Raw genomic sequence first — 144,179 nt, forward strand, 5'->3', positions numbered from 1 at the left:
GCCACCAAATCTCCCGTCCTGTGCGCAGGCCAGGACCATAAATTTCCAGCAGATGTCAGGATTGACGGTGGGGAGGACTGTTGAGATGCTCAACTAACCAAAATAAACGTAATTGGAAATTTTTCACTGGGAAGCAGCACATAATCGATAGAATACTAAATTGTCACTTCTGCAACCATTGTTTGAACACAGATGGGATGTTAAATGAGCGTGGTAACCTCAAAATGATACCTAATTTATGTGAAGATTATAAAATGCTGCATTTGTAATTACTGGTTTCCTTGATGCACACAGACAACTCAAATTAGCACTAATAGAAGTTATATGTATACATGAAGAAAAAAAACAAACAAACAAACCCCATATTCCCATTATAGCTCTTTCCCCTCAAAAATTAATGACTTTTTTGTCAGTAAACATTTCTGGAGTATTCCTGCACAGTATCATTACAAGATTTAAAGATTTAGCAAATGAACCTTTAGAAACAACAGCTGGAAGTTCATCCAGTCACACTTGGAAAAAAAACCCCAGCCTGCTCCAGGATCGGCCGTGCATTCATTCCAGACGTGCAGCGCACTTCGCGAGACCATGCGGAGCTCGGTGGCAATGGCTTGGAGACAGAGTGACAGCAGGATCGGTGGCTATTGTAGCTCAGATCGATACGGGGCAAGTGCATTAGAAGAACTATCAAAATTACGTGTAAATAAAAAAAACCCAACCCACAAACACTTCCTGCTTTCTCATTTGATAATAAGAAACCAGAGTTACGGCCGCACACAAAAGAAATCCAGTCAGTAATCAGACACAATGTCACGTCAAGGGCTCAAGCGAATTCTTAAAACACATCTATTGTTTGCAAGTTAAGAGTTTACATTGAAAATTGTTAAAAGCTTGACCGTTTCTTACTTTAAAATACCGTATTTTTATCATTCTCATCAGCACGACGCATCTAACACGAGTGCTCTTCATGGGGTTCTGCAGCTCCGCACGCTGAAAATCAAGGGGATATAAAAGCTGAGTGGGGACAGAATTCAGGTGCGCTGCATGAACTCACCTTTGTGATCCATCGGCTGGAATTTGGTTGCCTTGTGCTAACCCACACCCCCATAATTTGTTACCACCTTCACTGTCATTACCAAGCACCGCAAACGATCGCTTTCACTAAAAAGGCCAATCCAAAGCTTCCTGAGTGGAAGAGCCACGCTCCCCTAGCTGGTATTAAAATCACTGCTATTCATATTCCATGCCAGCGAGCGATTGTTTCCTCTGGAAATTGCTGCAAAGCTGGAAGAGCCATTTTGACAGGACACCCATTTCTATTCACAAAGATAAATCCTTTATTTAGTAATAATTATCTATACACAGGTGAACAACAGGAGTCAGGGTAAGAAGCCTTCCAGCAGAATGTTTACACACTATGATCTTAAACCAGCTTTTTTTGTTGTTCTTGAACATCTATCATCTTCCTGTACAATGTAAATTTTACATTTCCATTCTGAAAAGAAACTTGAACGTAATTTAGAATCTCAGTGTTAAGAGATGTAGGTAACTACTAATCCATGTAACGGAACTGCTGAGAGTAAACCGCGGGATCACCTACAAGTAGCAACTTAGGAATTTCCATTTGTAGAAAGCAAAACAACCTCCCCACCAACCACTACTGAAGTTTGCTGACTCGGGAGGTTAGAATAGCCAAAATTCTCTGTGTTGTCTTCATAGCCTGTGCCTAGCAAGTTTTCACATGGGAATTAAAATGAAATTCTGTAAGTTCATAGTTAATAGATGACTGTACGCTGCAAGAAGCAGCCCCCTTTTAACGTCCATTTTTCACAAACACTTTCCTTTAAAAACAGAGAATGAAAGGGGAAAAAAGAATTAAATAGCTTTTTCCACTCTAAAATTGCAGACAAAGATTTTATAATGGCAGTAGATGGCTTGAATTTTTAAAAACAACCAGCTAAACGTCCAGAATCTGAAAAGCTGCTGTTTAGAAAAGTGATGTTCCAGATTATAGAAGAGCAGAATTACCAAGATCCACAGAGGCTGTGAAAGAGCTCCAAAATAAATCCATTTTCTGTAAGAAACTGGGAGGCTTTTTAAAGCAATGCCATATATACTGTCTGGAGTCAGTGTGCTACAGCGAGAGCCGTGACTCCCATTCAGCGTTTTAAACGTCTGCTTCCAGGGGTGACACTTTGGAGTCATAGTATAGGAGTAAAAATAAATAAAAATAAAATTTAAAAACCCAACCAAACGAAAAGAGCACAAATTTTACTTTCTAGCAGACAAGAGAATCACCAAGTATTGCTACCGCTCCTGCGAGACGCCTGCTCCCCAGCAAAACGCAACGCTCAGCGTTTTGTTCTTGTTCGACAGAACCGTGCGAGGCTGCGGCAGCCGAGGATCCTGCTCGTCTGCAACTCCTCCGCTGCGCAACGACGACTTCTGCTTTTCTAGGAAGTTTTTCCCGTTTAACTTGGGAAAGTAACGGGGGGAGAAAAACCTTTTTGCTCTCATTAGAGTGACAATTCCCCCCCCCCCCCCCCATTTCTTATGTGTAGCTGCTAAGTTTACAATGGTGACGCCTATCTTTGTCACCGGTGTCCGAGAAGCCGCCAGCCAAGCATAGGGAGCCTTCAGCCAAGTGAAGCCACGAACAAGTCAGGAATGTTTACCTAGCAGCTCCACAACACAGGAAGTTTTCAGTCATCTCCAGAAACTCACTGCAATTCTTGAAAACAAATATTCTACTGTATAGCTGGCCCCCGTTTTTAGGAAATGCCTTCCTCCCGGCATTCAGTTTGCGTAAAGTTGGACAAAGCTGCGGCACCCTGACTGGCATCAAAAATGACGGCAGAGGTAGGCAATGGCCTCGCAGCTGTATCAAACCCTTTACAGATTTAAACCGACATTGATCATTTCTGGTATTTACCATCTGAAACCGGTCCCCATTCCAAACCTACAACGCCCAAGACTCCCAGAGTACTTGCAAAGTCCATCCCGAGCGATGAAATGCATCAGCTTTGCGTCATCGCTCGTTCGTCTGAAAACTTCCCTTCACAAACACAATCGCACTTGGCATTAAAACGGCTTTTGCTTTCAGACAATTAAAAGATAACGCCAGCTCCTGTGCTCTCTGCAGACAATTACTAGGATGTCTAAGCCCTGCGATACGGAAAACTGTTCATTGAGAAAAAACTTTTCCTCCATCTTTCAGACCAGTGACATTTCTAATACTTGTGTCACAGGAAAAAAAAAAAAAACCCTTCAGGACTGAAATAATGCTATTTACAGCCTTGGTGCATTATCTGCTGCACGCAACGGCAGACAAATATTTAATTCCAAAACCTAGCTCTTGCAGGGTGGGGAGGGACACCGCTTTTTTTTTTTTATTAGCCACGATACAGGAAAGGGAGATGCCTCATAAAAAGACTTTTTAATAAACCTTTGCTAACTGTTTGTGGCAGTTCAGAAATAACTGCATCTTTATAGTCAACCTCACTGCTGTCAGAAACTGAAAAAGGAGACAATTGGTGAAAACGGGGAAGACTGCAAGCTAGAAGAATTCTGAACTGTCGCTACATTAACAAGGCTTCACTTTGCTTCTGCACTCCAAGGATAGAAACAAAAGTCCTTGCATTCGATACACTTTTAAAATAATTTTTAACCGGAGATTGATGCCAGGTTGGTTGGTTTTTTCCACACACCATTTTAAAAGAGAGAAAATGAGTGACTAGCAGAAAAGATAGCAAAGGTTTCACTCCCTTTAAGTTACTGTTCCTATATTTAGTTTCAGGGGAGGGTATAACACAAAAAAATCCCCACTATTTGCAACTAAATTTCCAGAAGCACCAAATTCAGTGCTCTGTTAATTCCCACACTGAGAAACCTCGCATCTGATTTATAAACATAATTATATCAGTGTAATTATACTGGCGTAATTCCCCAGGAAAAAACAAGTTATTTTTCAACATCCGAGAGAAAGATTTTTATTTTGAAATTCAACGTGAAGAATTATACCAGAATAACCAGTGATAAACAGACATGGTAAATCTCCCTGAAGAGGTAAGGCCCACCGAAGCCGCTCTGTTTGCTCCTCTCAGCAGGATGGGGGAAAGAAAATACAACAAAAGGCTCGTGGGTCAAGGCAGGGACAGGGAGATCACTCGGTAATTACCATCACGGGCAAAACAGACTCGACTTGGGGAAATTCATTTAATTTATTGCCAGTTAGAAGTCAGAGTAGGGTAATGAGAAAATAAAACCAAATCTTAAAACACTCCCCACCCCTCCCTTCTTCCTGCGCGCAACTCCACTCCCGATTTCTCTGCCCCCTCCCCACGATGGAGAATGGGGGTTGCGGTCAGTTCATCACGCGTCGTCTCTGCCGCTCCGTCCTCCACACGCTCTTCCCTGCTCCGGCACGGGCTTCCCCCGGGGTCCCAGCCTCCTTGGGGCACATCCCCTGCTCCGGCGTGGGCTCCTCCCCGGGTGCAGGGGGACCCCTGCTCCCTGGGGGCCTCCATGGGTGCAGGGCACAGCTGCCTCGCCATGGGCTGCACCCGGGGTGCAGGGGAATCTCTGCTCCGTGCCCGGAGCACCTCCTGCCCTCCTCCTGCACGGACCTGGGTGCCTGCAGGGCCGTTTCTCTCACACGTGCTCACTCCTCTCTCCCGCTGCTGTTTTTTCCAGCAGGCTTTTTTCCCCCTTCTTAAAAATGTTATCCCAGAGGCGCTACCACCGTCGCGGATGGGCTCGGCCTCGGCCAGCGGTGGGTCCGTCTTGGAGCCGGCTGGCGTTGGCTCTGTCGGACACTGGGGAAGCTTCTGGCAGCTTCTCACAGAAGCCCCCCCTGTAGCCCCCTGCTACCAAAACCTTGCCACGCAAACCCAATACACCTGTAGTGTCCTGCAAATCGCAAAGACTGAGGTTTCTTGGCACTGCAGAAGTTTTGACTATTGAAATGAGGAGATTATTACAGCAATGCTTTCAACATTAGCCAGGTCATTTTCTCATACATTAATGACATAATAGAAATTTATGGAAGTCTTTATTGAATCTTAATTGCTCCCTAAGACCATGACTGAAATAGAAAAAGTGACTGCATTCTGCTTTGACTGCTACAGCAGATGTTGAGGATACAGAATCCTGAACTTGGATTTTTTTCATTTAAGGGAAACTTCTGATTCTTCATATTTACATACAACGGTTTGTATGTTTTCTGTAAAAAGTCACACAATGTTTTGTCAATTCCAGATTTTTGCCAGCTCTTTAAAATACTGTTAGTTTTCTTTTAGAATAATACTAATACATTTCCTGATAGTCCCGTATGAAAGGTGCTTTTCAAGGGTGAGATGGATAATTCAGGTATTTAGCTTGCTACTAGAAGCCTCTAATATTTTGTTGAGGCTTTTCTTATTCTTTACAAGGAAGAACATTTTAAACCAGAACACTGCTGAAGAATTTAAATTGCATCTTTCTCACTAGCAAATGAGTTCAAATTAGCCCAATTACAATTAAAACATGACATATTTATCAACCATTAATGATGAGAAATAACGTAAATCGAGGACAAATCTGTTTACAATTTAATAATCCACCTCAAGTGACTGCCAGGAGAATTTACCAATGCCTAAAAATTGCCATAAATTACGCTCTTAGTTGAAAAGTTTGAAGTTTTTGAAAAAGCTCAGCTCTTGCAGATGCCATTGAATATTAGAGATTTCTAAAGATGTAAAAATAGAACTCCTTTGGTTGAAATTACGTCCCTCTGAGAAACTGTAAAACCCCAAAACTGCAAAACCCAGGAAGTTTTTGAATGCTGACTTAGAAACAAGAGCTGCACTTCATTGTAATCTTGTGCATTTTTAACCTCTTATAGAAGATTAATCCAGGATCATACTTAGCATGAACAGTTTCCACAGCCTTTCACGCTATTGATAATTTCTTCTTCTAGTTTCTTCCTTTCCTCCTCTTTGGATGTCTGGTTATTTCTCTCTTCCCAGTTTGGATCGTTATGATTATTTAGTACTTTGCTGCTCTGGGTATGCCACATCTCATAATAGAGATTGTTAGGATTTGCAAGGAGGTCTGCATGTCTACCACGTTCCACAACTTTACCCTGTAAAAGAAGGGGAGTAAGTCAGTAATCAGTATTACCAGATCTTTAGGAACATAAATGCTGACAACATATGGGCCACAGTTTTACAGTATAGATTACAGCAATTATTCATCAGAAGGAGTTTGGGACGGCAATGAAGGACTGAATATGTGGTGCACCGCATTTTGTGTGACGTGGCAAGCTGAAAACAAGGAGCTGTGTTCTTCTTGACCTAACATAAACAGGAACGTGGACGCCTTTTGTCCATCTGGGCAAAACTGAAAGCCCACCAACACTGAAAGTTTTACTATCTAAGTCGGAAGAGCTATTTGAAGTAAACGTAGAGCTCTATATGAGGAGCAAGGTATTAAACTACTAGCGCAAAAGTCACCAAACACGTACTTGTCTTTGCTCGACAACAAACCCCCTTACACCAAGAAGCTAAAAGAAAAGAGCATACAGAGAGGGATTTGTACTAGATAAGCAAACCACATTTAAAATCAAATCCTAAAAACAATTAGTGTAAATTGTGCTTTTAGATGGGTGCTCAGTAACTTGTGTCATTGCAATTGCCGTCATGAAGATGGAGTGAGCCGTTCAGTTCATCTGTGCTATTCTCAAGAGCAAAGATGATTTATTGACTATCATTGCGGAAACGGGAAGGAAGAGTTGGAGAGGAGAACTCAAATCCTACAGACAGTGAAACAACGCTACTCTTCAGAAAAAACAGGCTCATCTTTTTACTTGGAGATACACATTTACATTCACTGACTTCAAATTAAAATAATGTATTCATTCTCCAGCTATTCTTCCTTTTGGGAAAAGACAGCATTATACAGACAACTACATGGATTTTATATTAGTTCTAAATTCTGATCTACAATTAAATCTACCTCCTTGTGACAGCTGCTGATGAACATGCTGAGAGAAAAATTGGGTCTTGTCACTTCTATTACTAGTCGTGCTGGTGGAATCTGAACAAATATACACTTGACCAGCATAACTGCAGAATTTATTTAAAAACTTTAAGTGGTTAATTTAGAGAGTTCACTGTCGTAGAGACTAGGCTTTTGAATTATGGCCTTTTTTTTTTTTAATAACTCTTGAACAATCATCAAAAATGTAACTTCTCTGTTCAGCTTCACAGCATTAAGATCAATATCATTAATGTTTATTTACTCACTCAAGAATTATTCTGATTTTACCTAGGCGAAGGTGCTGAAATTGCGATGCCGCATTTCCCTCGCTAAGCAAAACCAGTCACAATCATCTTGTCTCATCTCCACTACTGAGCCTTATTTATCTGGTTGCTAACACAGCGCTCATCAATCAAGCAGGGATGACAAGAGGCAACTTTCTGCTGAGCAAACGTCAATGATGCCTCACACGAAGCAGTCGGGCACTAAAAGTGATGCACCACGCTGCCTTACTCATTCACAATCTTTATTACACTCACATCATTCATGAAAGTGAGCACCCTAGCTGTTTTACAGTTCGAGGTTGTGCTTTTATTTTTAATTTAACAGTTACACTATAACACAAAACACACTCTTAGTAAGCTGTGAAAACTTGCATCGAAAACAAAAAGTCGCAGATTGCCTTATAACATGTTAAAAAAACATTTGCAAGATGTTTTAACATGCAGTTACATAAAGGATACACCTTAGGAAACGATTTTTCAGCAAAAGCTGAAAAAACCAGGCAGATCAAAACCACATAAAGACTCCACAGAGCAGTACGAGTGATTTATTCCACTACTTCATTTTGAGATTCATATGAAACTGAGATTTGTGTAGTAAAGATAGTCATGAATGTCACCATTTTGTAAGATTTTTTTCTAATTGCCCATGAAATCTTTTAACATATTGTAGGAATAATTTATTGTCTTCTAGATATGCATATTTTAGTCACTAAATACACCTATGATCACAAGCATATAAATAGCAACTAAAAAAATGAACGCAGAGATAAATTTAAAATCTATTATCAGCAGATTAGAGCGCTATATTTTCAGCATTATCAGTTAGAAGAGTAACTCTGAAGTTATAATAAGGACATTTGTTTATTTTAAATCTATAGCCAGATATGGGTAATAGAGAAGAAAATGGACTTAAGACAGCCTGAACATGAGGTAACAGCTGAACAGTGACATCAGTAAATCAGGTGTTGAAACTTTCTTTTTTTTTTCCTCCCCCCTTACAAGAGAAGCATACGGAAAGGGAATAATCGTACTTTTCTGCAGGTACAATAGAGAATGGTGTTCAGATTTCTAACATAATTAGCTTGAACAATCCTACAACAGTTTTATCCGCATGGAAACAGAACATGCTGTCCTCTCTCTCCCCATTGAAAGAAAAAAAACAGTGGATGCATGTGAAAAATAGACACTCACCGAGTAATGAGAATAAAGCATAAATTGGGGGAACACATTAGGAAACCTAATCTGACACAAGCATGTAATAAATCAGATTTAAAACATGCAACATTAAGCCAGTCCCAGAGCATCGAGTGAAATCTGTCATAATCCACATAAAGGACATGTAATTAAATGAACTATGCAAATGAAGCAAAAATACAACATACAAGAGAGTCACACACGCAAGTTTCTGCAACTGATAAACTGCTCGCTGCAAAGAAGAGAGGTATGTAAAAAACACAGCTTGGCCTAGAATTTTCTAATGTGGTTCATTTCCAAAGAACTTTCAGTAGCTTGGTGGGAGTATAATATTTCAAAATGGACACACAGACACTCCAAAACAAACACCGACGTTAGGTGAAAGTTGCACATCACAGGGCGATCACCTCACCTGATCCAGCACTATGATTTCATCTGCATCAACTACTGTTGACAGCCTGTGAGCAATGAAAACCGACGTTCGGTGTTTCACCATGTCCCTCATGGCACTGAGAATATTCTGCAAGATTAAAATAGAGACAAACTCTTACACGCTCCTAAGTGGTACGAAGAGAAACAAAATGCTGTCTGGAAATATGCAAATTACTGTATATAAGTTTTGAGAAACATCTCCAGTGCTGCTATAGCTTCACAATGAGAAACAACTATGAGTATCTACAGAAGAAACAGAAGAATCCCAAGCATAAAGTATCTGTGGCTCTGATAAAGCCCTCAAACTGCAAAAAAACCCCTTTATTCACAGAATAATGCAGATATCCCAAGTGACAAAGGAAGAGAAGTGTTACTTGATTTCAGGAAAAACTTCCCCATGCAGCCATACTACGAAAGCAACAAACAGCAGTAAAGGCATGTGAAAATAATAAGTAATAATATTTTCCAATCAATGAAAGTTAAAGAAAAAAATCCCTCTCAGTACCATGCCAGTGTGGAACAAAGTTAAAGCAATCCTGGGAATTATCTGTATATCCACTGCTTCCCTTATGAGTAGTCTTCCGCCTTCCCAAACTGCATTCAGATGCGAGCAGCACTAATTGGGAATTTGTGCCCTCACCACAATAAGTGAAGCGTCCACTTTATTTTCCTGAAACACACTTGCCTTTCTCAGAAAACATTTTGATTATCAGACATATTTTTGTGGAAAGGACTCATTTTCATTTGCTCTCTTTAAAGTGCAGTTCTGCTGTGAAACTTTCAGCTTTGCTTATGATTCTCGCAGTAAATACAGCAAAACAAAAGAGAGAAAGAATCCAAGTAGCGTTCTGTAGAATTGCGTGTGTTATGAGCATTTCTGGTCCCATGAGGAAGCTGTACTATGTTTGAATGCTGTACTATATAGATGTACAGTTTGTACTCTGATTTCTTTGTATCTGGAAAATGAAAGTCGTTTAGTGATTACAGGTCAATAAATTCACTCAATAAGCTGCATAAGTGAACACAAACATAGCCCCAGCTCTAGGTTTTGATGACATTAGTTTGTAAAATTACTGCTGGCGCTGAGAGTTTTGTGTTTAAGCAAAGATGTAGTTACGAAGCCCGATGCAGTTACTGTGGTGCTGTCATGACATCTGTGTCACAACGCTCTGATGTTTCACAGCCCTCCCTGTGAAATGAATACAAATTAATACCAGCACTGCAGATTACACCTTCCTGATTTGCATCACAGAAAGATACCGCACAACAAACGAGGTTTTCTGTTCTGCGTTACGTCACAATTATTTATAAGACATTTTTAATGAATGCTAGATGTCATCTAAACACCTTTTAAAGTGGATTGGAAAGCTTCGCACTTCGTGGCCACATGAGGTATTTGCAACAGCTTCAAGAGATGAATGTTTAATGGTGAATGGGACCTCAAGAATGTAAACCAGAAAATACACCCAGGGACAGAGTTGATCATCTTCACTGTGTCTCAGGGTAGACAGAGACTCAGCATCTCTGCTCCAGCCTTTAGGAAAAGGGCTTAGCCACAGGATCTCTTAATAATAATACCAGGAAAACACGATAGCGATCTGGCAATAAGAACAGAATTCTTTCCGAGAGGAAAAACCCAAGGAAAAAGCATCAGAATCAGACATCATTACACCACTTAAGTTTTATTTTTATTATCCCAATTTACCTCTTCTGTAATTGAATCTAAAGATGATGTGGCTTCATCATAGAGAAAAATATGCGGCTCCTTTAACATTGCTCTAGCAATTGCAACTCTTTGCTTTTCTCCTCCTGAATGTGGGGGGAGGGCAGGGGAAGAGGAAAAAAAAAAAGATAAAGTTACAATCATGATATTCTAAATTCAACAGCAGACATTACTGTTTTGGAGGTTGGTTATTTTTTCTTTTTTTTTAACATACATAATATTTGCTACTGATAAAGGTCTGTACATGTTACATACAATATCACACAAGTTCCTGCTCCTTGGTAAATCCAAAGTGATTCAAGATTGCTTATCCTTTTGGAAAAGGACAGAGAACTATTTTGTATATGCTACAAGGCAAGAGCAGGTAACTAACGACGACGTACCATAACTCACTCTATACACCAGGGAGTATGAGCTCATTTACCTGGTCTAAGCTATGCCCCGTACAGTAACTTCGCATATATACATCCTGCTTTCTCTTGCAAATAAACAATGCTCTGCCCATGCCTGCTGTATTTGATTTCCTGCATCTTGCACATGCATTTTTTCTTCCACATCTCTCCTTGAAATTCATCTCACTTTCCACTCCGTAATGGCCCAGATTTGAAGTGTCCATACCTAATAGCTTTAACCAGCAAATTTCATTAAAGAACACAATTAATATGGTACTGAAAACTACCTTCATGATGCAAACCACTGCCTGTTGCTTTCTGATGTAACGAAGTTTCAGACTAGTTTCCTTCCTTCACAGTTCTTACAGCCAACTCCTACCCAAGAATAACTTGGGACAACTTTTACAGACAGGAAAACAGGTGCATTTGAGAACTTAAAATCTGCTAAACATTTGGTGTGCAATGCAAACATTTCATATTTGTGCACTTGTCCTCCTTTGTTTCATTCAAGACTTCAAAACATTCCATTTAATACCATTATATTCTTGTTAGTATTCCATTCCTATCAGGAGAGAACACGCTTTAATAAACCATTTAAAAGGCTGATAATAACGATGGAGTTCAAATTTTAAACTGTCTTTGGCAGAACTCAGTAGCAATTAGAATTGTACAATTTACTCAGTTTATTCTAGCATACTCTCTCTCTCCTTTAAAGCATGTTCAAAACTCACAGCCTGACAATATTCAGGTTTGAAAGACATACTACAGTAACAAAATCCCAGGTCTTTCCCTACATTTGTAACATATCAACTTGTTTCATGTTCTTCCCCATTCATCTTCAGGACGGCAACACGTTAACCATTTCCTTCACAAAGTCAGGAGTTTGGGCTGTTATAGCTCTTCCACATCTATTAGAAAACACTGAAATGGATTCTACTTGAAAAAGGCCAGCCAGCTTGGTTTTCTTTATTTACTCTTGATGAATCGATCACTGAGACCAGTAAGAACTGCACTAAATGCTTACCTCACCATTTAAATTGATAAAGTTCTCCATGCAATTAAGACTTCCTTATGCTTGTTTTTGTACCACACAAGCAAGGAAAACCACACTAGGGGAGAGAAACGCGGATACTGCAGCTTGTTATCCATGCTGCTGTACTGCCATTAGGGAGTTTTGTTTGTATTCAGGTTCTCGCCAATTATGAAAAAAATCCACCAGTTTTAAAGCATCGAGACAGCACTTCTAAGATACAGTTTGCCAATGCCAGTGCTCATAGTAAACTGTTCATTTACTGGAAGAAAAGAATCCATAATACACCAAATTTTTGCATACAGGGAGAATTCAATTTACTTACTATTTTTTAAACTAATCATTTGCTGCATGCAACAGATTTAACTATTCACAGAACCAGGGCCCCAAATTAAGATCACAGCCCTTACTGGCCCCACAGGTTACTAACACCGTTCACACATCCCGGGACCCACGTTAATTGTCACTGTGCCTTTCACCGAGACACCCACTGCATTAGTGGTCCTGAAAACCTTGGGGTTTTCCATCATGCATATAAAATGCCTGGATTTCAAAGAGGAACCACTTAAATTCACAGTGCTTCCACTCCCCCCATTTCTCCCATGAAATATTATTTAAAAAAGACAAAACAAGTCAGGACTTTGTGTTTTTCTTAGACTAGAAGTATAAGGAGCCTCACTCAAAAAAAAATATTAAACAGATTCAGAATGAATCTAATATATATCTTTTGAACAATTTAGGGAGCCATTCTACTATTCAGAAAGCTACAGAGATTCAAAGTAACAGATGCCATACTTTTACAGAGCTACTGAAGATATGCACCTGACATCTCCAATCCATTAAACAACCAAACCATTTCTGGCCATTACAACTCTCATTATCAACTAAAATATTGATCTAACAAAAGCACATGGGATATAGTGGACACGTTAACTCCACACTTCAACCTAAAACCACAAACTGGCACCTGCAAGCAAAGGCACACAGAATCAGATTCCCCAAGAACTGAGCACACAGCTGCATTTAAGATCAGTTCACTGCGCAGTTTGAGGAAGCCCAAGATGTTGCGCAGAGATGCAGTGGAGGCCCCATCCCTGGCAACATCCCAGGTCAGGTTGGACGGGGCTCTGAGCACCCTAATCAGGTTAAAGCTGTCCCTGCTCACGGCAGGGGTTGGGCTGGATGGCCTCTAAAGGGCCCTTCCAACCCAAAGCATTCTATGATTCTATGAGCAGACATTTCTGAGCGCATTAGCCTAAGACTCCTGTACCCTGACTGTAAACGTTACTGAAGCCCCTTCCAACCCAAAGCATTCTATGATTCCATGATTCTATTACTGTTGTTTGCCAATACTCATCTAATTTGTTGAAAATAAGAAACTGAAGCTGCTACTTCAATGGCAGATGCCCACTCTAAGCTCTTTTTCTATCACCTCAGAAATCCAGTGTCTTTCTCCAGAGAAGTATTTTACACACTCTTTTTTCTTTAAATACTAACAAAACAGGAAAAGAACACGCTTCCCTTTGCTTTCTAAACACCACTTTTGTTAAAGCACTGTTAGATGGGTGCTTATGACCACCATAGTGGTAGCACAAAATGAAGGATGGAGTAAAAGCATAACCCATTTTCTAAAAGGTCAGAAGGAAGCTCCAACACGCCCGCACATGTTTCTCCAGATTTAGAATGGGACACAGAATCATAGAAACATTTAGTTTGGAAAAGACCTTTAAGATCATCGAGTCCAACTGTTAACGTAGCACTGCCAAGCCCACCGCTAAACCACATCCCTAAGCGCCACATCTACACCTCTTTTTAAATACCTCCAGGGATGGGGACTCAACCACTTCCTTGGGCAGCCTGTTCCAATGCTTGACAACCCTTGATCCGTGAAGAAATTCTTCCTAATAGCCAATCTAAACCCCAACATAAGGCTAAGGCTTTGAGCAACCTGAACTAGTGAACGATGCCCCTGCTCACAGCAGGGGGGTTGGTCTAGATGATCTTTAGAACATCCCTTCCAACCCAAACCAGTCTATGTTTCTATAAACACCAAGACATTTCAAACCTATTGTTAGTCAAATCTTTCCAGAAATTACCAGTTTGGGGAGACAGGCAGTGTAAGAGAAATCTTTCATCATTATCACTGTTCTCTACAGTTCTGCCAGTAGCTATTTTCTATCTTCTACTCACTCACCTAGGTTTGTGCTTCACATATTTTACTTCCCTTCTAACCTTCTCTGTATTCCCCTTTCGCAAAGGTGCGTGCTTTCTCCTGCACATACATTCTGGATACAGAATGTAACCTCTGATCCTCTGTTTCAAAGAGACCAGGACTCCTGACTTCACGAGCTGCATAGTAAGAAATACCGCATATAGCTTGCCGTCTTCACAACAGGCAGCATCTCTGCCCGAACACGCTGCACTCCTGCCTCTGGACCCCCACCAGCCCCACATCCCCCCAAACATTCATACATCTCGGTACCATTCCCAAGCAACCTCAACACCCTGAAGTTTCCAAACGCATTGAGCTAAGTTTCTCTCTCCTGCAGGGCCATACCTCATTCCCAACGGAGTAGAGCAGTCTGCCCTCTACCACTCCACCCTACACGCAAATGAAAACAGCTGGCCTGTTCTTTGGGCTACCAGTAAATGGCGTCTTGTACGTGGAGTCAGAATGGAAGAAAATTAAGCTCTGCCACACAGAGTTTGCCAAACAGTAAGGCCTTGTATTCAGGAGAAGCTGTTTAGAAAGACATGTCCTACGTGTTACTACAGCGATATGGCCTCTCCTCAGGCAGAGCAGCAGTTAGTTGTGCATGTGCTGCAGTTTCTCCACTACTACCCTCTGCACACAATTCAGCATTATGCTACCTGCCTTGTCAAAATCCTTCCAAATATTTTCAATGACCTCACACTTATCTAAACACCTTTGGGGCAGTATTAGAAAAAAAAAGACCAAACCAATACGAAAACCTGTGCCCCACCACTGCTCGTATTGGCTAGAAATTTTCAGCAAAACTATAGTGTGTTTTGCTTTTTCAAAACAAGACAACAGGAAACAGTCTTAATGAACTTTGCAACTGCACCTTCTATTTCTCGTAATATCCACCAAGGAGGGGAACCAAACCCATTAGTGATTTAAATGGGGAATGTCATGAAACGAGTATCCCATTTTATCTTGCATCAAATATCTGTTACAAAACTATAAGAACTATAAGATAAAGATTTATTTAAAATATAATAACCTAATAATAATATATCCTTCAACCAAAACAGTAATTTCAGTTTTGTTTCATTTAATGCACATGTAGTAAGTGTTACATTTATGTGATGGACATCATTATTAGCTTTTTCTCAATGCAACTTCAATCTAAGAGATTTGAGATTGAAAGCATTCCAGTGGAATCTACCCGCTACCTAAAAAGTTATACTTAAACTCCGTATTTTTAAATCCTATGTCCCCCCAACAAAAAACAGAAAAACAGCATGGGAAACAATTCAGACATTGCCCAGTTTCCCTGTGATCCCTCATCTTACATTACAACTCTGCCACAGGAAGAATGTTTGCTTTGAAGCATCATCTTACCTACAAACAAGTGTATGTAACTTTAATATTACAGACATCTGTAGAGAAGGAGGAGTAAAGTGAATTTTTTTGTAAGAGTGGCCCCCAAAGGCTAGCAAACCTAGCAAAGCCTGGCTAATGCCATGATGCGATCTTTCTCATTCAGAACAGCTATGCTGTTTTGTAGAGTGCATACCCAAATACAGAGGGACTTTGAGAACCTAAACTCATGGTTTTTTTGTTTCAGTACCAAGGTTGTGTAATATAAATCCATAGCTTGCAGATACACAGACACGATTTTCATGTTTCTTCATACACAATTCACGGGTAAGAAACATGTGAGACACAAAGGCCCTTTCATTATGAACAGGGTCCAAAATGACCTCCCTGCAACAACCTATCCCATTGCCTTACCTACTATCAACAGCAAAAACAAAACACCACCTAAGTTTCAGCTTTTACACGTTTAGATTTAAGAACTCAAATTTGGAAGGTCTATGCATATATATAAGCCTATCACATCCTACATGCAAAGCACGCATGCCTAAAGTTCTCAATTCTATTCACACACATTCCACTACCCAAACAGATTACAAGAACGATCATTTTTACTTAGATACATCTACATGCTTACGTATCAACTCATTTAACGCTATCCCCTGAAAATACATTCCTTTAAATACCTTGTTGACCACAGTTGCCTTAAACTACAGATCTTTGTATTAATATTTAGCCTTACAGTTATGTTATAATGTAAATAAGCTAAAAGCAAGTCTGACTGAGGAATAAACTATGCACTGAACTTTGAGGTAGCAAAAGGGATACGAAGAACTTGCACGCTTAAGAACCCACCTGAGAGCTTGAGTCCTCGTTCACCAACCTGAGTGTTGTAACCATTTGGCATTCGAAGAATAGCATCGTGGATTCCTGCCAACTTTGCTACTGCGTACACCTCTTCTGGTGTTGCACTGATATTGCCATAGAGCAGATTGTAATAGATAGTATTATGGAAGAGAACAGCATCCTACATTTATGGAAAGAATATTTTAAATAAGAAACCATGGAACAATAGCTTAAAAACTGTCCCCAGTCAATGAAAGAAATCAATACAGAATAGCTTATATTTTTTCTACAAAGCCTGAAGGTAAAAGTTTCTGGGGAAATCTCTTTTCCCAAAAATGGGATTAATACATTTTGTGTCCTAAAGATCTATGTTCCATGCATACTTTTACCACTTTGCTAACTCATTATGGGTGGTAATCAACTATAAAGCTAAATCATTTAAAGCTGGAGGCAGTTTCTCATGAAGAGGCTTAAACACATTTCAGAAACTGGATCTATATGATGATGCACATAAAAACATACTATTTCCTGGAGGAAAAAAAAGAAGCATGGTGACTTTCAGAGGAACTAGACAATACTACTGCATTAGGATTGGCCTTCATTGAACCACAGTGTCAGAATACAAGAATTACTATTACGATGGATTATTTGGGGAGAATGAAACATGGTATACCTGAGGTACAACTCCTATTGCCTTTCTCAGACTTTCCAAACTGACATCTTGTATGTTCTGTCCAGCAATATAAATATTTCCTTTCTGAGGCTCATAGAAACGAAATAATAGTCTCACAATTGTGCTTTTCCTGAAATTGAAAAGAATTGAAGCTAATGTTACACTCCTGGTTTGCCATTTACAATCTCCAAACAGAACTGATGTCACTAACAAAAATAATAAAAAGCAAAACACAAGAACAAACACATTTAAGAAACAAAATTCGGCATAGCTGATTGGCGTATTTAGTCCATTTACCCACCCTGACCCACTACCTCCTACAATGGCCACTTTCTTTCCCGCAGGAACTTCAAAAGACACTCCAGCAAGGACTTTCTGCCCCTCAAGGTATTCAAAATGCACATTATCAAAGGTGATGGCAGCAGTCTGTGGTGTGATCTGCAGGGGTGGAGCCAGCTCTTTGTCCTATTAAAAGAAGAGTGCCGCTTTATACGCTGCCCAGAAAGTATCTGAAGCAGTTCAACAACCTGAACAGTCCATTTCCTAGCTCAGAAAAAGGCAAATAGACACTCCAGCTTGGATACGTTGAAAATAATTAGAATCCGCCACACAAGTGAAATTGGTTTGTTCCTCCTTTTCCCCAAAGAAGGTAAAAATTTCTGCTGTAAACACTCTGCTTCACAACTTCTTTTGCAGTAATAAATTCTGCATCATTAATTACAAATAAAATTCAAGCACAAGGCATGAATACTTAAATAAAAAAAGAATCTCAACACAAACACAGCTTCTGTGAAGCAACTTCTGCTGTCACCAAAAGGTTCTGCAAGAAAAAAGCAGCTGCTATTGCACTAACTCCACTTAAAGATAAGGCAGAACAGCATCCTTACACAACATCTCTTTCTTGAATAGAAATTAAACCTGGAAGGTAACAAACAGAGTGAAATGATGGCATTGCTAGAAAACAGCCCTATTAAATACCCAGATACTTTAGGAAAATAAGCTACTACTTACTTTAATTTTGGTATCTACACTGAGAAGTGTAAACAAGGTATTCATATCTATAAGTGCTTGTCTTGTCTCTCTGTATACTGTTCCCAGGAAGTTTAGGGGAAGAGAAAGCTGGAACAGCAATCCATTCACCATTACTAGATCTCCAACAGAAAGGCTGCCTTAAGACAAAATGGATGTGAGAGAAGAAGGAGACTTGAAGGGTTGTCTTGTTAGGAAGCACCAAAAGATTTAAAAAAAAAATAATCAAGTCAATCAAGTCTAGTTTCTTTTATCCCATTTCTAAACCCAGATGTTTAAATAGTAAACAAAACGCATTCCCAGAAGATCAGATTTTATATAGGAAGGTGCCTGAAATGAGTGGCAATGTTTGTGTGGATTTTGCTAGGGGAAAAAAAAAAAATTAAAAAGAAGGAAAATTAATGGAAAACATCAGATTGTAAAGTTGTAAATTCCACAGAGAGAAGGATAAAGGGGCCTGAATAAGTTAGAAGGGGAGGAACTAATATATGAAAGCAAGAATCAGGACGGACAATCTTAAGTACAATTACAGACAAATCCAAACAATACAATTTGTCATGATCAAGAGAGAGGACTTTCATATTATATACAACAGAGCTGCTAAAATGTACAGCGAGAACCTCTGGGCAGCTTAATATCAAACATGCTGATCAAGGGAAAACTCAGGATGACACACTAGTTAAAGGTAAGTGCCGGGTCAGTTCAGCTGAAACAGGTCCAGAAAGATGATTTAAAGCCATATTTCTACCATCCCGCTTAAAGGCTATTCTAAATTTTCTGAAGGACAGCCATAAACTGTACCTACTGACTTATCCATTCACAGGGTAACTCTTCCCTGTCCTGGCATCTCTTAAAAAGAGCAAAGGAGTTGCAAGAAAGACAACATGATATAAAGGTCTACCCTTCAAACGCATCTGGATGCTAACGGTGTTTAAAGCATTGTTATTTTTACTCTAAAACCACCTTGCTTTAGCTGAGCTTCATCCTGATACCGCATTCATCTACTGCATTTCAAGCTTGTACTGTGTCTTCCTAAACAAGCAGGCTTTACTTTATGTAGTAAATTCGACAAATATAGATTAAAAATTCTAACATATGGAAACAATTATTTTAATAATATTAATCAAAGGAAAGTGAAGGACACTGGTAATAAAACTACTGGAGACAAAGCACATGGGTCTGTACACATTGGGCAAAAATTCTGAATCTTGCCAACACGGGAAGGAAGAAGAGTAAAAAGGAAGACTCTTTGTAGAAGGTCCACAGAAGTATTTGTATTTTTAGAAGTGTCTTTCACAATCCTTCAACAGAAACTTCCCAGAGTTACATTTTCTTAGGATCTTTCTCTAACTGCTAAACTTACAAAATGTTTCTAATAAAATCATACTAGTTACTGATACACACACATATATATATATGTATCATGGAATTAATAATACTCGAAGAAGCAGAAATACCCCAAACCCTGAAGCAAAAACTCTCAAAATGAACTATCACATCAACCATAAGTTAATTAAAATCAATACTTCTATTCTGGATGAATTAAGGTAAAGGAGAGTCATATTTAGCTTATAGACAGATGAGTTACCTGCAACAATGCCCTGGCTGGCAAGCACCATGATGGCCGTTAAGCCAATGCTAAATATAGCACTCTGGCCAAAGTTCAGGAGAGCTAAAGTAGAGGTAGTCTTCAGGGAGGCATTTTCATATATCTTCAAGAATTCATCATACCGTTGGGCTTCATATTTTTCATTATTGAAATACTGTGATATACACAAAAATAATACATCACATTCTCAAACATACCCGACTGTGTATTTAACTAGTTATAAAGTTCAGTATAAACACACTACCTGCACAGATACACACACAACCCCTCTTCAACACTTTAACAACTAAAGAGAAAAGAAGATAAAAGATTTTGTGAAGACAAAAACCCAGAGCAAACCCCAGCACGTTCTGCGCTGGGAAAGGAGACAGGCTGCTCAGAGAGGCGGTGGAGTCCCCATCCCTGGAAGCGTTCAAAAAACGGGCAGACGTGGCACTTGGGGACATGGTTTAGTGGGCATGGGGGTGTTGGGTTGATGGTTGGAATGATGATGATCTTAGAGGCCCTTTCCAACCTTAACGATTCTATTCTAGTTTTTACTTTCATTAAAAAAGAATCCAGCCACCAAGCCAGGAAACATGAAATTGCTACTCTACCCTTAACTGGTTTAGTGGTGGACTTGGTAGTGTTAGGTTAATGGTTGGACTTGATGATCTTAAAGGCCTTTTCCAACCTAAATGATTCTATGATTATGGAAATCCCTACCATACTCATATTCTAGAAACACCAGGTGTCTGTCTTGCAGAACTTCTACCTAATTAACATCAAAACCAAACACCAGCTGCCACTAGATAATAAAAAGAAGAAAAAGTTACTGTCCTCTATGTACTAGAACATCCTTGTTACTGTGATGATGGCAAATTCTCTAGGACAGTACTTCTCACACAGTGTCTACTTCTGGGTCCTTCTTCACAGCTAACTCCACTGCTTGTCTTTCCAGTTCTAGCTCTCCAATTAAAAGAAGCATAAAACAAGCATGAACCTGGACAATTTCAAGGCTGTCCACAGGATTTTTTAACAGTAGCAGTAGAAGAGCCAATAGAGACCTGTTCTTTCATGCAAACGTTGCAATGCAGTGCTACAAACCGCAATAGGTAACAAAAACAGTACACAGGGTCATTTGAGAAGACAATATGTTGCAGGCTGACTTCAGAAGACAGTTTTGCAAACAAGTGAAAAGAAGCTTCTGCCAGACTAAGTTTACATTTCACAGAAACTGATGGTCAAGGTGATGCAGTCATGAAAGAAACTTCTCACTCGTTATTAGCAAATAGAACTTTCATGCTACTCTGTCAATACCATGTAGTACTCTTCAAATGAATAATGTTTTACAAATATGCTATTGCTCCAAATATGCAGCCCTGTAAAAGACGAATCTTACAACTCACTTTCTCCAGGCTGACAGAAATAAGACAAAGAGCCTAGTAGTAAAGATTGGTCTTACCTTCACAGTCTCATAATTTAGTAGCGAATCAATTGCAGCATTACCCGCATCATTATCTGCTTTGTTCATTTCTATTCGAAACTTAGTCCTGCAAAATGGAGGCTTAATACAGTCAAGAGTTCAGGCTGAGGCAACACTAAGTACCTTGATGAATCTGAGGGCAGGCCTTACCTCCACTGTGTAATTCCTATTGTGAATGCTGCATAGGCTCCTAGCGTCCCCAGGGTTACTAAAGCAAACTCTGCACCACATTTGTAATACTAGAATATTTAAAATAAAATAAAAAGTCATAATTATTTTCAAAATTTCACTGTTGTCTCAAAATTATGATAGCTTAGCCCGAAACAAGAACTCTGATGTCCCTGCCAACGCACTCCCTGCTCTGAACAGAGCTTAAGACTAAATACAGGCATAGACTCAAAAAGGAAAATAGCAAGGAGGAGGTTATAGATAAAAAGGTAGGAGGAGATAATCAAGAGCTAGTGTATAACGTAATACCGGAAAGTTATTTTTGCCATTATAAAACATAAATGTTGCTGCTGTTTGTGCTGTTATGACAAATAAGTATTTGTTTACATGCTTTTTGGGTGGATTTTTGAAAGAAAGCTGAAGACTGCAGAAGCAGAAATAAATGGCCTTGCAAAACAATTTATGAAGTGTTTTCTCTACTTCAGGATGCATCAGGAGAGAAAAGCCGTAAGAAGAAAAATTAAAGCATCGTGGCAGGTTGGCCGACAGCCAGCTTGATTTGCAACTTCCAAAGGTTAACCCAATATCAACAGGGGGTTTAACTCATATTGTTACATTCCGATTTGATTTAGTCCTTCTAAAAAGAAGGGGAGTAAACAAAACAAGATTCTTGCTTTTAATTTAGTCTAAGCTACATAAGTGAGATTTAGATTTTAGCATATAAATATCCAAAGATCCTGATTTCAAAGACAGTTAATGTGATTTATATAAGAAAAGTTTAAAATTGAGCTTATTAAGCTTAAAACCTGCAAGAAGCAGCCTATTTTCCAAAAGATAATTTTCACCTTTAAGTTCTAGATAAGAAAGGACCAGTATTCAGAAGAGAGCCAATAATCACTCCCTCCTCTATCCTCAACACACTAAGACACAACATTCCTGGACATTTATATTCTGCTTCCTCAGTATTTACCCAGATATATTTGACACTTGCGTGCACAGTTTACTTTTCTGATTTCATTTTTTCAACAATTCTGAAGAAAAACATTAAAAACTATCTACATAAATACCACTGGCTGAAGACAGGCGTTAAATGTGAAAATAATTTCAAATAAGCTGATTTAAAGTAACTAATATTTGAAAATTACAGATTGCTCTCCTTTACAGTACTTGCTTTCACAACCACCTTGTAAATTCAATTATTATTATTAATACTCAGTAGACTTTGGTAAAAGAAAATCAATGTATTATTCCTAAATGAGACAATTCCAACTCATGAATAAACACCGCTTACCAGAATTCCACTGACTAGTGCCACTTCGAACATCGTAGGTCCCAGATTAAATACTAAAGCGCTAAGAACAAAACTGATGCCTCTTGTTCCTCTGTCGATGGTTTTTGACAGAGCTCCGGTTTGCCTACTTAAGTGGAATGCCAAATCCAGGTTATGAAGGTGCAGAAAAACATTCTTTGCTATCCTTCTGATTGAATTTTGAGCTACTTTCCCAAATACTGCATTTCTAGCTTCATTAAATAACGCTGCCCCAGCTCTTGAGATGCCATCTAAAAAAAGATGAAAAAGTTTACAAATGAAAATAATTATATTTCCAACTTCCCTTCATGCATGAAATTACATTAGACTCATTCTTTATGTATTTGCAACATTTTTAGTTCAAAGGTAATTTATACTTAATTGGTCCAAAACTTTATGCTATTTTTCATTTATAAACCATTGCGCACACATTTTAAATCAATTTCTTTTGCAGCTGGTTATAAGAAAGGGTAGGATTTATAATGGGGAATTGTTTCTATGAGCATTATTTCATTTTTTAATTGGGATACCAGAAGCAAGGTCACAGGACATTGGAAACAGACATCAACACAGAAGTTAACTATGAAATAGCCATCCTAGAAGCTTAGCGGTGCAAAGATCAGAAGCTCCACTACCCCACTCCCCTACTGAATAAAGTTAACACTCGTCAACAGATTTGGGAACACCACTTACAGCCAATGAGAACAGCAGTTGCCACAGTTGCCACTGTATTTGGTGTGTCGCTGAGGTTGAGTACGTTTCCAGACACCTGGTTGAGGCTGTCTACTGCATATTTAAACATGAAGGGAACCAATATATTCATGGCCTAAAAGCATAAGAACACCAATTAGATACATGTTTTAATGCACATGGACTATGCAGCATGACTATTTTTTCTGAAATTGCTCTACTGTTATATTTAGTTCTTAACGACTTAGTGCGGGTGAGATGGCTCTCGATTTCAAGGACAATATTCTCCATACTATTAAGTCTTTACTCCTGGGACTGCAGGGTTAGTTTGTCTCTCTCACTGGCTCCTTTTAAATATCAATTTCTAGCCTAAACAAATTGTACGCTGCAAAGGCACTTAAACTGAGGCTGAGCACTCAGTACAGCAACGGCAAGACTAGGAAATGAATCAAGCAGCAGACCCTGCACGACGCATACTTACAATGCTCCTAAATTATGTCGTCATTACAGGTTGTTTGCTCTTTGTGATACTGGCAATATTCAGTATGAAGAACTACTACCACAAAAGAAACAACTCGCCCACGTATTGCTAACGCTGGGTCAATCGAGATGTACCAAACCAAAGCTCTAGTGAAGTCAAAGAAAAGAAGTTAACCTATCCTTTGTCTCTTCTGACTGTTAATACTACCTTAGTATTTAAATAAGGCTTTCCATTTGCAACATCATTATAAATATTAACTTAATATCTACATTAACCCTAGCGTTTGGCACAGCAGCACAAAAGACTTTCCGTACAGTCTACAAGACAGTACAAATTACTCTGACAATATGAGCTTTCAAACAAAATACTGAAGTCACACCCACAGCCTAACATACAGCATGTCACTGGGTATTTTTGTAAGAGCACCAAACCCCAAATGCATCTCCTCTAATAGTGGTGTCTCCTCTACATGCGAAAAGCAAGACAGCTAGATATATAAATAGATCAACTTTCGGATTTTTTATTTGCACAGTTGTAGCATGAGAAAATACTGAAAATCTTAAAGAAAGCATAAAATTCTTAAGTCTCACTAATGTTCCATTGTTAAATCACTCATTCGTACCAACAAGAAAAAAATCACTGCCAAACCTCATATAATTAATAGAATTCATTAATTCAAACTGCTTCTAACTGAAGATTTGAAAATAAGGTATACAAGTTTTTTAGCAGTTGAACAAGTATGTTAAGACCTACAATCTTATAATCATGGCAGATGTTAAAATACTTTACAGAGAGCTGGCTATGCTTAAAGTTGGGATTTCTTTTTCAATATTTGGAAAAATTGCAGGTAGATGACAAATTATTTTACATGAGAAGAAACGAAAACCCAAAACAGATTGACAAAGATATTTCAGCCCTCTCCACCAAATGTTTTGTATACCCACTTAGATCTCAATTGTATTTAGGGACATCTGTCAGGGCTGAAAGCCCAGTGAAAAAACTGTAAATTAACTGGCTAAAACTAGGTTTCAAGCAAAAAAAGTGGTAAAGTCTTTCATAACTTCAGTCCAAATTCAAGCTGGAAGACAGGCTTTCAGTAATTATAACTATCCCGGTATCAAATATTCCCAATGTTACAAATCACTGTAGGTAGTGGCAGACTTCACCAAGAGGGGAAACTGGAGTTTTGAAAACACTTCTTTGAACTATAGGATTAAAGAAAAAAACCTTAAGTTAATTTTTTGAATCTGTTCGTGTTTCTTTTTTTTTTTTAAACACTGTTTCACAAAAAAGTTTTAAACAGTTTTAATCCATTTTCTCCTCTTCCTTCCTGTGTCTCCCCTATGAAATACACTAAGCAGGGGAAAAAATGGAAAAAAAAAAAAAAAAAAGAAAAAGACCACCAAATTCTCAATACAGCATAATCTAGACAACTCCTGAGAGGAGACAGATGAGATCTGAGAGCATCTAGGTGAGATTATTACTGGTTAGTTTGTGACTGAAAAAAGAAAACAGCTGAAAGATTAGGTCCTACTTCAAACACATTCTTCTGAAATTTATCCAGTGCATGCCCAAGTCATTCAGCAACAACTCCCCTTTTAATAGATTGGAATTGTGGAAATCTCCATTAAAAAAAAAAAAAAAAAAAGGCCCAAAGTCAGCATTATGTGCAGAAAGCCAACAAATACCATCAAAGCAGCAGCATACAGTAACATCTAATAACTTCAATCATACACAGCAGACGAACATTACGTGCTTAAACTTTAAGCATAAAGCCCCACAAAGAACTGCAGATGCATTAACCGAGATTTTGAATCTTTACAATACTGAAATTCAAATCCCCCCTTCCTTCCCCAGTATAATAAAAACCCCCTCTACTTTCCCTTCAGAGTTAGGGAAACTCGATTTTTGGGTGGCATTTTGTTCTTAATAAAGACAAATACGCTACCATGTGTGTTACACTGATGACCAACATAACAAAGTGCAGGTTTTCCTGGGAGAGACTACTCAGTAGAAAGTAAGAGTAACGTAATGCAAATTGTCTTGATTTGCTGCAGATTCTCACAAATCCTTCTGCAGGGATTTCACTGTTCAGCAGACTACGCTATGCTACAGGTAGTTTAGAAATAGAACTACAGATTTATTTTAAAGTCCATTTAAAGAAAAGAGATGTATTCTTTAAACTGCAGTTCTCCACTCGCAATTAATTTAACCGGTAACAGCCTACAATTTTGCAGAAATGTCTTCTTTTACATCAATATAATTCTACCCAATAGAGTTTTAAATGAAATTTAAAGCCTGGTCTCAGGTTATAGTTGTTCTGACTCCTGGAGGGTAAAGCTTGAATAAGAACAAGGCAGCATGATATTGCATTTCATTAGCAATCAAGACAGTCTGCTCTCCAGTAATTTAAAAAAAAAAAAAGTTAATCTTACAAAGTTTATAGCAAGAGAGATGAGAGGCCATTATTAGAAACAGGCCTTTCCTACTCAATTTGTTAAGTCAATGAGATCACGTTCACATTAATGGAAACAAAATTTCAGCCTTCTACATAAACTCACGGCTATCTCTTCAGTAGCCTGGATGTGCTGGCACAGAACAAAAAGCTTTAAGCACACCTAGGTACACTATGAAAAGCTACCAAGCAAAACAACTGTCTTATGCAATATATCTATATAGGTTTCCCATCTCTTCCTTATGCCTGAAAGCTTGAGAAAAATTCCCATTAAAAGACCCTTTTAATATAAATTTGTACATTTTCTATTTATAATTTTGAATTAATAGCTTATCCCTGCCTGAATTTATTGGAAAGCAAATACAGCACCCATGAAGTCATCCCAACTCAATTGCCCACATTTAACAGCACGTTATACCGTAATACATCATGCTTAAATGAGTTTAAACATTTTTTTTAAATGACTGCACTGTTTTAAGCTGACAACGCATCATCATCTCTATTCCCTTGTGGGACTACGCTACTTTTAAGGCAAACAGTCTTATCTTTCATTTTGCTCTTCCCAGTATTTCTTGTTTAATAAAGATGATGAATTAGTGACAGGCCAAGCCCCAACAACATAAAACTGGTCTACAGTGAACTCTTCTTTTGCCAATAATTCAATGAGAAATGTTGACATGGAGATGACTGAATTTATCTCTGGACCAATATAAACATACACATCCAACAACTCCATCGGTGGAAATATAAACAGAAAATTCTATCCCTTACGGAGGTAAGACTGCTAAGGAAGCTACAAAACATCGTCCAAAAGAGGGAAGCAGCATCTGGCTTCAAGCCACCTTCAAATTTAATGATGACCTGAAATGTACTTTGTCCAGTAAGAGAGAGAGAAAAAAAAAAAGAGTTTAAAAATACTTTTCACCCAAACCTTCTCAAAAAGCTAACAGTTTCTAAAGGTTTATTGTAATTACCTAACTCCATCTGAGCCCACAAAAAGGGCTCAAATGTCAAGATCCTATGTGCATACTTAACTGATCAGACAGATACCATTATCTTTGCAGGCAGACAAAATTTACAATACAACACTTGTGTGTTGCCTCCTTAGCCAAACAATTTCTTCTCCTGAAACTTACAGAATTAGCAGTCAGTAGAAATGCAGATAGTCTGAAAGATTTCTCTGGCTCATGAATAACACATGCCTGGTCTGTGACCAAGAGGCCAAAAACCATTACAGGCTGACAGAGGTGACAAGCGATTTTGTCATATTCGTGTGTTTAATCCAGCTTCTCAGAAGTCCGAGCACTTTTTCTTCTTGTGCCACAAAAGAAAAAGGGAAGAAGAGAAAAGTAAAGAAGCATTTACTATACATACCCCAGTAGAGATGACAAAAAATGGGAGAGGGACCGTGGGGAAAAAAAAAACCCAAACCCCAGATACCTAGAACCTGAGCAGGCTAATCCATGTGTCTGAAAAGAGAGAATGCCTCGTGTACTCCTCTCACCTATCTTCCTGTTGCATCTTTCAGATCGCACACGTCTAGGTAGGCTATAAATATTTAAGATAAAAATTTAAAGCGTGTCATAACACAACAAATCTTCCAAGGAAAGAAAGACCTTACTAGCCCTAGAGCAGACTCCATCCTGTCAGACCCCAGTCATAAAAAGCCGTACAAACAGCTCACTTTGAAGGCTAACAATACCAGCGGTTATGTGTAGACAAAAAGGAACCGAAAATCACAATAATTTGTTCAATGACAGGCAACTGGGCCCCACAAAGGGAGTCAAGACAGATTGTAACTGCAGGCTCTTCAGTAGCTGCATACAACCTGGCTTTATTTTTGAAATTGAATTTTACTGAACTGGAAGATTTAAAGAGACAAATTATTTCTCAAGCAGCAGGACAAGGAGGTATGATCTTCAGCTTTTTTGTGGTTTGTGGGTAAGCAAGCCAAATCAAGCGGGGTGTGAATGCCTAATTTTTTTCCTGTGCCTGAGGATTTCATAATCTATCTATCCTCTGTGATTTCTCTGGAGTTTTCTTCGAACAAAATGGAAGCCACCCTACAGCCTCTGTCTCAGTCACCATTTGGATCTTTCCTTCTAACTGGAAACTTAACTTTATAAATATAGAGGTATAAAATCTCAAACTCTTTTGTCAAACTCGGAAGAAATTGGCCAAAAACCTTCCAAAAGTATTTCTTATTGGGGAAGGTGACTAGTAGCAGGCATCATGATCATATAGTTCTCTATGCAAAACCCCTAAGAACGAGCAGGCTTTACACAAAATCCATAACAAGGATGTAAATCCTTCAGATGCAGACGAGTTCACAGCGAACAAAGAAATGGGGCCAGGATTGCAGCAAGGAGAAAGATATGCTGGTGTTCTTGTGCTGACACAACTACATAGCAGAGAAACTTTAACAAACTGCTTGTGTGGTCTATCGAGTACATCGTAATTAACCTCACAAGCAATCAGAACAAAGGGCTCCCAAATGGGATAATGAGGAAACTGCACAGGATTATACATGGTCCAGGCAAGCTACAGGTAAACTAATTTGGATTTAATTTTCTCTAGGACAGAGTGACCTTTAGTTTACTCTGGAAGAAAAGCAGATGTTCAGGGCTGAAAGATATGACAGACTTACTACAGCTCTGTAACAAACTATTGCATGTCAGTTATGCCACAGTAACTACACGCATACTTAGCATGTGTAAAGTATTAAGCAATTTAGGAAAATTCACCCCACAGAGTGGACATCGCTCAGGTGATGAGGGGTAACTTGTTAAATTGCAGTTATTCGAAAATGTTTGAGTTCTAACACAGCTTTGTTATGACAGAAACAGAACAAAGAACATCAGCAAAGGACAGCTAGAAGGCATCCGTGAAATTTTTCACCCCAGCCAGTTATAGTATATACTCTGCAGAGAGCTTGCTGTGTGTTTTCCCAATGAAATCCTTGTCTGCCAAAAGAAACATTCTCACAAAACACTTCTGCTTCAACAGGCATCTCCTAAAACCTGGGCAAAGCTCAACAGGTTTTGTGCTCTGCTTCTGGGAATCTGCTCTGGACATCAGGGCTTCCAGGCTGCCTTGTACAGAATCTGAAGTAGGAAATTTAAGAGAACACTTAAAAGAGATCCAAACATCCAGTTACTTCCCTAATGAGCAATTAAGTGTCTCATTTTCTGACAGGGGGAAACATCTCTCTCTCCCAGTAGAAATATAAGAGCTCTGTATTATACCAAATACAGAGCTATTTGCAGGAGTCAGGCATCCTGGCCATCAATTTTGTTTTCATTACACCCCAGAAAGCTGCTTCAAATATTAATATATTTCCTAAAAGCAAGGTACAATGCTGCCACATGCAGGATTAGATTCTGGATTCACATCCTCCACCATATTCACATAACCCTACAAATTAGGAAGGTGGGGGGAAGAGCAGAAGAGAAAAAGAAAAAAAAAATACTTCAAACTTATTTCAAAATTGCCTTCAGATTATTATCCACATTACTAATAAGAGGCTTTAAAAAAAACTGAGTTAGAAGAATTTTCATATCCATCAGGTAAATGGGGTAGTCTTAAATATACATCACAAAACCTCAACAAGCCAAGCATGTAATCAGTTAAATACTACTGTGAGGGCAACCGCACAGCACACAAGGCAAAACGCTCCTAGCATCTGCATTTTGAGCAGACAGTTTCTAAGCGTAACCAAAAGCATTGCTGTATATTTTGCACAGGCATACAAAAAGAGCAGAAGTTCACTTGTGTGGACATGCCATATTCCGCATGTCGTCACCTGCATTATCAGCAACGTCCTGAACAGCAGCACAAACCAAAATATCTACTGTAGACAGTACCAGCTAGCACCTGATAGATTGCTCATGAGCAAGAGCTGTAGACCAAATGATTGGCCTTTCCTCTTCAGCTCAAATAAATGAGCACATTTCTCTTCCACATACTCTTCTTTTATCACCTACGTAGCTGAAATTTGTATCTTCTCTCTTTTCATAACATGGCAATGTTGTTGAATGCTAGTAAGTTGCTAGTGCAACTAGCTTAAGTGCTAAAACTCATTGCCAAGCAGTACCTGCTTTAGCTTATCCCAGCAAGACACTAATATTAGCTTTATCTTTGGTAAAAATTGCCATACTTAGAAGCAACTTAGTTGAGCTCAAATCCCCTTTCCCATAGTACGGCAAGACTTGTGGGTAGATACCTCCACATTGCTCAAGTTTGGAGTTGAAAATGGGCACAGAGCCTTGAAGAAATCCTCTCTGACAGATACAGCACCACACAAGAGGAGAAGATCTGTAAGCAACCTTTAACTCACATTTCCCACAACTTATGATGTAAATGATTAATTGGCAATGGAAAATCCTGGACTAAACTAATGGGAGCAATGGAAATAAAAATTCTGGTCATCATCTCCCCAACCACACAGATGCGTATCACATCCATACACACCTTGTTAAAAAATCCAACCTATTATTTCTAATACTATATGCTCCTCATACAGGAAACACACATCTTAAGATTGAAAAGCACTTAAATAATAAAAAAGAAAATTATACCTTGTACGAATGCCAGATGACTAGTAACTACCAGAGTACAATGAATTATCTGTTCTTACCTTTGCACTTGCTAAAAAACCCAGAGATATGGCTACTCTGGCTCGCAGGTCTGGTCTGTCTTTGGGCCACACATAAGCCAACATTGCTCTGATAATCTTTTTGGCATCTATCTCTTTCAGCTATTGGAAAGAACAAACAAAGGCACTGTGTTATAAAGAGACCCCTGGAAGCAAAATAACAGTATAAATAAGAATTAATTTTATACATTTGGATCACTTCTGTATTTTATTTGATAGGCAACAGACACTTCACAATGTTTGAGACTAGGATGGCTTATTAAAATTTCAAGGTGTAAGTTTTTAGCTTTACATCCATGACACTCTGTTAAAACAGATGAATTGTTCTTATTTCACATGTCCTCAAGAGTGCAAGTTTAGCTAGCTGTAAATGGAATACAGAGAAAGCCACAATTCACTGTAGTTGAAATACTTCACAGAACAAATAAATTGACCCTGCTTTTTTATCTTCTCAAGATTTCTGTACAAAATGCAAGGGCTTAGTATTTCTTCTTTGGAAGCTGTTTTAACATAGCATAGAAAGAACAGGAGGAAAAATGCAAAAAAAAAATAATGAAGTAAAAAACTAAGGCAAGAAGGAAGTCTGAAAGGTCTACAATAAATGCAAGTAGTTTGGAGAACATTCAGTGAGTCACAATAGAATACAGTATTTTAAAAAATCACTAGCATTATAACAACTCAAATGAATCTCTGAAACTGAACACTTATGCTGATATATAAAATGAACTGAATATAAATTTCAGCTCAGATGATTTGGTTTCATTACTACAAATTTAAGCATTTCCAACAATCACTTTCACAGTTTTTTGGTCATCTTACAACCTTTGCAGAGAAGTGAGAACTACTCTTATTCTGCCCATGTCTTTTAGGGCCTGTTTTCAGGAACCCAAAGGGTGCCCAATGAAGCTATGACTACCAGTAAGAAAACTATTCTAGTGGCCTTAACTCAGCTTCCAATGTCACCACTTCATTTAACAGAACGGCCCCTGAAGTTGGGTAATCAGGCTTCAGGAGGCAGAAGATGCACATGGCCCCATGCTAGCTTAACTGATTACGTCACTTTTTAATGAATTCTTCAAATAGCTTCTCCTTCTCCAAACCTCAAATTTCACTCTAAAAAAAAGACTACATTTCTGTTAACAAATCTACTTGAGAAATATTAGGGTTTGGGGGAGGTTTTGTTTTGGTTTGGGATTTTGTTTGTTTGTTTGTTTTTACAGAAACACAGGTTATTTTACGGATTGCTAGATGTCTGTATCACTTACACTTGAGATATATTCCACTAAACTCCCAAGCTAAATATGTTATCTGAAGCCTAAACCCTGCTACCCAATCGAGACTAACAGCACATGCAGTAACATACAGCACAGGTATCAACAACTCATTTTTCTGTGTTGGCTACCCTGGGGTTAACTCCAAAGACATGAAGGTTATCTAAAGCTGAAGGGAGGGCAGCAAGTAGCAGCTAATCTCTCCATTTCAGGCAATATGGGGGGGACAGGGAGGGGACGGGACAAAAAGTTAGTCCACACCTTTTAAAGACGACTTTTCACTACAGAAGTCAGTAGAAAGGGAGAGTTTTACAATATATTTTCATGTTTCCCTCACTAGGTTGTGTACTTTAAATGCTCCCTCCTTGACTCTATGAGGATAAAACAAATTAGCATAGGCATCCTCTGTTAAGGTCCAGCGTGAATGAGCAAGAAAGGAGAGTTCTGTTAGAAGGTAAGATTGCCAAGACAACCAGGGAAGCCAATTCTATAAATGTAAGCTTTTAAAAGCACCGGAAAATTCATCTCAGTGTTTCTAGTCATAGCTTCAAAGAAAACCAAAGGGTAAAAGATACTGCATTTTGTCAACAATTGCAAATGTATTGCAGCATTACACAGTATAAGCACATTTCAAATTACTTTTAAAAAATGGATTGTAAGTGAAGAGAAGATGCAAAATTGTTTCTGTTGTGTCCTACCCATTCAGGAGATGGAGGCATCTGCTGCAGCATATACATGAATCTTTCCAGTTGAGCCAAGGATATGCATAAATAGCAGTTCAAACATTTGGAAAATATCTTTGATCACCATTTACAGGTTAAAAGGAAGTTAAAAAAAATGGCATCACATTAACACAAAAGACACCACTGCAACCAGAGCAGTTCTAATTATATGTTGCTATTGGCTAGTCAGACCTTGCACAGAAAAGCTATTAAAAAGAATGAAATACACTGGCTGCAAACAAGGAATCTATTTCTGTTTCTTCATGGCTCTGAATGGTGACAGAAGTAAATCCATTCAGAAAAAAAAAGTCAGAAGGCAGCCAGTCATTTGCCAAAGGCCTTGCAAAGGAACAAGAAGAAAAATCAAAGGAGATGCAAAATGCACACATATTACATCAAAGTTTACCATGAAATAAATGTTAACTGTTGTACAAAAACACAAGTTGAAAATGGTTTAAGTACGCAAGTGGCAACATTAAGTATGAAAATGAGCAACCTGTTTAATGGACTCAGGCCGTTTTTTGACTCTCTGTGATATATAAAAAGGTTAAGAGATGCATTTATTTTACCTCCCTTTAAATGGCAGTAATGTTTTATATTTTCTTCCAAGGTCTATTTCCACAGAAATGGAAGGAATGGAAGGAAAAGTATTATAAATCTAATATAGCAGGGAGCAAAGAAGAAAAGCCTTTTCTTGTTTTTGAATGCAGCATGTTTTTAAAACACACTACCGAATACTGAAGACTATTTGCAAAGGAACGAGCATTGACCATCTTCCTGCCCCCTGCTTCCCATCCCATCCAGGTTCTGGACATTTTAAAATACCTGAAGAAGGGAAAAAAAAGAAAGTCGTCATTCCTCTTCACAATCTCCAAGATTATTGAGTAAAGCATTCACTGGGCTGACCCTGGGACTTTATGGATAAAGCCTATGCCACAACGATGAGCTATCAGAAGCATGATGGAGGAAAATGGTAGTTTGACTGGCATTTAAGCTGTCATTGCTGATGAAGAAAAAAAGATCCAGTTCTGGCTCCCTGCGTACTCACTCATGAAGCTGCACCATCCTCCTTATTGTGCTAGCACAAGCTGCCTTACATCTGCACAAGGTTATTCTGCAAACCACTAACAGCTTGCTTCCTCCCCTGCTTTCTCCTCTCTTTGCAGCACTCAATTGTACAGTCCCAGCCCATTTCTCGCACCACCTCTGGAGCTCATGAAACACCTTGATGAACTGATTCAGTTCTCATGAACCAGCAGAAGACTCTTCAGCGTTTGTTGCAGGGTTTCATCTCAGTAAAGAGAGTCAGATAAACCTACAAGTTCAGTAGCATGAGAAAAAGCATGGCTGAGAACAGAACTTACTTTTTTTTTTTTTAATAGCAGGAAGCACTTAGACCGTTTCAGTCCACGATACGCAGCTTGCTGTGAGTGAAGCAGCAGTAGCTGTTTGGGAAGGGAGGGGGTATTCCCACCATTTGGACATGTCATTTTTCAGCTAGATCACTTCACACTAGCTCAATATCCGACCATACAGTGACTTATGTAGCAAAACACCAAGGTGAGGAAGGAGGTAGGATTCTTTTTTCAGTTGCCTTATCAGCTTAAATAAATGTCAAACTAGGGCTGAATTTTCCTTCCAAACTTTGGGAAGAAAGTACTTAGTCTTCTGTCTTTGTACTATCCATCCCTCCACAGAGGGCAAGCAGTGACTAGCAAACTAAATAGCAACCGAGTGAAATGGTGGTAGGGGAAGGCTAATTATCAAGGCTCCACCATGATTATCGGTCTTTCCATAAGAAAGTAATATATGTCTGCTTAGCAACAAGTCAGGCACCAGTTTGTATCCCTGTCTATTCTGTGTACAAAAGACTAACATACAAAAAAACCCCAAAGGTGGTAAAGAACAATACTGTTTCCAGTTTCAGTATTCAGCACATCAGCCACTGCTGCAAGTAAAAATTATTTTGTAAAAAAACAGATGTGTAAGCTTCTCTCCTAGTTACTTGTGAGATGAAGGTAACAGGCCCTTTATACTCTGTGTTTATCCTCACATTCGTTTAGTTCTGTATCCCCTGAAGCTGCTATAAAAGGGGCAATTTAAAACATCAGTCCCAAAGTCAGTTTCCAGAATGAACAGGCTCGTTTATCAAAAAATTTTGGAAGAGAGAAAGATGTAATATAGCTGACATGTATATCAGCTGCAGTTTTCCTAAAAGCTTAATCCTAGGGAAAAGAAATTCTCATGTGGTAAACTGGGTGCCAGTACTTTTACGCACTGAATACAAGTGTGGGTATTAACAAGTGCAAGAACTGCACTTATAACATCAGATTTCTTTCCCTTCATTTTTGCTGAGAACCTCTTGGCTTTTGCACCCAGTGTTACTCTGTTTTTTTCACTCTTCATGCATTTCACCTCATCTACAGCTAGTTCTTGGTGCTTTCTCCTGGACAATTCTTAACAGCTGATATTTGTTTAGTTAGACAACAGCCTTAACTGACAATGTCCTATATTAACTACATTATAGCTCCATTTATTGGAATAAAAAAGTCAGAGGATTGGCTTAGACAGGAATAGCTGCAAGTAATGGGTGAACGGAGAATGCCACTGGAATATTTACACTGCCTAGCAGACTAAAAAAATATCAGCTGGCATCAAAATTTATGGCTAAAATATTCCTAGTGAATTTTAATGTTAAAGAACATCCACCACTCCTTAGCATTACTAGTGTTTTGGTAAACAGAAGCTTCCATTTCCTTTCTGACCCGAAATTTAAATTTGTGAATGATGCCAAACTGTAGACCTTTGAAAAGTATTAACTCCAAAGAAAATACATGATGATTAAACATGTAATACCTATAATGATTAAAAAGATTTGTCCTGGAAGTTGCCCATCACATGCGAAAGGATTCAGTTGAAAAATGTCTGCATTTCAGGAAATAGCTTTTTAAAGAAAGAAACAGCCCCTTGTGGTATTTTTGAAGATAGGTCAGTTCTGAAGCTGAGCCTGTGAAATAGGCTTGGAACTGAATCATATGAAGGCAAGTTCATTCTATGTATATACAAAAAATCTTTTCCTTGGAATTGCGAAAAAACGAAATTATGACAGCAAGCAATTCAGCCCATCAGCATACCCAGGCAAACAGAAATTCTAGCAGGAAAACCCCCAAGAACAAATAATTAAGCCCAACAGATGTATGATCACCAAAGTGACACTACAGGGGATAATGCCCTCCTCCCATTTACAGGAGAAATACAGCACAGGTCTTATGAGGAACGGCCGAGGGAGCTGGGGTTGTTTAGTCTGGAGAAGAGGGGGCTGAGGGGAGACCTTATCCCTCTCTACAACTCCCTGACAGGAGGGTGTAGTGAGGGGGGGGTCGGTCTCTTCTCCCAAGTAACAAGTGATAGGACGGTAGGAAATGGGCTCAAGCCGCATCAGGGGAGGTTTAGATTGGATACTAGGAAAAATTTCTTCACAGAAAGGGTAGTCAAGCATTGGAACAGGCTGCCCAGAGAGGCGGTGGAGTCCCCATCCCTGGAAGTGTTCAAAAACCGGGCAGAGGTGGCACTTCGGGACATGGTTTAGTGGGCATGGGGGTGTTGGGTTGATGATTGGACTGATGATCTTAGAGGTCCTTTCCAATCTTCATGATTCCTAGTTTTTACTTGTGTTATAAATAATCCAGCCGCCAAGCCAGGAAACATGAAATTGCTACTGTACCCTTAATTGGTTTACTGGTGGACTTGGTAGTGCTGGGTTAATGGTTGGACTTGATGATCTTAAAGGTCTTTTTCAACCTAAACGATTCTATTCTATGATAATACATATAATTAGGGTAAACACAGAGAAGGATAGTCTGCTAGCTTTAAAGCCTGTTTTGCCTAGGAAATCTTTGATGGAGCCTACACCAGCTGCAAGCAGGGTCTTAAAATCAGTCTAAAGTTAATGTTACATGCAGAGCCAGTAGTACTACTGACTGAAGATGCCCGATTATTGTTTCCCCCTGTGCCTTATGCAGAAAAATCACAGATGTTTGCTAAAACAAGCTGGCTATACTTTAGGTTATGAAATTCCCTCTTACAAAGCATAAATTTTGGTAGCATCTCTCCTGACTTCTGCCTGTAGCACAAACAGGCTTGGATTCAATGAAGGGATAACTCTCAGATCAAAATTTAAGAGGAAATCCTAAGTTTAACTCTTCAGTTTCTTTACAAATGAGGCTATAGGAAATACATCATCAGAACAGTTAAGCATGAGCAAACCAGCCCCGAAAGACCTGGATTCTGCACTGAAATTTCAGTTTGTCATCCACATGGTCTTCACTAGTTCTAGGAAGATCCCACCCACGTTTGGACAAGTTATAATCATCACACAGAATCGTTCTGCAAATACGCAAAGCATCAGAAATAAGTTTGGACAGGAAGTGAGAAAAAGGAAGTTACATAAACTCAAGAGCTTCAATTTTGCAATTTTAATCATGCACAGTTTATATTGTGTTGTTTTAGCCAAAAGCTTGCCTCATTTTCTAACTGCAATCATCCGGTCTAATAAAAGATACTGCTTTTCCTTACATACCTACCATAATTATTTTAACATGTGCTTCCTGAATATAAATACAGCCAAAATATATCAGATGCATTAACATTAAATCCAAGTAAAAATACATGCAGTTTAATTACTTGTCTCCCCCTCCCCGGCTTCAAGTGCAATTTTACCAACTGATGCACTAACTTGTATCCATAAGCTGATTTCTACTATCCTGAATGTCAAGTCACGGGGCAACATCAGTCACAAACAAGAATAACAAACCACAATAAATTACAGTGGAACATACTTTCCATGAAAAAATCTAACATAATGCAGGCCAATTTCAAAGGAGCATGTGACACTAAGACTCTATTTTTAATAAAACAACTGAAGCGCTTCAACACAGTAATTACAAACATTTGGCAATTTAAGAGCTAGTAAGCCTACATCGACAATCAAACAGTACCTACTCCGCTACAGTATTCACACATCTACCAATACAGTTTTTCACGAATTGTTGCTTGGGGTCTTCAGCTTTTTTTGGGTTTTGGGAAGCTAATCACATTTTTTATTTAAAAAGCAATACTAATTAAGCAATTTTTTTACCCCTTCCTTTGGATCCGTGTGAAGCCCTCCACCTGCATGACCATGCCAACACATTCTCTTTTCTATCCGTCGCCAGCTCGGGAGTGTCTGTGTGAAAATGAAAAGTCAATTTGCAAGAACCTCAGGAAACATGCATGTAAAAGCCAACAGAAAGAACAACTACTGGTCTGTTTTCCCTCCCTCATCCTCCAACTGCATCAACTTGCTTTAATAAGAGATATTACCTCTCTCTAAAAACCTTGCCTTGCTTAAGGAAACAATAGTAAGAAAGGGACCGTAAATCTAGCAGTATAGTAAAGAGCATGTTCCAAGCAGCCAGGAGGTAAAGATAACAGAGCCTTAAATATTTCAGTTAAAAGGACACCTAAAAACTGAAAAGTGGACTAAAGAACAAAGAAAAGAAATTGAAGTTTTGGACGATAACCATACTCAGGCACATTAATAAATAAAGTGGAGCACACTTAAGCAACAAGACTCTTTCCATGTTTGTAAAGCGTAACTGTACTTGGGGGCAAAATAAACAGATAAATCTGCTTCCCACTTCTCTTTCCTATCAGGATGAGAACAGCCTACTGGTGCCGTATGACAGGTACAAGTCAACCACGTCCAGAGCCCCTGCTGCAATCCACGTACAGCATGTACAGGTGCAGTTAGGAAAAGAACCATTTTAACAAATGCTCCCTTCTCTTAGCATGTGATCAAGATTCCCTGCTGAATAAATACGGAGAAAATTTCTGAATTTATTAATGCACATAGACTTATTAAAAAAAAATAGTAACTCACTATCATTAGGTGTTTCTCCAAGTTCAATTTCAAAGTGCCCACCACAAACAACGGACATGTTAAAGCTTTTCAGAAAGAGTCTGCATTTCGTTTAAAAGATTTGCTGCATGTTGACAATTTCCAGGTTCAAGTTATATAAAAGGTCTTTAGAAATCTCATTTTATGTTTATGGCTTGATAGCAGACCTCAGGGTTTCCCAAATTAAGATTTCACTTTTCATACTTTAAAGAAAAACATTACAAAAACCAATCTCAGTACAGAACAATTTCATGCTTTGAAGTCCCAATGACCCTCAAAAGATTTTAGCTGCTTAAGTCAGTTCTATAAGTGGTTATTTTTTAATTATTAAAAGACCACCAAAAAAACAAGACAAATACATTTCCTAGCTTTATTCAAGCAAAGTGTGTTACTTAGAAATGTGTCAGAACTATTCCATGAACAGTAAAAATTGCATCTGTTATGTTTACATTAGTGTTAAGGCAAGCAGACCTCATAGGAATAAGAGCCTGACATCTTGGTGCTCAGGATGAGAATACATTTCCACGGTTTCCTGATATTCCACAACCTAAGCAGAATTTTTAAGTAATAAAGCCCTACATACTCAAGGAAAACTCACAGCTTTCTATGCATTGGTATTTTGTATGCCTGACACACGAATTTAAGTATCAACACACAAAACCTATATTTTTAAGAATTCTTCTTTGTAGGTTACTGTAGATCATTAGTTTCTAGAGATTCAAAAAGAATTCTTGAGGAAAGTGCAACAGTCTGAAGCTTCTAAGCAAAGTTATCTCCTTTTCTAGCGGCAGAAACATAGCTTGCCATTTAACTTGCTGCACTTCAAAACTGTAAATAGTGAAATCAAAAAACCAAAACAGCGGACTAAACTGAAAGGTGCTCCAAGGGCTTGAGTTTCCTTTGACCTTAAGTAGGAAGAAAAACAATTTATACCTACCTCTGAAGCCTCTAATAATGGCCTTGAATGATCTCCCCACAGACTGTGCCATGATCTTTGCTTGCAGATTGGTGGAATCTACAGAATAAAAAGGGAGGAAAAAAAAGTGAAAATGGAGTCATGCAGAACATGCACTTCACATTCAGAGAACATTCATCTAGTTTATGTAAACAAGCATAACATGAAAACAAGGCAGATTGCTTTGTTTTTAACAACTGACCACAGAAAAAGAAAACTGGTGGGGAGCAGCTGTAAAATAAATTATATTCAACCATTAAAAATGCTAAGTGACAATGAACCTTTCCCTTCCCTGAATCCCCACTCCCATCAGACTTCATTTCTTTTGTACGATGAAAGCCCAAAGTTTTCCCTTTCCTCTCATTTTAATCTTCTCCCAGGTTGTCTTCTGACGTCTTTCAAATATTCTTTTGTTCTGTTTTTGATTATGAATTGTTATGCTTAGAGGTTCTGCCATTTCCAATTCCTCTTAGCTCAGCTCACGCCACGCTTGTCTCAGACCACAAGGCTAATTGAAGCTCCAGCTCTTGACTGGGAAGCACTGGGACTGTCAGAAATGACAGCATGGCTGACTACAAGCTTTAGGTAGGCAGGACTCAAGATACCCAATATTCACATATCCATCAATGCACCTTTAATAGATATACTGCTAGGCACCAACTGTAGCATGCTTTACATGTTACACTGAAAGCAACTCATTTTCCTAAGAGTTTCAAAGGACCATTTATTTTCCCTAGATGGACTAGTGGGCAGTGCTTCCGCAGTCGCAAAACAGGGACCTCTCTCTTGGTTAGCAACGATGGTGCCACATCATCTTTGACACATTCAATATTAAATCTTTTACTGCTCTGTTGCAATATTAACCATACACCGCACACTATATAAAAATCACTACCACAGAGCGAAATAGCGAAAGAACTGCTCATCAGCCCAAGGCAAAGGACAAATGTCAAAAAGGGAAAAAAAAGAACTTGATCATAAAAAAGGGTATTTTTAACCTTGACAAGCAGCAGCACCTTCATATATTTTATACCTTGCCTTAAAACATTCCTTTGCTCTTGTCCTAAGACACATACCATAAGTCGTAATTTAGTCATTGTTAAGAAAATGATCATTCCCCACAAGTTACGACATGGGACCTGCTTATTTCAAACATTTCCACTATATGACATTACACACACAGAAAGAGTAAACATTAGAATTAATACATTTTGCACTTAGTAGAGCTAACTGGCCTGGGTGAACTGCCCTGATGCTTCCAAGACCTGGGTTAAATGAAGGAGCTGCATTTATAAGGCACTTTATTGTGGATACACCCGTAACTTTACAGTTTCACGTCAGCACAGGGGATTCCATCTAAACTAATATGCTCTCCATATCAACAGTGAGTTTCATAAACAGAAAATACAATGGAAAAAGAGAAGGACTTCAAGATGCCTCAGCACATCCCAAGATACTGCAAATTAATGTAATCATCACAAAGGTACGGTTATTTTGGATAAAAGTTCCCACCACATGCAAGAGGAGGAGTGAGCACTCCTAGCAGTAACCACTATTGTGGCGTCTGGGAAGCACCTAGAATGCAACACCAAATTAAGCTGTACAACCAATACAAAAGGCAGCAGCGTTCTCCAATTCGGCAAAGGCAGTTACATCAGTACAACTCCACCTGCTTCACCAGTCAGAAGCCGCTCAAAAGTATGGATTAAACTATGACAATTAAGAATTTATAGTGGAGACATGATCCAGGGCGAGAGGCTTAATACCAACAAGTTCTACACTCACATCAATGAGATTGAGTTCCTGTCTCCTACAGCCTAGAGTGCAGTCAGGATATTGAAACCCGCCAGCTTTTGTACTTCTTTAAACACGTGATGCTGACAAAAGACTGTTCAGATGCTATGCCAAAGAGAAGTTTAGGGGCTGATGCTCCTTAGGGCCACTGCTCACAACTGTGCTTCGGCTTCTCTTAAGACAACACAGCTGGAACCTCTCCTAAGCAGTGCCACTCTTTTCTGCTTGGCCTTGCAAGAAAGAAATCTTGGGTACTGCAAGAAGTGAAATTCAGGTATGTAACTCCGAATGCAGGGGGGGAGTGCGTTATATAGTCCTAGTACATGGAAGTACTACTGGACAACTGGTGCTCCAACAGCTATTGGAAAGAAGCTAATTACTGTTCTGGAGTGTACTCACAGGACATCATAAGAATATTTTACTAATAATTTATATCCATTGACCACGAAGTTCGCAAAGTTCTCTTCTGACTGAACATCATCACAGAAACAACTTGTATTGAAGCACCAGATCTGGTCTCAACTACGGCATTAGACAGCCTACTTACTTGACTGAAGCTATAAACTGTCATGGGGTTAAGAGATGAATACAGCAAAAAGATGAAAAGATTTGCACAAGGTACACAGGAAAACTTAAGTTCTTATTTTCACTCTTGAGCCTGGAAGACTGGAGGCTTCAATCCTCTCCCAAGCTCCTGCTAACAACCAAGTCTCAGCAAAGAAATAAAGAATTAAACAAGGTGAACAATTTACTTCACTGGTAAGTCCTCCGGCCATCACAGTATTATTAGCAGAACTGCCCAAATGAGTGGGACTGAAGCTTACCCTGTCACTCTCTGCACATCCCGCAGGCAGACTTGGGACTCCCACTTTCCCTCACTACAACTCCTTCCCAATAGGTTCAAGACTACAAAGGAAAGGCGTACTTGAACCTTATCGCAACAGATCAAAGTAGCAGGTTATTGCTTTAAAGGAGCAGAAGCAAGTCCCGCTTATTTCTGAATTTAAGAAATTATGCAGGGAGCTTTTAATTCTGGCATTTCCTAACTTTTGAATCCCTGACTCTGCACCATTATGTTCTTTTAATGTATTCTTGGATATGATTCTATATACTGTAAAGGATGAAACAGACGTCTAGTACTGATGGCACATAAAAGTCATATTGCCAAAGTGTCATGACTGTTGGTAGTAGTTTAAATACTATAAATGCAAACAAACAGGGATTAAACACATTTATGCAAGGTCAAATCCACATTTAGAAGCTTCCCTCTGGAGCGTGTTACATACTGTTCCAGATGTACTGCACTAATCCAACGGGCCTGCTTTTTTTTTTTTAAACTAACTGTAACAGCAAAGATAACTGCAGGTAGGATTCCAGTACCTGCACAGTATTCAAGTCCCACTGTTAATTTTGCTGAGTTTGCAAAGCAAGAAAAGAAAAGATATAGGAAAGAGCAGAGGAAGATGAGAGAAAAGGTAAAAATATTCTGGTATAAATATAGACTAGACTGTCACCAATATGAACAATATAAACTTAACTGGAGTTACGTTTAACAATAGCCAACACGCAACTGCTCTGTACACATACCCAGAGCAAATGAAACCAAGGAGGTTAACAAAAAGATACCTTCAGGAATTTCCCCCATAACATCTTACTAATATACCCTCACGTTTGGCTTGTTTTGGTAAAACACATCTCAATGGCAGAACGGAAAACCCACACAGCATCACAGCAGGCACCCCAGTGTACACCTACGCTCCCCCTACTACAGGGAGCATTGCTTACCCTGTGCCCCTCATTCCCCAAATGACTTTCAGATCAAGTTCCCATATTTCTATCTATTCTACTCCATTATATATCCTTCCTTGCAACAATGTTCAGTATTATTAGATGTCCATTTTTATAGGCAGACATATGGGATTGATGATGTGCTCAGCAGCAATACTTCCTCTATAAAGGGATTTTGAAAATTCAAGGAATTTCAAATACTCCGTTACAAAGCATGTATCTGTCAGTAAAGACTGTTGACTAACGGAGAATGTTGATTAATAGTTCCCATGCATCAAGCTGTTCAACTACACCATCGAAGTCTAGAGAAGAGAACTCAGCAATGCACATGGACACGTGAAATGACATCTGGACAATAAATATCAGTCTAATTTTACAGATCAGACCAGGCTTCAGGTGGGGGGAAAAAAAAAACCAGGCAAAATATAAATAAACGTAATGAAGATACCTGAAACTTCTCTTACAACCACTTCCAGAGCAAGGGGTATTATTAAATTGTGATAAAGAACGTGTTGTCATGTGAACATATGTGGCAGCTGGAAGGGCAAGATAATGGAAGGTGGTGGTGGGGAGTCTCCTCTGGTTTTTACCGTTACACTTAGCATGACTTACAAAGCCCTGCTTTCTGCAACTGCCAAAGTCCTCTCTGAAAGAAACCCCTCAGTGTATTTCTTGACTCATACAGATTCCTAGTAAAATTATTATCCTTAGTTGGCTGTTGGACCTTTTCAGCCAAATGCTATTTTCCTTCCATTAAGTTCCATTTAAGTTTTAGATCAAATAGAATTTGCCATTGCTTTTATTTTGGAGGTGGGCAAACTATTCTACAAAAACCCCCTAATCTTCCTAGAAAAAAAAGTAACAGTCTTCATTTGGTTACTTTTCAAAGTTTACCAAGCAGGCCACATCCAATATTCCCATTCTCTCTGTTACCACTTAGCAGAGATCCTAAATTCAAAACGCAAGTTTTGACACAATGAACCCCTGCCTACTCCAGCTGCAGGAGGGTGAACTGAAGGAGCTACAATTATGGAAATACAAACTGATCTCGGTATCAAGAAATGGAGTCTGAACACAGTTCCACGATATTTATGACACCTGTTTTTCCCCTCCATAAATTTAGCTATTCTCCTCTCCAGGATAGAAACGTTACATGTCTAATCACTCAGAAAAGCAAGACTCTAATCAAAACTACTGAAAAATATAAATGTGAGGGAAGACAGACATGGATCTGTAACGCAACAGCACCCGAACACCTCTACTATATTTGAATCTCATGGTACTAAGTGCCATAGAAAATACATATATTGTATTATAATACAATTAAGCTTAGAATTAATTGTAAGCTTAAAAACAAGCTTAAAACTGCCATGAAACAATGAAGACAGGGGTTCAAGTACTGCACAGATGCAACGTAGAGTAGAAGGATGACGAGCAAGTGTTTGAAATCATTTTTCAAAAAGAGTGGTTAGTAACTTTGCTGTTATGGTTATGTTTCACCAGAGTTTTTTCCTCCCTTTAATCACACTTTTTTCTCACGAGGTAAGCTACGGCTATACTGTTTACCAGCCCGGGCTGTAAAAGGCACAACTCTTGACTGACACAGCTATGCTGTCACAAACCTCTGCTATTTGTGTATTTCTATCACTAAAAGTAGAACTACAGTTGTACAGTTGATTTTACTCACAAAAGTGATTTTACTACAGCAGTGAGGAGCACCGTGTTGCTGGTGCAACCATGTCACATTAGGGGCCTGGGAATGCCCTTACTATTTAGGAACACTTTGGGGAAGACGCACCATTAAAGCCAACTATCTGGATTTCACAAGAGGCTGGGTCCTGTCAGTCTCCCATCCCATGGGAGACCAAGAGGCTGGATCACGGGCATTTATTTCACATTTACTGCCCTTGGTTACGTTCAACAAGCTAGTGCAAAATCTAACCCATATTCGATACCTAAAATATAGCAATAAAGGTAACATAAGAGCTTTCCCACACACTAAAGTATATATACTAAGGCGTCTCATCACACAGTAGCCTGGAGGCTTTCACGAGAACACATGCTATAAAACACTACTTTCATTAAACCTTATTGCCAGATGACTGTGAAGCATGCAGCTTAGGACCACGGCAAACAAGTTTTAAGTTGTTTTAAGTGCAAAACCAGGTGTGTTTCTTCACTTTTTTTAATATATGGAAAAGCTTTCAGAATAAGCCCATTAAAAATATTTACAGTCCTCATTAGTGTATAAACATAGCAAAATAATTAAATAGCTAAATCTAAAATACGATGCACATACTCGCTCCCAGAAGACTTTCTAAACGCTGAATTACCTAATTTATAAAAATGAGGCTGCTGAAGCGCCTAGCCAACTTTTGACAGTCACTTATGGTGGTGCAGGCACAGTATGTCTGGAACTAGCTGAAAAATGAGAAGAAGCGGGGCGGGGGGAGAAAACTGAAATTGCAGCACAATACATCTTCCTCTGTCAGCAGATTTAATTAAATGTTAAAAAATGTCAGCTAGTCCCAAAATTTTGAAGGAAATTATAACCAAAAACTCCAGAACACTAAGTTTGAGCCTCCTGCTAGATAAAAGTAACTTTGCACTTTGCACAACACACATAAAACATGTTGCCTATTTGCTATAATGTGGCACAAAGTTTTTATTTAACAAAACGTAAGATCCTGCTCACGCATTTAATGAATTCTCATTTTCATCCAAATAGAGCCTGACGCAGAAGTGAAGTAAAAATTACTCACCAGACTGTAAAAAAAGAAATGCATAATTGACTGCTTCATAACACAGAAACGTCTAGGAACTAAAAGACCAAAGAGATGCATACATATATATACCACAGACATAGCCTTAGCTTTCTAGTTCAGAAAATCTAGTGCAAATCAATGTTTAGCAACAAGTGGCAAGTAAAATTTGTCCACAAGAACTGGCATTTCTCATATGAAAATAAAAACATTTGAAAGGAAAACAGGATTAAAATTAATATTTCTATACATCACCATGATAACATTGTTGTTTATTTACTGAGATCTGAAGTAAGTTTCCAGGAACACTGGACAATGCCGAGTACCCAGACATATTTTAACATATCCAAATATATTTGGTCTGCATCGACTTCAACTCGCAGCTTCCTGTCTCGCACAAGTTTCAAAACTAAAACCTCCAAAAACTTACTACTTCAGTTCCACTCATCTCATCTACTAAGTAATATGAACTTGACTGTAGTCCATGATAGAATTCTGCCTGGCAGGGGCAACTAACCAAGGCAGGCGACAAGGAAAAGCTAGTCATAAAACAGCAGTACTTGGAGGGGGGGTATTATCAAACAGAAATAATAGCTATCCAAGACTTTACAGAAAGTTAATTTACTCAATCTTCAAGACACACTTCCTTCACTCTGAAAAATGCTCACGAATTACTTAAAGCTGGGCACATAATAGCTGGACGCGTTCAATTTGAGATGCGTACTCGATTCCTTACCTGTAACAAAAAAATCATTCTCTGCAACATGTTACAGCTTCCACTGCTACGGAAAGCATTCCAATTTCCTTTCCCTACATAACGGCAAAACCAGCTGCCAGCCTAAGTTACAAACTTAGTTACAAAACTCTCTACAAACGCTTAGCACCCATTCGAAGGCGTTGCTTTTCTCATGCTTGTCCACAAAACGGTGACCAAACGCAACAGACCGACGGGCCACCCGAACGCCACCACCACAGAGGGAGCGGCTCAGCCCGAAGCTGCCCGGGCCCCACGCTGCCCGAAGCTGCCCGGGCCCCACGCTGCCCGAAGCTGCCCGGGCCCCACGCTGCCCGAAGCTGCCCGGGCCCCACGCTGCCCGAAGCTGCCCGGGCCCCACGCTGCCCGAAGCTGCCCGGGCCCCACGCTGCCCGAAGCTGCCCGGGCCCCACGCTGCCCGAAGCTGCCCGGGCCCCACGCTGCCCGAAGCTGCCCGGGCCCCACGCTGCCCGAAGCTGCCCGGGCCCCACGCTGCCCGAAGCTGCCCGGGCCCCACGCTGCCCGAAGCTGCCCGGGCCCCACGCTGCCCGAAGCTGCCCGGGCCCCACGTTACCCGAAGCTGCCCGGGCCCCACGTTACCCGAAGCTGCCCGGGCCCCAAGCGGCCCGAAGCTGCCCGGGCCCCACGTTGCCCGAAGCTGCCCGGGCCCCACGTTGCCCGGGACCTTCCCAGCACCGCCAAGGCTGCACGGCGGGCGCCCCGCCATGCCCCCAGCCCCTCAGCGAGCGGCTTCCCCGCCGGGAGCGGGGCGGCGGCCCCGGTCCCCCCCGCCCCGCCGCGGGCGGCGAGCGCTGACAGCCGGGCAAGGCCAGGCCGCACCATCCCGCCCTCCCCGGGGGCAGCGCGGCGGGGCCCGCCGCCGCTCCTCAGCCCCTCACCGCCCGCCCTCGGCCGGGGCCGGCGCCCCCACGCACCTGGCCGCTCCCCGGGGCCGTGCGGGCCCGCTGCCGCCCGCTCCCCGCAAGCCAGCCGTGCGCGCAGGCGGCGGCGGCCGCCGGAGGCCGCAGCAGGGCGAGGGCGAGCAGCCGGCGCCTGCGGGAGGCGGCTGCCGCCAGGCTCCCCGGAGCCCCCAGCGGCGCCATCTTGCGAGGGCCGCAGAGCAGAGGATTGTGGGGCGGCGGCGGCGCGGGAGGGGCCCCGCGGCCCGGCCGCCCTGAGGAGAAGGCGGGGCGCGTCGCCATGGCAGCGCCCGCTCCGCTCCGCTCCGCGCCCGCCCCGCAGAGCCCTGGCCCTGCCGCCGCCTCCTGCGGCCGCGGCAACGCTGACGGATGGCTCGCTCGCCCGCCCGCCCGCTCGCCCGCCGGGGCCGTTCGGGCTGGCCGGTGGCAGCGGCGAGGCGGGAGAGCGCCCGGGCTGCCCTCAGCCCTGCCGCTGCGCCCCGAGGGCGACGGGCGCTTCCTGCCCAGCTGCGGGGCGGCCAAGCCCTTCCCGAGCCGTCCCCTCCTCCTCAGGAGGATTTTTGTTCTGACCGTACAGATAAAGGCATCCTGCTCCAGAAATCGGACTGAAATATGGGGGCCCTCAAGCCCGAACCACGCAACCGCAAGCATCGCTCATTTTGGTCGGCAGCTCCATTAATACGGCCGTACTTTATAATAAAGTCTCTCTCACGCCAGGGGAGGTTTAGATTGGATACTAGGAAAAATTTCTTCACAGAAAGGGTAGTCAAGCATCGGAACAGGCTGCCCAGAGAGGTGGGGGAGTCCCCATCCCTGGAAGTGTTCAAAAAATGGGCAGAGGTGGCACTTGGGGACATGGTTTAGTGGGCATGGGGGTGTTGGGTTGATGGTTGGACTGATGATCTTAGAGGGCCTTTCCAACCTTAATGATTCCTAGTTTTTATTTTCATTATAAATAACCCAGCCACCAAGCCAGGAAACACGAAATTGCTACTGTACCCTTAATTAGTTTAGTGGCGGACTTGGTAGTGTAGGTTAATGGTTGGACTGGATGATCTTAAAGGTCTTTTCCAACCTAAACGATTCCATGATTCTATGATCTCCATGCGCAGCCGGACACCGATGCCGCTGTCAGATGAGAAGAGAGCCCGAGCTGGCACACGTCCCTCTGGGAGAGGGGCCCGAGCTGGCACACGTCCCTCGGCAGATTTCGGGGACCCCGCAGAGCAGCTGCCCCGGCGGTTTCCTCGGCTCGGGCGCCGACAGGCCTCAGCCTGCAGAGCCGTGAGGGCAGCACCGGCCGGAGGGGAAGGCGTAATCTCGACGGCACGTGGCACGGCGCGTCTCCGCACAGACCGAGCTCTGTATTCCACGCCCTTCCCGGGGTTAAGCTGACAGCTACCTCGCGGAACTCCTTCGGCGAACACCGCCGGCATCACCGCTCAGCCATAGTTCCTTTGAGACCAGATTAACACAGCAGTAGTATGGTTCCTAATTAACCACCGATTTAGGAAGATAGAGCTATGCCATGGATTACATTCACAATGGCCCGTCTACTCTCATCTGATTGGCATGCAGAGCCGCGAGGAAGCTGTAACTCTGTGTGGCATTTTTAATCACATAAAGATTTCTTCAAAGCTACCAGAGCTTGACTACTGATGCTCTTGCCTTGAGGGAGAGTTGTAAGCTCATTTGCGGTGGAGGAAGACAGACAGACAGACAGAAAGGCAGAGGACAATTGGCTTAAAGCTGCTGTTTAATGAGGCAGGCTTTCTCTAGCCTGCGCTTTGATACGCAACTTTGCTTCTGACCAGGATTCACTTTGAACGACAGAGGCGACATTTCTCTGTCACTAATTCTTCATCATAATTGCATTTGGCAGAGCTTGGCCTGAACAGTGCCGCCCAGTGGCATCGTTCAGAAAGATGAACAGAAATTCTAGGCTTATGGCTTCTATACATCCGCTTCCTTCGGCATGCCCTTCTCAACACGGAAGGTGGAGCAGGCAAAATGTGATAATTGTGGCTCTTTGTCTGGGATAGCCTGGACAGACAGGCCGGCCAACACTGCAGCATCTTTCGAGTGATTTCAAATGTTTCTGCAATGTTTCTGCATGCGTTGCTGACAGTCTTCACACATACAGCGTACGTATGCAGATACAGCACATTCTGGAGAGCTCAGCCCTGCAGCACAGGCTCTCGGGCCTCTCACGCGTGTCCGGCATTGCCACCATGCCGAGCTCGCTGGACACGCACAGCGCGGCATGTCCGGGGGGGGCAGAGCACCCTGCATTGCGGTGTCGCGGTGGTTGGCGTGGCTCGAATGCCTCTCTAATGGAGATGTACAAAATCACTCGACAAACAGGTGTTGCCAAGCCTCCCAATACCACGCGGAGACACCTGTACTGTTCCAGCCTTGTCTTCGTTAAATACGGAGAGAAGAGCAGGCTCCAGATGCCCGTACGCTGCGCTGGGTGGAAGCTGTTGCACGCGTCCAAGAAGACCCTGCAAGCGAAGATGGAAAACACGCATTTCATCGTTCAGTTCGCGCTCTCTCCAGTACGGACTAGCACTGATTTTTTTGCCTAACGCAGTTCTAAAGTTCTGCAGCAAGCACCAGCTGCGTAAGAAATAAATATATTCCCCTCGTGAAATACAAAGAGGAATGTTCAAGTGTTCCCATGGCATATTGAAAATGACGTTCTGTCATTCATCCTACACTGACAAAACACCTCAGCAGACTGGCGGAGAGGAGGCGATTAATTTTGAAGAAGGGCTTAAAAGTGCCAAATGCTAGCAGCTTAGTTTACAGATAACTAGGGGGTGACTCTACCCCATGCTGTAAACCTTTAAGAAGGGTGAGAAGTTATTCATGATGAGAGAAGGAAGGAGTACTGGAAGTAATGGCATCAAATTAAAGACAGGAAAGCCAAAGAGAAATAGCTGGCAAAAAAAATAGCCTCCCTGTCATTAAGGGAAGCGTGACAGGATAGTTGGTGTCCCCTCATTTAGGCTATTTAGAATTAAAAGGGCTGAGACCTGAGAAAATTATCTGCACTGAAAAATCTGGCATTACACATATACGTATACACTTACAATAGCAAATGGCTACGTGGTATTTGGTGGAAAATATTATCATTAATAATTTTAAAATTCCATTATCGTGGACTGAGCAAAACACCAGTTCTAGAATTTCCATTCTCAGTGCTCATGCCTGTCATTTTATTTTCCCTACGCTTTTAAGGCTAATGAGGTACTTCATATATTTCACACTGATATTGTGCCTGCAAATTTGGCCTTTACCTGCTGTTCCTTCTTTAATAACTCTCCAATGCTGCTGGTTTTATTTCCTCCCCCTACTACTGCAGCCTTTTTTTTCCAGTTCCAATCTTCTCTTTCTCCTTTTGATGCCAGTTTATTTACATGAGACCAGATTCTTGAAACCCGTGCAAGGCACCGCACAAACCCCGAGAGAGACACGGAGAGAAACGGAGGGCACGTAGCTCCAGTGGTCAGGGCCATGACAACCCCTGCCTCAAAGCGACCTAACCAGGAGAACAGCTCGTGCTGTAGACACAGAGAGCTAACAGACGACTGTTATAAACTTAGGCTGTTTGAAGTAGCTTGCCACAAAAAAAAAAAAAAAAAAAAAAAAAAATCTGTTTCTCTGCAGATTTACTGTAGAAGGGGAGGATCTCCTTGGATAAGCCAGACAGAAATCAATGCACTCTCCAGAGCTGGCAGCAAGAAATTTACAGAAGCAGCTCGGTAGAAGACACATAAGTCCCGGCGCATAGAGGCAAAATAACACCTTAGAGTTTATTAAAGGTTTTACGTTCCTTCTCATTAAAGGTGTATAATATGATTATAACATTGTAATGAACTTCACTTACAGCAACAAGTACTTATTTCTTCCAGCTGTAAAAAAGCGGAGTACAATTTCAGAAAGAGTATTTACAGAACTAAGATTTATAATTATTAAACAAGCCTATAAAATGGAAAGAATCAACACGGAATGACAGATAATCAGTCTGCCAAAGGCAGACTGAAACCTCTGTTTCATATGGTAATGCTGACAATTCCAGTTACGGCAGGCATCAGACTAAACGAACGTGCCCCCAGAGCTGTGGAAATCAAATGAATTCAGGAGTCAGGCTAGAGGATAAAGTGACAATATTCAGTCATAATTTCTCTTCATAATTTTTACAAAATAGTAATCTAAGGCAGCAGTAGTAGCAATTCTAGAGTATGTTGGTTTGTGATCCTTAATTTCACTTTTGTGTTTCTTATTGACGAATCGCATAGTATTCTGGCTGCCCAGCACTTCCTAGCTCTCTTTGTCTTCTTAACAAACACATTTTCACGTCAGATTAATCTCATTCAGAGGAGCGGGAGGTAAAAATGTTTCCAAACTTGCCTGTATTTGAAATATTATGTCTGCTACCCATGGGTAACTGCTCCTCTCGTGACTTCTGCTTCTAGTACCACATGTCCTATGCTGACAAAGAACGCTATGAAAATGAAGAAAGGCCGGAGGTGCAGAGGCAAATCCTCGCCGAAATCGCAAGGAAGTTGCCGGTGTACACGAGAATGGGGAACGGAGGTCAGCCAAGCAGAGCGCTCTGTTTCTCTAAATCTACTCAAGCACGCTAAGGTAGCACAGGCTGGCAATCCAGGCGATGCTGCCGCCCAACGGGGCGTTCCTAGTGCCGCTGCGTGCGCTGAGTAACTCTTGTGCAAATAATTGTAATGCCTTTTCTCTCAGGTTTTATGTTTGGGAAAGCAAAAAAGCCTTGAACGCTTCCATTCATCTTCAGAGGAGTACCAGGTGCTGCCTTTGAGAAGCAGTACGTTGCCCTTTGCGTTTACGGTGCAAAAGCCTACTGCTGTTGTCTGCGTTTCGTGATAGAATGACAAACTCTGGAGTTGTTTTTGCTTAAAATGGCGCCTAGCTTAGACATGCAGGACATAGTTCTGCAAACAGATTATTGCACCTTGTTCTGTGATTAAATGCATGCTGCACTCCTTCCAAAGCTTAAAAGAAATCCGGGTTCATACTGGAGGCTCTGACGTGTTCATTTCTGTCGGACAAGCCAAAGAATTCTCAAGTGAAGAACTGCTATATAGGCAAAACCCGTCCTTTTACGTGGCGTAGCAAGGAATCTTCAAGTGAAAAGCAGAGATTTTCATTATATTTCATTTTGACCACTAAGGGGAGCTATTTATTGAGAAAATTGTGTTGTGCAATCAAGAGGCTTAAGAAAGCAAAAAAACCATCGTAGTATTCATTGTGTTACAACCGTGTGCTGTCCATATCCTGATTTCAACTTTGCTTTTGTTCTCTAGGGTGAATAACTGCATTGGATTTTCTAACTACAAATTCTTTCTACTGTTCTTAGCCTATTCTTTGTTGTATTGCTTGTATATTGCTGCAACAGTCTTCAAGTATTTCATTAAGTATTGGACAGTAAGTTGTGAAATCTGGTTACTGTTTCATATCCTCTGAGTCTGGTGGGGCTTAGTCACTCTTGTTACTTTTTTGCTGTGCGTCAATGGAGGGTCTGCGTTTCTTCCGTAAGGTATTTTCCTGTCCCCTGTTTTGAGGATAACTCCCTTTATATGGGTGAAACGCACAAAGCGAGAAGTAAATAGGCTTCAGGAATTTCAAACTGTAGAGTTAGCTTCTGGCACAGAAGTTATGTCCTTTGCCTGTTCTTGCATTTGCGTGTATGTGTATCAGAATCTTTGGAAACTTACCACAAGTTTCTTAGTTTGGAAAACTCAAATGTCGTTCAAAAGACGACACACTTCACTGAAAGAGAGCCCAGGACTGCTGTTTACAAAGATGTTCTGTGCCTTTTCAGTACACATTAGGGTCTATCATGACTCATTCACTGAAATTAGAGGTGTTACAGAGGGATAAACACCGCTGGAGTTAGGCTGGGCTCTTGGACGGAAATGTGGTTCATCTTCCCAACTCTAAATACAGCTGCTGTTGTCTGGCCGTATCTCTGTACTTAAAAAAAAAAACCCCAAACATCTACTGATTATGGAAATAATTGTCTTCTAAGTAGAAATCCTTAGCTGTCAACATTTGATGCTTTTAAAGTGGTTGCAAGAATACCTCCTGTGCATTTCAGTCATATTACAGGAAACCATGAGTTGTGGGTGGTTTTCTTTTGTGTTGCTACCTGAACTGCCCGGGCATCTTTTGTTCCAACGTGCGCTGTATTGGTGTCTTAAGGATGCGGTCCCTTGCACTTAGAGAGCGCGAGCAAATAAGGGAAGGCACAGCGTGCAGATCCCGGGGTTGCTACCCTGCCGTTTACTGGAACTGATGGTTTCCAGAATCTTCATTTCTTGAAGAGAATCTGCTCCCTTCTCTCCTCTGGTATCAAAGCGCAACATCCTGGCACTGCTCTGTACATATTTACTGAAAAGAAAAAAAAGGTCAAACCCCCTTGTTCATTCTCTAATCCCCATATGACTCCTTTCTCCATTTAAAAGTTGACTGAAGTAAGGTATGCTTTATTACTCAGTTATCGATTATCCTTCACATGCAAGCAATGCCAGCTGACAGTTCCAGTAAGGGACTGGCCTTTGTCTCCAGTTGTTTTGTGTCCCCTCTGCTGCTAACTCGCGAGGACTGTGCTGCAGTAACTGAACTTTGCTGTGCAGTCATTTATTAAATGTCTGTTTTTTTAATGGCGAATGCCTCACATAAAACGCCTCTGGAGATGCTCACGGGACACTAGCAGGAATTGTTTCTTAGGCTAAGAAAGGCACCGAGACTTGAGCTCTGTGGCTGCATATATGGGATGTGCAAAGGCTGAGAAATAATTTTTTTTATTTTGAGGTCCCCGCAGCCTATCTGTAGACGTGTGCTTATGAGGATCTCTGGCACTTGACTCTCCTACTGTAGAAGACTGGTTTATGGCATCAATAAGGTGATTTATTAATTTTCATCTTCTACACATGCATACAGCCAGGTCAGCTGAATTTTTTTTTTTAGTTATTTTTTGCCTTTAAGCTGGTTAACTGTCAAGAGTCACATTTCAAACTCGCGTGAATTGTGCTGTATCCTAGTTACTGTTCTCTGAATGCTTATTTTTAACCAAGTACTGAAACTTCTACAATTCAACTCTTAATTAGCTGACACCGTGTGGCCAGTAATAAATGTCGATACATCAGACTTTAACTGTCTGCTTTGTCTTTAAAGTTAATACTTCTAGTCCCCTGAGGACAAGAAAATATAGCGAAGAGAAAGGAAGCAAGATAACACTTAGATAGGGACAGTTAAGAAAGGATGGGAAGACAAATCCATTTATGCTACTGGCAAATAGAACAACAAAAAAGCTTCTAAATGTTTTCTTCAGTATTGCCTTCACCTCTGAAAGTCATTTCCCAATACGGTACAGAAAGACTATGTGTGTAGTGTAGACAATATCCAGTCATTATCAGTGCAATAATTCCTTATATGTGCGAGTACTAAAACAGTCTAGTTATAAATAAAGAGTTACACTCTCTGCGGTTTCGCTAGTTCTCAGTTGTTACAAACTCGCTGTGATCCCTCAGCGTGCAAGGCACCATCTCCAGTGCCTTGCTGAATGCTAATGAGCTTCCAATTAATTTAACCACAGAAAGACACCTCTTCCACATCAACACCTATTACCGGCTCCAAAATTGGTTTGTGAAGCTTAGTAGAGATACGCCCACATTTTTTTTTAGCTGCTTGTGAAAATTGGAAATCACAGCAGGCACTGTAAAATAGAGGAGTAAGATGGTCTCGAGGACCATCGTATCGTGCCCGTACCGGGGAACTGCCTTAGCATTTACCAAATCCCTTGAAACTATTCCTAACGCAAGATAGAGAGAAGGTAAAAATGAAGAGACTACATATGGAAGTCCATATATGAACAGAGTTACTATATTTAGAGGCAGGCATGAAGCACTATATTAAGGGCATGCTTAGACCTAGCTATGCTTTAGGTCAGCTCTGAGATTTTTCTCCCCTTCCTCCAGCTCCCCAGCTGACAGATGGTGCTGTAGTTTTGTGGCTGAGATCCAGAAGTGAAACTCTTGTCTGGGATTTAGCTTTCATCAAAGGGCATCCTGAGTTAGGACATACATATCCAAGCCGTCCCCAACTTCCTAGTCAGACCTTTCTCTTCCAAGAATTTCCTGGGATTTGTAACTTTGGATTTGTAGCTCATTTTAATATTCCCCTTGAAGGGTTTAGCGTACCCCAACCCTATTGTTAGAAATGCTTTTTTCCTTGGATGGAGTGAGTTGGAACCATCTTCTGTCCGTACAATAAATGGGATTTCTTAATAGTTCTTCTGGTACGTCAGCAGAAAGCATTCGCAGACCTATTAGCGATATACCGATGACCTATTAGCAACGCTCCCTCCTCTTGGACACATGCTTCGCACAGTGAAGCCGGTTTCATATAAGCATGTAAGTTGCTCGCTCTACTTCTTACCAGACTATAAATAAGCATGTGGCTTGTTGCTATTTCTTGATCAGGATTAAACGCAGTCATGATCAAACACATTCGGGATGAGAAGGGGTTTATAAGGAATGATATCAACCTGGGCCTTGAGGATTCTGTGATAAAAAAGGATGCTTCAAAAGGCCTGAATTAATAGACCCATGGGAATAATTTGAGCCAATTTTTATTGCTTTTTATAAAACCTCTTTTACTGCAGTTGACTCTTTCACTCCAGCCTACATTTCACAGTTCACCTCCATCTGCAAATGTCCTTTTTTTTGTCCATTCTGACTACATTTCCCCTCATTGTTCTATTTGGAAATAAACAGAATAAACTAATTCCAGTTTATTGCCTCCGAAATGTCTTGATTTTATGAGGTATGTAATACCTCCACACTGGAATGTCTGTGCTTCTGCACTACACCCTGATGTATGGTTTCTACAGGAAAGCTTCCTATCTAAGTACCCACTTCCAATATCTTTTATTAGCCAGATGATGCCTTCAAAGCATTGAGAGAAGATGAGCAAATTAGCCTTTTTTTACCTTCATTTTGCTGTTGGGGATACTGAGACGTCCCTGACACAGCTGCGCAGCGTGCCGGGGGATAAGTGCTAGCGTTCAGTGCTGACCTGGCTCTCAGGCCCCGGTTTGCTGCGCCTGCACAGCTCCTGGAAGGACAGGTGGCCGTACGCCAGCGCTACCCCAGCGCGCCCCTCCCATCAGTGCAAGGTTAGTTTGCCGCCATATGTTAGCATTTAATATTTTAGTCTTTCGGTATTGGCAGCATAGCATTTTATGGTGATTTAGGAGGTAGCGTGGAAAAAATCCAGATTAGATACCTCTTAGGATTCTACTCACAATTCTCCTCTGTGGTGAGTTCTTTCCATTCCCAGAGCATCTATTTCTTCTACCGAGCTGCTTCGGTTATCTTTTCTGAACGCCGACTGAAGCGTGCATTAATTTCTGTCTGGCTTATCCAAGGAGATCCTCCCCTTCTACAGTAAATCTGCAGAGAAACAGATTTTTTTTTTTTTTTTTTTTTTTTGTGGCAAGCTACTTCAAACAGCCTAAGTTTATAACAGTCGTCTGTTAGCTCTCTGTGTCTACAGCACGAGCTGTTCTCCTGGTTAGGTCGCTTTGAGGCAGGGGTTGTCATGGCCCTGACCACTGGAGCTACGTGCCCTCCGTTTCTCTCCGTGTCTCTTTCGGGGTTTGTGCGGTGCCTTGCACGGGTTTCAAGAATCTGGTCTCATGTAAATAAACTGGCATCAAAAGGAGAAAGAGAAGATTGGAACTGGAAAAAAAAGGCTGCAGTAGTAGGGGGAGGAAATAAAACCAGCAGCATTGGAGAGTTATTAAAGAAGGAACAGCAGGTAAAGGCCAAATTTGCAGGCACAATATCAGTGTGAAATATATGAAGTACCTCATTAGCCTTAAAAGCGTAGGGAAAATAAAATGACAGGCATGAGCACTGAGAATGGAAATTCTAGAACTGGTGTTTTGCTCAGTCCACGATAATGGAATTTTAAAATTATTAATGATAATATTTTCCACCAAATACCACGTAGCCATTTGCTATTGTAAGCGTATACGTACATGTGTAACGCCAGATTTTTCAGTGCAGATAATTTTCTCAGGTCTCAGCCCTTTTAATTCTAAATAGCCTAAATGAGGGGACACCAACTATCCTGTCACGCTTCCCTTAAGGACAGGGAAGCTATTTTTTTTGCCAGCTATTTCTCTTTGGCTTTCCTGTCTTTAATTTGATGCCATTACTTCCAGTACTCCTTCCTTCTCTCATCATGAATAACTTCTCACCCTTCTTAAAGGTTTACAGCATGGGGTAGAGTCACCCCCTAGTTATCTGTAAACTAAGCTGCTAGCATTTGGCACTTTTAAGCCCTTCTTCAAAATTAATCGCCTCCTCTCCGCCAGTCTGCTGAGGTGTTTTGTCAGTGTAGGATGAATGACAGAACGTCATTTTCAATATGCCATGGGAACACTTGAACATTCCTCTTTGTATTTCACGAGGGGAATATATTTATTTCTTACGCAGCTGGTGCTTGCTGCAGAACTTTAGAACTGCGTTAGGCAAAAAAATCAGTGCTAGTCCGTACTGGAGAGAGCGCGAACTGAACGATGAAATGCGTGTTTTCCATCTTCGCTTGCAGGGTCTTCTTGGACGCGTGCAACAGCTTCCACCCGGCGCAGCGTACGGGCATCTGGAGCCTGCTCTTCTCTCCGTATTTAACGAAGACAAGGCTGGAACAGTACAGGTGTCTCCGCGTGGTATTGGGAGGTTTGGCAACACCTGTTTGTCGAGTGATTTTGTACATCTCTGTTAGAGAGGCATTCGAGCCACGCCAACCACCGCGACACCGCAATGCAGGGTGCTCTGCCCCCCCCGGACATGCCGTGCTGCAGGGCTGAGCCCCCCGCTCCCTCACGCGCACGCGGCCCCGGCCGCCGGGCAGCCGCACCCAGGCGCAGCTCACGGCCCCGCGTTCGGCCCGCCCCGCCCCGCCGCTCCTCCCCCGCCCCCGCTCCCTGCCGGGGCCCCGCACCCCACACTGCGCGCGCCCTCCGCCGCGCCGCCGCGCCACGCTCCGAGGGGCGGCTCGCGCCCCGCCAGCCAGAGGCGCGAGGCGCGGGCGCGCGGCGGCGAGCGGACGTCAGCGCGCCGGGGGACGCCGACACCAACGCCCCGCCCCCCCCGCTGCCTGCGCTCCCGCCGCGCCCGTGAGTGGCAGCGCCGGCAGCCAATCGAGCGAGGGCGCGCCGGGCGGCGCGCTGCCCCCTGCCGCTCCGGCGGCGGCGCGCCCCGCGCATGGAGGCGATGCCCTGCCAGAACCAGCGGCTCGGCCCGCGGCCGCAGGACGAGCAGCCGCCGCCGGCGACGGCGGGCGGCGGCTCCCGGCTGATCCGCTTCGCGGAGCCCAGCGAGGACAGCGGCTGCCCCAGCCCGGACAGCAGCAGCAGCAGCAGCGGCAGCAACGGCGGGGTCGCGGCGGCGATCCCCGCGGGGGAGGGCGGCGCGCCGGCGATGGGGCCGCAGCTGAAGCTGCTGCCCATGAACGACCAGCTCCGGGAGCTCCAGACCATCATCAGGGACAAGTGAGCGCCGGCGGGGCGGGGGGCGGCGGGCAGCGTGGGCTGAGGAGGAGCCGGGGCGGGGCGCAGCGGGGCTGAGGGGCGATCGCCGCTTCCCTCAGGGAGCCGCGGCCGGGCCCGCTCTGGGCCGGCCTCCAGCGCGCGCTGGGCGCAGGCTCCTGAGGGATGCGGCGGCGGGCGCTGCCCCGGCCGGGCGGTGCGGCCCCGGGGCCTGCGGCCGTGCGGCCTTTTCTGGGGACGCGTGGCCGGAGCGGAGCGAGGGGAGGGGAGGGGAGGTGTGCGGAGGGAGGGGAGGTGTGCGCCGGGAGGGGAGGTGTGCGCCGGCCCGCCCGCCCCTCACGGCCGCCTCGCCCCTCACGGCCGCCTCGCCTCGCCTCGCCTCAGCGGTCCGCAGCGCTCCCGGGGATTTCCACGGCCGGCTCCGCCCCGGTGCCCTCAGCCACGAAGGCGTTAATTCGGCGGCTTTGGAAACCTCTTGCAGGTTTTTCGCGCTCCCTGAAGTTTTGGCGTACCTTCGCGGCCTGGGCGCCGCGCAGCCTGCTTGCCGCATCACCCCACAGAAGCCTGTAAAACCCTCCGGAGGGGAGGCTGGGGGGCTGATTGTCCGCCGTCGTGCCCGGCAGGAGCTGGGTCCCGTTACCGCTGTCGGGATATGGCGTGCTGTACGCAGGAGCGGGGGGCTCAGGTATAGGGGCACGGACTGGATTTAAGGGCTGGCAAAGGACAGGCGCTGGGGTTGGGAATCAGTGGCAGGGAAGGGGTTGGGAATCAGTGGCAGGGAAGGGGTTGGGAATCAGTGGCAGGGAAGGGGTTGGGAATCAGTGGCAGGGAAGCCGCAGGAGTTTGCTGAAGGTTGGGACTGCCGGATAAAGGAAAATGCAAGGGCGGTGGGGTGGGGGGGGGTGTGAAGGGTTTGGGGACAAGTTTGGCCAGAAGAAAACAGATCACAAGGGCAGCCCGGGGGAGCTAGGAATAAGAAAAGAGATTGTAGAAAAGTGGGACTTGCTGAAATGGAAATCAGATGTTTGAGCAGCAGGGATGGGAACAAATTAGGCAAAAAGAATAGTTTTGGAACAAGAAGTTGGGGATAGCGTAGAGACTAGGCCACGGTGGGATGGGAGAGAGACAGCATTGAGGAGGGAGGCGGATGAAGGCAGCAGACAAGGAGAGAAGAGTTTGTTTACTTAGGGCACATTACCTGAGGCTGCCTTTTTTTGAAGGCACTATTTTCCACTGTTGACACTTTGTGTCGCCAGGAGTCCTTGCTGCCACCGTACCTTGTGAGACGTGAAGGTGTTATTCCAGTTTTACAAATCTTAAGCTGAAGTGCAGAAATCCATGCAAAATTGTGCCCCACTGCTGAACATCCAATGTGAGATACTTAAGACCCAGTGTTTTATTATGCCTTACAGCGTCGCAGATGTTGAAAGCATACCTCCCACTGATCGCATTTGTAGCTTTGATTGTTCAGCACTTGGAAGGTGATATTATAAGGTATTAAATTTAGCATGCAACATATGACAAACACAAGTAGCGGCCATCTATTAAAAGCGCAATTTGCCTACTGTGATGCAAGGACCACGGGCAGACACAGAGGTGTGAAATCAAGTTTATCGATAGAGTGATCAGGTTCTGAATAAAACCTTCTCTTCCTGCAACGCATTGGCTTTCTAACATCTGCAGTAACTAACACATAGCACAGACACGGCTCTTCCCCTTGTTCCGTATCTGTCCATCTGCGTAGTCTATGTTTTGGTATTTCCTGGTTTTTGAGTGCTTAACTTTGTAGCTAGTAACACTAATACATTGATTCCTAGTTTTTACTTTCATTATAAATGATCCAGCCACCAAGCTGGGAGGCGTGGGGTTGCTACTCTCCCCTTAATTGGTTTAGTGGTGGCCTTGGTAGTGTTAGGTTAATGGTTGGACTGGATGATCTTAAAGGTCTTTTCCAACCTAAATGATTCTATGATTCTATGATTTCTATGCAAAACTAATCATCATCTCTCAAAGACAATACCTACATTAATTTTCTTAGCTTACATGAGCCGTGTTACCTTAAACTAGTTGTTTTTTTTTTTTTTTAAATTAATCTTCAAAGCATTGTGGAAGAACATAATGTGATTGCAGGCAGGCGCATGCAGAGGTAGCGCAGCCTCGATGTAAGGAGGGCAGTTGCAGCGAGACCACACGAAAGATCTCTGCAGGTGAGAATGCCTGCCTGGCAGCTTCCCTGCAGAGCAGGCAGGGAAGTTGTAAGTGGGCTAAGCAGAGAGAGAGCGAGCCGAAGTCCAAACTAGGCTCAGTGATGGCCTATAAAAGCTTTTGAGGTTAGTGAAGAGGAAATAGCATATAGTTTTAATACCTAGGCGAATACTAGCAATGCAGTTACTGTACCCAGCTAGGGGTTTTTTTATTATCATTTTGTTGCAAGTAGGTTTTGAATGCTTGCAAATACATTTAAAAAGTTTCTGGTTATAGTGAGCTTACCCAGAAACCAGCAGCTGATATTTTAACTTGGAAGAGATTTTTTTAGAGTCGCATCAGCTTCATTGCACAAGACTTTGGTAAGGGGAAATACAGAGTAAGACTTGTAAACAAGGAATTACTCATAACAGCTGCAGCGGTAGCAAACTGTGCTTTATTCTGAGCGTGACGCTGCCCCGGCCGTGCAGACGTAACTGTCGCTTCCAAGCTCCCTTCCCAGCCAGTGAGGAAAACTGGACAACAGCCTGCTCAGAAAGGCAGGTGTAGGCTTTGTATGTAAGGACAGTAGGGAAACATTATTTTTACGTTCTGTCCCAGAAAGTCAGCTGCATCTCAGTAAATAAGAGACCTCGGACCGGCCTATTTTGGTGCCAGTCATTCAGAAAGATGCTGAAACGTGCTCAGCTGCAAGGGTGAGAGGATTTCTTACGCACTGGTTAGAAACTGTTGCAGTAACCTTTCCCTGGGCAGGTGTAATCTGCCTTAAGACGACTGTATGACCACTGTAGCGTTCAAACTAAGGGCTGAAAGAAAATCCTCAGAAGAACTATCGTATTTGTGAATAAGGAGCTATACGGCTAAGAGGAGCTACTGGTCAAAAAATCCGATTTAAACTGACAAAAGGGTGTGTTCACATACACTGCTTGGGGAAGAGGGAAAAGCTGTGTCATCTACAGGGCAATTAGATATCTATCACTTAATCTTTCTTTCTGGATTAAAAAAAGAACAGGTAACACCAGAGCTGCCTTAACTCAAGGAGGATATTTGGATTACTTAATGCTGTAGAAGATGGATGTTCCAGGTACAGCAATCACCTGAAAAGGTCATGAAAAGGGCAGAAGTTAAAAGGCAAGCTACTGGGGGGAGAGAAACAGCACAAAAGTAGGGAAAACCCCTCAATTTAGGACTATTACTGTGACGTAAGGAAGGGATAGATACTCCCAGTGCAACGCAAGTTAGAATCAGGCGTGCTTACGTGGAGCTAAGGATGGTCAGGCGAGATGCAGAAGACCTCAGGGACTCTATTTTGTCCATAGTGTGAGCTGCTCAGAAAAGTGGAAGGCTCTTTCCTTGTTCCTGAGAGGATTCAGAGAAAGAAATCACAGCCTTTCAACTGGAATAACGGTCCAGTTTATAAAAGAAAAACTCACCTTCACGTGGCTGGTTGTCATGTCCTGTGGTGGGTTCAGAGGCAGCTGGCTGAAACAGTAATGGCCATCAGACTAAAATGACCACGTATTTCTTTTGCTTCATTACAGTTAACGAGAACTAGGTCTGTGTGCCAGAATTGGGGAGATGGATAGATCACCTCGAGCGTGCGCAGGTTTGCGTGCTTTTCCTCAGGCTTGTTTGCTTTTCCATCTAGCGAACGGCTTAATGGGTGGGCAGATGCCTTTTACACTGCATGTTGGATATGAATTTTGAGTCCTCTAATGGGATGTGAATGGAGGCGTTGAGGTATTGAAAGTTTGGGAACAAACAGGTACAGCCTCTTTCGAGGAGGGTATGATCTCAAAGTCATGGCTGGCCTGCAGAGATCAGAACCAGGGATCTGGAAGCTGACATGAGTAGCGCAGCAATTTGTAACGTAGAGCTCTGGTTTCTGTAGAAGCAAATTCATTAGCTCTGATTGGTAGCGTCATGTTAACTCCTGATTTAACAACAGACAGGATTTAAATGTAAGTATTTAAAGGTTATTGTGTCTGTTATGGGAGATCATTCCGTTGTGTTCTGCTAAGGCTTCTTATTCCCTAGGGAGCTGAGTGAACAATATAGAAATGAAGACAGTAAAGCGGTGGGACACACAGTCCTGACTGCGATGCAGAGCAGGATGATTCAGGAGCATAACTCGCCTGTGATGAGTGAAGATGAGTGCTGCAGGCAGGAAGGGCGGGATCCCTTTCACATACCACCCCCCCCAGCCCAGGCACTGAAAAAAATTAAGTACTGAAGTACATTAAGTACTAAAGTGCTGCAGGTGGAACATGGTCCTGTTTCCCAGCTACATCATCTCCCCTTAATGGCAACAGCTCATCCAGTGCTTTCAGTTTTCTCATAAGGGCCTTTTATAAATTCTGTTTTGGGAAGCGGCTTTTTTTCCATCTTGCCTTCACAGGACCCTGGGCGTCTCTCAGGAAGTTCTTCTGTAAGGTGATTAGAGAATTACTAAAGCGCGTCAGACCAGGACCCACATAGCCTACAGCCATATCGGTGCTTGTGACTAGTACCAAGTGCTAAAGCAGGAGGTAACCCTGCAGTTAGTTTGTATTACGGTACATTCCCAAAAAACATTTCTTCTCAACTCTTAAGACACGCACGTGACTAATTGTACATCAGGCATGTTTCCATACCTTCAGAAAGAAAGTGAAACTAATTTCTATTGTTCAACAAAAGGTTTGTGGTGTTAGCCGTGTGCTACAAGTATCAGGTTTTAAGGCCTCACTTTTTTAGATGTTGACTTGTTACTTGACTAAGAAGCTGAAAACGTTTCTAGTCTGCCATTGATCATTACTTTCTATACCTCTATCTGGTATTTAAGGTGAACAGTTGCAGTGTTTTCACATAAGCCTTTTTTTCTGGCCCCTAGCAATTCTCATATGATGTGGGGCTTGAAATCTGGTCACAGCTTTCCAGCTGCCGGTGTACGAGAGGTCTGTCATTTTCAGACTATTATTTGTCTCTTATTTTTATGCACCCTTGTTTTGTGTTGTCCCCCTCCCCTCAGAAAACAGGCATAACTGACTAAGGGTGTTCAGTGAACTGTGCATAAAAACATCTCTCTGCAAGGACAGAGTAGTTAAAGCCTAGTAATCTGTATTGATAAACTCATAGTATTCACTCTAAACATGTATTGCTTTGCAGTCAAAACTGTAGTCTTGACATTGTTGGGTTTGTCTTACCACCTTTTCATGAAATGTGGCTAAATTTTCTGAAATGCCACAGTCTAGTCTGGAAGAACCTAGATGCGCCACCTACACACTTTGCTACTTCCTTTTTGTTTTTTTTTTTAAATATTTGTACAAACCACAGATGGAAATATGAATCCCTTCAAAAATCTTAAAAAAAATCAGTTTGTGTCATTGTAGGGTTTGGGGGGTTGGTTTTTGTTGGTTTGGGATTGGGGTTTTTTTGAGCATTGCCTTTCTGGTTAATGTCAAAGTAGCAGCAAGTTATGAATATCCTGTTATTACCAGAAAGAAGGAAAAACCAAAAAAAACCCAGCGCTTTTAATAATGTGTTATTAGCACAAGGAAAGACATTAGATTAGGCTGACACTCTTTTTAAAACACCTTTTTTTTAGTGTGGCTAAGTTACCAGTTGCCCAGGAAATAAGCAGACAAACGTCTTGACTTTCACTCAGGTAAACATAAGATGTTGCAGAATCTTGGGGATTAAGTGCAAAACTCTCTTTATGGTATTTAAGGAGACATTCAGAGTATCATGGTTGGAAAGTGAGAGAGGGGTATGCCTGCTGTGATGAACAAAAAATTGCACTAAAAAGTACCTGCTTAGGATGCTGATGATTTTGTCCGAGTGTTTTTAAGGCTAGCATGCTGTACGTGTTGGCTCCTTAATTGGAAGTTCGTCCTACTTCCGTGTAGTGAAAGTTGGTCTTGACAGGGGAAGCAGGGTGTTCAAATCTGCTTTTAAAATTCCAGGCCTTTAACATGGCATGCTTACCCAGCACGTAGCAGGAGGAAGTGAGCTTATTCTGCCTTCTGAATGGGCCAAAAGCCGTGCAGTGACATGAGCAAAAAGTTGGACCCAAGCGAATGGGACAGCAGAGAGGTGTGTCCATGGGAATACTCATTCATCCCTGCTCATTTTGGTCTCAAGTTCACTAATCCTGTCACACTGTGAACAAATTCCAGATAAGATATATGTCCTGCTTATCAACTTCCGTCTCAGGGCTAGGGATCTGCATTGTCATTGTCCCATGGTTTCTGATTGACTTAAGAACGGGCGGAGCAAAGCTCTCTTGCTCGGAGCTGTAGGGGACGTACCAGGTTGGTGCACATCTGAGCTTGCCAGGTGTTTTGGAACTGAGCTGGAACCGTAGTACAATGGAAAACCTACAGAATATCATCCTTATGTTTTTATGCTTTAATTGCTACTGGTACAGTGCGGCAAGGCTGCCAGTAGTAGGAGGCAAACCACTCCATTAGCTCACTGCATCTCGATCTTCGCCACCAAGCAGGGAACCCGTGAGGCAGAATCTTTGTGGGATAAGTTTTGTATACGGTAGGAGACTTTTCTCTGAACTGCCTTTAGAATATATTGTCCTTGAATTAATATTATGCTTAAGCAACATTCTTAAAATTATTCCCCAATTTAAAATACAAATTATTACCTTTTTCAGGAAATCCAGTAGAGGAGACTTCGTATTTTCTGCTGATCGTCTGGTAGGTGAAGAATTTCTTCTTCTGGGTATTGTACTTTGTAATGCTTCCATAAAATGGGTCTTCCAGGCTAGAATAACGGTGGCGTGAGAGCAACTTTTCTACACAAAGGAAACTGCTGTTTGACGGCAACTTTCTGTATAGCAACTTCTGTTCTCTGTTATGGACTGCTTTCATCTCAAAGGGTTCCATGTTATTATCAAACACAGCTACTTCAGGACAGAGAGCGGTAGTAATAAGAGAATACTGTTTAAAAACAGATGCACAGAGGCTAGAGCTAATTCAGTTTTACTTTGAAACAGTGCTTTTGATCTTGTGAACAGAGCCGTACAGTTTTGTACAGTCTAGATGTTAACAATTGCTTGCATGCTGAGGTGCCTCCTGGCACTTGTTGTGTATTAGATTAGTAGTTCTGGGTGCATCCACACTAGGAATTTGGTTTTAGCCATATGGTAGTTACTAGCAGGGACAAAGCAATTAGAAGCTTTCACACATTTTAGTAAGTCAGAACAAAGACTGTTGGGAATGCAACATTTATGTAATTTAAATTACACGCTTAAAGAAAACCGCAACACTCACACCCACACAGGTACTTCCTCGTATTTGTGAGGGTGTTTGCTGTTTGCAAATCCAGGTGCATTAACAAGGAAAGTCTTCCTTTCCCCCTCTGCCAAAGGTGAGTCCAGAGGCCATTCAATTACCAGCACTGTTTGCTACAGCAGGCAGGTTTCACTGTGATGAGCTCAATCTTAATCCATGCCCGATCCAGGCTTGCTCAGGGCTTAGGTATGACCACAACCTAAGACTGTGACTGCAGTGCTTTTTATCTTTGTAGCTTTTCCACCTTTCCCCCCTGCTTTTCCCTTCTTGAGGATGTTTCTTGCATTCCCATTCACCAAGAACAGTAACGGCTCAAGCTAACAAATCCAACCACTCATAACCTGTAGATCAAGCGACTGACTGGACTGCCGCCTTTGCCACTAATACTTCATAATGGACAGGCAGAAAGTCGCAGCCCCAACTTCGCCCTGTGCCAGCAATTCTCAGCAGATACCATTTAAATAGACACATCCTTTACAGTTCATTGGACGAGTAGGAATGGCCCAGGAAACATCCACCACCCATGAAAGACTAGCTCAACTATGTGTTGTTCTTCCTGGGTTTTGTGGTTTCAGGTTTTTTGCATGCTTAAACGTGCAGATAAGATTCGGGAAGCCAACACAGGTCAACACCAGCAATCCCACACATCTACAAGGTGGTCTCCAGTGCAGGGGTCAGGCCCCTTCCCCACCAGTGCTCCTCCTTTCACAGGAAGGGTTTCTGGTTAACGTTCTTATTTTACCTTGTATTAGGTTCCCATCGTGCTGCACCCTTTAAGGAACATTCATTCCTGCCAACTTCTTTGAATTAAAGAGAAGCATGATATTCCTAATCTGTATTTAAAAAAAAAAGAGATCAACAATGGCTATTCTAATACTGACAGGAAAACCCTTAACAGTCTTGACTGTACCTTATTGTCATTAATTAGTGCGAAGGACCTCTCCCACGTACCTTCTCACTTTACTCTGAAGTCCTGTGCCTTCTGAGGGAAGCACTGATTTTTTTTCCCCCCTTGTTGCTAGAAACTGCAGCTTCCAGGCAGGGAGCTAAGTTCAGGCCCTTGTACCAGCATCTTCTACAGGCTGGGCAGCGCTTGCACAGGTAGGGAGCTGATCTTCACAGAAATGCCCCTGTTTGCTGGTCATGCAGATGTTTGCTACAGAACCTGCTGGTCTCTTTTCCATTTTGTAGGAGGAATTTTATGCAAAACAATATGTAGGACTATCTCATTTTCTGGATGTTATTCCTAGGTGTGGCAAAGAACAGTTACAATTTCACGTGGGACGTGGTCTCTACTAAATTTGGTGGGGTGCACACATAGTTAAGACTCGCTATGTTTTCCACCCAGTTAGCAAACAGAGCTTAATGGCAGGATGTAATACATGAAGAGAAGAAACATATGCATGGGATCGTAGGGTAACAAAATACATCTTGTTGCAGGGAGAAAAACGAGAATCAAGTTAAGCTTGCTACTAGCTTGGCAGTTGTTAGTGGTGGTATCTCATAAGGTCACCACAGGAAGAGGTCTTCAGGAGGGATTCTACAGCGGATGAATTTCTGCTGGTACAGGTTTTTCTTCTGGCAGTTCGTTTCACACGTAAGGGGATGACACAAACGTTCCAGGATTCTGGTGAGAGAAAGGAGTTAACAGGCGGTAAAGGTTAGCAGGGAGTTTCTGAAAGCCACTGCCAGCGCTGTGATCCTGAAGCTGGAAGATGTGGGGCTGAAGTCATGAGGGTGAAGACAACCCATCTTGTGTTTGCGAAGGAGGAGAGGCTGCTGCGGGAGGTAAGCCTCTGTCTAACGCAGGAGACGATCAATCATTATGACTTGCGGTGGCAGATGTCTGGACAGGTAGACCTCAAAGCGATAGTGAGACCAACTTGAGAAACACCAGCAGACAACTCCTCTCAGTGCAAGAGGCTCACACCGAACCCTTCCACGCGCTGTGGAAGCGTTTAATTGATGTCACCGTGCAGGATTGCTGTAGAACTAGTGAGATGCTCGCAAAGCCCACAGCATTTTTACTGAGACCACCTGAGACTTTTGTTCCAAGGCCTGCTCAGTGGGAGGTACACCGTAAGCTGGGTCCAGCCCTGTGATGTTAAGCTGGTGCTGCGCACCGGCTGAGCGGTGTGGGCTAAGAGACCAGGCAGGTAAGGAGGAGGAGACACCTCCCCAGAGGCATAGAGGACATGGCGTGTGTAGAGTTTTGGCAAGGATCAAGCAAAATCGACTTGCAGCCTGGATTCAGGCAGGCGTTTGTTGTTTACGCAGCACTGACCTAAGCAGCTCACAAGCACAGCGGTGCTTCTCAGCAGGAGGTAGATTTTGTGGTTTGACTGGAGGTCTGAGGTTGAGGAATTAATTAGTTTCTCAGCCCTACCAGCAACTCCCTGCGTAACACTGAACAGGTCACTTCACCTTTCTGCCCACCTACCTCTCTTTTGGGGGGGTGCTAATGCATACTTTAAAAGCAGTTGAAATCCTGAGGTGCAAAGAGCTGTATAGATACAAAGTACGGCTCACAGCCCCACTACTCTTCCTTCCCGTCAGCTTCCAGGAAAAACTACAAAATAATGGGTTAGAGGATCCCCCGAGGAATTACTTGGAAATTAGGTGATGCATGGCTATCACATAAAATACAGTTAGACTGACTACTGTCTTCCCACAAACAGGGGAAGATGATAATGGTCGGATTTATTTGCATTCTGGTTTCTTGGCATTTAAATGCTTCACCTTGTTCCAAATTGCAGGCAGGTGGAATTGTTGCAACATGCAGCTGCTGAGGATCACGGATACCTTTTGGGGTGGCTCTAAAAGGGCTCCCATTTTTCCAGTTTTGTCTGTCAGAGCACCGCCACCTCTGACTGCACCCTGGCTGTTCCTTATTTAGTGATTACACCTCTTCCAAACGAGAGTACTGTCAGCTTCCTTTCTGTAGTTGCCCGTATCCAAATTTCTCTGTTCACGGACTCTGAGGAACTGGTCGAACCTGATTTCCTCAGCGGTATTTGAGTGTGGTAGGGAGGCTTTATTCATGTGCTTAATTGGCCGAGAAAAGGATAATTCACTAACATTTTCATATCCTTGAAATGTTCATGTGGTAGTTAGCTAAAAACTCCTTGGACCTCTATTACCTGTTTTTGCTAACAGTTCTAACAGATCTCGTACTAATGAAGGTTCGAAGCAAGCAGTATTCCCTGTGCTTACTGCAAAGGCTCTGGGGTAAATCTTAAATGTAGAACTGTAATAAATAAGCACGTCGACATATAATTTTGTATATCAGCATTAAATGCTTAATCTAAAACTTCAGCATAACTCTGTAAGCCTTGACAGTTTAACTAGGCCTGCTAGAATTTAACATCCCTTTCAGCTTACACACACACACCCCCCCCCCAGTTAAAAATAGACTTTGTTATTGATAACTTTAATTCACGGTTTTAATTTCTGGTCAAACTCTTCTACCTTGGGACCAAAGCTTTACTTGCCTGCTTCATGTGGGGCCAGAATAATACCTGTTTTAGCTGCCAAGCCATGGCAACTGCCTCTCTGGGAGAGGAGCAGGGCTGCTGGCTCTCAGGGCCAGAGAGAAAAGAGGTGAAAATTATAATCCCCGAGCGTGGGGGTGGCAGCAAGCGTAGTGCAAAAATAAATGTTTTATCAACACTAACAAGTTTACAGAAGAATCCTTCCCAGCCTCTGTATAAAACATTGATACAGATAGTAAAACCAAGGAGCTTATTTGACTATAGACTATCACTGGTTTACTCTAAACCTTTGGCAGATAATGTGGAGCGAGGCTAACCCTGTCAACATGACAGCAGTATGGGGAAAAAAGCGTTTCTCCCAAACCTGGCTCATAGGTTGGCTTTTTTTGGCGAAATAACTTAAAAAAAATAAAACTGTGTACAAATGTCCCAGAAACCTAAAATTAAATCAAGGATTTCTTGGCTTGTTTATCTGAGATGATGTGTCTTTCAGTAGGAGAACGCTGGTGCCTTCAGGCTCAGGATTAAAGTGACTGAGTCAAAAGACTGAGTCAAAAACCCTACTTGCAGAGAGACAGGAGGAAGAAGAGGAGGAGGAGGAAGGTAGTAGAGCTGGCTTCTTTACATATGCTTCCTGCAGCCACCAAACGTGCAATGAGTCAAGCACAAAAGGGACTGACAGTTCAGAAGGACCCGTTTCCCACATGCAGTTGTGCTACAGCGGCAATATTGCCCCCTGAATTGCTTTTGCAGTCTTTTGCTCCCGTTATACGTCGGTTGCACCCTTTGACCCCTCACTGATTTGGCCTGACCACCACCCCTGAACATGGCTGCCACAAACCCAACTCTAGGAAAAAATTGCTGTACTAAAATGACTAAAAATACCTGCAAAGAGGGATTGTAAATTTTAAGGGACCGTTTCTGATTCCTAGCAGAGGCTGCCTGTGTGCTAGGAACTGGGGCAGAACGGAAGAACAGAAAAAAATCTTCCAGTCTGCTCTGCTCTGTTTCTGAAGTAAGAAATGTCTGAAGTGAGCGGTGTACTTGCTCGGTCCCAGGAGCAGTCGCCTCATTTCTGCCATCGTACAGTGACACTTGCTTAACAGCTTTCATCTTGGGCTTGGCAGTAGCTTTCCTTCCACAGTTCTGGCCTGTGACTCTGGCTCGCTAGCAGAGAGAATTTTTACATCTTCAATACCCAGAGCACCTTTCACAGGCAGTCGTTCTGGGCTCAGATGAATACGTTTTGGTAACTTTGCCTGGGGTACAGCTGCAGGGTCGGCACCGGGGGAGAGTGGGAGGGGTGCGTGGCTTACTGGCTGCACCTCTGGCAGAGATGTCCCTGCTGAACCGGGCCGTCTGCACCCTGTGAAAGCGCAGGTGCTTGGCAGAGCACCCCACAGTAACCGCAGCTGGCAGATTTCTAGATCTCCTGACTTGTCTTTGGGCACTCGGTGGCACATTTACATTGCTGCAGCGCCTGTGGCTGTTCTGGCAGCTCCGCTGCCGTTTAGTCACAGAAATACGGACGTGACAGTAGACCTCAGAGCCTAGCTGGTGGGGAACCGAGAGAGGGTGAATTCTCCCTTTTTCTCACTAGTATTTTCTGTCAGCAAAATGAAGTTGCATCAGTGCTTCACTCATTTGTTGAGAAAAATTTGTCTGTGATGCCTGTGCCTGCCAGATATAAAGTTTTATACGTTTTATGATTGCCAATGAACGCCCCCCCCATTTTGTTTTGTAACACCTTTGTTTGATTTATGGACATTGTAGGCATTTGTAGGCATCACCCCCAAAAGGTCTCTAAATTCAGTCCCTAACGACTATTAAAAGAGACCCTTTTAGACCCTCCAGGCTGTTAGGTGTTCACCTAGTACTTGTGAAAACTACTAACAGTTAGTATCTTATCTCCATAGATAACAAATCCCTTTAGGCTGACCGATCTCTTTGGTTCTACAGATCAGACTTGTGGTTGAAGAGGGACTGAATCAGCTGCCATACACAGAATGTACCGTGACCACTCCAACAGGTATGTGGGAAATTACTCCTCCCCTAGGTAGGACTGGAAGTGGAAGCCTAACTAATATAAAAAAATACGGAACTGTTACAAGGATCATAGAATACCTCGAGTTGGAAGGGACCCCTAAGGATCATCGAGTCCGACTCCCCGCTCCTTGCAGGACTACCTAAAACTGAACCGCGTGACTAAGAGCGTTGCCCAGATGCTCCTTGAACTCTGACAGGCTTGGTGCCCTGACCACTGCCCTGGGGAGCCTCAGGCTGAAACAGTTTAACATTCAGGGTAGAGCACAGAGTTAAGGTCCCTTCCGGTATTTAAAAAGCTAGAAGGTGCGTAACAACGCAACTGAGCAAAACATACCATCATATAGTTGTCATTTCACTAAGGTTTTAAATTGGTCTTGCAAAACCGTGGTGAAAATTTACCAGCATACGTGCAAGATCAGTTTACTTGCCCATACTGCAATGTTGAATTAAAACTGATAACATTCCACAGGCCCATTAAAGAAAAAGTTTTCTTTTATGGGCACAAGCAGTTTTGCCGTGCCAGCCTAAATCCGTCTGTTTGCAACTGGGGGCCAGCTGGGAGTGATGCTAAGTAGGAAATAAAAAGTGGCTGTGTTGACACTAGAGGAAACCCATTGCAGTAATTTTGCTTTGCTCCTATTAACTGTAAAGATAAGTAAGGTTGCATGCATTCCTCAGAGGTAGCTGCTTAGTGCATCAGCGACTTCTTGGGAACCACCCAAGTACACGCTGTGAAGCCACAGCTCACCTGTAGGACATTCACCAGGCAAGTCCCCTTCCCCTGAGAATTTAATTTGCATTTCTGCAGGGTGAGAGCAGCTCTGTGCATTCACACCCTCTTCCCCTCTGCCCTTCGCAGTAAATCATTTGTATGTCTTTTTTAGTTAGAGAAAAGATGGACTGAAAACACTCAATACTGAAACTAGACAGTTTAGGAAGGCACCCAGGAGGCCCAATCACTTACCTTTGCTCCTTTTTAAATAAAACAGCAGCTACTTTCCTTCTTGGGCACTGGCGTCACGTCTGCTCCAGGTCAGTCGGTGACGGACAGGTCGATGACCATCTTCTCTCTGCATTCCACAATTTGACTGGCAGGTCCCCCGCACGTAACATCACCTGGAAGCTCTACAGTTCTTTTCGAGTGGGCAAAGAGAGTCTCGGACCTTTCCCTCTGAGCACGTCACCTTGGTGAAAAGACATAGTTTCCTGCCCTTACTCGTAGCCACGCTGTGGATAGAGTCTTACTGGCTGAAACTGCTGTAGCTCTGCGGTCAGCGTGTTTGCCCTTTCACGCCAACCCGTGCCCAGTGCGGGAGCTAAAATGGCCTTGGCCGAGCTCCGCCAGTAGGAAGCGTCCCTCAGGAACTCAGATGCTTCTGCATGAATTCCTGCGTATCTGTACTGAGCTCTTTCCCTCCAAGTATCTGTAAGATGCCGTAAGCACAGGCGATTTCTGCTCTTGCGGGCTCAGAAGCAGGACACCCCTCGAGGATGTCAGTGAAACGCCCTACTCTTTCTCCTTCAAGGGAGCCTCTGGACTTCTTTCAGTCAGGCAGGGGAATATGCAACGCCTGCAAGGAATATCACCGCACGTTCGTCCCAGCAGCGGTGCTGGGCGAGCTCATTACCAGCTTCTGGGGTTAGATCTGAAGAACCATGACTGGGACAGTCTTGCTTTGCCATCTTTATCTTGGAATTAGCGAGAGACCTGAGCTCACACTCCTGACGATTGTATCTCTCTCATACGCATACCATTGCCCACGTTTTTCTTTCAGTGATCAAGAACACAATAACAGTAGCATTGTAGCACCGTATTTCAGTTCTAACTCCTCCACCTGCAGCACCGGACTGCATTTCCCTGGCTTCTTAGGGGACACACTGCTTACCTTTATTTAGCATAGTGTCCTTTGTTTAAAATAATCACACAATACCTGAGTTACAAAACACATACATGGAAAGGATTGCTTCTGTGCCACTTTGCTGACATGACTTTTAAAGGTTAAAAAAGTACAAGTTCTTTGCCAGTTAGGGTTTTGGCCCCGTTTCCATGGCTTGTTTGAGGGCTGCAGGATATGGCGTGCAGATGGGCTCATGCCGCCCGTGGGGAGATGCGGAGCTCGCTGTTGTCCCCTGGGTGTTCGGGCGATCTCGGTTCCGTTCACACCACGGTCACTCAAACCAGCGTCCCCCAAAGGGGCACTAAAATGGGGCGGAAGGGAGCAATCACCGCCACTGACGTCTGGTTTCTTTCACAGGACACAAGTATGAAGGCGTCAGATTTGAAAAGGGAAACTGCGGAGTCAGCATCATGAGAAGTGGTAGGCAGTTTCTGGTTGTTGAATGAGCACGAATTAAACATTTGGGAAACTTGTAAGCAACTTCCTTTCAAAAATGTGCAACAACACTTCCCTACAGCAAAGTTTTACCCAAACCTGCCAGTTGTTATTCTTTCTTAGGCATCCTTGATCACAGAATGTCAAGCAATATGTTTCATTAACTTTTTAGGAGCCAAATAGCTGCAACAGATTTCATCTGGCCTCTTCTCTAGCAACTGTTAACCATGAGAGGCCAGGCCAACTCTCCGTCCGTGTTTGCCGCTAACCGCTTCTGCTCAGAGATGGCTCTCCAAATAAGCCACGCTCAGCTGTGGCAGAGTCACCGTCATTTTGCCCAATGCTGCAGAAGCCTTTGTATCCGTGATGTAAAATCCAGTGGCCCTGCAGCTTCCTGCACTGCATTTTGCACTGTGGTGTCTCTGGGCAGAGCCCAAAGATGTTCTCCAAACCCCAAACGTTTGTTTTGACGTTTCCAGCTCTCGCCTTTGAGAGCGTAGCACTGGTGTGTGGGAACGCTAATGCCCAGGAGCTAGTAACACCAAGGAGACACCTTTGCTCTCTCAACAGAGAAAAAAGGGAAATAGCTTCAAGTGGTTTTAACACTCAGAACTGGGGAAAAACCCCTCCTTTTTAGAACTCTTCACCAATACAGTATTGGGACTGTCTATTTAATTGTAGCATCTTGCAATTGTGCCATTTCTGAGCGTGCAACGATTTGTTGTTGGGTTTTTTTGCTGCTCATTTTGAGGAGAGGCAATGGAACAAGGTTTACGAGACTGCTGCAGATCAATCCGCATAGGAAAAATCCTGATACAGAGCGACGAGGAGACTCAAAGAGCGAAAGTGTACTACGCTAAGTTTCCACCCGACATTTACAGGAGAAAAGTTCTTCTCATGTACCCAATACTAAGTAAGTGTCTTTCATCCTTATGTACAGGTAGACTCATCTGAACAGTGAGTGTGCTGAATCTGAAGGAAAATTTCCAAATTTCAGGGGCCTTGATTAGTTTTTTTGCTTGGTTTGGGTGACACGGTAGGGAATTTATCAGGCTATGTCAGAATACATATCAGTCAGCCTGCACCAGCGTGAATGCAGAGCAAATCATTTGGGCATGCCTGCATTTGTGAGAAAGGCTGAAGCATTAAGACTTGATATAAATTAATTTTTTTAAATTTTGCCATGAGAAGAGCCTCAAACAGTATTTTTCTCATGCTATTAAAAGACATTTATGGATTAATGTTACAATCCTAGAAGTAAATTATTTTAAAATTAAATACAGTTAATACTACTAAAAAAAAAAAAATCTGGTAAGCGTGGTAAGGAGTTTGTCAGGATGAAGTAACTTTTCCAGTCTAACATTTAATTCTGGTTCTACACATGGAGCTCTTAATTGCCATTTTACTATTTTAGATGAGCTTTCTTGCCTCGGGGCTTTAATAAAATCCACCGACTTCAGTGCTTAAAACATGGCAGAGGTGGCTGTTTCAGAGTAGAGATGAAGTACCTTCATCAGGAAGCCAAGGTTTTCTACAACGAATACATGCAGAGGTGATAGTTTTCCAGTGGGAAAGGCCAGTATCACCATTCAGTCCCACACCAACGTTAACACGGATATTCTTGGATGGCCTAGGACAAGTTCTTCAAGCAGGGGAAGAAAAAAAATAATCTCACATTTTTCCCCTTTTAGGTACTGGTAATACTGTCATTGAGGCTGTCAAAGTTCTTGTAGAACACGGTGTACAACCAAGTGTCATTATCCTGCTAAGCCTCTTCTCCACACCTCATGGTAAGCTGAGGGGGACGGAAGGGCAAGCACCGGTACCTTCAGTGGGGAAGAGTGACCTCAGTCACGCGCTTCAGGCGGCGGCGAAGAGCCGGGCCTTTGCGAGTAGCGATGGCAGCGTCGCTTTGCTCAGGAGAGAGGGGGTTTTTTGGCTGAATTGTAAAACTGAGAGTGAACAGCGCCCTGTTTGGTGCGGGCAGTGGGGCAAGCTAGCAGAAAGGAAAAGGCCTGTTACACCTAATGGCAAAACTGCAAGTGGTAAAGTATTCCTAAAAGCGGGAATTTGCAGCGCTGCCAGGTACACAAAATGCTTCAGTGGCTCACAGAGCAATGCCAATCCTGCTGTTGCTCCGGAGGGTGGCAGCCCATGGATGGCGTTGAGTTGGTCAGCCACCAAAAGAACAGCGGTTCTGTGAGGTGTGTGAAGCTACAGAACCGTCCTGTCTGCACGTTAAAGAGTGTAACGTGTAAAAGGGGATCCAAAAAAGAAACATCTGTTCCTGTGAAGTAGGAAAATGGATCTCGTGCATTGTTTTAAAAATTGGCCATGGCAGAAATCGCCATCAAAAAAGCCAGCTGAACTGCAGAGTTACTCCTGGCAGCCTGTAACCACTTTGGTGATTAGATTGGGAGTATATGTGTATGGTAAAGAAAAAAAAAACCCAAATCAGAAAACCCCAGAAAGCAATCCACTAAATTCAGGAAGTTTTTCCTCACAGACAGTCAGCTAAGGCAGAAACATGAAGGGGAGATGGAAGAACAGAGCCTGACTTTCTTATGGAATTCTGCTAATGTGATTTAACACATGGTGCTGAAACACAGCTGCGGTGCTGTAGTCATTACTGCCTTTGCCCTCTCTCTAAAGGTGCCAAATCCATCATCCAGGAATTCCCAGAGATCACAATTTTAACGACAGAAGTTCATCCTGTTGCACCAACACACTTTGGACAGAAGTATTTTGGAACAGACTGACCCACTGGGAACAAATGGATGTGACCGATGTTACAAGAGGTTTCTTTCTATGTTTTATTATTGTTGAGTTGGTGGAGGGCGTGTTTCAAAATGTTTTTGGCCAAAGGGGGAAATACTTGACTTGGATCAGTTCTGGTCAGTTACTGCCTGAACACCGAATCAGGTACAGTGACAGAGCACTCCGTCATTACGAAGTCAAGCATCTCAGCGGTGGGGTTCTATAAATTGCTACACTCTCAGCTTTAACTTATTTATTCTTCTAGAGCCTGTCTTGTGGCTGCTTGCAAGAACAAAATAAAACAACTGAATCACAAAGGTGTGTACTTCATTTCTAGCGGTAACGTTACATGTATGCTTCCAAAGCGAGGGCTGCACTTGGAACTCAGTGTCATTCTTGAATTTTTGGCAGAATTCTCACTCCTTGCATGGTGGCCAAGAAGTAAAGGTACAACTCTCCAGATTTTGCTCTGTATAGATTATTTTCAAATAGTAAAACACTCACAGTTGTCTTGCTCAGCGGTGAATAAAGAAGCTTCCTATTGCAGTGCCCGTGCTGTGGCAAATGGGGCGGGATGAGGGTGGGAGCAGCACTGTCTACAGAAATTCTGCACATACAGTCCTGCAGTTTTGTCTCTTGAAAACCTTTGTGGTTGAGCCGGTATCGCTAACCCTTTTAAAGAAGGGAAAGCTGTGGCAGAAAGTTGAACTCACTCAATTTCTAGCTCTGAGCACCAGGGCTTAAAGTCAAAAGAGAAATACGGCCCTCGTGGCTTAGCCCCCTTTCAAAATACTCAATGCAGTAATCGTATCCGTCAGATTAAACGTAAATCTGCAGCCAAATACTTTCTTTCTTTGGCTTTAAATCCCCTGCCACCAAGTACACAATATCCAACACCTAAACTATAGCTAGTATCTTACCTTACTATAACTTTGGGAAAACGTATACATAAAGACAAGATAGTCCCTTATTGGTTTTGAAATACATCCGCATTCTAAAAAGTGCAGGATCACAGACTGTCAGCACGAGCAGTGCTTCACACCTCACCAGAGGCACGGGACGCAGAGGCCCGGGCTGCCCCAGGCGGCGCCTTGTAAGACAAGGGGCAGCGCTCAGTGAATCCTTTTTCTGACGCAGGTAAAGAACCCTCCCCGCTCCAAGCATTCAGAGAGAATGGTCAGCCTGGGCATAGGCTAGGTCATAGGAAATAACCGCTCACAAGTATGATAAATGAGCCAAAAATGGGTTTAATGCAGTCCTTGCCTGCAGTACAGTATAAACCGTGCGGGCCTTCTAGTATAAACCATCATAGAAAACGACAAAGCGGAATGTACAGGATATTCAGCCATAGAAACCATACAAACACTTGGAAAACAAAGTCAGAATGTTTGTTGGACAGTAAAAACGAGTATCCAAAGCTTGCGTAAAAACCCATTTGATACCAAAAGTCTCAATGCCAGCAGCAGCGTTAAGCTCCTGAACCCAACTGAACATCCCAAATGTTGTCCACAGACCGGTTGTGACATTTGCTGGAAAACATTTACTTCCTATTAAATTAAGGGGCGAGAAATCAGGTGGAGAGGTAGCGCGTCGGCTCCCGCACGGAGCCTTCGGATCCCCCAACAGCTCCCGCCGGTAGTGTCCTGCGCCACCCAAGTTTACCCGTCTCGTCAAAAGGCCAGCGAGGGAAACCCGCTGGCGTTGAAGGTGAAAAACTCCTCCTAATGCTGAATTCCCACGTACAGACGGGTCTGTCGTTACCTGATCCTGAGATGTAATTTAGTTTTATCTTTCACAACAAAACATAAGTGAGTCACTTTCCAATGAAAACCAGCTGGACGCATAGAATAATTTATAAAATAACACGACCTTTTCTATTTTAGACGTTACTAGCAAAAGGGAAGCTGTTAGAAGTTCCCTGCTGCAACCGTGCAATTTGGAATTACCCTGGAACAGCTCCTGCTGAGTCAGCACAGCAGGACGCTAGACCTGAGTCATTGCCGCAGAGGAGGAGTGCCCACGCGCGGAGTCGCTTCGGAGCGGCACAGTAGGTTCCACCTACCTCCTCACACCAGCTCCCGGTGGTAAAATCCACGCCTCCGCCCCCGGGGAGGCCACCGCGGCGCCAGCCCAGGCCGTTCGGTGCATCCTCAGGATACCAGGTGCCGATACGAGGAGCTTCCCTCTCCTACGCATCCTGGAGGCTCCTGGATCCTCCAGAAAAAGGCCGGGGGGGGGGGGGGAAGCCACCAAGACTTCAAGAATCCACTGGATTTTCATTTCTCTTACAACGGGAAGTGCTGAGCTGAGAAGGTGCAGCACGCACCTTCCCGTTCAGAAAGGAGATAGGGAGGGCAATTTTTTTTTTTTTTTTTTTGTTTCCAGGCTTCCCAATGGGACTTAGCCCAAGGTTTAGCTCAAGAAAAATTCATGTCTAATAAGTACTGAAAAAGCAGGAATGCCTTCAGGTGAAATACCCACGTGCCGTATGAGCTGTTCGATACTAGCATTTGATGCAAGCAGGTGTCTCTTTTTTAACACAAATGGAATAAGCAGCGATGATCCCTTTGTCCTTTTTGTTGGGGTTTTTTGGTTGGGATGGTTTTTTTCCCCCCTCCTTAACACAACTCCTTTTTTTTTTTTTTTTTTTTTAAACAGTGGCTGTTATCCACTGAAGTTTTACAAATGCCGCTGTAAATCTTAAAACCTCATACAGAAAAAAAAATATTTTAAGCAGCTTGAAAGCATAACCAATTTACAGGCTCATATGTGAAACGTAAACTTACATTTTATTTCACAAGGTTTACATTCCAAACTGAAGCTAGAAAACGAAGAAACAAGATCTTTAGGGAAGAGAAAAGCGACGCAGGAAGTTGGATCCCACTGCTCTGAGCAAAGCCAGCTGAGCCTGAATGAGGAGAATCACAAACCGATACCTGACAAACATTGAGATGAGTAACAAATAAAATACGTGGCACAACTGCTTAAAATGACACCTACTCACCTTCATAGTATCCAAAAAAACGGCACAAACAGCTGAAAGCTGGTAATATTTTAACTATAGATTCTGGAGGAAGAGGGAAGTCTCTCTCAAAGGGAGACAGAAAAAGGACAAGAATAAAACTGCGTAACAGTGGGTACGATCTCGGCGTTAATGACCAGAAAAGGAAATAAAGCACTACGCAGAACGAGTACCTGGGGATGCCACAGCCCTGCAATGCTCGCCGCTGCCAGGCTGGCTGCCAGACCGTTGCTGTTAACGACAAAAGCCACTCTGCCGTGCAAATGCTTTAAGTGACTGCTTCAGAACGAGTTTATTTTCACAAGTATTCCATAACAAAACAGCAGCTGATAGAATTGGAAAGATATCGAGAAAATGAAGGTGTTTTCAAGTACTACGGATCAGTTGCAAAAATTGTTACCACAGGAGTCACTGAAACGGAAATGTGACCCTTGGAGTTAATTATTTCTGGCTTAATAAACAAGGCCAGCAGTACCTCCTTAGCCTGCTAATTCATGAAGGAGCCAGCTGTGCAAAGAGTAAATCTGTTCTGCTGGCGTAACGGCTACGTGGGAGGCAGCGGGTCCCTGAATACGTCTTAGCACATCATTCTTTATATCTAACTTGGGGGAAGAAAAAGTAAATTCTTTTTCTTTCCCCCGCCCCAACACTTTACATTCATATTATGTTACAGACTTTATGCATCAGGTTTGGTAGCTAATACTAATGTGCTTTCGGTCCACACCAGCATACAGAACTAAAAAAACCTCCAGCTAATATAGATTTTGCTGAATCACATTTCGGGTTTGTTCCAGGAAGGAAACATTCATTGCTAGAGCGTTATTAGGAAGCTTCCCGGTTCTCGTCAGGGACAGTACACTACATGCCCTAGGTTACAGCCCACTAAAACCACACAGCACCGCTTCCCGCGGAAAGGAATACAATCTTACTCTACTCCAAAACCCTACTGGACCAATTCAGCAAGAGACAAAACAAAATTGCAGTGCAGTGAGGCTTACAGGAGCCCTAGTTCCTTGGACAGGCCTCGCTGGCCAAGGAGAGGACTTACCACAATACTATCCATAGAAACATCAATATGATGTTTTCTCTATTTTTTTTTTTTTTTTAAAGAGTACAGTCTACCTGAACGTAAATGGGGGAGAAGGGGGAGAGGTGAGGAGGTGGTGGTTAGCGGTCGGTTATTTTGGAGCGTTAATCTAGGAATCCGGGGATGACACAGAGTGGCAGGCGTCACGGTAAAATCCAGCAAGAGCGTTCGTTCTTTCACGCTGAGAAGTTGCTTAGAGCAGAGAACTTTCTCTGCTCTAAGCAGAGGTGCTATAAGCATCCTCGCTCACATGAAGGACGTGAAAGGCGTCTGTAAAACGTTGAAATACAAACCACAAACGGGCCAAAGGCAAGGTAGAACTGGCTGTACCTGGGTTGAACGCTCACACTTCCGCGCCCCGATTTAAGCAAACACCACCGTGGCCGCGTGAACGCTGTCGGAGAGTCTCCGACGCCTGCAACGCTGGCGGGCACTCGAGCCATATGTACGGTACTGCCTGGTGACTGTTGGTAGAATTACAGACAGCATCTGGGGGTCCCGTTCAGCTTCCACAGCCTCACCAAAATAACCCTGACAGCAACCGGCACCGCGGCTGGCGGTCGGAGGCCTGGCCTGCGTGACAGAGCAGCCTCCCGGCCACGGGAAGAGTGCTCTCCCACCGGCAGTCGCATCCACCGCCCTCGGCTACGTTAAGCTAAGCCAACAAAATCCTTCTTCTCCAAATACAGGTGCTTCTACACCTCAAGCTCTACTGGTGGTATGAGACCCACTAATGACAACAGCTGTTTCTGACCCTGAGCTGAAACCCACTTCTCTGCTTTATTCTGTAGCGCAGATCTGATGCTAAGGCAGAGAAAACAGCCCCCTGGCTGGGGTCAGGACAGTTGCCTTGGCTGCTTCCACACTGCACCAGGCTGCAGGTCAACAGCTTAACGAGCACGGCAGTCACACAGCTTAAATCAGCACCAGAGCTGAAATGCAAACTTTAGGAGTTTACCAAATTTTTTGGGTGCAACTGGATTTACAGCACCTAACTAGGTAGAGCCTGGCAGTAAACGCCACGAGGTGGCAATCCTAGCGGGAACATCTACACTGCCCCGGGGCGCACGGCGGGCTCAGGGGTGTACCTGTACGCCTGTACACCAACGCGGGCCGTGAGAAACAAGCAGGGTGAGCTGGAGGCGTTGGTCAGCTCCCAGAGCTACGGTATCACTGGGATCTCACCAAGTGAGACTTGGTGGCAGGAGTCCCACACCTGGAGCGCGGGGACGGAGGGCTACAGGCCGTTCAGGAGGGACAGGCGAGGCGGCGGTGTCGCACTGTTCCTGAGGGAGAGGTTTGTGCAGCCCTTACAGCCAGTGACGATGTGGTGGAGAGCCTCTGGGTGGGGAGTAGGGGGACAGAAAACAAAGGAGATGTGGTGGTGGGTGTACCCCTTAAAGAGCTAGTTGCATCTTCAAAAAACTACCACTGTTCTCTCTTTTGTTACTGCAGCAGTGACTACAGACAGCCTGAGGAATTTCTGTTTTCCAGTGCATTTACCTAGCATATTCGACAGAACTTTACGCATCCTGCATTTATCACATTCTTTGTATGCAACTTTCTTTCAGAAGCTAAGGAAAAAAAAAAAACAATTTAAAAAGTAAATAGCAGCCCAGCTTTAAAAGCACAGGTAGCAGGGGGTGCAGTCAAAATTACTGCTGTTACGCTGCCCAGATCTCTAGTTAACAGCCTTTTTAAAGGCCAGAAATACTAATTGGAAAAACGTTATTCTCCTTAGTAGGCCATCTGCAATTATGTTTGCAGCATCAGCTGCAACAATGCACCCAGCAAAAAGACCTCAGCATCGGTATTCTGAGAAACACTAAGTTTCCCCACAGGGATCCGACAGTTCCTTTACGTGCTGCCTTGAGGAACACGGACACATCATGTCCCCAGCAAGCGCCACGCTGACGCTGTGTTCCTGGACACCCACCTTTCGCTGCAGCTTTCTGCGCTCGGCTTTAATCATGGGATGCAGAGGAACCCGCCCGACTATTCTGTGGCACTGGAACGCCGCATAAACAGTGCAAACGCCAGGCGTAGCGTGAGGATTCTCCTTCAAGTAAGCACAGGAGAACAAAATGGAGCTTGTTCAGTCACTCAGACGTGCGCGTTTTCCACATTTTGTTCTGCCTCATTTTCACACAACTTTTGTATTTGTTTCACGTTTCATTCTGAAGCTTTCAAAAATCTGGCACGTGAATATTGATTTGAAGCGGTTCTGAAGCTATCAAACTATTCATCGCTTCTACCTGGACAAGAGTTGGTTATAACCAAGTGAGGCTGAGCTGCTTTTAAGGACAGGGAAAAATTGGCCATAACTCATGACAAGAAAAGTTACTGAAGAAGAGCAAGTTACTTGGAAACCTTTAAAGCTGTTCCTGACTCTGAGCTGGATAGCTGCGTTATCATACAGACATCTGTTTTAAGAATAATTAGAAGGCAAAAATCGGTTTTCTGGACTACCTAATGAACAGTGCTGCAGCGAGAGAGCAGGCAGGGCCGCCTGCAGATCTTGTAGGTAGCTCTGCTGCTGCTGGGCAGAGAAACGACCCTGAAAGGATGCCACGGCTGAGAACAGCACCAAATCCGGAAAGGATACGAGAACCCGCTCAGAAAACTCCTGTAAATCCACATGGCTTCAGACACAGCTCTGATACTCCTATCCTAAAAATACACTTCGGCCGACAGAACAAAACAGGAAGTCACCAAACCATCTTCCCGGTTTTATATACAGGGGATTTAGAGTTTTAAAAGGCACAAATAGTGCCTCTGTTGGTGCCAAGTTCCTACGCATTTCCTATTGTGCTGAGCTGCCATCCTCCTCTCAAGATCCCCCTCCAGAACACGCTTTGCCAGAAACGGGGCGGTCAATTCCACTGCCACCTTTCATCAAACACAGCTTAACGTCCACCACGAGATTTACGCTAGAGATGCAAGTCTAGATTGATAGGCAAAATAGTTTCAGCGCTCAACAACCATTTGACGACAGAACCACCCAAGAGACGTGGTTAAAGTGGCTGAAGCAGGAACATTCAGAGCGCTTGGTACTGCCCTGAGGAGAGGAGCGAGTAACCTACACTAAGTCTGGGAGAGCGCACCCTGACTCCTAACCACTAAACCTCAGCCATACGACGTTCTACAGCGGTCGCTGCCTGCTCTGCACCGAACTACAGAGGCTGACGTGTAAAATACCTGCCCACAGGGCACAGTTTTACACCAGGTAGCTAAATGTCTGCTCTTACAGACAGAAAATCCCTGGCAAGACTCTCTTCGGCCTCAGGAACGCATTTCCACTGGCAGCAGCGGCAGAGTCAACAGAGGAAAAAAGGATTCAGTTTGTAGGCAAGGCCTTTGTCACCAACAGACACTTATCAGGTAATTTCTCATGACACGCACAACTGCTTCTGTAGTCACTGTCAACACAAACGGGCTGATAAACAAACACAAAAACGGGACAGAAAATGACAACAAAAGATATTAAAGGCAGTATACTAATACTTTAAGCATGCACCTAATTCAAACGTGAGTGATGGAGTTGCCAGGTCTGAATCATGCAGATAAAAAAAAAAGAGGTCTAGAAAAATGCATATAGTCCTGCCAGCACATTCTCCGTTCCATTCCACAGAATAAAAATGGCGATACATTCCTCTGACCGCAGATGGAGCAAAAGGAAGGAAAAAGATCTGATCACCTCTTAGTGCTGAAAAAACCTTCGAACCACCAATCACCACATTTACTTAGGAAGAAGTCTCAAACAATTCAGTCCATCAATCGTCTCTTCAGCATTACGGGGCCAAACCCAACCTTTGTGGCACGTAAACTCCGAACACTATTGTTGGAGCTAAACTTTCAGTGCACGTTTCCAACTCATGTGTTTCGAATTTACATCTTCCCTTCTGACTCCATAAACGCACAAATATTTTAGCCCAAGGAATTAATGCAGACTGTACTGTCTGAAGTTCCCTTTTGCATTTTAGGTGCCTGCAAGTAGGATTGGGCTTAAAGGGCACTATAACTCAAACTCTAAGACAATTACACCCTCCTAAAAAAAATTAAAAAAAAAAAAATCTATGGCCACAATATTCTTGAATCTTGATGCTGGCAATGTGAATATTTTATTTTCATACACAGCTGCACATGTATATATGCATGTTCAGCACTTTTTCTTGCAACACATATCCAACTATCAATTTAGTGCCAAATTTAAGCAGGTCTGTCTCTCACTGAGTTGAACTGACTCAGAACTTTAAACATGTTAGAAAATGCCACTTGTCAGAGAAGGTTGGAGGGTCAGTCTCAAAATAAATACCATCCCCAAGAATATTATGGCTTGGAAGAATTTCAAGAACTCGAGTCCCTGATGTTTGCAAAATGAAAAGGCCTTTGGAAATGCCCTTGCATCAATACTTTTTACCTATTTTGAATAAAAAATATATATTATTTATAAAATAAAGAGAGCAGGCCAAAGAAGATTGGCCAGAATCACTCTATAAAACTGTTCTGTTCACTCTGTAACTTAAACTTATAAAGCCTTGGATCATCTGGATAGCAGGATTTCTGGAGAAGCACTCTAGAATGCAGATTCCAAATGAGACGATACTTCACGATGTTTTCTCATCTTGAAGATCCTCTTGTTTTCTGCCCCTCAAAACTGAAGTCCATGCCAAGAGAAGGGATGCTGACTCCTGAGAGGGAAGCTGCAATTTAAATAAAGAAAAATGTGCAACTGTAAGCACTGATCTGATGAGCAACGGATGGCTGTCTAGTCTTGACTTTGAGCATTGTTTTAAAGGCATGTAGAACGACAGGGAAAATGCTGCTTTTTCACTCCCTCAGCAGAATGGCAGTATGCGGTCCTCACTGACTATCGACAGAAAAAATACTTTGGGTTTTTTCTTTGCAGCGGAAGAAAATGGCATCACATCTACCGTACGCAAGAAGCCCATTTATAAAAATCTCGAGTTGCCCTATTCGTGTGCAGAACTAGGCAGTGGATTACAGTGCTTTGCCGCACAATGCAGAGTTATTCAACACCCACAGCAAACAGAGGAGTAAATTCTGACTACTCCACCTCCTGCAAGTGGCACAGCAGAGGACGCTCCCTGAATGTGGGTCAATTACACGCTGCTGTGAAAATGTTTCACGGAGACCAAAGAGGACACAGCCTGCAGCTTACTGCAGCAGTACGCGTGCAGGACACCTCCCCACTGTTAGGGAAGTCAGAACAGATTACAGACCAGTGAACATTCTGGTAGCAGCATTTTCCACAAACTGTATCATCTGTGGTTGTACCCAAGTTTCTCCAGGGTGAAAAAAACCCTAGATAAGCAAGTAATGGCTGACATGGGCATTTACAAGTTGCTTCCATTTATTCCTAACTGCAACTTGGCTGTTCTCAACTTCAGTTTCTTTCAAGACTGTATCTGCACCCTCCCACACCTTTCACAAATCACTGAACAGACTTTCACTCTTGTAATTGTACAAGTTAGTGGCAAGAGTTGTTCCTGCCACATTTACCAGAGAAGCTGCAGGGTTTTTATCCTCCCCTCCAAACAGTGCTTTTGGCTATCGCAATGACTGTGTCAACATCCAGCCCAGGGCTACTGAAGAGCCACTGTTTTCTTTTAGGTTCTCTTAAACAACATATTTCTGGACAAGATGGAGAAATATTGGTGAAATACTACCATGCACAGATGCATCACCACAATGGTGAGAGGGTCTCTGTCCTTCGGCGGGCTCAGAGGCCTCGATGGCGTGCCACTACTGCAGCTGCGCCACTCCAAAGCCGGCATGAAGGTCTGCGCTCCACCGCCTTTGGCATGTCAGATGGCTCTGCCCAAGCACCGCGGGGTGTGCCACGGTTAAAAGTCAAAGCCTGTCCAACATTACATACCAATTTCCCTGCGGAGCGGCTGTTTTGAAGGTAACGAAGAGAGAAATACTGACCTTTCTGAACAAGCTTTATACTGCTGCATTTTCAAACTGCTATGTCTCCCTTTCTATGGCAAGGGATGAAGCTTCACCAGAATCTACAGAATGAAAAAAACCAAAGTAGTTAGAGGTAAGTAAATCTGTTTTTCTCACTGAGAATATATTTTTCACGAAGTGTGGGAGTGTGTTTTTAAGAATCATTCCAAATAAAAATAGACAACCACTTGTCAGAGTTAACTGAACAGCAGTTTTCGGACTGAGGTTACTCTGTTATCAGCTTTATCTATTTTATAACTGTGTCACAAGCATTACAGCCAGAAAGACAAATAAAGATCTTTCTGTTCTAATGGAACATTTCAGGCCTTTCTGGTTAGAAAATTATACTGGTTTACTTCTATTGCATAAGATGGAATCTGAAAACCTTAAGCTTAGAGCACTTCATTTGCTGATGCCTTACAATAAAGAAAAGCAGTGGTGAGAAAACAAGGAAGAGTAAAACATCATTTGTGCCTACAATGCAGTCTCCTAAAACCCTTCTGGCAGATGGGAGTGAGGGCACCAGAGCTTAACAAACCAGGAAATCCTCTTCTCCAAATACTGTTGGGTTGGTACAGCTGTGGTAGAAATACTTGGCAATACATTTCATGCACTCATGGTAAGGTTATTCCTAAGCATTTTCACTTGCAAAATAAAAACGACATTTTTCTATGAAGAGACACAGTTTCAGCCCAAATCTTGGAAAACTGAAAGCTGTGGAGGTCAGACTTAAGCCATATATAAGCAGCACAGAAATTTCTACTTTAAACCTATGCAGAGAGGTTGAGGCAGTTGGGCTCATTTCATCTGATGAAGAGGAAGCTCGAGGTCAATCTAACAGCAGTCTACAGCTACGTGGAGACTGTTTAAAATGACAACTGGCCTGAAAGCAGCTCATACCTCTTATTCAACGGAAACAGCATCCTGCTGATCGTAAGCAACAACAGCATTTTCCTCTACTGCAGAACTGTATTATTACAGTAACTAAAACCCAAGAAACTCAAAGCAATTTATATGCATAAATCTATCTTCATAACCTGCCTGAGAGATGGGAAGGTCATCATGCTGTATTTCTCCCCACCTGCAAAACATCATTAAATGAAACACACTGTCCTATTAAAAAAAAAAAAAAAAAAATCTGTGGCAACTCTAGGAATAAGATCCAATTCCCAAATTCATACTTCTAGAGTTGTTCCCATGCCTGCCAAAAACAGGATTTCAAAATTGTATTGCTCTGCAGACATCTTATACTGATCTCGCACTGTTCAGTTTTAAAATCCAGAGCTTGTTGTAAGACATGATGGTCAAAATGCAAGAACGGCATCAAGAACTGTCAAAAATCAGTTTGCCACAGGACTTTCTTTAATTTTCTCCAAGTAGATTTTTCTCTGTGAAGGTAAAGAAAGAAAAACAAGGAAACACATCCCCCTTACCACTCGATACATACACAATAAATTTGCCTAGGCTTCTTGTTTCCTTATTATGTATAAAAGGAATCAGTGCTATTTCCATTATCAGGTTATTTTCATATTTATTAGCACAGACATCTATTTTACCATGCAAAATCTAATCCATTTATTCAGATGGGAAGTTCCAGAGAACAGCCCTTTATTCTGCACACCTTTAGGAAAGCATACGATCTGAATGTCAAAGGGAACTGATAAAAGGACACATATGACCTGCTGGCCCTGGGACATTAGTCTCACTGGAATTTCACTACCAACCTTTTATGGAGTATCTTTTTTCATCTAATTGATTTAGCAGCTGCAGGTCCGATCCACGTACAAAACCATATTGGTTTTACTAAATATATTTACCAATTAATTTAGTCAAACTGACGCAGATTCCTACACAGGTATGCCTCCGTCGTTTCAAAACTGATTATAAGGCAGGCATTGATGCAGGGTTTAGCACTGCTTTAACTTCATCTTTTTCTGTTGGACACAATGTAACCATTTATGTAATGCCTAAAACCCAGAGATGCAAACCTAGCCTTTTGTCCCAGTTTACTGAATTGGCCAATACACTGCTGTACTGTCTGAACAATCTCTGTTCACTTCTGACATGTAAGTAGCTTTTTAAATTTCTCGATGGACAGGAATTCAATCCCTACAGTCACAACAGATGACTTCTCAAGGGACTGCTATGCCAAATTAGCTGGTATCTCAGGACATGAACTTCCTTTAATTAGCTTCCTACTAATTTGAATTTAAATTCAAATCACATGCCTTCAGACACCTGAAGCTTCCTCACACCAACACAGATATCGACTTCCACCTATTATTCAGGATACGCTCGTTTCTGCTGGAAAGATGTTACTTAGTACAGATGACAAATTTTTGAAGACAAGAACAATTTGGGAAAGATTTGATTCCTACTGCAGCCTTTTGTACAAGTTTAAATGAAACACATGATTAAATTAACAAATCTAAGAGAGTCTAAGAGATGAGATGTTGCTATAAATGTACGGAAATGGCTGTCCTGTCCTAGGCTCCACAAGACGAAGAGCGCAAGCATTCACAGTACTGACACCCCCACGACCAACACGTCAAACACATTCTAGATGAGTTCTTTGAAAAAACTGATAACCTTATAAGCTGCCAGCATGTGATTCGGGCTAGCTCTCTGGCTAGACAGATTAAACAGATGCCTATGAATAAGAGATGAGCATTAATAAATCTGAAAAAAATTCAAATTACCATGAATTTGGAAGCAAGTGTTTTCAGTCTCTGGCTAAGAAATGAAACAAAAGGTTCCCCACCACATTCTTCTCCCTACATGAAACAATAAAAGCCTTAGCAAGGCCAGGATTAACAAAAAAAAAAAATTCCAACTGGGGAGGGCACATTTAAACATCCATATCGCAGAAAAAAGGACAACCCTGTGGATAAGATGATTGAGAAGATGGCCTGTACACTCCTGGGACCTAGACAAAGCTACCTCATCTCCTTGCTTTCAGTCCTCTCCTCATGAATCTCCCACTCCCCTTCATGCTCATCTCCCCCAAAATCCACGAGAGTTGATTTTGCCATTGTGGGGGCTTAAAAATGCCCTGCTTTATGCAGACACAGAATAATCAGGGTGGAAACAAAAGACTGCAATAATGCAGTTAGGCACAATAACATTACACAAAGAAACATTTGGTCAAGCTCCTCCTTTTTTCATTATTTCTGTGGTGTTTCTCTCTCTTCTGCGTGAGCCTGGAGTGAGGGACTCGACTGATGAGGAGAGCCCTTGTTACTCCTGCTACATAATGCAAGTGCACGAGCAATTACAGGTGAAGCTCCAGGAGGCGAGAGACCCCACTTAAATACAAGAGGGCAGTTGTTATTCTCATCTTGGTGCAGCTGGCAGTGCCATCTCCTAAGACTGCAGGATTGAAAAATCTGAACTTTCATGTTCCCTCAACTCCAGCTTTGCCTAACGTCCAGGTAACAGGAAAAAGTACAAACCCGGTACCTTTGCTTATACAACTCCCTCTCCCCCAACATCTTTTATATTAATCAAAATGATACACAGACATTTGTTATCTGTGCTAGCAGAATAGTATGTCAAGAGCTTAGAGAAAAACGCTCCACGAGATGGATTTATGCTGTATCACAAAACTCGTTACTCAAAAATATTTTACATGTATTATACGGTTGGACTCGATGATCTTAAAGGTCTTTTCCAATCTGAATGATTCTGTGATGACTGAATCAATCATGACCCTACCTGGTGGTCATGGACAGCCACAGAACTTGTAGAGTGCCCGATTCAGGCAACCCTGCCCTGCTTTTTGATGAAAGCTCTGTGCACCCCTCTGCTCACGAAACTGGATCAGCAGCAGAGCTGAAAGCTGCATTAGAAGGGTCAGCTGCTCGCAGTCCTGCAGCACCGGCCACAGAAGCATCTATCCTCACCTCCCAACCACACACACTCCCCCCCAGTCTCCATGTGGAATTTCATCTTGCAAAATTCAGGTGTTCAGACGGAGAGCTGAGAGGAGGATTTGCCTGTTTGTAAGAAAAATAAAGGGAAGTGGATTCCCCCCCCCCGCCCCCGTTTGCTCTAGCAGCTGAATTCCAGTTCCACATCACTGATTTGTAGACATAAAAAGGACCCAATCTCCTTAGCTAGGGCGTTCTTTTATTTGCAGTTCCCACCTTCACCTCACAGCCACTGCAAAAAAATTACAACTTCTCCAATCACGGATCAAGATCCACATACTAACAGCTAGCCATCTCCTCACAGCGTGTGTTCAGCCTGTTTTTTCACGTTTGTCTATAGCTTTGTATAGGCTCAGTTTGGCTTTTACATTACAGTAAGAGGTTCTAATTTTACCAATAATACAGTTCTACAGCTTCTTGGAATAAAACTGCAAACTATTTTTTCACCGAGAAGGACGAATTCCAATTTCAGTTGGAAGGGACCTACAACGATCATCTAGTTCAAGTACCTGTAAATGTCATTTATTTTATAAGCACTGTAAATTGTGGGACTTCATATAAGCTACAGATTCCAATTCTGGGGTCTGATCTGGCCAAAAATCATCTCACTGTCAAATGTTTTCGTACTTAAGAATTAATTTTTTATTCAGAGAACTTATACTTTGTAAAAGTGGGAAGATGTTATGACTCATTCCTAAAGGAGTTATTTTAAGCATCATAAACAATACACAGAGATGCCATATTTTGGTATTTTTAAAGCCAATTTGTGTTACCTTATAACTGCCAAAATGTAAACAACAAACCAGGAAGAACAGGTAGTTTTCTAACACACAAATACGAACTAATTAAAGCAGTTCATCTGAAGAAAGGCTGAAATGAGCCTCTTCAGTCCTGACAAAATCCTGGAGAGTATATCTTCCCAGCAGTATGTGAAGCGTGCCTTGGAAAAAACCCAGACTGTTTATTTTGCAGTGGAATAGCTTGAACAAACAGCTGCAGGTAAGACCTAACCAGAGACCGAACAGCAAATACTGTGCTGTTAGGATTAAAGAGCTCATTACACAGTACGTTGCACACGTATAAAAAATGTTCGCATGGAAAGTTTCTCTTACCCCCTTTAAGCAAGACTATGGTCTTCCTCACAGGTTCCCAAACATATGTTATGCACATATGACTAAAACGTGTACCCTGAAAGGGAACGTTATCAGGAAAGCTTCTGAAAACTACTCTGAAGCAATAAAGAGCGTGACTATGGAAATCACATCTCTGAACAATAAGGCAGCGATATTTGGTTCTCCAAGTATACTCACTTGATCCACTAATTATAGTAATTGAGAATTAATTAACACTTTCCCCATTTCTTAAAAGGAAAAGAAGAGTGAGATTATCATAATTCTTTTAAAGGGAACCTGTGGATGAAAGGAAGACAACATGAGCCCATGCTTAACTTACTGACATGGTAGCCAGGGTCTCTGACATGGACCCTGATATTCTGATACATACTGTATTCTCCAAAGACCAAAGCTTGGAAGTAAATATGCAAGGAAAAAAAAAAAAAATCAAGTTCAAAAAGAAAAATGTAACAGTAAAGAATTATTAAACTAATTTTGGCTCCATCTAACAAAAATCATCAAAGACTGGATATACTTATAAAGTCTTTTTCTAATCAGACATCCATAGCATAAAAGGTACATTTACATCTCAGGAACTGCTCAAATCTATTGTACAAACACACCAGTTCACCTAGAACTGCTCTCAGCACATCTGTTTCTTCTATGGAGATTAGTGTATAGCTAGGCAAGCATCAAAACCAAATGAACTTCTTTACTCTTGCAATAAAGGTGAACAAACAAAGTATGAATCAGCTTCCTAAATGTATCACTGCATTCAGGTGTTTGCATGCATGTTTTCAAACTCTCAGAGGATAAATGCACTTTAAAAAAAAAAAAAAAACACAAACAACTTAAGTCTTTTCATTTTTACAGGCACAACTTTGTCTCCAGTAACTGTGCTGCATGCAGCATCATTTACATATAAATACACTCAATTTGTGGAAATTTCAATTTCTCTCTGCAACTTGTAACCACCTCTCGGTTCGTTTACTTGCAAGTAGAAAGCTACTGAAGAAACCCCCCCAGTTGAGTCCAAAGTAGGGCTTATTTTTCATCTGTGTTCATTAGTCATCAGAGCTGCCCAGTGACTTAGCCAACAATTTTTTTATTTGATTAGCTCTTATAATTCATCCATTAGTCACTGTAGGTCAAGACACAACTAATTTCCTTTAGCGTTACCTTACCGTGAGGCTCTTCATCTATTCCATCATCTTCCCACTGCTCTTCATTTGCTAGGAGGGGATTCTGAGCTTCACACAAAGCCCTCATGGGGAAAAAATGGCCATCGCCCTGGCTGCATGGGAAAAGGCAGAGAAAGACACTGTAAAAAGCAGCAAGAGACTCTGAAGGATGACAATTTCTACATGTTTTATCTGCAAAGTTTTTTGTTGCCTGTATTTCCAATGTTTACTTAAAATAATTTTTAAGTTTTGAAAAATAGTTAGATGTTACTGAAAGACAAATAAAAGACCCACTTTCCTATGACCTAAACCTGCACACAAAATGGGGGAAAAAAAAACCCCCAAACCATTCTGCAAAGATCTAAAGTTAGAATCATAGAATCGTTTAGGTTGGAAAAGACCTCCAAGATCATCCAGTCTAACCATTAACCTACACTAGCAAGTCCACACTAAACCAATCAAGGGTAGAAAGTTGCAAAAGCTTTTTTTGTTTTACTACTGTCCGAACAGAAATGTGTACCTGGATATCAAACAAGAGTTTGAGAGTTCGTTCAAATTCATGTAATGTAAACTAACAAAGTTAAAAACTAGATGTTCTAGCTTGTTCTGCACCATACTGTATTCCCTAACATCCAGCAGCATAGACACAGGAACTGTAAACTAGCTGAAGGGCCTTTTTCCTCTGATGATTTATCTTTATGCAAGGAAAATAACCCGAGCGTTCAACCTGCGATGACTATACATGCTGGTAATGCGCCTCTGACTAGCGCTTCAACGCCGCCTTTCATTAACAGAAAGGCTTTCTGTGCTCATCTTTTCCCTTTAACTATACTTAAGAGTGGAAAACAGACAGCAGTGGGGTGCAACCGGGCCTCGGACTTACACAGTGCTGCTTTAAAAAGTTGTGAAATGCTGTGCCAGGAAGTTATTTTAAATTGTGCCCAATTACTAAAGGAATTAAATTCCAGTGTACTTTACTACTGGTCTATCAAGTGCCGAAAAGACATTTTCCCCTACGTTAAGAAACATAAACTCTGTTTCAGGCAGAGGAGCCTGACGGATGAAGAAAATGGCATCTTTGACGGGAACACCCATCCACACACATGCCACAGGAGTCCAGGAAGAGTCCAAACGCACTGTACAGCGCGTTTAGCCCTCAAAACTTTGCCCTTCCAGGCTTCTGGTGAACAGAATTAACATGGATGACGTTTGCTGGTGCATTTGCAATGATGCTCGGTAGCAGTCAGCCAAGCCACACAGTAACAGGCGTAACACACGAGGCTGCAGCAGACATTTAAGTCAGTCCCTTCAGTTAATTGTACCAGCTTTTAGCACTGACTTGATTATTACTTACCTAGAGGCAATAGGTAGTAACCAGAGCTTTTTTTCTTCTCCAAACACTTGCTGAAGATTCTTTACAAAGCCAAGATTGAATCCATTTTTATCTGGGCCATTTTGAAACACTGGAGCCGAGAAAGCCTCTACACACAGATGCAATTTCAGTGAAAAAAATGAAAATCAATGCCAAATACTCTGAAACAGGATTGTGCATGTTGTAGCCATCTAAAGACAATACGATTTAACAGATTATGAACTAGCATTACAGACACAAAGCTTGAAAACATTAGTTTTTTCACTTTGCACGCCTGTAAAGACTTCCAAACTGAAGGTAGGAATTTGGTCTTGCAACTGAACCCTATGGAACAGTCAAACCAAACTACAAACGCTTTGTTTCATCTAGAGAACAGAGTTGAAAGGCCTTTGCGTGAGACTTGTTGAAATTCAGTGGGTAGAAATTTCTAAGTAAAAAATCTGCAGAATTAAGTAGGTTGGTCTTTACAGATTATACAATAATAACTTTAACTAGTCTTAGCTTTTCAGAGAGTACTGTAATTCTCAATACTATAAGCTCCCCACAATGCATATTTCAGAAGTGGCACTGGAGACTTAAATTGCCTCATTCATTAATTATATAATGAACAAGCATTAGGAACAAACATATGCAAATAGACCCTCCGTTACGGCGAGACATAAAAGTAAGAAAAGAGAGGGGAGGAGAACCTAGAGTGCACTAGAAACAATTTTATCTACCTTCTAAGCTGCTGCAGAGGTCTGATGCTTTGGGATAGATGAGCTTCAGTGCCGCATGAAATGAGTTTTAAAGTTAGTAACTATACAAAATCTGAGTATTTGCTCAAACTCTTCATAGTGTGTGTTTTGTTATCAAACTTTACCCAAAAAGCTTTAATAATTGAACAACATTTATCTGAGGAAAGACAAAGAAATCACTCGACAAAATCATACTGTTTCAGATTTTCGTTTCATTGGTTTTACAGTCATAACTTCTTTGCCTTTGTCAATGAAGACGGACACTGTTTTTCCCAACCTTACTAAGCTGTTTTAGGATGCGCTCCAGCTTATGAACATAAAGAACCATTATTCCTGAAAAGCTGCACTCATTTCACAGCAAATGGAGTTATACATATGCATAACATTTTTATAATTGGACTTTTACGCTTTAAGGCTCTCGTTTCCCTAACAAAGCTTTTGTCACACCAGCTAATAAATGCAGCTCATTTGAAGTGACAAATTTCTGCAGCATTGTGCCAAGATCTTAAAATCTTCCTCCCCTCATAAGCCAGCAGGAAAGTATAGGAGTAGAACACAAAGGGGGGGGGGATGCTTTTTTTTTTGGTCTTACAGCGCTTTTGGTGTGTCTTACTTAAGAAGTAAGACATAAGAGACTTACCTAAAGTAGATCTGTTTCTACTAACAAGCCAACAATGGTAGCCAAACAGAAACATAAGGCTTACGAAGAACATGACCGCCACAAAGAGAAGGAAAAGGACATGAAATTTGGAACGTCCATTGGTCAGTTCACCCTGAAAAGAAAAATAACACAGAACAAGTGATAGGAACAAATAAAAGCTGGAAACTCTTTGTTCCCAGAGAGAAGAAAGATATCCTCTACAACTCCCATTTGGAGTTCTTAAACTTGTATACACAAAAGTCACACCTTACTAGAAAAAGCAAGAAGAGACAAAGAAATAATCTGGTTCATTTCCCCTCCTGTCACCAAAGCAGAGTGAGGGTTTGCTACTAATTTTTTTTATGTACCAGAGCCAGGACAATCACAGCTTCCCACCTGGGCACAAGAAAAATGCCCTATGCCCACAGGGAAACAAGCACGCACAAGCTCTTGAAGCCCTGTTTATCTTCTGCTGAGTTTCCTGTCTGTATATTGAAATTCTGCACCTCCTACAATATAAGGCATGCCAAGAAAACCTGGCCTCCATAGCTATAGCAATCAGATAGCGTTACAACTGAGCATAGAGGGTTTGAAAGACTTTAAAAGCCAAGCAGGATCTTATAAGCAGAAGAAACGCTTCTTTCCTTCTATAGTAGGAGAGTCAAGTGCCAGAGATCCTCATAAGCACACGTCTACAGATAGGCTGCGGGGACCTCAAAGTAAAAAAATTATTTCTCAGCCTTTGCACATCCCATATATGCAGCCACAGAGCTCAAGTCTCGGTGCCTTTCTTAGCCTAAGAAACAATTCCTGCTAGTGTCCCGTGAGCATCTCCAGAGGCGTTTTATGTGAGGCATTCGCCATTAAAAAACCAGACATTTAATAAATGACTGCACAGCAAAGTTCAGTTACTGCAGCACAGTCCTCGCGAGTTAGCAGCAGAGGGGACACAAAACAACTGGAGACAAAGGCCAGTCCCTTACTGGAACTGTCAGCTGGCATTGCTTGCATGTGAAGGATAATCGATAACTGAGTAATAAAGCATACCTTACTTCAGTCAACTTTTAAATGGAGAAAGGAGTCATATGGGGATTAGAGAATGAACAAGGGGGTTTGACCTTTTTTTTCTTTTCAGTAAATATGTACAGAGCAGTGCCAGGATGTTGCGCTTTGATACCAGAGGAGAGAAGGGAGCAGATTCTCTTCAAGAAATGAAGATTCTGGAAACCATCAGTTCCAGTAAACGGCAGGGGAGCAACCCCGGGATCTGCACGCTGTGCCTTCCCTTATTTGCTCGCGCTCTCTAAGTGCAAGGGACCGCATCCTTAAGACACCAATACAGCGCACGTTGGAACAAAAGATGCCCGGGCAGTTCAGGTAGCAACACAAAAGAAAACCACCCACAACTCATGGTTTCCTGTAATATGACTGAAATGCACAGGAGGTATTCTTGCAACCACTTTAAAAGCATCAAATGTTGACAGCTAAGGATTTCTACTTAGAAGACAATTATTTCCATAATCAGTAGATGTTTGGGGTTTTTTTTTTTAAGTACAGAGATACGGCCAGACAACAGCAGCTGTATTTAGAGTTGGGAAGATGAACCACATTTCCGTCCAAGAGCCCAGCCTAACTCCAGCGGTGTTTATCCCTCTGTAACACCTCTAATTTCAGTGAATGAGTCATGATAGACCCTAATGTGTACTGAAAAGGCACCAGAACAAAAAAGTAACAAGAGTGACTAAGCCCCACCAGACTCAGAGTATATGAAAAAGTAACCAGATTTCACAACTTACTGTCCAATACTTAATGAAATACTTGAAGACTGTTGCAGCAATATACAAGCAATACAACAAAGAATAGGCTAAGAACAGTAGAAAGAATTTGTAGTTAGAAAATCCAATGCAGTTATTCACCCTAGAGAACAAAAGCAAAGTTGAAATCAGGATATGGACAGCACACGGTTGTAACACAATGAATACTACAAATTTTTTTTTGCTTTCTTAAGCCTCTTGATTACACAACACAATTTTCTCAATAAATAGCTCCCCTTAGTGGTCAAAATGAAATATAATGAAAATCTCTGCTTTTCACTTGAAGATTCCTTGCTAAGCCACGTAAAAGGACTGTTCGTGTTTTTGGAATCTGTTTTAAAGTTGGTACCACTGGAAAATTTGGCTCTCATTACTCAATGCCTGTTCCTTGTCTGCAAAGGGAATCACACCTGGGATTTCTGTGTTACTTTATTCATTTGCAAAAGTCAGGAGCCAGATTCACCACTGCTTGTTCGTTTACATAAAAAGGCCAAGTAAACCCAAATTTGACTGTAATTCTCCATGCACAGGACAACTCTAAAAAGGAACAAGGGAATGCAGAGAAAACAGTAAGTGTTTGCCTCAAAACTCAGGTTTGAAAAATCCTTTACAACTGAGGAACACCAGGGAGGTTCAGGCGGGGAAATGGTGGTGTTGCTTCTGATTTCTGAAATCTTCCATTTTAAAAAAAGGAGTTTTAAACATTTAGTGGCAGCAATTCTCAAAAAGTGTAAAGCTTAATTCATCCGTGCATCATTCTACACAAACTGCCTCTGACCATGCACAGGTGGCAGGCATCACTGCAGAAACAATCTGCGTGTAAATATTATTATTATTGAAAGCAACCACCAACTGCATGCTGAAACGATTATGTACCCCAAATTAAAGGCTTAGTTGAAGTCCCTTTAAAATTTGAATCATAGTCAAAGAGCGAAGTAGCACTTGGGTTTTAAATTATGTTGCTTAACAGCTTTTTTACACATAGGTTATGGAACAAACGTGAATGATCTGTCTTGCAAAATATCGAACATTTCAGGCAACTGTACAGTGTCATCCTTTTATAAATTTCCCAACATAAAGAGATGCATGGTCTAAACTGAGAGAGGCATACAGACACTATTCTGTGGAAGAAATGTATTTAAACAACCTCTCCTTTCAGAAAATTACAACCCAGTATCTAGGACATACCATGGACAGTGATGATCCATTTTTAGCACACATCTGGAAAAGGACAAAAAAGAAAAATGGAAGATTTTTAGTTGGTACTTAATTACCAACTGCAGATCAATAGCAAAAGACACTTTTTTGGGGTGAGATTTCTACATGACACAAACTCAAGATGATACTGTCTCTTTGAATTTTTTAAGGGAGGTGTCATTTTAAGATGGAACACTTGTTCCTTTTTCAAGATCAACCAGTGACCTTGCTACTCTGCAAGATAAAAAGAAATTAAAACAATTTCTGCCCTAGAGGGATTAAAACTTTTGCAAAACACCACAGGTAAAGGCCTGGAATATTAAAAAAAAACAAAACTGTAAAAAACAAAAATCAAAATCATACTTTATTTTAACCTGCCTAGGTTAACCAGTTAATTTTCAGCAGATGGCATGCTTTCGAGCAGCTTAATGCTGATACACTTGTAGGTGTGGGAAGCGCAAACACTTGAGGGCCACAAATAGCAGAAAGGCAAATGCCAATGCTGTCAGACACGGACATACACCGGTGACTGCCGCTGGGACAGAGGTACTTGGGTGCCTTTACGTGTAAAAAGACACGTGAAGGACCAGCCCATTTACATAACTTTGTGGTGATCGCATTCACTTCAGCGCAAAACAATCCAGTAACTTACATAGCGCAAACAGAACAATGGTGACAGCGATCAGGTTTGATTAGCTGGCATCTGTCACAGAATCGAACACCTGAAAGGAAAGACACATTAATACCAAGTAACAGAAGAGGGTTCTTTTTTCACATTAGTTAATATTCTGCTCATTTCCTAACCATTGATATTCTTTCCTCTAGCCCTTCAAAAGATGAGTGCGTTTGCAGCTGACTTTTGCCGCCAGGTCATAATCAGATAAGCAACGCTCAGAATTCTTCTGGAGACTTGCAGATGCGGGGAACAATCCTCACTGCAAAGCATACAACCAGCTGAAAAGCCATAAAACAAAATTGTACGCTTATCTCTGGCTTCCACATTTACTCAGACTTTACATACCTTCCATTTTGATCATTGCCTATATAGCAGTTCTTTACTTGAGAATTCTTTGGCTTGTCCGACAGAAATGAACACGTCAGAGCCTCCAGTATGAACCCGGATTTCTTTTAAGCTTTGGAAGGAGTGCAGCATGCATTTAATCACAGAACAAGGTGCAATAATCTGTTTGCAGAACTATGTCCTGCATGTCTAAGCTAGGCGCCATTTTAAGCAAAAACAACTCCAGAGTTTGTCATTCTATCACGAAACGCAGACAACAGCAGTAGGCTTTTGCACCGTAAACGCAAAGGGCAACGTACTGCTTCTCAAAGGCAGCACCTGGTACTCCTCTGAAGATGAATGGAAGCGTTCAAGGCTTTTTTGCTTTCCCAAACATAAAACCTGAGAGAAAAGGCATTACAATTATTTGCACAAGAGTTACTCGGCGCACGCAGCGGCACTAGGAACGCCCCGTTGGGCGGCAGCATCGCCTGGATTGCCAGCCTGTGCTACCTTAGCGTGCTTGAGTAGATTTAGAGAAACAGAGCGCTCTGCTTGGCTGACCTCCGTTCCCCGTTCTCGTGTACACCGGCAACTTCCTTGCGATTTCGGCGAGGATTTGCCTCTGCACCTCCGGCCTTTCTTCATTTTCATAGCGTTCTTTGTCAGCATAGGACATGTGGTACTAGAAGCAGAAGTCACGAGAGGAGCAGTTACCCATGGGTAGCAGACATAATATTTCAAATACAGGCAAGTTTGGAAACATTTTTACCTCCCGCTCCTCTGAATGAGATTAATCTGACGTGAAAATGTGTTTGTTAAGAAGACAAAGAGGGCTAGGAAGTGCTGGGCAGCCAGAATACTATGCAATTCGTCAATAAGAAACACAAAAATTAAATTAAGGATCACAAACCAACATACTCTAGAATTGCTACTACTGCTGCCTTAGATTACTATTTTACACGAAGAACATTACTAACCACGATAAGGACACTTTGAGCACTTCCCCCGTGAGCAAGAACCTGTCCCCAGCCACAGTTTTGTATTTCTAAAACTGGGATTAGTTGTTATTTATAAATTTACATTCTTGTAATTAGGAACTGATTACAGTCATGTATATTTGGAATGCCACACAAACATTGTCCTCCTTCTATTGCTCCAAACATAGTGTTTTATGAGTATTTCATAAAGAGGTAAAACAAAACTTAAAAAAAAATTCCACCAATCTGAGCAACATGAAAAAGTAAATATTTGGTAGAAAAAGAATTCAAACAAATGCCTGCCTCTGACTGTCTTGTGCTCAAACCACTAAATCATACTCTTGTCCTAAAATAAGCCACCTGCGTTAAGAAAACAATATGAAATCCTTAAGTATTATTCATGAAACAATTTACTTTTGTCACAGCGAAGCCCCGTTTCTCTTTACCATAGGATGTTGTTACATTTATCTTTCATGATGCTGCTGACCAGGGAAGTACAAGGACTGGAGCTACGTGTATACCTAGCCCAAATTAAAAGCCATACGCTGTGCACATAGCCACAGTCCTCACCTCACAGACATGCGACGTCAGAATCTCGGCATGCTTAGAAGGAAAATGATTCTTCTATCCCTCCCTATCACAAGAAAGAGTCTGACAAATGAAGCCAACTTCACCACCACCAGGAGACCTACTCCAGCTGTAAAGGGCTCCCAGCAGAGCAGGCAATGGTGGACTTTGGTGGGACACTGAACGTTCACGTATGCACCACGAGAGTCTGGCTCAGGAGATGAAGAAAACCCACTACCGTTACAAATGTGCCTGTTCCCACCTGCACTGCAATGTCTTCCATGAGTGAAAACCAAAACTGAAGGTCCTTATTCAGGAGACTCCAGTAAGGCTGGTTAAAGAAGGTCCTCAGGATTTGGCTTGCAACTTGTTAAATGCTTAGAGATCAATGACACTATAAATATGTAAGTTAATAATCACCAATCCTATTATTCTCAACATGAAAAACCCTGTCGGCTCCTGGAAAATCTGAAAAGGCAGCTTCAAAAGTTAACACCATCCCTGATTTAAATCATGCTCCTTGGGGAGTTAAAGGATTCTCAGACCGGTAAATTACTCGGTTTTTATGGACAACTCTAGGTCACTTTCCATCTCTTTAGGAAATCCCACCAGTTGTCCAGATCTAGATTGAAGGACTTTTGAGTTCTCTTTAGCATCCCTGCTTTCATTCTGCAATGAACAGAAAGTGCTCGGACTCTTACCTTTTTGCCTGGCTGCACTGGGAGAGTAAAAATAGACTTCCAATATGTCCACACAAAGAGCACAAAGAGAATATGGAATATTGTAAGATAGGCCACTAAAAAAAACAAAAACAAAAAACAGAAGCAGAACAATGACTTCTTAAGCAAAAGTTTAATTTATGATGGGCATAATTCCAATCTTTCACAACAATGACAAAAAAATAAAGGTAAAAAGAGAGATTTACAGTACCAACCAGTACTACAATACAGCTAAACCTTACGGTCTATGGGTCAGTAGAATTTCAGAGAGCTTCCCCTCTGCACCTGACCCGATTCCGTGGGTGAGGAAGAACAGAGCTATAAGAGACTTCACCCACACGGCAGGTGACAGCCCTGTATCACCAGGAATGACAGGATTCCTGTCTCTTCTCCATATCCTAGGCACAGGCAAAGCAGAACTGGCTGGTGCTGAGCAGCATAAAAGTTAATACTGCAATACTCCAGCATCTCCAAATTTTGGGTTTGGCTGCTACTAAATGCACTTAGAATCACAGTACCATATTATCCACTGTCATACTGTCCATACGGTCCCATACTGTCTGCTCGTGTAATGTCTTCTTCACCACTTGTGAGAGCTGAGAGAAGTAACGTGCTCTAGCAGAACTTTACATCACCAGAAAAAAAAATCAAATCTCTTATTAAACATCTTTCAGATTTGCCACAGCTGATACAGTAAAACAAATCAGGAAAACATCCCTCAAATTGAGCAAAACAGGTCTTGTGATTACTGAGAAAGAATTGTAATCCACTAGACACAACATTATCACATGAAATCCAGCATGCGTCAGAGCAATCTTATTTCAATATGCAAACTTAATTTCAAAGCCTTTGGGCACAGGCAGGCAGAAAGCCAAAGAACAGCTCTCCTTCAGCTACAGAAACTATTTGATTGTTCTTTCTTTAATACTCGACTCACTAAGACATTATCAAACAGTTACATGACAGTTTAATTTAAACACACCATTTAATCATCATCATAACCTCATTTTCCCCGTCCCATTTAAGCTCCAAATTCTAGAAACTAAGATTAAAGTAACTACTACTAGTGGGAAGAGAAGTCTAAAATCCAAACACTTCCTAACTTCTCGGGCAAGGCTGACTGTGTGAAAATGTAATTGGTAAAAAGGTCAAAAACAGCTTGGAGACTTTCTAATGAGATGGCAAATGATCTGATACGCCTCACAAGAATGCGATGGATTGTGTGAATGATCTGTGAATTGATGATAATTCGTTATTACACTCTTAAGTTTGTTTGAGATGTTATCCTTATACTACATGCAGGTGGAGCTCAGTCGTTTTTAAATTAATATGTAAGGAGATAAATCTTGCAACAGGTTTAATTTTGTTGATAAAGCAATACAGCAGCATGTTAGAGGAAGCTGACCTGGAGATGCACTAACAGATTACCTACCTAATAACCTTCTTCTGCTGAATAATCATTAATATCATGCTTTCTATAGTTTCTCTGTAACAGTTTCAAATATTAGGACAGCTCTGTAGTGGAAAGACAATTTACCTGATGAAGCAATCTGGAGGATTTTTAAAGTGTCAGCTGGCATTGTTCTTCATGGAACAATTTGCCAGCTGAAAACTGCTACACCTACTTCTATCCTTCAGAACCCTGGAAGAAGAAATGAAGGCAAGAGGCCATCCATCTTAGCCAAATGCCTCCAAAGCACCTCCAAGAAAGAAGAAGAGGGCTACTAAAATGGCCACTAACCCCTTATTCTTAGAACATGACTGTGTCCTCCAACAAGGCACCAGTGGAAACAGTCTCATCAACTGATCCTGCTGCTCTGCCGAACCTGTTCAGCGACCTCCCGATACTGCGGCTGGGGCCACAGAACGGCATCTGTCAGCCTGCACAACCAAATGAATCTGAGAAGTGTTCCAGCCAAATCATAATGAGAGAGAAACCTTTATTCTAACTCATCTGTGGTAGTAACTGAAAGTTACTGTGTTATCGCTCAATGTATGGGGATGGAACGCACCCTCAGTAAGTGTGCAGATGACACCAAGTTGGGTGGGAGTGTCGATCTGCTGGAGGGTAGGATGGCCCTGCAGAGGGACCTGGACAGGCTGGACCGATGGGCCGAGGCCAGCTGTATGAGGTTTAACAAGGCCAAGTGCTGGGTCCTACACTTCGGTCACAACAACCCCATGCAATGCTACAGGCTTGGGGAAGAGTGGCTGGAAAGCTGCCTGGCGGAAAAGGACCTGGGGGTGTTGGTAGACAGCCGGCTGAACATGAGCCAGCAGTGTGCCCAGGTGGCCAAGAAGGCCAACAGCATCCTGGCCTGTATCAGGAATGCTGTGGCCAGCAGGAGCAGGGAGGTGATTGTGCCCCTGTACTCGGCGCTGGTGAGGCCGCACCTGGAATGCTGTGTCCAGTTTTGGGCCCCTCAATACAAGAAAGACATTGAGGGGCTGGAGCGTGTCCAGAGAAGGGCAATGGAGCTGGGGAAGGGTCTGGAGCACAGGGCTGGTGGGGAGCGGCTGAGGGAGCTGGGATTGTTTAGCCTGGAGAAGAGGAGGCTGAGGGGAGACCTCATCGCTCTCTACAACTACCTGACAGGAGGGTGTAGTGAGGGGGGTGTTGGTCTCTCCTCCTACGTAGTTAGCGATAGGACGAGAGGACATGGGCTCAAGCTGCGCCAGGGGAGGTTTAGGTTGGAAATTAGGAAACATTTCTTCACGGAAAGAGTAGTCAAGCATTGGAACAGGCTGCCCAGAGAGGTGGTGGAGTCACCGTCCCTGGAAGTGTTCAAAAAACGGGCAGAGGTGGCACTTTGGGACATGGTTTAGTCTAGTCTACCCTTGATTGGTTTAGTGTGGACTTGGTAGTGTAGGTTAATGGTTGGACTGGATGATCTTAAAGGTCTTTTCCAACCTAAACGATTCTACGGTTCTATGGTTGGTGGTCAGCAGAACCAAGCAAAAAATCTTTTGCAAAACCCTTCCTACCAAAAACATTAGAAAAAGCTTTCACTGAAAGATCAAATAAAACAGTGGAAAAAAAGCAGGTGGGCCACAGAACAGAACTAGTCTTTTCTGTTTATCTTCTAAAATCAGCTCTGAAAAGGTAAAACAGAAGGGGAAAAAAGGTGTATTGGTGTATACAGCTAGATGTACATAGTTTTGTTCTGAAATAGTAAAAGGGATCAAAGCCTTTTCACGTTCTTCTGCTTATTCTGTGACTAAACAGGGGCATTTCCCAATACAGCCAAAAGTTACAGCATGTCTAACACCACATACTGTATACTTCATGAATGTGTAATTACAGGAAGGAAATACTGAAAGAGTAAGTAAGTTTAAAAAAAATTGATGGCAAGTATTTTTGGTATTTTAGCTAGAACATTTATGAATCTTTTACACAAGGACTGAATGTCAAATAGTAAATTCAATGCACATACCTTTTTCCACAGGGTTGCTCAGAGTCACTGAAAAAGAAAAAAAAAAGGTATGTCTACAGAGCAAACAGGATTCCCAGAAAAGTTTGTGACAAATAACATTTCTGCTTGAAACACCGTCATTTTAGGAAAAGAAGTTCAAATTCCACAGATAAAAAGAGAGCCCACAGTTTAGCATCAAATCAAAAGCCCCCGTAACAATTCCTTGTTTACTCACGCAAATCACACCCACAACAAGATGTTCAGTAACTGCTACTTATGCTCTATTTTCCCTTTGTTATAAAATATATTTTGTATGTTTGAACATCAGAAATATGACAAAAATAATCCACTGGTGACAGTGATGTGAGAAGATTACCAGGGCTCCTCTAGCAACTGTCAAGCAGCATCTCTGCGCACGTACTTATAAGCGTGTACTTGCAGCCTGCCTTCTCCTGGTCTCTAGGTGGTCTTGATCCTCCACAGTAAGCCACGCCCCAATGCATTTCTGCATCAGCATAAATAAAAAATTACAAATTGTCTCGGCTTCAGCCTAGTCAGCAACAAAGGATACACTGTAATGCCTCAATTATTTTTCCACTTCCTGCTAGCAGAGTTTTTACAGCCCCTCACTTTACCATAATGGTAGGAACAGTCCCTACTAACAGAACCACTTAGAGCAACCAGCAAAGGATACCTTGCTCAGTGTCTACTTCCACCGATTATTTTAAAATCAATCCATTATTTTAAAAGCCGTCATCCAAGTTTAACAGAAAAGATGGAGCCATCTTTCTTTAACTGAAAACAGAGCAGTTCTGCGATATCTTGAGAGAATTCTGCTTGGAAGACAAAGACTGTTCATGGGATGGAAGCCCCTTATATTGAGTCCACAGCCTTGAATCTAATGGTTGTAACTGAAATGCGTTGCTCCTTGCAGGAACAGAGGAATGAAAGGAAACTAGCGGCCACAGCTCATCTCCCAGAGGCACAGTAATCGTACAAAAGTAAGATCATATTGTTGGAAAACTCAAAGATTTGAGAGATTGCACATACCAGCGGTGACCCCTTCCATAACTCTGTTAAATTGTACAGAAAAAGAAGCGATAGAGGGATTGGAGCCTTTCACTTCTAGCCTACAGCCAGCGCCTGAGGAGAGACTCTACTCTTCAAGACTCACTCTATCATCTTACTTGAATAACAAACTTGGAAAACATAAATCAGAGTAGGAACCAAGAGGTCTTGCTTTTACTAATGAAAGTAGCTTTTCTTAAAACCATGCTAAAAACCAATTTTGATCTGCGAGCTCTATGATACACAACAATGTAAATGAAAAAAGAGACCAAATATTTGCTGCATCTCTGCGCACTCAATTTCAGATGAGCACGACTGTTAGGAAAGCTTTAGTTTTTCCTTTGGTTTGCTGAAAATCAGACTATGACGAGTACATCAGCTTTTCACAAATGCTGCTTGGTTCCCTCCTGAAGTACACGTCGTACTTGCAGCACGGCCTTTCTAAGGATTTTACTTGAGAAAAGAGCAAACTCCTAAATAAAGATTATAGAAAAGGTTTTAATCGCAGGACACTGGGTCACTGTTCTCATTGTGGCAGCAACCACCAACCAGACATGAAATCAAGGCCTCCTCTGGAGTATGACTCGCTGGCCATCCCAGTCATGGAAAGTTTAAAACCCAGTATCATGAGCTACCTCCAGGACATCACCCCCACGCTACTTTCAATCCTCAGCAGTCTGCACAACTAGAGATGACAATCAAGAATCCAAACAGAGCATCTACTATTTACATGCTTGCAACAGCTGAAATAGCAATTCACAATGGAAACCTGAAAAAAAAAAAAAAGAGAAGCCAACATATAAAGCCTTGCTATGTTAGAAATCTGGACAAGAGATAACATCCTGAGAGCTGGTCTTCAAGTAACTGCATGTGCCAACAGTTAATGTTCAAATCCTAAAAGAACTAATTTAGTCATTTCAACTTCTGTATAGCTAACCTCCTCCACACACAAATAAAATGCACGAGGGAGAAAGGTGGGGCAAAAAAACAGACGGGTGTGGGCAAAGGAGTGATTTTAAGCTGTGATTCTAGGCAGTGAGATAAGCTCTGCCAGCTTAACCAGCATTTGCAGAATAACACAGGCCCAATCCAAACCCCATTTAAATCAGCAGGGTCTTTTCTAACAGCTGCACTGAGACTTGGAATTAACCAGTGTTAAGTATGACTGAATTTGCACAGCATGGCAAACAAAGCTTATTTCAAAAGACTGACAATGTTTCAGGAAAACACTCTAGAATTTGTCACATGGTCTAACTGACAGTTACATGTGCCTTGGAGATTCACATTCTATGTGAATTGTTGAAGGAAACAGCCCACAAGCTCAGAGATGGAATAAAATGTCATGAAGTATTTGGGGGTTTTGCCTAGCTGCCAATTAAAACACATCAAAGAAGCTGCCTTTCATTTTAGTCCCCATCGAGAAAAAACAATAGGTCTTACTGCACTGGCAACCCTAACAAAAATCTGATTTAAATTTGCTGTGCAGCACCAGAAGGCAGCTCTTTTCACAGAAACGTCTCAAACTACTGTTCTGAGAACTCTGGCTTCCTTTATCTGGCTTACCCTGTCCTGAAGGGAAAGAGCCACATGCTCCTCCTCACGATTTCAAAAGTCCTTCAAGCTACCAGCTTTCCTCTCCACCTGACCTAGCAATCCTTTCCTCTAGTAACAGGATTTTGCACACATGCTAAGCCAGAACATAACAAACACAAGAAAGCTTGCAACTTACTATACAGTTAAATTGCTACATTAAACTATACAATTACTAGCCAGTACCAAATACTTCCTTTCTAAAATTTAGTGTTTTCCATGCTACCATAACAGGTTACTTGACTCATGAACGTGATTTAATGTAACCTATCTTCTTCCTTTTCAGAATATAAAAAAAATGACCACAACACAGGGCATATACTGATTTTTGTTACTGCTTAAACCAGAAACCGCATCTGAACGTTATCCCACGGCGCCGATACGGACCTTCACTGTGGGTATAAATCTCCCCGTCTTCACAAACGCCACCTCCCCGGCTGACATGAGGACATACATGAGAGACTCGTGACTAAGTAAAAGAACCCACAGCACCTCGCCAGCCCAGCCAGGATACAAATTTGATGGAAAACCAGGACAGCGCACTGTGAAAGCGCCCCTAATTAACCCCATCCTGGGCTTGGCTCGTACTGAAGCGTTTCTGCACATGCACCTGGCCCCGTTTGGGTGCGCCTGCTGCACCCAGGGCGATTAGGCCCTGTGGGAACACTCGCCAGCTGAAAGCCCTGCTCGGGTTTGCAGCCCCGACGGGCTCCGACGCCAGCGGCACCCCAGCCAGCCGGCCCAGCAACGCCTCTTCCTCCGGCACAGGCAGCGAGGGGGAGGAAGAGGAGAAGGGAAAGAAGAATTCGTCCCAGCTGCGGGGAAGCACGGGGGGCTGCGCCCGCATCCCCCGGCCAAAGGCGACTCCTGCCTCGGGCACCCTTACGGAGCGGCACCGGGAGGGGAGCGCAGCGCAGCCCCCAGGGAGGGCGGGCTCCGGCGGGGACCCCCGGCCCGCGGAGCCCCCGAGCCCCGCCGGTGCTGAGGCGCGGCCCGGGGGCGGGACAGGGCCCCGCTCCCCCCCGACACCGCCCCCCGCCCGCCCGCGGCGCTCACCCAGGCACAGCTCGCAGACGTAGGCGTAGTAGGACCAGAGGACGACGAGGGCGATGATGAGGACGGGCAGCCAGGCGAAGGCCCGCTGGCAGCACCGCAGCCCCCGCGACAGGGCCATCACCGCTCGCCTCAGCCCGGCCGCATCGGGCATCGACTGCGCGGGGCTGAGCGGCGGCGGGGGGGGGGAGGCGCGCGCGGCGCTCGGAGCTCGGCTGAGCCGCCTGGCGGGCAGCGGCGGGGCGGGGCTGGGCGCGGCGCTGCGGCGCCCCCTGGCGGCGCGGGCGGCCACCGCGGACGGGACGGCTGGAGGCTGCGCTCGGCAGGCCCGGTGGGGCGGGCGCAGGCCGCGGTGCCTCCTTAGCTTGCCCTAATTTAAGTTCACGTGCGGTGGTCAGACTCCCGTGCCCGTCCCTGGCACAGCTGTCCTTGCCTCTGCCAGAAACACCCCGCGGAGAGCCCACGTTAGCTTTTCCTGCCATGGTCGCATCCCTGTGGCAGTTCACGCGTCCGATGTACTCGCGTGTCTTTCCTCTGCGCTCGCTCTGGCTGACGAATCTCTCTTCTGAAAGCTCTTTTGACTGGTAATCGTGCAATTCTGTACTTCGTTCTATCGAGCTTATCCGGTTTTCTTGCAGGACGATCTCTCCTCTGCGCCGACACCACCGGCTTCGTGCTGCTCTCGCATTTCCTAAGCGCAAACCGCGGTTACTCGTGAATGTACGTGGGAAGAGCAGATTCAAGACAACCTGTGGAATAGAACGAGTATCCCCTCCAACGTCCTGGTAACATGGAATTCCATGTCAAAAAAAAGAAGAAAAAAAAAAGAAAAAGACCAGCCCACCCCACTCCCCCAGTCTGCTCCACAACCCCCTTTGAATTCCTGTAGGAATCCCCCTCATTTCCACATCCAGTAACATCTTTTGAGTTAAGGCTTCAGTTAATTAAATTCACTGTATTGCCTCTGTTAAGGAAATTAATTTTCTCATCAAGAGAGCAATTTATCTAACAGAATGTACTTCTGATAAAACCCTGGTGTAATTTACCACACTTCCAGTCACCTCTTTGTTCATCAGGTTTCTTCCTCAGAATTTGTTCTAAAACTTTCCTTGTTGCTGGTGTCAAACTTGCAGGCTGTCCTGCCTCTAGCAACTTTTCTCTCTTTTTGAGTATAGGTACCGCATTTGCCCTTTTCCTGCCCAAATCCCTGAATTTACACATCACCTACAAATCCTTAAACCACACTCGTAATTCCATATTTAGTTCTTTTGATATTTTAAGACGGAAATAACCTACAACCTCCGATTTTCTCAAAAAATTTGTTCAGTAATGAGGTGACAGCTGTCTTAACCTCTTCTCTAACCCTGCTCACAGTCTATACGGTCACTGTTCTCCTCTCCCTCAGGCTCTTAAGCTCTTTCTTTAATACAAAACCTGAACTCTTTGGCACTTGTTTTAATTTTCTGTGTGTGGTCCAGCCTAACCAAGCTTTTGGTCAGTCCCTGCTGTAGCAAAAGTGCTTTGCAGATACCGTAACATATGTTGGCCTGAGCTGCCTGTAACCCTAAACACGAAATCTCAGACATCTGACTTACCTGAGTTTTATATGTATATACATATATATATATGTATATATATGTATAGTCGGTGGAAAGAGAAGTGCCCCCTTCCGCAGCATTCAGGGAGGGGATTCAGGACACGTATACTCGATGTTTGGAGGATTTGGAAGAGGAAGATATGAATGCCCGCTTGCTTTCTCCTCCTTCCCCACACTGCGTAAGAGCTGAGAAGCCAACATTTTTGCCAGCAATACGTTTTACAAACGGCAAGATTTAAAAATCATTCTTCTGAGCTAAATTGCTACCTGAAGCAACCAAATCTCCTCTCCTGAAATCTCAAAAACTGCTAATCATATAGATGGGAGGCACAGCACGTCCCTGATACATTTTTCTTGCGTGTGTGTATATAAAGCAGGAAGGCAACCTCTCCGACAGATAGCAATGGAACACTGTAAAAGTGAGCAGACGTTTTCAGATAATGCCTCTGTAAATAAAGTTAAGCCTATTTTTTTTGTTCAACAGCCAGTTTTTCTGTGTCCTAAGATCCACATGGATTATCTTCAAAATTCTTTTGTTTCATGGGCTTCCAGGGGAGACTTAGTCATATAAACATGAGCTCATCCAAGGGAAGAGATTCCCAAATACAGCTCTTTAAAACAAAAATAATCATGCGACCTTGAAATCTTGTGATTCTTATAATGTATTTTTTGCACTTGTGGTTCAACTGGTAGCTCCCCATTTGAAATTGCCAGCTGGAGTTAAATATGACTGGTATAAGGTACCTGGTGCCCTTTCCAGAAATCAACACTACACATGTTATTCAAAAATAAATGTTGAATCTTCAAAATAAAAGTTGAGCTTCAGCCAATTTTGCAAAGTAAAGAAAGTCCCCTCTGGATGTGCAGCCTTGCCGGGCTCCACAGCAACTACTACAGTTGCAAGTAGCCCGACTTAAGAGACTGGTTTAGGAAGACATGGGATTATCCTAAGTAATATCTGTATCTTCAAGTTTCATTCTGCCCGTGAGCAGTTTCCTGCTAATATACATCACACACAACTCTTTAAACAAAGAAGCAAACTTCTGCAGAGTTCAGAAAGCTGTGATTTCATCCACACGTGTAACTAGGCTGTTTAAAACTACTGTCGAAGACTGCAGCACTAAGGCAGGCAGATAAGAAAATCAAGTACAGCTTTAGGCTGATTTAAATAAGGCTTATCATCATCATCATCGGCTTTTTCTCAAAAACCATTAACCTTTTGGGTGCTCAAAGAAAGGAAGGTGGTGGTGACTCACCAGTGCCATGGAGACTCTGGGCATCAGGAAACACATCATTATGAAGAGCTGTAGTCTGAAGACTAGAGGAAGACTGACACCAGCTGAGATGGCACTGGCTTTGTCGTCGGTCCAAAAAAGAGCTAAAATACATCAGGAAACAATATAAACTCAGGAAATAAATGCTGGTTTTTACAACAATTTCCCTCTTGCAGAAAATCCCAAAGGACTACATGTACCAATTTCACTGAAATGCTGTCTTTTATATGAGAAAAAGCTCTTAAAAAATTACAACATGGTAGAAAACGCTTAATTGTCCTGTAAAAAACCACAACTGGAAAATGCAGTTTATATTTCCAGTATTGAATGTGAAACTGTGCACAGACTACAGTATGCATTTCAAAATTATATTCTAATCCAGAAAATCAAGGTTGCGAAAGTTACTTTCCCCACTGTTCATTTCAAAATCTTGCTTAAGCTTGTAATATATGCAAGCCCTGAAAGTATGTGGAAAGATAGCTACAAAGCGGTCGTAATGAGCCAAACCTTGTGAAGATCTAACTTTTCAAACTACTTTTGACCTAGCGTGCGTAAAATAAAGGTGTAACTTTTTTTATTGTCAGACATATTTATATCTGGGTAGGTTACACATGGTTTTGCTTATCAATGGTGGAGATATCCAAGGAAATGTGATAATCCATGACTTAAAAAGGGAACCAAAGATGACACCATCTCGCAGCTGAGAGCCCTGGCTTCTGACCTCCCTGCTGATCTGAAAAAGGTTTGTGGGCCTAAAGGCTGGCCCGTTCTGTCATTTATTGTAGGAAAACGCAGCAACCCTCCCTTCCTTGATCATATCTTGGACTACCACATACCGTACTTGTAGGTAAGTAGATAAATCTTACAACACACGCTAAATCTAATCGTATCAGATTTGGGCTTTGTATCAAAAATGCTGCACCCCAGCTCCCGCAGAGGAGTTAGCCCAAGCTTTTTCAGAAGAATGGAAATTAAACAGCTGATTGCAGAGGTAAAAAAAGAGAGCTGGTCCAAGGATTGGCCATGCGGAGCTCCGTAACTACCGATTAATATCTTGGCTGTCATCCAGGTCGTTGTGGGTAGTTACTGCAGCACGAACCACAGCTTACACAGTTTTCAACGGCAGTGGCAGTTTTTGCTGTAGCTGGAGTTTTTCAGTAGCCTTCACGGTTCGTTTCAAACAGGTCAGAATTCAGCAATTCTTGTTTGATTGCTGTCATATCAGAAAGTTCAAAGGACTACTGGGCCAAAGAATCAGGATTAAGGAATCCTTTTAAAAAGAAAAAGTCGGTGCAACTGATCAGTTGCACCTTCAGACTTCACAAGAGATCCTATTATTTTTACTAGTGACTTCTCCAACAGAGTCATATTTTGTAACAACTTTCCCTTCTCTTCCCCATTTTTCCAGCTACGTACTAGGAGATGGTGAAAATGTAATGAGGATTGACTGGTACTAACCTATGAGCAAGCTGTATTTTTGTTATATTCAGTAAGAGCTCTCCACTACACGTGATAAGCTGCCACATTTACACATTAACGCCTTCCCAGAAATGCCAGGAAAGCCCATTTTTGGTTACTTTCGGCAGCACTTTGCAGTTCTGCACTGGGACTCCTGCATTTTACATGAGTTTGTGCACACATGCAATGGTCCTATCATACATTTATGCACATAATCTGTATACAGCATCATGATACTATCTTGCAGCAGATAAAATAAATTAAGGAAACCACTAGAACATACTCACTTGATGTAAAACAGCAGAGCTCTACAAGGAAGTGAGTAGAGCTGTATTTGTACGTACCAGTTTTAAGATATCTCTCTACAGCTCTGGGACAAAAGTTAGACGTAGACAGTTACCCTACCACTCATACTGAAACCAAAGTGGATTGACTTTCCCCCCCGATAGGTTTCCCGGCTTTCTTTGTCCTATGGGGTAGTACCTGCCTTGCCTTTGCCTGTAAGCTGCATGCACGGTGTTGTTGCTTTTAGTCATCACCTGCTTCCTCCTTGCTCAGATTTCCCAGTCGTCCCATCCCCCACTTCAAAATTTTATCGTCACTTAATGTGGAAATATGGGCAGGGTACATGGAGCACACAGCAAGGTCTGTCAGCACAGATTGCAAGTAAAGCTGTTTAAAACACAAAACTTTTAATTGCCACCAAGTGACAAAGTGGCCATTTGCAGCAGAAATTTGTCTCGTTATTACAAATGCAGTGGTTTGTTTGTAAGTATATAGGACCATACGGTGAGCAGGTGCTTGCACCATGAGAGGGTGCTGGAGTCCACACAATCCTCATCTGCGCTCCGCTCCATCCAGCTCAGGAGCCGAGCGTTCTCCATGGGGACAGGAGACTGACCGAAAGGAGCCTCTGTGCTGGTAACTACAGAAGATCACTGGGGATGAAAAATCATAATCTTGTTTTGTCACCTTTATAGCCTTGCCCAAATATTGTTCGAAATATTTCCCCACAACTTTTGTCTTCATATACTCCAGAGAGATTGGAAATATGATCAAATGCACTTATAGTACAGATTTAAGTAAAAAAATCACATGAAATACCATAAATGTGACATTTTCTATTTTCCGAGTTCTTCATTTTGCACCCTAAATAACATCCTTTTAATTAGACAGTTGATATATCTCTTCCCATATCTCTTAAAGGCAAAACATTAAACCAAATTTCATTCTATATACCTACAGCAAACCTGTCTTCCCCATCCCTCTTCCTCTCCTAGCAGTTTATCAAGTGAATCCTGAACTTTTGTCACAGGTATTTGCTATTTGACACTGGACTAACCACATCAGTCGGCAGCAACTAAGTCTGCTAACTTAACGGCTGGGTCTTTTTCTCTTGCCTCTGCAAAGCAGAGGGGGGGCCTTCCTCACACAGCGCCCTTAGAGAAGAACAGACAGGGAGAGAAACGTGCTGCATCCAGGGAGACGCTTCTGTGATGTCTTAAATCTCTGCATCCTCTCAGCAAATGGAGTCCTTGTCCTTGTGGCACCCTCAAAAGAGGGGATGGGATGGGATGCTGGGGACAAACGCTGGGTAAGAACCTGTTGCTACAGCGGTTACAGCAATCCCACGTGCAGCGCGTGCTGCTGCTGCTTCGCTGCTCCACAAACCTCTGTCTTCAAAATGGGCATGCACATAACACTTGCAGCACAGCAAATCTTATGAGGGGAATACAGATCAGAGAAAATGCTGCTTTTTGGTGGCTTGAATCAGCTAAGTGTCAGTGCAGTTCTCTAAAACGAAACAGAAGCGTTTCCCAGGCCAAAAGGCTTCACCAAGCCGGAGCCCGCTGCACACAGTGAATATGCTCAGAAGGTTTCAGAAGAGCATCCCATGGCCTCTTCTAACGGCCTGGCCCCGTGACCCTGGCTAGCAGCCCCATGCACCCGAGCCCAGCTCTGTCCTCTGACACGCAGACTGAAGCGGGAGCAATGTCTGATAGAACAGATCTGACACAAGTACGGTCTTTTTGACCCCCGGTTCTTACATGGATCCAGTTCTTACACTTATGCGAGTACTGTAGCAGGACACACAGTTTCTGGTTTCTAAAATAGTTGTATTCTGTGATTACTTTTTTTAAAAAAAAAAAAACCCATGTCTTTTTCAATCACTCTCCAGTATCTTTTTTTCCCCTCATGCTACTGAACTTTGAAACCAGATAAACACACTTCTAGCCAATTCATTATTTCCTTATCTTTTAAAACAACATATTGTGGAGCTTTGAGCCCTCTGACTGTGGTGAAGCTTCAGCAAAACTCTTTTTTTTTTTTTTAATTTAAGTCCATACCATCTTCCAAGAATGAGATGTACGCAATTATGTGATTCTTTAGAGTTTCGTTTTAAACCATAAAAATAAGAATGTAGTCTCAGAGAAGCACAGAAGAGAATGACAATTTTATAATTCACCGGATTTTGCAGATTGATTTTTTGCAAATCAATTGACTTGATTTTCTTTGTACCTGGTGGACATGACTTCAGAGCTGAACAGCAGTGCTGAGTGTAGGCAGGCAGCATATGCCATGTGTAATTTTTTAATTTCCTGGTAGCAGCAATTCTTACAGGCACAATAGCAGGTTTGTTTATTTTTTGTTCTTCATCAGACCTTTTATTAACATTCTGTTAGATCTCTTGACTGCACCTGGTTTGTTAGTGACTGAGTATAATGGCATCTTTGCCCTGGGCTCTTGGAGACGGTGCATATGGATGGGGAAGGCAACAGATAATATAGATGCAAATTTCAAATTACTCGTTTCATCCCCGAGGCATTTAAAGAGGACAAATCTCAAGGAAACAGGGAGAACAGCTTGACTGTGCTTTTAGTTCCTACTGAAGGTATAGACTTGAAAACACTGTTCACGGTCCTTGCAGTATTTTCCTTTGCAAAATAACAGAACATAAATTTGTTTCAGTCAGAAGTACCTGTACTCTCTTGATGAAAGCTTAGTCCAGTGGCAGATCACCAAGAGCACTATATTTACCAGCCAGTGCTTGAGGAAGAGCGTGTCGCTTGCACAGGATCAAGACACCAGAAATCCAACACGATGGCCTTTCTGATGAGCACCCATTATTGATCACTGGCACAGAATACACCCTGATTTGGACTAATCACTGCAAGGAGCGGTCTTTAATGAACTGAGAGGGAGGCATTTTCAGCATTCAAGTCAATGTTCTCTTGCCTACAAAACCACTCATACGGAAAAAGCAACCGTCTTCTGTCTTTTTCTATTTATGTAATTTTGTCTATCTTACTGGAGGGGTTTTCTTCTTTTTTTCTTTTAAATGGTTTCATACTGATAAAACCCTTTCGTATCCCACAGAACAGACCTGGTGTGACCCCAGCAGTGCACTTGTATTCAACCTCTGAAAGCAAAACACAAACTGAACCTTCTGAGCTGCAAAGGTTTATCAGGTTTTGTACTTCCTAAGACAGAGAGTCCTCTTGAGCAGTAGTGTACATACTTCTTTAGCTAACTGCCTCAAATCTTCCACCACATTCAAATACATGATAAATACCGGCGCTGTAGAATTCTCTCAAACATACTGCTACCTCCTCCACGAACTGCCAAGAGAGGCTCTGTAAGAAAAATGAGCTTCATTTTTAAGCATTTTTTTAAATCAGTGCCATAATTACTGACTTGATCTATTTTCATACTCTTTTGTCCACTGATGCATACCCATCTCCTGGAGGATGCTCCAGTCTCATTTACATCTGATGTTTCTTCCAAACGTCAGAACCTGTGTCAGTCTGGTAATTAGTCTGAAGACAGAATTAATTAAATTCGATTGCTAGAATGAATTCCGTAATACCCTGGGAAGTCTGATATTTGTAATCAGCTATGTAACTGTTGCTAGGATACTGGAATTGTTTATTTTGGGGGAAAAAGATCTATTAAAATATTTGCCTTTCTAAAGCTACAAATCCAAGATATACAAAAGTTTAGTTGGTCCTATGAACAATTTTTTGGTGCTTTCATATATAAGTAATATATTAACTCTTGACTTGGAAAGCATACGGAAAACCCCACTAGAATCTGCTAATATATCTATCTTATATATTCCTAAAAAGAAGCATGTTATAGCTGACAAATGTTTACTTCCATGATCTTTTTCCTCTGCTACCCTGAGCTGCACACACAGAGAAAGCATTGCACACACAAAAGACAATAAACATCTACTAAGTATCTTAGATTGAGTTTGTATGTCTGACAGTAACAGATCATCCTCTACAGCATAAAAAAAAATATAACATCAAAATATAAAGGCCTCAGTGATGAAGCTTGTACCACCTTAACTAACATGACTGGACCAAATTTCAGTTTTTACCCCCAGGTTCTTTTTCTCAGTTTCCTACCTGTGGCCCCGTAGAAAATACTGAATAGTTCTACTCCCTCTCCAGAGCTCAACTCCAATTACTTTTAGAAGGTTTTCTCATCCTTAATTGTCATTTATCCAAGTTATAATTATTTAATCCTTTAATCTCTTTTCAAAAGTCAATCATGAGCTCTTCCCTACTGTTTTCACAACGTTCAAGCACCTCAGCAGCGACAGACAGACTCCAGCATAACTGTGACACGTGCAGGGAACCATGTTCTGGTGGTAGTCACCTAGACATGAGTCTTCTCAGCTGTCCTCAACAGACTCCTTCAGTTCACTGCATTGCTCTCTACATAGTATTCTAATGGATAAAATTGTTAGTTTTACTATGTTTTAGAGTTAATGTCCTTTTTCTTCATTATTATTTTGCCTTCAATTCCAGTGTACATTTCCTTTGCTTTCCTTATCTGATAGAGACTTTGGGGTAGAGAAGCTGGGGGTATAGAGAAGTCTATGACTGATGAGATGCAATTAAAGCAATCGGAAGAAAAGACCATGTTATCTACATGGCTGTATTCTTAAACTTATTTTCAACTGCCAAAATGTTGGTGAAAGTCTGGTTGCACTGAGATTGATTTCCAAAATCATGATTTAATTCTTCACCTCTGTTTCTCCATCATTTTTTTTTCCTGTTGATATTCCATTAATCAGATAGTAAAGAAGATTTGGTGGGTACTGTGTAATTCAAATCATTCTCTATTTCTGGCAGAGACTATTTCTCTCTTCTAATCTGGCTTGTAATCTATTTTAGCTTCAGCCCTGAGTAACAGTAAATTCTATTCACTGGGATACAACTGAGTCCATCAGTGATGAATGTTCTGTTCACATTGTTAGGAATCTCCAATAAATCCATTTCATATAAAACCAGGACACTTTAAAATACCTGCAATCGTCGCTTTTAGTCTTCAATGTACCCCAGGGGAAAAAAAAAAAAAAAAAAAAGTGCAGTGACTGCTGCTGGTTAAAGCCGCCTTTGACAGTCCACGTCCGTTTTCTCTTGCCTTATGCAAGCTTGAGCTAGTCTAGATTCTGACTGCTAAGGATATAATGGGTGTTGTGAATTATAGCTGACGACCCTGAGAAAAATGCAATTTATTGTCAATTGTCCATTATAATCTGTGGGAAAAACAAAATACTTTTCTTGAAATGCTGTGTGAAAAACAAGTTTTGGCCCAAAATTTTCAGAACATAATATAACCACTAGATTCACTCTTCTCTTGTAATGCCGATGAGCCCCAAGAGTACGCATAAATATTGGCAGACTGGAATAGGTAGTATTTTGCCAGTTTTTTTCCTGCTAAATTGTAGTTAGTGTTTTTAACATAGTGATACATAACAACGCCCTTAATGCTATTCCTTGGAACTTCATCCTGAAATTCTGTTTCAACTCACTTAGGTCCTAGGACGTGTAGATCAGCTAGTGACATTGCTGCCAAAAAGTAGTTAATGAATTTGCTGATAGACCCCAAGAAGGGGGGGGGGGGGGTGTCTGTATTTCAAACAGCTGCATGTCAACTGTAGCAGGAGGAAGAAAACTAATTTTTGTACTTCCAAATTTTATTCACTTTTGTTCTACATATATGAGTGAGACTTTCATTTAAAGGTAGCATTCAAGGTATCCTGTTTCTAAAATTTATAAAACCAGTTTTTGTGTCTGTAGCAAGCTCTGTTCATACTGAGATGTATGTGGAAGAAGACAGCTGAAACACACTGTAGACACATCCTCCTAAGACTTCACATGAGGCTAGGAGCCTGTTGCTTTTCTTTCAATAATTAATTCATAGCCAGTTCATTATTGTGTTGAGATCCAAAATGTCATTTCAACTTGATTGGTATTTGCCTTTTTATCTGGACACTCTCTAGATTAACACTGTCATGTTATTTCAACAGAAGTCTTGTGAATGAAGAAACGAAATGAAAGTGAGGATATAGAGATCATTTATCACCGTGGCTATGTTACTTACAACTTCTGGTCTGCTGTTTTCCCAGTAATGCAGTTTCATTTGTCAAGTCTGCTCCTGGCATTTGTATCAGTGGACAGTTTGCTTCTTTACAGTTTCTGCTAGGATACCAGCATATTTTGGAATACCTGCGGAGAACCGTATACAGAGTCAGTGGCTACATTGCATCAGGGACGACATATATCATTAGCGCATTGAGCGTCATCAAGTTTGAGATGCTAGCTACTGTGGAAATGGCACAATATCACAGGTGAGACCTGGGCACCAAACACAGGCCTGCCTGGGTCCCTAGCACGTTGAATCACAAGTTGTACGTTTAAAGCATCGGACTTCTCATGGTTGCTGTTTTGTTCAAGACAACAGCCCACACATGGAATATTATCCTGTTTTTCAACCTTCTAGTTTGGTTGAAGTTCTTTCTCCTAACAAAACCTTTTCATCCCAAATTGAAACCATGGCTAGCGCAGCCTTCTGAACCACTAATGAGATGTGGCTGTGGGAATCCTCAAGACCAGTAAGTTTGAATCTTAAAAGATATTTGTGTTTATGTAGTGGAAATATGAGAAAGCATATTTTGACTAATGGTATCACCCTAGAGAGAAACATACTTGTTATAAATATGTTCCATTGCAATTGCTGGAAATCTAACAAAATTGCCATAAACAGGACTTACATCAATGTTTCTGCTTGACCTTTCTGGGAGAATAAAAGTACCTCCTGGGAATGCAAAACAAATGAATTTTTTGGAAACAAAATGAGTAACACAGACCTTCCTCTTTATAAGATGGAGCCCCGATATAGCTGCTGCTGCTTAGTAACAGTTCCTCAAAACGATTCATAAAAGCACCAGATGTAAAGGTGCGCACGTGTGTTTCTTAACTCCAGGCTCTGATGCAAAACTCAGAAACACTCATGCTGTGGGTATAAGAATTTGAGATTTTAGATGAATAGCATTTTCAAAATGAAAACCATATCCTTCTAGACATGGATAAGCTATGCAATCGACTCCCCTGACATTCTTGTTTCTGCCAGTTGATGTGTTGTTGGAACTGCGATAGCTGTTGCATACCATTTCCTGGTGCTTCCCTACAACAGCTAGCTCTCTTCTACGTTTTCCCCTTAGGAGAAAGATATCCTGTCTAGCGCAGAAAACCTGCTAGAAATAGTGTGATAAAAACCACAACTTTTGAGAACTTGGTTAACCTACAAAAATACTGTCAGCACCACTAAAGCTGAGTATATTTAATAGGACTAGAAGGGTACAAAGACACTTAATGCAAATAATAGTTAGTGTTTCTGCCCATAATTAAACATTATAGATAAATGTAAATGCAGAACGGAACTAGCAGTAAGAAAATTTCATTTTTTCCCTTCAGACATTATTCCAAATGACCCATTAGTTTGGATTAATTATCACAACCCAAATTACAGCATTTTATGATATCTTATACAAATAGCCAAAAAGACTTTTTAATACTGCTACTTTTTTTTAATGCATTCCTAGTAGCAGATACAGTACGTTCACACAAGGAATACTATTAGCCTAAAAGTGTTACAAAGCTCCTAGAAACATCCTCATCTCTTGCAGCCCGTGACTGCTGAAGTAGTTTGATCCCTTACCCAGCTCCTCAAGTCGGTGAAGTAAGAAACATGAATCCCTCATTGCAACATACAGTTCCCTCATACAGTTTCTTTTAAAGAGAGGAAATAATTTAAAGCCAATTAGAATTTCTGATGCATTTATTACCCAACCATCACCAAAAAAAAAAAAAAAAAAAAAAAAAGAAGAATCACCATGTTTGTCTTGCAGAGCCTGATAAAGCACAGTGAGCAACTCCCCACCCCACTCCCAAACTATCCGGAGCAGAACTTGGCCTTGGCAAGGCAGGTTTAAAACCAGTCGGGAGCCTTGCCAGCAAAAGTACAGAACCAGTGCATTTCTAGATTGGCTCCTCTTTTGTGGCCTCTGCCAACTGGCTCCCATCACCACGGCGGAGCCTGAGCTCCTTTGCTTAACCCTCTGCTACAACCAGGCAGAGTTGAAAGGCTGACTCTCACCATCTTGATAGGAAAATCTCATCTTTCATAACAAGTCATGGACTGAAGAGTGTGGGTTGCACAGCAGCATTTGCGCAATCGTTAGCAAATACACGCTGTTCAGATTTTCAAGAGACATCAGTAGATAGAGTTATTCCTGCTCACCCCATCCTACAACTCTCCTCTCCTTCCTCTCTCTCCACACATCCACATGTTAAAATTAAGTGGGTCTTAACAGATCCATAAGTGGGATATACCCAAGTGTTTCCAATTTACCCTCCGTGAACTTGAATGAAAAACATTTGAAAATGAAATTCTGGGTAAAATCTTACAGCATTGCTAACAGCATATGGAGCTAATTTCAAATAGCACTTTGATAATGTCATCATCTGTTAGAAAGTGTTCACCTTATACCGATGATATTATAAACTCAGTTGCCTCACTCAGTATATGTTCATCTTACGATCCATAAGAAAGCTATTTAGTGGATTGTGAAATAGGAACTTTGGCCAGAGCTAATTTAGAAAGATCGTTACACTATGGACGGTGCAGCTTGTTTCTTCTCTGAGTTTCATACTATTCAACTGTTCACAGCTAGTAAATTCACATCTAATAAGCTGCAAAAGTTATCAGATGAAACACAGCCCATTGTAATCCCCGCGTGAAGTAAATAACTGATGAAAAATTAGTTCCAGCATGTGTAACAAATATTTTTGCAAACAGCATCTGATAAAGGAATTGGCTTTATTAACAACTAACTTATTCACACAATGGAGAAAATGCAAAAATCTGTTCTATCTCTACAGGCCACAGCATTTCTCAAATCCTTACCAGGAAAGAAAAAGACTTAACGGGAAACAAAAGCACATATAGACCACATCTCCTGGCAGGCATGTAACTTGGCACTGGGAATGCAGTGGTAGAAATATGTTGAAGTAGAAGGGATTTGCAAGATGTGAAACACGGGTGAAAAGGCACTTGTGCTGCTGAAAGCCTTGTTGTAGGGCTGCCATAAGATGCACTGACACACCGAGGAGGCCATATTCTGAAGTCCAGACAAATGATACATTGCTCTGTGTTTAAGGTCAAAGAAAGTAGTAAATTTACACCCCACTTCTCGAGACAAAACAAGGGCCAGCGACTCCTACCGTGAGCCCAACTAACTTCTGGTTCTTCTAAACCCAAACAGGCAGTAGTATCACCCAAAGGGCTGATCCAGCAACCAGGGCAAGTGTAAACACAAGCACGAATTCGTGCTCGTGTTGGGCCTTCCCCTCTGCCACTGGCAGCAAGGTGGGTGCTGTGAAGCTGGCTATGACAGATGCTCCTCAGAAGATCCCCAATTTGTAAGCCATTCTTAAGAGCCTCCTGAACCTATATGCAATACAGGGTGAAAGAGTCTAAAAATCCTCAGGTTCTCCCTAGAACAGTAAGTTTTCAGGCACTATAAATTACGTTTTCAGAAGCACTGCTTCAAATCTGGAGCACTCTCAGAACTCCACGTCTTTGCAATGCACCAGAATGAATTTTTTTTAGAAGTCTGTTTGCTGCGTAATACTTGAGACATCACCCGAGGTCCCCAATGTAACAGCAAGCCTACTGCGGTTTCCTTTCAGCAAGTTTCCAATAAACAATACACGACCAAACAGTAACAACCAGGAGCTTACACAATGGTTGTGGCATGATACACCAGAAAGGATGCTCAAGAGTACATCTGATAAAAATCAAACAAACTATTCAGAAGAGCAGGAAGCTCAAGCAGTTGTTTGGGGCTAAAGGCGTTTAGAAATGCCCACCAAACATAGTGATTGCTCCATGCAGTGAGGAGCAATCCTCAGTGGTTTAAATGGTTTAAATGAAAGGCACCAGGTACGTGTAGAACCAGGTAAATGCGCTGAATGAGAATGAGCACTAAACTAAACAGAAATCCCATTTCACTAAGTGCTGAGTCCTGGGAACTTCACTCTGTTTTTCTCTTGCTTTCACAAACTTCCACTATTGTTAGAGATGGCTAGAGTAGGAATTAAGAAAGGTCTTTCAAGATTTAACCCTCAGAAAATCAGTGTTAAGCCTTGTACTAGGGACAACCTCATACACCAGAGATGGTAGAAATTTTGTTCAGTTGTGGCAGATTTTCTTCTTTCCCCTTCTTTAAGTCAGTCCCTTAGCCTGCAGCAGCGCTTCTCCCTAACAGGCCAGAGGTTTCTCAGGTCCTAGCAGGAACAGCCCCTCTCCTCTGCCTCATTTCTCCTTTACTCCAGCAGCAATTCCTCTGCCTCTGAAGTCTGTCATCTTTTCTTGCCAAAGAGAAAGGAATGACAAAAGCATTCAAAGAAAAAGAAAAACAGAGAAATCCCAAGCCTCATGTGTGACATAAAGAAAACAATTCACATGATCTTTATTTTTGTAACCCTCGTCCTCCTCTCACCCCCATGCCTGTTGTTATCACTCAGCATGTTATTGTTATTACTTGAAATTTGTTTTTAAAAGTGCCTATCCAGCCCTAGAGGTGCTTGAATACACATTGAATATATACAAACCATATGTCTAACTTAGACCCTGTGTTCCCCGAGGAAGGGCTGGTATCCTCCGTAGCACACTCGGCACACTTATGGCATGAACAAATTATAAACAATAATAATAAAGAATAACTTGTGCCTATTTATCTGTTTGGTCTATGAAACTGATCTGTCAATGACCCTGAAAACTCTCGGTGACACGCACTGCGGTTGAGTTAAAACCAAGCTGCTCTTTCCATTATTTTTTTTTCCAAATAGCTTGAGTCAAAATCCCAGGGTAGGTGACACAGAGCGACCCTCCGGCTTTTGATGTGAATGGGAAAGGATTTGTCTTTTTATATCAAAGCTAGCTGGGAAGAGGAGGTGGGTGGCCATGAAAGGGAAAAGCCACAAAATTATCTCCATTGGTTTATAAGAAACAGCCATTCGATGGGATTTTGGGAGGGGGAAACCTTCTGAAAAATGTGCTCGTGTGATTCCTCTAGAGGCCAGCACATCTGAGCCAAGCGCTCGTATCAAGTGAGGGGGTGCAGGGGAAGTTCTTCACTTAATTGAGAACACACTTGTTTGCAGAGTTCAATGTCGGGAACTCCAACATTGTTTTTAAAAGACAGAGTATTGTGTAGGTGTCGGAATTCAGAAGAGGCAAAACAAAAACGGATGGAAAAAGGCAGCTGTGATGATTTAACTCTCCGAACACCTTTAGCCGTTTCCCTTCCTGTGCCCCACCAACTGGATCTCGCTCTTCCCTTGGCTGCCGCTAAGAGAAGCGAGCCCGTCCCCTCTGACCCTCTCCCGCTCGCCTCTCTAGCACGTTCTTCCTCCAGCAGCCTCCTCGGGCCTACGCCCAGCGCACTGCCTTCAGCCCTTCTTCCCTACCGCCTCTCACAGCCGCCTGCCCGCCTGCCGCTGCCAAGCCGCAGCAAAGCTGCCCGCGTGACGTGCCCGCACCTCCTTGTGCTGGCCCTGGCTTGCGAGGAGGCAGGGATCGGCGACACCGAAAGGGCCTGCGCAGAACCGACGGTCAAAAAAGAAGATGAGTTTCTGGCGGGTGATGTTCAGGTCAACAGAGGCACGCTACCTCAGCGGGCAGGAGCAATCTTTGGCACTGTGAGATACTTAAAATTTATATCGTTTTAGCAAGACCTGTTGTGACAGGACAAGGAGTAATGGTTTTAAACTAAAAAAGAATAGATTTAGACTGGATATAAGGAAGAAATTTTTTACAATGAGGGTGGTGAAGCACTGGAAGAGGTTGCTCAGAGAGGCGGTGGCTGCCCCATCCCTGGCAACATCCCAGGCCAGGTTGGACGGGGCTCGGAGCACCCTGCTCTGGTTAAAGCTGTCCCTGCTCGCTGCAGGGGTTGGGCTGGGTGGGCTCTAAAGGTCCCTTCCAACCCAAAGCATTCCATGATTCTATACAGTTCTCATGAGTTAACTTAGGAATTAGATACGCTTCACGCAGTCAAACCCAAACGGTATCTTCTTGCTGCACAGAGCCTATAGCCTACATCTCTGATGTTCTACCTTAGGGCTCCTCTGAACACAGAAGTAAAAGGGCACGCTTCCATTGACTGTCTGCCAATTTTAATAGAACACAAACCCAAAAGATACATCACTAAAACCCCCAAAATCCTTTACAAATCCTGATCATTTTTCATTTGGAGGGCAAAGTTTCTGTATATTAGTGGAAGTCCTGTCAAAATGCAGGCAATCCGTAGAAAAAGGCTGAAGATAATTAGCATCCTCACATGTTTCAGAACTCAACTGCTGCCGGTCTGATGCAATGGCAGTTTTGTATTCCTGCTTTTGAGATTGACAAGTGAAGACAAAGTAGCTCTGCATAACTCAAATCAGGTTAAATTTAGCTACATATCACTCTTATCTGCTAGATGATGCCTTGGTCCATTTAAATGCATTGCAAAACTGCAACAGAGTAAAAACATTGTAAGGTATGAGTCTTTTTCTCAAAGGTTATAATATTCCTAGTCCTACTCAATAAACTAATTGACCCTATGTTAAGATGATGAACTAGGATTCATTTTAGTTAGAAATAATTAATCTTTATTGAAAGCCACTTACAATGCCGAGGTATGGCCACTGTAACGCCTCGGTATGGCCAGTTGTGATGACTAGGTATGGTTGAAGCAACTGAACTAGTGTAGCAACCACCATATCATTTCATCATTCTGATAAAAATATTCTATACAATATTTATTTTTCTAAAATATGTAATTTTGCCTGTTCAACAGTTACTTTCTCTTTACACAAAGCTATCTTTCGTCACAGCTGACCTGGCAGCAGAACAATGTTATAGTGCTTCTGACTTCAGAAAGATAAGGAGAGACAAGAAGGTACCAATGTGGTAAAGGAGTGAGAATAAGAGGCACAAGGCAGAAAGCCAGGTTCAGGTTGATGTAACGTATTCTTCTGTGCAAGTCTTTTTATCTCACCCTTTATATCTTGGCTGCTTTTACGGTAATAAATGTGGCTCCTCCTTCCCATCATCATACAATTTAAATTGATGTACCACTTGTATTTTATCAGAGGAGTTTTGCCAGGAGAGAGAAAACAGGAAGGACAACCTTCTGAATTTGAAGATAATTAGCACAGTTTTACATAATAAATTAAATGGCTAAAGCTTTTGAAAGTCTCAGTTAAAAGGTGACCCAGGAGAATACTAAGTGCCCAGTGGCAGACAATTTCGCTTACAATAATCCTGAAGGACAAGGAGTGTAAATCTCTCTGTGTTTTAATCACACTACTTAAATCACAACAGGTAACTGGGGTTGTATCACGAACGAATACCTCTGCATAAACACATTTTCTTGTATAGTGCATGTACTTCTTGCCAACTCAAGACAGGCAGGATATATTGTCACTGAAAACCACTTTCATTTAATTATTATAACAATACTAATGTGAATCTTACAATTCATGGGAAGAATTTTGTTGTTTTATCTTAAATGTTGATACGCAGGAAGGGGAAATACTGTGGTACCCCAAAGAGATACGTTACAACTTGCTCTCACCTAATGTCATCGTGATATTTAGAAATAAAAAGCAGTATCACAAGTTTCTGACATAAATATTAGTTGTTATGGAAATCCAAATAGTGGGGATAAAGGGCCAGATTGTTTAGTTAAATGCAGCTTCTGGTATTAGCTTGCGGTTGGCTTGGTTTGGAATTAAATTAGTTTTTCAAACTAGAAAACCTTTGGGTTTCAGTCCAAAAGTTGACATGTTTGCCCATCTCTTGCAACCAGGAATTTATTTTTTATCAGTTTAAGGGCCAGAGTGGAAGCAAGTTCTAAGGTTTTCTTAGATTTCATTTAAAAGCAGGAAACATCTCACAATGTTTTTATAGGCAGCTGAGTAATATTCAGCAGAACTGCCAGTTTGAAACAATGCATTAAAATAATGGAAAAAAAATAGGAAGAAATTGCATTTATGCATAGTCTGATTGCAAATGCTGTTGTCATGCTCAGGTATAACAATGAGCTATAGATATTGCTCATACTAACATTTATTAAGAGATTATTGGTATAACCAGACTACGGAGAGATGGGTTGAAATAAAAAAAACCCTAATCCAAACTTGTGGTATTTCAGTTCTGTATTTTTCATCCCCTTAGGGGTGAGGCTGAAGGATATGGAATCTGGATCCATTTCTTAATTTTGTGGCTTGGTCTCTTTTCCAGTTCCCGCAGAAACATGTTCACCAAGATCTCCTGACATTTCTCTGCATTTTTTTATTTCTTTCAATGATAATTTGAAGCAAGCCCTGCCCTTTTCCCCACAACATTATGCTTTTTACATGACTGCAGCATGTAAACACGAAAAAACGCAAGCATAGCAACTCTGTGAAATACATAGAAACAAATGTTAACAGAACAGCCTTTTCCACATTTTTATAGGAGTTCCACAGAACCTGGGATTGCACCCGCAAACCAAAGCAGAGTTACATACACACCAGAGCGTTCCTGTCCCGGCTGAGCAAACAGACCGTGACTCTGTGGACTAAGATTAAGGAATATGAGATTTCAGTGCTGGCTTGCCAATGAATCATTTTGCAACAGTGGGTCTGCGTGTAATACTAAGTATTACGATTATAGAAGCCAATGCCTTGGGAACATCGATAAAAGCTTCATAGATAGGGGTAGTTCGACTCTCTCAAAAGATTACCTGCACTTTAAAAATTGTTTCGATAAGTGGAAAATATGGACTAAAAAATAGGCTCACTTCCAAAAAGATGAAATCAAAGCCCTGATACCTTTTATCATTGTTTCATCATAGCTAATAAAATGTCCGTAATTATCTGAGGACACTGAAGCCTTTTATCTGTGATGAGTGAAACAGCATTGTGTGTCTTGAGTTAGTAAGGTAAATACAATACATGCCTGTGACTACCTCAAGAAACAAAAATAAACAGAGACCCAATTACAGATGAATACTAGCATAATCCTGAAATTGTTATTTCCCCTTCCATGCTATGCACCTTCCCAACCTCCAAAATGCCTATCGACCTGCTTGCTTTTTCCTGTGCTTTAATAGCTGTCTGCTTTAGCCCAAGCTTCAGCAGAAAGTGGCCCCCAAAATACCTTTTTTTGTTTAATCACTGAAAGTAGCCTCATCATTTAATCAAAAGCCTCTGCTTTAATCAGTGATCTCCTTCCACTCTAGGCTTACAAGGAACAGAGAGCATTCTTCTGTAACAAGCCTCTGCTCCTGAAAAATGAGGGATTGTGTAGACATTGAAGGCTGAAACTCTCCCAATTTGCCCCAAGGGATGCCAAGTGTAGCTCAGAGAAGTACAAAGGGAACCTGTTCTTGCTGCCTTTCAACCGTGGCCCTACTTAAATTGCCACGGGGGTTTCACATTTCATTCTCCTAAGGTTACTGTCTCTGGCTTTTCTGTAGAAAACATTAAGGACGTAGGCCTTGCTTTAAACCGACTTCCCTGGGAATAAGATTGGGCTCAGAACCTTGTAGTAACTAACGACTCGCATGTTTGGTATTGTCTGTTTTTCATGCGTGAATCAACCAGCCAGATATTTAGAAAGAGCTCCTAATTTAATCTGTTGAGATACATACACACACATAAACACACATGGAATGGAAAGAAGGTAAAACCAAATAAAACCAGCACTTTATACTTCACAAAGGCTTTTCATCTGAAAATGTCATGTTCCTTTTAGGCATTCGATTAAAATTCTCACTACAATCTTAGAAGGCACAAGCCAGTAATAGATATTACGCAGGAGGATCACTTGATCTACCGTTGAAATGCTGCCACTTCAGAGTGGAACAGAGCATCTGTTTTACACATTATAATAGTTTGGGACATGAAATGAGGGTTCTTATAACCACCTGAAGCTGTAAAGGAAAATGTAGGTAAAAGGAATTTTAATTAGCTGAATCACTACAGCAAGAGCCCTGGGAATGCCGATGAATAAAGCTGGTAAGATTCTATTGCTAATGTTTTGACTCTTCTGACAAGCCCCAAAATCATTTCATATTGCCTCTAAAAGATGTTCTCACTTACCTCACCTTAAATTAAGACCAAGTCTACTAAAGCTGTAGAATCACGCCAGATTTAAAGAGGGGCAAATGACAGCAGTACCGTAGCTGGCAACTGCGGCGTTTACGACAGCTATGAGTTGCATCCCAACTGCAGTTGAGGGACGCCATGGCTGCACCGCACTCTCTGGCGGCCAGCGCGGTACAGAGTCAAAACAGAAAGACGACTCCTGCCCAGGGGAGCAGCGGTAATTTTAGAATATGTCTACACAGACAGGTGCAGACAGACGAGAGCTCCTCTGTCCGCTCTCCGGGCTGGCTGTAGGCAAGCCCGCTCCAGCCTCAAAAGCCAAGTAGCCGTGCTGGCACGTTGCCACCTTATCGGGCCTGGAGCGGGCTCGTGTCTCACCAGGTCGAAGCATGGAGAGAAGAGCTCGTGTCTGCATCTACCAACACAGACCTGTCTTCAGCACTGGTGCCCTGGTTGTTGACAGTCGTGAAGAACTGAAAAAGAAGGCTACTATTTACCAGATTACATTAATTTACGTTAATTGTGGCACTGAAGGAAGAGTGACTGAATGAAGTACAAGGCCTTTTCTCCTGGCGCTTTTTAAAAAAATTTTAAGCATTTATGAGAGAGGGGGGAAAAGAAAAAAAAAAAAAAGAGAAAACTGATTTTCAAGGGTAGGTAAAGCGCAGATACTCTTGCCTTCCCTTTCCTCCCTCCTCTGCTTTTGATGGACCTAATCTTTCTCCCCCTGAACATAATGATCCCATAACGGATCCCGTAACTCCAATTGGAAAAGGCTGTTGTTTCCAGCGTGTGAGAAGACGAAGAAAAAATTACATCACAGCCTGCTCTGTCACAGCGCAAAGACAATAAATCGTGGATGGGGTGATCTGAGACATTTAATATGGTTTCCAACAAATTCAACTAGATCCCTGGGTTCTCATTGGCACTAGCAACGTGCAATAGGCAAATAAACAGAATATTGCCAACACGTCCTCTCACCCAACAGATGTGCGGTTCTTGTTCTTATTGCTAGTGAAGATACAATATAATACATGTGCAGAAGATGACTACAATTTAATTTACACCAGTTGTAGTATAGAAATACAAGCCACCACACAGAGCTGAAATCATGGGGATGGTGCCATCTGTATGTAATTGTTAGGGTTACGTTTTCCATTACATTTTCTTCTGGAGGAAGGGGAGGATATACAACTGGGTAGCAATCATAACAATCAGGCCTTACAAAATATCAGTCAGAAATCACACTTTCATTTGCTAAAGAGGTGATTTGCATTTCATTCTGACACATAAGAATGGTCTATTTCTAAACAATGTCACAGAAAATTACATGAAATTAAATTTTTATTCCAAATATTGTAAAGCAATAGGCCAAACAGATGGACAGGTATGGCATTACTTCATCTGTGGCATGCTAAGCTTGGCTAAGGGCCTATGGAGTACAAATGTTTCAGCAGTCCTTAGGGGTTAACAGGCATTACATTCAGCGAGGCCCAGAAATTAAAAGATCTGGCAATTGTTGCTTTCGGTTTTAACCCTGGAAGAGGCTGCTAGACTGGGAAAATAGCTAGCTAGACTAATCAGCTTGTCATTTTTAAAGGAAAACTTAAGAAAATTTAACTGCAACAACTGAAAACCAACCCAAAAAACGTTAAGCTTGAATTTTACTTGTTCTGTTGCACATATTTTCTTGGAAAGCGAATACTTAAAAAGACCCTGAATACTCCTTATAGATCTATGAATAGTATATAAAGACCCTGCCAAGTCTTTAGTCTGTTTGCATCTTCCTAAAGAACTCACTAGTAGCTTACAGCTAGAAACTGAGGGTGCAGTTCGGTGAATATTTTCTGTAGCACCAAAGCCACTTTAACAAAGCCCTGGATGCCCTCCACACCATCCTCCCCCTTACACCCTGTGCGTGCCCGTGTCCTGCAGTTCACCTCTGCCTTGGCGGTGCTGACCTAACTGTCTGCAGGACTGATCCGTAAGCTCAAGCAGCGATCTGAGGGGATGGAGAAGCCTGGCACTAAATAGCCAGTTTAAGCTGAGCCAGGGGAGGTTTAGGTTGGATATTAGGAAAAATTTCTTCACGGAAAGGGTGGTCAAGAATTGGAACAGGCTGCCCAGAGAGGTGGTGGAGTCCCCATCCCTGGAAGCGTTCAAAAAATGGGCAGACGTGGCACCTGGGGACATGGTTTAGTCTAGTCTACCCTTGATTGGTTTAGTGTGGACTTGGTAGTGTAGGTTAATGGTTGGACTGGATGATCTTAAAGGGCTTTTCCAACCTAAACAATTCTATGATTCTATGTTTGCGGCATGATACTATGAAGCACCAAGTTCCCTGAGTCTCTGCTAAAGACTAACCTGGAACAGAGTATTTTCCTTCCAGAATCCCTGACGGCATCAGCTGCTGCAAGGGAGTCCTACACAGGACTCTGTAGCAGGAGAGAGAAATAATTTTTATTTTAAATATACTTTTGCTCTGTATATTTATCTAACAGTTCTGAGTTATGCCAATGGAGCCAATAATTTTCAAGTCCCCTCTAAAGTTTGCCCAGGTTTTGTGAGGACAATTTTTGTCCTGTGAGCACTTTTCTGTAAAACCTCAGATTTGCATATGCTATTTGCATTCGTAGCCAGAAAAGGGGAAAAAGGGATAACTACCCAACTGCACAAACCGCGCACTACAAAATGTCTGTGCCATTTCACATAAAGACTCTTGGATAGGCCAAAACAGGGATTAATTTCTTTGAAACTCTGACCCCTGGCAATCCCCTATGGGTCTGGAAATACAAACACTCTGGGAGAGAAAAGTTCTGCAAAGCATTCACACCTCCAAAACGACAATATACCTGTCGGCATTTGGCCATTCTCCGACATCTTTCAAGATGAGTATTGCAGCCAACATGCTCTTTTACACAGAAATAGTTAGAAAAATCTGCATTAAACAGTTTTACCAACATTTGCCCATCCATCATTCTTTGGAACAAAATCTCTGGCAAAACTGCTGCAGACCAAGACTTTGATGGATAGGGACTGGATGCCCTTCCAGTGAAATCCAAGAACTTCAGCTGAATTGTTTTAACTGTTAAAAGTGGCTTTTTTAGCAAGTGATGCTTGTGAGATAGTACAGTAAAATAACTTTTGTTATGTTTAGGTTAAAAATGCCTTAAACCCCCTTCTAGACCTGTATAGACATGTTAAAAAAAAAAAAAAAAATCAGGCCTGCAGAATGTAAGGGTTAAGCTTCTGTCCCCTTAATGTTAAATTGTTAAATGTTTCCAGAGAGCCTGGAACTACAACTGGGCAGTGCACACTTTAAGCTAACTGGCAAAGAAGTGTTGCTTTAGGCTTAGAAACGCTGTCTTTTCACTTCTGGGGCCTGGGTTTATTCCAGCTTAATCCGACTACAAATTGTTGTCTTGAAAAGCCTGCAGCTTCTTTCAAATGCTTCACCCCCTCCTTGTAGCATATAATTACCCGGCAATTAACATTGTTGTTTACCAGTGGCGATTTTGAGTTGTGTCTGTACGTGTGTGTTTATGCAAGAGATGGAGCCTTTATTAAAAGCTACATAAACTGACCCAATGCTCTTGGGAAGGATAAGACAAATTGGTGTGGAAAACTGAAAGATCTTAATGATCCAGAGGGGAGTTGAATATTAAGACAAAGCACAAAAATAAAATATCTGGTTTTGCTTCATTTCTTTGAAAGACCTACCACAGAGTTGTTTCCCCTACCTGATGTAAATAATTGCTTCTGCAACGTTCAGTCATTCAGAGGCTGTTGTGTTAGAATAGTTACAGGATGATAAAGTACTTTGGAGATAAGTTTACATAAAGAGAAATTAGACCTCTCCTGCCAGAATAGTGACTCAGCCTAACGTGCTAGTTTATAGGCTGCCCTGGTCTTGAAAATCATGGTTCAAGTCTTGGCAACAAGGACCAGGTGAACATTGTGTTCTTCACGTGGAGCATCAAGTTTCTGGGGCTTTGGCTGTCTGGCGCATGTACTCGGAGAGAGGTGCTACTGCACGGTCGATTAAACGGTCTCACTGCCTTAAGCTGCAAACCCCATCTGCTGAGTTTTTGTGCAATTAGGTGCATTCAGCAGCAGCAAAGATCCTTCAGAAATAACCGCAGACTTTAACGAGGTGCAGTATTTTCTAGCAGTATTACGCTCTAGTCTCTAAGAGGACCTGAGAGCGTATAGGACCATTGCTGGATGGGACGCAGCGTAGGATGAGGCTGTCTCTAGCACATACCAAGCAAGAGTAAAAGAAACGGGCCAGCTGCATGAGTCACAGCTCCAGAGAGAGCGAAGGAGAAGGCGACGAGGGCGCTGGTGTGAATCCAAGAGGAACTGACTGGCGGATGATTGGCATCACGAGCACGCTAGGGAAGCCTGGTCATAACCTGTTGCCGTGGACCAGTGAAATGTTAGCACGGGACGGCGCAAGACCAGATGCTGCAGTGCGCAAAGCAGTTCTGTTGAGGCTTGTGACACACTCGCAAACCTGTTTTCTTCGTGTGAGTGCTGGTTCATAGACTTTCTGTTGTCCGAGATATTAAAATGTGCCCTCTGCTCATACCTCAGCATCTACTGTACACCAATAGGGTGACCTTCACGTCAAGAAGGAAAACAGGCAGTGACAGAGGAGAATTCTCAAATGAACGAGTGGAAGAAGGTGAAGAAGGAATATACATTCTTTTCTGCTTTGTGACTTTGTATCTGTCATGTATTTAAACTCCTGAGAATACACTGTATGTCTTTCAAGTAACAAACCAGAGGCAGATGAAACCATTTTAGGAGCGTGGCAATAAATTGCTTTCCATAACAGTTTCTATGTTAAGTTTTTACCTTGCTGTAGACTCTCAGTACCTGAGACCCCAGAACTCTGTGATGACTGAGAAAAGAGGGAATAAATCCAGTAACACGTAACTGTAGACAGTATACAGAGTACACGAAATCAGTGCCCAAACAGCTCCCCACTGTCCCCTAATGGTCCAGGTAGCTGGGAAAGCATTCTGCAGCTCTCCCATGGAGTGCTATTACCCTTGTTGCATTTTCAGTATGTAGTGTAACACTAAGCCTGTGTGGCAGTCTACAAGAAACGTTGAGGTTTGACAACAGCCCAGTCTTGCAAGAAGAAGGTATCCCTGATAAGAATAAAGTAGAAACAGCAATGGTGGCAGAACTATTGCAGCTTGTTAGCCAGTTCAAAGGATTTGTTTAACTCCAAGGACTTGCTAGCTGGCTTCAGCCAAATAAAAGCAACCTGATATCAACCTGCATTCTTCCCACTCATGGTTCCTCCATTCTGTGCAGTTGACTTCACAAGTGTTGTTGCAAATGAAATGTATGAGATTATTTATAAGAAGAATATTTTCTTTGCTTAACTCCTGCTAGATGCATCTTGTATCTTCCTATGCCTGGCATCTCGTAGCCATTCTGACTCTTTCTTCTGAAAACATACGCAGTGGGCCTATAAAATGCAGTCAGCGTAAAATCACTTGTGCGTCACAACCAGCTACTGACAACTGCAGAATACCACAATTACCTTGCAATGCTAGAAGGACATGAAAGTTATTTTAGCTATTTTATTTAAAAAATAAATACAGGTGGCAAACTATGGGAAGCCACATTTAACAACTGTCTGCTCCTGCGGGTGTTTGGAGGCTGCCCCAGGCAGTGGTAATGTGAGGACTCTGCTTCATCCACCTCCCGGTCCTCCACCAGCCACTGCCACTCCCTGCCTTGCTTTGTGCCCCCAGCTGCGTTCTTCCCCACCTGCCAAATTGTTGGTGGCAGCACTGGGATGCTCAGACCCATCTGCAGCCATTGGCACCTCTCTGGCCTCAATTTATTCCTTTTTTTTTTTTTCCTCCCCTTTAATTGCCTTCTTCCTAAAGGCCTAGGAACCCCCCTCCAGTGCTGCTCTGCCCCTACTTCTGCTGGAAAAGAAAATAATTAATTGGACTTCAGTGAACTGAAGAAATACTTTCCTTAGAAACTCAACAAGAAACTTGTAATTTCTCTAACATAGTCATTCATGCTTTTTTTCCTATTTGCCTTCCCTTTCTCCCCGCCTATCAGCTACGCATAGGCCTGTCAGTACTGGTTATTTAAACTCATCTGAGCAAACTTCCACAAGCTGTAGAAAGGCAGCAGAAGCACAGGGACTGCTCCAACTAGTCTCCATCAGCTGGAAGATCACAAGTCAAATCAGCAGATGCTAAACCTCCACTCTGATGATGATTAATGCCCACATGGAAAACAGTGAGCTATTTTACAATCTTAGTGCGTATTATCAATAACATTTATTTTAAATTTACAGTATTCCGGGAAAAAACCAAAGCCTCGCACCACTTTAATGTGTGTGACAAAATAAAACCACACAAAACGAGAGAGAGAAAAGTAGTATTTTAGAGCCTGCTTCAATACCCTTTGCTCACAGTAGATAAGGCTCATTTGCAAGAATAGTTTACGTGTTTAAGCAGTCAGGTTGTAAAGCCTTTTGAAAAGTTTGAATCGTTGCAAAAGTCTTTTTGGGTTTGCTACAGATTTTGAACTAAGCCATGCATTATGCCCACACCACAGACTTACCATGGATTTACAGGTCCATGAGAATTCCTTTGTCCCTTACTATTTCTACTCGTCTTAAAGCACTATCAAAGCTGAGTTCTAGATGATGATAAAATGTTTATCTAAAGCTTGGTTTGGGATTTGAGCCATAAGAGTATTTGTTTTCAGGCAAGGAGGTATAAAGAAGGCTCTGAAGAAAATACTTTGCTCAAGTCATAAGCTGAGATAATGTAATGGGCTTACAAATTTTGTGCTGCAATCAAAGCTTAGAAGAATTTAGCTGCGAGGCATTCACTGAAATAACAACAATAACAATAATAATAAAAAAATAATAACAATGACAAAGACCTGCATTTCGACAAATTTGAACACAAGTTTGCATGTAGGAAAGCATTACAAGCCAGGGAGTAGCAAACAAAAAATTTGAAACAGAAGAAGAAAGAAGCTCTAGATCTGTAGCAATATTTGGCAAGTAGAATTTGGCACTTTGGAATCAACATGCTTTTCTAGTTAAGAGTGCAAACTATACTATTTGTACCAGAGAAGGATGAATCTCCTGGATGCAGCTGGAGGGAGTAAGAATCTCTCGAACAGCCATATGGGTTTTCAAGTCTGCCTTGAAAAAAAAAAAAAAATCTTTTTCCTGTAACTTAAATCATCTCATCTCATCTCTCCTCTCTCCCACCCCTAGTTAATGCATCTTCCCTACTCTTGTTTTTCTCTTGACTAAAGGAAAAACATTGGTGTACATTAGAGATAAGAGCTTATCCCAGTTGTCGTCTCTAAGGACACTTAGCCATTCGTAGAGCAGCAGTGCCTTTCAGGCATTCCTGTTTCAAAAGCACAAGTTGCTGTTACCTCAGCTGATGGAGAGGCGTTATTGGTAGCATAGCGCCTTTCTCACCCAGGCTTCATCAGCTCCTGTCCATCTTTCAGAGGGCAGTATCAAGATACATCCATGAAAACATCCCACGTTCCAATTCTTAAGTAGCCCCACAACTGTGGTTTTGGGTTTTGAGCTTATGTACATTAAAGGTTGTAAAGAGCTTTTTCAGCTGTGGGTGGAGGATGCAACAGAAAGTGAAATGATTCTATTTTTCAAGTGTGGGGTGCAGGTGAATCCAATTACAAAGCAGAAAATTCAGCTGTGACTTAGTCATTATGAAACTCTATTGCAAATGCAGATGAGGGTACTCATCAGCATTGTGGTGAAAGCATGAAACACCCCAAGAAACAAACTGGGGAACCGCTCCAATCATACAAAGGAAAAACCTAACAAGAATTTAATAAAACAACATGATCTCGGCAGCAAAATGACTGAGGTGTTTCATAGGCGAATGTAATGCTAAAACCACCCTTCCACAGCCTCAAGAAAAACTGTGCACTACAGCAATGATGAGAACTTGATGCAGTGTATTTTCCAAAGCACCAAGAGCCAAGAATAATATAACATCACCAAGCAGACTTCAAAGCCCAGCTCCTCCACTCACTCTTTGCTCCTGTGCATCCCTCCAATGCCAAAGCACACACGGATCGGAGGGCTCTGCTCAGCAGCTGCTCAGGATGTTTGACAGATTTCCCAAACTCTTACAGCACTTGTAAAAGAAGTTTCCAATAGAGGCAGCCCTTTGACTGTAGCATTTACAAGAACCAAAGATAAAAACAAAAAAGAGGTTTGTTTATTGATTGACTGACAGAATTTGCACTTATTTCCTGGAAAAATGCATCACACTACTTGTGCAGAATATTTTCCTGTGGGACTGCAGATGTTTACAGAAGTACATGGAAAGACTTACTGCTCTAAGAGGGAGTAAAGTCATTTTGGGAACTATCTACAGATAATGACAACAAAGATTTGTTAATTCAGTGCGTTAATTACCTTACTCCAGGAGCTATCGTAAATTGGCAAAACTGAAAGCTTCCAATTTTAAGAGCTACTGTATTTTCAATGCCAATAAATTCATACTGCATCTGCAAAGACTTTTTAAGAAGTGAGAACACTTGATATCAGACTGTGTAAGCAGCATATTGCAGAATAAAGATTTACAAACAAAACTGAAAACCAAAACATTCAGGAGTGTTAGCTGAAATCCTCACAAGCACTGTGCTAGTCACATAAGTAATAAATTTTCTTGAGGTTTAATAGTGTGCTTCTGCTCTCGCACAGTTTGGGACATGGAGGGCTGGAGAAAGGGTGGAAGTGACCCTGCAGAACACGCCGCGGCAGCCAGGATTTCAGAGCGAGATCACCAGTGGGAGCTCTGCAGACACACAAGTACACAGGTTTTAATTTGCAAATTTTTAATGAAGCCCAAAACCTAAAGCAGCTATGAGTCAAGATCATAAACTTCCATCTGGGTTGTTATTATTATTATTTATAATTTATTGAGTTTTAGAAGTGTGTCTGAAAGTGTACGGAAAAGAGAAATGATAGGACCCCTGACCTAAAAAACATACTGTGAGCACTGCTAGAGCCAACGGGTTGTTTTGCTCGCTCCTGTGGCTGCCTAGCGAATTAGGGCTGAATTCACAATTGGTAGCAAATCTCAAAACCAGGTGACTGCCATATAGCTTGGATGAACAAAACATTCACCCTCATCATCCCAAACACCCACCCCAAATATCCCATTTCACTGCCCACTCAGATAATTGGATGGGAAGTGGTTTCCATTAGTCTCAAGCTAACTTTTGTTCCAGTTTAATAAAATGTAGCATCAAAAACTCGTTCTCACCCGCAAACACCACACATAGCCAGCAGCATGATCTGTCAAGGATACTGGAGCTGAGTTGTGCTCCCCACAAGGCAGCATTTCCAAATATTCCATTAAGGCCATGAAGGCCAGATCAGTCCCTATGTTCCCTTGACAAAACTGGGGCAAGACGACTGAACTTGGCTATCATTTTGCTTGTTGTTGGTTGTTTTGCCTGTTTTCATAGGGCTTTATAACTTGGCCATAATCCTGTGAGCTCTAGGTTGCATGTAAAAGATTGAAGGCAGAAAGCACATTTACCAAACAGAAGTTCACAAAAAAAAAAATTTCTTTTTAATATTAAAGCCACTGATAAAAAAGTGAAATGCTAGAAGTAATAGAAGCCATATGAGCTGAGGGAAAGAACAGGGTACTTGAAGGTACCCTGATGTTCTACGCTCCAGAGTTTTCCTAGCAGGTCTGCCACTGGCATACTTTATTCATCAGCTTCCCTCAGCTGTAAAACAGAGAAAGTGGTGCTCATGCTATGAAACTGTTCTGTATTTAAAAGGTTACTGTTTCTAAAATGCTTTAAACATGTAAGCCATATACATACACCACTGAGGCAGTTTCAGTTTTAAATAGACAATAAGTGGCATTAGCTTAATGTGTGACAATTTATATCGGCATTTTAGAAAAACCAAACCGCATCAAACATTGGAAAAATAACTAAAAGCTTGTATCATGAACCAGTGTTACTAGGAATAAGCATCTGGCCTCTGCTACATTGTTAAAATACTTTTTTTTTTTTTTTTTGAGAATAAACAGTTCTATCAAGCACGAGACAACATAGTTGTGTGGCTAAAATGCATATAGAACCTTCAAGCTTGCTTGGACAAATGACCGTCCATGTCCTGTTTGCAGCTACTGCTTCTGAAAGACCTTGGAAGGGCCTGCTCAAGTGCTAAAATATCTTCCATTTGCCTCAAGAGGGCAATAGAAGAGGATCAGCTCCAGACAAGACGCTTTTGAACTTTAGAACATGCCTTCAAAAAGCACTATAGCTGTGATCACCCTTTCCTCTGACTGGCACCACAAGACTGCAACACCAGGATGTCCTCGCACAGTTGAGCCTGTTCTTTCCTTGCTATCTGTAATCTCCTCCTCCTAACCTTCAAACCTCAGAACGGCTGTAACTTTGCGCTCAGTCTAACCAGTAACTCCAACTGATCCCAGGGCTCTTCTGACACTTGTCCTTAATGATCTTGCATTTTCTTTAGGCATTTGGAGTTGATAACTTGTAGCTTTCTGTTACTTAAACACCCCACAGGTGCTCAACTTCTCCATTTTTTAAAACTAGCCTCCTCTGCGGTGTGTTTTTGATCAAATTCCTTCAACAACTACACATTAGTGCTTTGTGTTTAGATAAATAATGATTTTACTTCAAACAGAAAATGCAATCAGATTCAAACCCTAGTATATTTGAGATACAACTTGCCCTAAAATTAATTATCTGCACATGTCCAGCTGGAATTTTACTTTTTTCACACAGTATGTTTAAGCATAAGAGACACTATAACAATTATTTATACCACAGACTGGAATAGCTTGGGTAGAACAATGAGAATCTTTTAAAAAACATGTTTTTAAAGATAAAGCCAACTAGCTTTTCGGCTTGAAATTTAGGTTTTGCAATAAAAGACATTCTACAAAACATTATACCATTGGAAATGCTTTAAAGAAATAAATTGAATTTAGAAAGTTCATAGTTATTTTTGTGAAGGGAAATGTGGTGGGGAGTTTGGATTCGAGATCGCACGACATCATAAGTCTTGGAATACTTGGAATTCTTGAAAGACAGTGGAATTTCCAGAGGACTAAAAGAAAGCTGATGGTGTGCCAGTTTTCTAAAAAGGGTAAGTTGGACAGCCTGGCCAAACACAGCCTGGTCAGCCTCACTTCCTAGACAAGAAAGTATAGGGATAATAGCAAACCCATGCAACTCAATTAAAGAGCATTTATACTTAATCCAAATCAATACAGGTTTACAGAAAACTGTTCTGGCTGAACTTCAACAAGAGCTGTTCATTGAGAAGATAGAAAGACAAAAAAATCAATATGGTAGATATTAAGAGGATTTAAAATTAACTAAATGACAGTTCTCTGCATTTAAATGGGGAGTCAAAAATACACTTGCCTACTAATAATCACAAAGTGATTTTGAGACTATGTCAAAATATTTTTTTGGTGACCAGGAAGAAACATAAAATCAATATTGACCAAGGATGATTGTAAGAAACATTGTGGGAGCACAAAGTAGAACGAGCTTGGTCACTGATAAAGTGATCTGCATCGCATGGTAAGCTGGCCAACAACATCAGCTTCAGTATAGCCAAATACAATGTCATATGTTTAGCCTTCAGCCTTACTGTAGGGGCTTTCATCTGCTCAACAGCGACTCCAAATCCTTTTCAGGGATCACAGTGGATAGGCAGTTAAACAAGACCTCCCAAATGCAACAGCACAACCAAACGCGGAATATCCAATATGGGAAGTGTGGTGACATCGTCTCTCGGTACGGTACCGCTGCAGCTACTCCCCCAGCACTGTTACAGATTTGGTATCAACAAATTCTGACTTGATCTTGTTCAGTTTCATTCAGGATTAATAACTAAATATGTTCTGGGTAGAGGTGTCTAGGAGCTACATTTGTTTAACCTATTAAGCAGAGGATTCCGTGATAACTTTGTAAGTACCTAAAAAGAGGAGACATCCAAGACAACAAACATTTCAGTCTAGAAACAAGAATGCTTTCAAGTCTAGTGGGTAAAAAGGTACACAAATACAGACTAGGAGTTAAGGAGCAAATTTAAATACTCTGGTTACCAACTGTTAGAATAAGTGAAGACAGACTGTGATGAATCAGTGGAAATTGTAAGACTGGGATTCTTCTAGTCCAACGGGGATTAATCCCTGTGATCCATAACTGTTCTACACAACCATGGTAGCCCGCTTTTGACTATATTTGTTATGATCTATAAATCACTGGAACATATCACCTTCCCAAAACTAACAAATGGGAGAAATGCACAATCTAGCCACATCAGAGAAGCAGGGTAAACGGAGCATAGGCATCAAGGTTGGCATGGTTATATTGTATTTATTAATATGCAGTCTGGTTTGTGCCTCACTGTGTCTACATGGCACTGTTCTGTGCCATTCAGGCATCTCCTATAGGAGGATCAAAGTGAACCCAGGCAGATCAGTTTTTGTTGTTAACATTTGAGCAAAATATAATTTGGTATTACATTCAAGAGAAAATAACATTACAAGATTTAAATATTCTGATTTTAATAATGCAGAATGTTTTTATTAATAACACATGCAAAGAAAATATTGCAATGTGAAGTTTGAGTATCACATGCTTTTATAAACAGTGATAGAAGTTCATATTTGTATTCATTCTTGTCTGCAGAACAAATCTTCTATGACCTTCCTGGGATGCAGACTATTTTAGATTAATTTTCTAAAAGTTCATAGTTACCTAACAGCTTTGAGCTGGTATGAAGGCACGTGATGCAGAACATGGACTTTATAAATTTTTACGAAAGATCAAAAGAAAAGAGGAAAGCAGCCAGCATCAAACAGGCGCACACATAATAACAAATAACAAGGATAAAACTTTTGTGACCAATACTAACCCAAGGGCTTGGATGTTGAATTCTTAGTCTGAGTGCCCAGAAAGGATGGAGTGAGGACCCTAACTTGGAATTTCCTGGCTGTCGTCAATTCTGTCACAACCGTAACGTGTTTCAACATGTTTTCAGCTTTTAAATTTTTTCCCTCCTCTTTAATATAGTCTAAACTAGACATAAAATGGAAAAAATGTACTATTTCCACTGAGCACTGATGCCTTTGACATCTGCTTCCAAGTGTTATTCATCACCACACAGTGCAACAATCTGAGAGCAAGTACAATGTACCTT

The 144,179-nt window shown here is 42.2% G+C and overlaps 3 protein-coding genes across 3 annotated transcripts; 1 reads left to right on the top strand and 2 right to left on the bottom strand.

Annotated features, from left to right (window-relative positions):
* Positions 1-5,033: 5,033 nt before the first annotated feature.
* ABCB7 (ATP binding cassette subfamily B member 7) lies at positions 5,034-48,100 on the bottom strand. The gene is made up of 16 exons (XM_075720559.1): positions 47,933-48,100; positions 39,882-39,959; positions 38,144-38,230; positions 30,996-31,115; positions 23,427-23,559; positions 22,716-22,984; positions 21,407-21,495; positions 21,236-21,323; positions 19,771-19,945; positions 18,165-18,322; positions 17,455-17,618; positions 17,154-17,283; positions 16,490-16,661; positions 10,633-10,736; positions 8,908-9,015; positions 5,034-6,121 (listed from the first exon to the last, which is right to left on the bottom strand). Exons 1-16 carry the CDS (start codon positions 48,098-48,100, stop codon positions 5,903-5,905), a joined length of 2,262 nt encoding a protein of 753 aa, XP_075576674.1. The 3' UTR covers positions 5,034-5,902.
* Positions 48,101-59,235: 11,135 nt separating this feature from the next.
* Positions 59,236-77,635, top strand: LOC142594825 (uracil phosphoribosyltransferase homolog). Its single transcript, XM_075720662.1, has 7 exons — positions 59,236-59,522; positions 66,367-66,409; positions 72,457-72,526; positions 74,799-74,861; positions 75,628-75,789; positions 76,568-76,666; positions 77,529-77,635. Exons 1-7 carry the CDS (start codon positions 59,236-59,238, stop codon positions 77,633-77,635), a joined length of 831 nt encoding a protein of 276 aa, XP_075576777.1.
* Positions 77,636-87,733: 10,098 nt separating this feature from the next.
* On the bottom strand, positions 87,734-110,217 carry ZDHHC15 (zDHHC palmitoyltransferase 15). Its single transcript, XM_075720541.1, has 11 exons — positions 110,091-110,217; positions 106,398-106,424; positions 102,946-103,040; positions 101,262-101,382; positions 100,350-100,419; positions 99,689-99,721; positions 98,483-98,603; positions 96,687-96,819; positions 95,292-95,418; positions 93,941-94,050; positions 87,734-87,777 (listed from the first exon to the last, which is right to left on the bottom strand). Exons 1-11 carry the CDS (start codon positions 110,206-110,208, stop codon positions 87,734-87,736), a joined length of 999 nt encoding a protein of 332 aa, XP_075576656.1. The 5' UTR covers positions 110,209-110,217.
* Between the last annotated feature and the right edge of the window lie 33,962 nt (positions 110,218-144,179).

The sequence above is a fragment of the Pelecanus crispus genome, chromosome 13, assembly GCF_030463565.1.
Source record: "Pelecanus crispus isolate bPelCri1 chromosome 13, bPelCri1.pri, whole genome shotgun sequence".
Lineage (NCBI taxonomy): Eukaryota > Metazoa > Chordata > Aves > Pelecaniformes > Pelecanidae > Pelecanus > Pelecanus crispus.

Bases quoted from the DNA above. Each gene is read 5' to 3' on its own strand.
- LOC142594825 (XM_075720662.1), top strand. From the start codon at position 59,236: ATGGAGGCGATGCCCTGCCAGAACCAGCGGCTCGGCCCGCGGCCGCAG. The intron at 72,527-74,798 runs GTATGTGGGAAA...TTTCTTTCACAG, and splicing joins TACCGTGACCACTCCAACAG to GACACAAGTATGAAGGCGTC. The intron at 76,667-77,528 runs GTAAGCTGAGGG...CTCTCTCTAAAG, and splicing joins CCTCTTCTCCACACCTCATG to GTGCCAAATCCATCATCCAG.
- ZDHHC15 (XM_075720541.1), bottom strand. From the start codon at position 110,208: ATGGCCCTGTCGCGGGGGCTGCGGTGCTGCCAGCGGGCCTTCGCCTGG. The intron at 103,041-106,397 runs GTATGTGCATTG...TGTTTTTTTTAG, and splicing joins GAGCAACCCTGTGGAAAAAG to TGGCCTATCTTACAATATTC. The intron at 87,778-93,940 runs GTAAGGTAACGC...TTCATTCTGTAG, and splicing joins AATAGATGAAGAGCCTCACG to ATTCTGGTGAAGCTTCATCC.
- ABCB7 (XM_075720559.1), bottom strand. From the start codon at position 48,100: ATGGCGCCGCTGGGGGCTCCGGGGAGCCTGGCGGCAGCCGCCTCCCGC. The intron at 23,560-30,995 runs GTAAGAACAGAT...TTATGCTTTTAG, and splicing joins GTTTTTTAGCAAGTGCAAAG to GCCATGAATATATTGGTTCC. The intron at 19,946-21,235 runs GTAAGACCAATC...TGTATATCACAG, and splicing joins TAAATTATGAGACTGTGAAG to TATTTCAATAATGAAAAATA.